General features: G+C 43.0%; 4 protein-coding genes across 7 annotated transcripts; 2 read left to right on the forward strand and 2 right to left on the reverse strand.

The window, feature by feature from the left end:
• Positions 1-1,742: 1,742 nt before the first annotated feature.
• On the reverse strand, positions 1,743-16,083 carry CHCHD4 (coiled-coil-helix-coiled-coil-helix domain containing 4). Of its 2 annotated transcripts, none has more exons than XM_077116420.1 (3): positions 11,616-11,724; positions 8,575-8,673; positions 1,743-3,906 (listed from the first exon to the last, which is right to left on the reverse strand). In XM_077116420.1, exons 1-3 carry the CDS (start codon positions 11,644-11,646, stop codon positions 3,608-3,610), a joined length of 429 nt encoding a protein of 142 aa, XP_076972535.1. In that variant the 5' UTR covers positions 11,647-11,724; the 3' UTR covers positions 1,743-3,607. The 2 variants fall into 2 exon arrangements, with proteins under 2 accessions (XP_076972535.1, XP_076972536.1); XM_077116421.1 differs by lacking the exon at positions 11,616-11,724 and adding an exon at positions 15,623-16,083 and having other exon boundaries at positions 1,744-3,906.
• TMEM43 (transmembrane protein 43) lies at positions 16,016-33,307 on the forward strand. The gene is made up of 12 exons (XM_077116418.1): positions 16,016-16,216; positions 19,059-19,208; positions 20,208-20,342; positions 20,982-21,076; positions 21,843-21,892; positions 22,173-22,242; positions 23,005-23,075; positions 24,046-24,167; positions 24,429-24,503; positions 25,149-25,250; positions 28,761-28,878; positions 31,214-33,307. The coding sequence occupies exons 1-12, from the start codon at positions 16,205-16,207 to the stop codon at positions 31,414-31,416; spliced, it is 1,203 nt and encodes a 400-aa protein (XP_076972533.1). The 5' UTR covers positions 16,016-16,204; the 3' UTR covers positions 31,417-33,307.
• A 608-nt stretch (positions 33,308-33,915) lies between these two features.
• XPC (XPC complex subunit, DNA damage recognition and repair factor) lies at positions 33,916-75,674 on the reverse strand. Of its 3 annotated transcripts, none has more exons than XM_077116424.1 (16): positions 74,787-75,674; positions 63,354-63,546; positions 60,630-60,745; positions 58,036-58,159; positions 57,025-57,109; positions 55,263-55,420; positions 54,665-54,785; positions 47,791-47,880; positions 46,085-46,933; positions 43,935-44,095; positions 41,579-41,660; positions 38,010-38,144; positions 37,751-37,920; positions 37,108-37,201; positions 36,493-36,582; positions 33,916-34,163 (listed from the first exon to the last, which is right to left on the reverse strand). In XM_077116424.1, exons 1-16 carry the CDS (start codon positions 74,887-74,889, stop codon positions 34,146-34,148), a joined length of 2,589 nt encoding a protein of 862 aa, XP_076972539.1. In that variant the 5' UTR covers positions 74,890-75,674; the 3' UTR covers positions 33,916-34,145. The 3 variants fall into 3 exon arrangements, with proteins under 3 accessions (XP_076972539.1, XP_076972537.1, XP_076972538.1); XM_077116422.1 differs by lacking the exon at positions 33,916-34,163 and adding an exon at positions 34,327-35,361; XM_077116423.1 differs by lacking the exon at positions 33,916-34,163 and adding an exon at positions 34,985-35,320 and having other exon boundaries at positions 74,787-75,673.
• LSM3 (LSM3 homolog, U6 small nuclear RNA and mRNA degradation associated) lies at positions 74,990-86,819 on the forward strand. Its single transcript, XM_077116425.1, has 4 exons — positions 74,990-75,201; positions 77,411-77,521; positions 80,795-80,890; positions 86,417-86,819. Exons 1-4 carry the CDS (start codon positions 75,181-75,183, stop codon positions 86,495-86,497), a joined length of 309 nt encoding a protein of 102 aa, XP_076972540.1. The 5' UTR covers positions 74,990-75,180; the 3' UTR covers positions 86,498-86,819.
• Positions 86,820-143,589: the final 56,770 nt, after the last annotated feature.

Genomic DNA, 143,589 nt, shown 5'->3' on the forward strand with positions numbered 1-143,589 from the left:
AGTCATTGCCTTTATAAAGATTACAGCTTAATGGGAAGCCAGATATTAATATAATATTCACAAAAATAAATGCAAAGGCTAAATAGGGGAAATAATCTTGCAGTATGAATTAAGATGCAGTATAGAGCCTACAGGCATTGTGGAAATTTTTGAGTGAAGGCTTATGTGGATGAGGGACATCTATGTGGAAATGCAGAATGTGAGGTTTGGGCATCCCAGACAGTGTGTGACTCCTGCAGATGGACACGGAGTCTAGAAATAAATGACCTTGAGAGGGAACCATCGGCAGTGCCATCTTGCAGAATTTAAAAGTGAATCCAAAATGTGAAAGGTATCTCAATTTCTCACTGAGAAACCATTCCCCCAATCCCCCACTCTCACTCATTCTGTAGAGCTGACTTTACCACTGAATTGAGGAGAGCATGTAAATAGGCCTGGGCTAGGAAACTTATCCCATCTCTATTGAGGGATTCATATATAAGCATATGAACCAATCATGAGCCAACCAATCAGGGCCATGAACCGTAAAATTCTGGAACACAGATTATTGCTGCATTCAGCTGGGAGTACAACACAAGAGGCTATAGGGATTTGATCCAGCTGCTCTTATTTGACTCTAAATCCAATACAGAGCCGCCAACACATTTCCAAACCCATCAAACCCAAGGTTGAAAAACAGGGAACAAGTGGATTAGTAAGTGTAATAAGGGCCCATCTTTCTCCTTTGGTTCCCAGATCTGTGTGCTCTGGCTTTGAGGTAAGCAGCTCCATGTACTGAATAGAAAACACCCTCGTTGTATACAAGCAGCCCATACCCACAGGATTTTTTCGTTTCCTCCCTCCTCCCCACCCCAGCTGGTGTCATAACTGAGTCTTCAGCAATCCGTCCCAACATTCCATTAAATCAGCTACTTTTGAGTGGTAGGGCATATAAGCATGATGCCCCCTGATTTACTTCCTTTGCCCTAAAATGACTCCCAGGTTGAAGGCATTTCTGAGATTCCATGGATACATTGTAAGAAGCGTGTCAGACATTTTGTAAGTTCATGGATGGCTGTGCTGGCCTGTGGGCAGGGAAGTTGCATCCATTATTCAGATCCTGTGTCTACTCCACTGAATTCAACCTGTCACCATGGAATATTTCCACATCAAAGACTCAACATCAATCTCTATTGTTGGAGGTTGGGCACACAGCAGTTTGACAAAACAGACACAAAACCTCTTCTTTGTGTAGGTAGGTGGCAATTCCAAATCAGTGTGATACTGAGCCACCCTTCATTTCAATTCCTGCCATTCTGTAATTTTACCTTTATCACTACCTGTTTAGCCTGTTGAAGATTCTTTGTTTATAAGGATACACAGCAGTTCAAAACTCAATTACCCAGAGTATAATCTCTACCCATTCCCAACATGCAGTGGCACTTTCTTATCACCAAGTTGCTTTTCCATCACCACCCCCACCACCACAAAATGGAAAAGGATGGAGTCTTTTGCCTAACCCAAGTGGACTTGGGCAAAGACAGCATTAGAATGTCTGCTCTAGGGATTGCCATGGCTGAAGAAATAACCTACCCTGAGAATCCAGTGCCATCATTTCACACCCATCCATTTCTTTCTGCTTTCTGTATGTTGACTTCTTGACTGGACTAGCTTCACCAAGGCAGATCCACATATGAATCACTTTCTCTTGCCCCTAAGCCTTGGACCTGTAAAAGTCTGTTGAAATGCATTAAACAAATGGAATACATGACATGATCACAAATCAGTTCACACTTTTATTAGGACCAACATTTTCACCAAATAAGTGTACTTTTAAAAAATGTGAAAGGCTCTGTATGAAGCTGAGTTGCAAGGACCCTTTACAGGCTGCACAGCCTCCAAATTTGGCCAGCTCCAGGCTTCAGACTGCTAATCAGGTTTTTACTAAGTCCTGGAAACACCTCAGAATCACTCCTGACATTTTAACTGTACTGTAGAACTTTAATATGTTCTTGCCTCTAGTGAGACAAGCAGCCTCCTGGTATTCACCCCATGTCTGTCCCCTGCAGTATGGGCTGAACCCAGTGACTTGCTCCTAACAAAAAGAATATGGTCAAAGTGATGGGATGCCACTTTTGAGAATAAGTTACAAGACGATTCTAGTTTCCATCTTGCTCATCCTCTCTTGCTCTCTTATTTGTCCACTCTGATGGAAGCTACCTTGCCCTAAAGAAAGGACATCGTGACAGCGAACTGAGGTTTCTGGTCAACAGCCAGTGAGGAACTGAGACCTCCATCCCAGTCTAGTAACCCACAAGGAACTGACTTTGAAAGCGGATCCTCCCCAGTCAAGCCGTGACAACTGCAACCTTGGCCGATATCTCCACTACATCCTCTGAGAGCCAGGAGTCCCAGGGAAGCTATGCCCAGATTCCTGACCTGTTGAAACGGTGAGATGCTAACTGTTTATGCACTAGTTTTGGGGTGATAAGTTACATAGCAATAAATAGCCAACGCACCTGGAACAATAAGCTATTAATGACCAACAGTTGGAAAGCTGTTTGGCACTCAACTTGGGCAAATTAATGGGCCTGCAAGGGCTTTGGTTCCTTAGGGCCTTCCCACCTCATGGACTGTGACCTGTGTTTAAAGGCATCTGACTGGCAGACTACAAAAGTTAACCTGCTTTGAACTCAACATAGATGTTAACAAACTCAAACTTGTTCACCGGTATCTTTAAAGAGGAATTTCAATGGAACTTTTCTTAATTTATTTTTCCTTATATCAAAAATACTTTTAACTAGTAAAAACCAAGGACACATTCAAAATCAGGTAGAAATCTTTTTTTTCCTTTTAATCAAGTACTTAATTCATACCATTTTCTCTCTTGGCTGTTACTCTGGTTAACAGTAGGTCCCCATTTCTCAAGAACGCTGTATCTGAACTGGCTGAGACAGAACCAGTGTCAACCCAGGTCCCAAACCAGGGCTTTCAGAATAAAAGGAACAGTGATAACCAGCCTTTCCCTTCAGTTAGAAAGAGACTATGAGTCAGAGTCAAAAATCTCTACTTCCAAATGTATAAAATCTAGAGTTCAATGCAAAAATGGAAACCAAAATGTATCAGGAATGAAGTATATAATCACCTCACAGTACCTCCTCATATACAAAAGGTCAAAATGGCTTGTGAAAAATAAATATCTGATAATCTGGTCTTTTCAATTAGAATTGGCCCCACTCTGGCAATTTTAAAGGAAGGCGTTTGCTTCCTAAACAAATGCACTAAAAGGGATACAGTGGGTCAGAATAAATCAACTCACACACAAGAAATACTCCTGTGTAATGATTTTTGGTTGCTGACATTATTCAGCACAAAGTGGTAAGATTCAGGGCAATCTGAGAAAAGAGAATCCCAAAGTGGCAGCGGTATTTGCTGATAAGTTTACGTGGGACACACATGCATAAAACCCCCAAGAGCTCAATCATCAAAATAAGTTATTTTGTACATTACAGTGCATGGAACAACAAAAGGAAAGACACTTTGTTGGCAAGCAACCGAAAGGCATCTTGCAAAAGGTCCATCTTGATCTGAAAAAGAAGGACCGGAGCCCAGGGCCTCGTGGCCTTCATTAGCTTGACCCCTCCTCTTCTTTGATTGCATTGGTCCCAGTGGGAGCTGTTTCTTCTAAACCTGCTGGCTTCTTCTCTTCTTCTTCCTCCTCATCCTCCTGGGGATAGAGGTCTGGATATTTCTGCATGCATTCCTGCATGGCCCGGAACTGCTCTACACAGTCTGACCCCTTGACATCCTCTGTGCTGTAGTGGAAGCAGGAAAAGGCTGACTTGAACTGTTCCCCACAGGGGCCACTGGCCATTCCCCCAAGGCATGGACAGTTCCAGTTAATGTCTCCATTTGGCAGTATCAATCCTGGAACAGGAAGACAGGTAAGGAAAATGTGAGCAATGCTCTCTACGGTTTTCAGAAAAAGCAAAGCCATGTCCAGTCCTCACAGGCCACTAAGGAGGTGCAGAGCAGTACGAGCCGGGGCCTGGCAAGCACTCACCTGCAGACTCACCTCAGTGTGGATCAGGCTCAGGTGCCCAGCACACACCCAGCATTTTCTGTCCCTTTAGAGAGAAGCTGCCATTGGCATCTTTCTCTATGTGCTACAAAGGTCTATATTCAAGCCACCTCCCAGTGCTGAGAGGTTGTGCTCCAAGAACTAAATCCTGGAATCCATTTGATCCTAAGATGATCACCTGGATGGTTAGGGAGAAGCTTTTTGAGAGCTACTGATCTCTTCCTTCCAATCCCTTGCCCCTGCTCCCGAACAAATATAACCAGGACTAGAACCCCCATCAATGATCCCTGCCCACAAGCCCCGTAGATGTGAGCACCATTTGGGAAGCTGCAGACTGCACTGACGTCGGAAGATGTCTAAGATCTGCTGTACAATCAAAAGGCGTTTGGCAGGCCAAAAGACGTGGCTTCCTTCTTGTAAAATCCTTCTTGAAAAATTAAAAACCTGGAAGAATATTAACCAAACTCTCTGGGGGTGGTGGTGGTGATGGTGATTATGGATGGCGTTTCATTTTCAATATTTTATATGTCCTTCATTTTTGGTATCACTCTTTTTCTTATCTCTGACCTTTGCTGATGCCTAAATATCCTGGTTTTCCGACATGCTTTCAGCTTTGGGAGACACGAAAATATGACTCAGGTAGAAATTTGGTACATGAGTCTTCTAGACGCTGAGCACATTCTTTAAGAAAATCTCTAAAGCAGTATAGCTATTCCCTGAAAAGCTATACAGAGAATTACTATATGACCTGGCAGTTCTACTTCTAGATATATACCCAAAGAAAGTGAAAATAGGGTCTCAAATAGAAACTTGTGCACCAGTGTTTACAGCAGCATTATTCGCAATTGTCAAAAGGTGGAAGCAACAAGTGTCCATCAACAGATGAATGGATATACAAAATGTGGTATAGCCATAAATAGAATATTAGTTATGCAGCCGTAATAAAGAATGAAGTTCTGAGACATGCTACTACATAGAACCTTGAAAACATGCTCAGTCAAATAAGCAAGGCACATAAGGGCAAAGATTGTATAATATCACTCTTAAGAGATAACAAGAAATAGCAAATTCACAGAGGTAGAAAGCAGATTAGAGGTTACCGGGGAAAAGGAGTGTTTATAAAATTTTTAAAAATAGTAAAAAAGTGAAAAGAGATGAGAGTCTAAACTAAGGGTAACTTTCCGCACACCTGTTACCACCTCTTTCCTGGGGGAAAAAAAGCCTCTAAAATGCCCAGTGGATGTACACATGAAAGTACCCGAGTGTGCCACTCTGAGCTACTTCCAAAGTCCTGGGTCCTAGGCTGGGTCCTGCCTCTTAATTCTAGTTCAGGAACCTTCACAGCTCAGAGAATCTGCTGTTCCTTATTTGTAAACTGGGGATAAGGATGGAGATGGCAGTCAGTACTGTCCCCTGTCATGACTAGCTGCAGAGTTAAATTCTCATGCATTTAGCTGTTCTTCCTCTTTCAGTAACCCACACAGTCCTTCTGGTAATCGTCAATGCCCATGCCCAATCCCCCCACACCTCACCACCTCTCCTGCATCTCAGGGGCTCTCAGTGCTGGAACACAGAAATGCTGCCCCCTGGAGGTTCAAATCTGCTTACAAACCTGTATGATCAGTTTCTAAAATAACAATAATACTGATATTTAAAAATTATAACTCTAAAGGAGTACCTGTGTCATTGTTTCTCAAGGGAAAGTGAACCAGAATGATAGCTCTTCTCACAGGTCTGATGCCAGCTTGCACTTCAGAGACATGATATAAAACGACAAGACATCAGCTTCAGCATGCTCAGTTTAGCCGAGCCTGAGATGCATTATGCATTCACACATGCACTCAAAGGCCTTGCCTTCCAGTTCCTGCCACTAACTTCCTTAGCCAGTCCCTGCCTCCTCCTTTGCCCTCAGTTTTCATGTTGGGACCAGGAGATCTTTAAGGCCCTTTTGGCTTACGATTCCATGACAATTAATCCTGCCATCTTCACTTATGGCAACCTTAGTAGTTCCAAGTGCTATCCCAGCCACTGAGCCCTGGGTGCCAGGATGCAGGCATAAACTGGTGGCCTACTTGGTCCACTTAGGAACTTTGCAACTGAGAACTCAGAACCTGAGTATCAGACTTTTGTGTTTTATAAGCTATTAGGACAGAGACAAACACCTAAGGGGTCTAAGCAGATATATCGTAAACAACAGAAGCAGGTGAAAAAGAGAACAGCAGGGACAATGAAGCAAGGTGAAAACTAGAGGGGGGTGCCCTGTCTAAGGGGAAGCACAGCTACGTTTTTCAGAAACACTGTGAGACAAATAAAACAAGGCCTTATTTCTTCAGCAGTTCCCAATGTTGTCTCCATCAATTAACAAAATGTGCTTTCAGTCAATTAACAAATTGTGCTTAACTAATGTGGATGTATATACAGAAAAAGTACTGGACCTTACACACGATTTATTTTTCTTTATAAAAGAGCACTATACCTGTCATTCATAGAATGCTAACCCTCTGTGATAATATCTGTATCCTTCACCGCTTCTGACAAGCTGCTACATATACGTTCTTTGCTTCACCCTCACCCCTAGGGTCAGTAATGGTAATGAATGTTGTGTCCTGCCTCCTAAGATTCATTTGATTTAGCATTTGAAAAATTCCAACCAGGAGACAATACTCCAGAGGCAGCTTCAAGCTCTTAAACATATTTATTGCCAGTCAGCACGAGGTTCGGTAGTTGTCATCATGGGTGTCAGAGATGGTTTTTGCCCCCCACCTTTTTCTTAAACTTTTTTATTCTATAGTATAACACATCAGAAACAATCTTTGATTGATGACATCAATACTGTTTAGCATGTGGATTGCTTATGAATATGACACAGACACATCCAGCTCATATAAGCTGAATGCAAGGTTCCAGTGAGTCTGTGGTCTAGAGCCTCTGGAGACCTAATGGTCTAGAGCCTCTGGAGACCAAGGGACCTAATGCTGTATTTAGTGCGATGGTGCTGACTAGGCCAGCTGACTCCTGCGGCCAGGATTCTGACCATCTCCCTTGAGGGGCTCTTCATGGAGGGGCTGCCCCAACCTCACAGAACATGGTGTATGGCTGTCTATGTGCCTGCTTGCTAAGAAAGTTGGAGAAGTGGCAGAATTCAGTCTGACTGAGAAGGCCTTTACCTGTAATGATTAGAATCCACTAGTACCCTCCCTCAAAACTTCATCATTGGTTGATAGTATAATACAGCTTTCGCAATGTGACTTTGTGATTGTGAAAACCTTGTTCTGATGTTCCTTTTATCTATGGTATGGACAGATGAGTAAAACACAGGGATTAAAAATAAATAAATAATAGGGGGAACAAATGTCAAAATAAATTTAGTAGATTGAAATGCTAGTGATCAATGAAAGACAGTGCTAAAGGAATAGAAAAAATAGGGGAAACAAAGGCTAAAATATATTGGGTAGATGGAAATGAGAGGGAGGGGTACGGGGTATGATATGTATGAGTTTTTTTCTTTTTATTTCTTTTTCTGGAGTGATATAAATGTTCTGAGAAATGATCATGGTGATGAATATACAACTATGTGATGATATTGTGAGCCACTGATTGCACACCAAGTATGGAATGTTCATACGTTAAGAATGCTCGCGTTGTATGTTGATTGGTTTTATTAATAAAAATTTAAAAAAATAAATAAAATTTTAAAACTTCATCATCGGAAGCAGTCAATCTGCATAAAGTCAGTGCAAAAATTTGGGAAAGGGGCAGAAGTACTTCAGTAAGTAGAAACTCTTGTGTTCTGGACTAACCACCAGGTAAGTACAACAGAATGAGGGCTGGAAATCACTTGGCACACTCCCTACCTGCACATCTCTTGAGAAAGGTGACCTCATAGCCGAGATGAGGTGTAGCACAGCATTTAACCTTGGCCAAAGGGAGGTCTGGCCTTTGCCCTGGTCCCCTCGTAAGTAATCTCTAAACTCTTGGATGTCTAACAATTTGATTTATGGTGGGGGGCTTTGGATCATGCTATATTAGCTAAATCCCCAGAAGGGCTGGAAACCAAGATCAGCCAGAAATGTCTGTATGACTGAATCCCAATAAAGACTCTGGACCAAGACCTGGACAGACCTCCCTGGTGGCAATACTCATGCATGTCCTCTTGTCACACATCACTGCTGGGAGGAGTTAACGCTGTCCAGGACTCTACAGGGAGAGGACCACTGGCAGCTCCACATTTGGAACTCTCCTGGGCTCTGCCCCAATGTACCTCTTCCCTCGGCTGATTTTAATCTGTCTCCTTTCACTATAATAAAACAAAACCATAAGTATAACAGCTTTCAGTGAGTTTTATTAGTCCTTCTAGCAAATTATCAGAATCTAAGGTGGTCCTGTGGACTGCTCCCTAACTCTACAATGGATACCTTGAAATGTAGCCTTGGCAAGGACAAAATGGGAAAGGAATTATGATCACCAAATTCCCACCCAGTTCATGCTGTGTTCCCAGGACATCCACCACTCACCATGCTCCTCGTATGGATCATTAGGGTCATCAGCCACCAGCTCTGCACTGCTGGGAGTTTCATGGTCTTCTCTGGTCACAAATATGATTCGATCCTTCCCTGGTGTTTGGAGGACAGAGGAAGACATGTTTATTTAAAAGTAGTTGAAGTACCCTTAAATCCAAAGCAGCCACATAACTAAGTTGGAAGAAAGTCCCATGTGAAACCCTAGAGTGACTCATGCTGTTCTAGTTTGCTAGCTGCCAGAAGGCAACACACCACAGACGGACTGGCTTTTAATAAAAGGGGATTTATTTTGTTAGTTCTTCAGAGGAGAGGCAGCTAACTTGCAACTGAGGTTCTTTCTCATGTGGGAAGGCACAGGGTGATCTCTGCTGGCCTTCTCTCCAGGCCTCTGGGTTCCAACAACTTTCCCCAGGGTGATTTCTTTCTGCACCTCCAAAGGCCTGGGCTGAGCTGCGAGTGCTGAGATGAGGTATGCTGAGCTGCTTGGGCTGTGCTACAGTGAGCGCTCTCATTTAAGCACCAGCCAATTAAATCAAACATCATTCATTGCAGCAGGCATGCCTCCTAGCCGACTGCAGATGTAATCAGCAACAGATGAGGTTCATACGTCATTGGCTCATGTCCACAACAATAGATCTAGGCACTGTCACCTGGCCAAGTTGACAACTGAATCTAACTACTACATGTGGGTATGCCACGTAACCTCATACCTTCCTAAAAACTTTGGGCATCAGCTTCCCACATGGTGGTTTTTGTAAGATATCCCCATTTTGTAAGATAAGCACCTTGCCTATTACCTTAGTACTCAGAGCACTGCATGCTCAGTGGCTTCCCCTACTGTCCCCAGAAGGCAGGGACGGGGTCAGTCCATCTCTGCATCCCACCAACTCTCTCACACCCCTGGGAAGGTGACAGCTAGTGGTACCCCCATGTTACAAGAGCGAGCCTAAGGCTCTGGAATTGAATTGCTCAAGCTCACATAGCAAGTGGCACAGCTGGAATGTGGACCCAGCTCTGTCTCTCACATCCACAGTGTGGAGATCCTTTCCACACCCAGAAATACTTATCAGCCTGAGAGCTTTGTGTGCCTTGGCATTAATAAATGCTTCCTACAATAAATATTGATCCAATCCGTCACAAACTTAGAATTAAGTGAATAAATAGATCTTTCTGGGTACCTACCTGATAGAGGGCAAGGATAAATTTCATGGCCCTAATGGCTCTCCATTCTGACCCCAGATGATCTGGGATCATAGGCCCCTTATCTACTACGGGATGGGTGATCCCTAGTGTTTAGGAAGACTTCTTCAGATACCTCCAAAAGAGCCCCTGGACAGAGGAGCTAGAGGCAGTGCCCTGGTCACTGAGAGGGTCAGCTACCATGGAGGCAGAGAGCAGGTCTACAGAAATGCAGCTCTCTGGAAGCTGCTAGCATTTTCTGTGATTATTGCTGTTTTGTTTTCCTTCAAGAAAGTTCTGCCACAGGTATGCTAAGGAAAACCAAGGTAAAAGGTTGGAGCCCATGCTTGGGACTGGAATATTTAAGAGGCTGGAGGAGGGCACAAGGGTGGCAATAAAAATCAGAGTGACTCTTCCAGTGAGTGCAGTTCAAGGGACAGGGGGAAGGCCCCCTTTGTGCTTTACCCTTTCCATACCTGCACAGGGACTTCCATATGGGTGATAGTTTAAGCAAAGTAAAAAGGTCGCCTGCATTGGGCACAGCTAGAAGGGATCCCTTTCTGAGAAAGGATTTCATCTCTCAGAAGACAAAAACAACTGACCTACAGGGACTTTCTGAGAAAATGGAACAAAGGATGGATCCCAGAAAACTGCAGATAAGTAATATCTGGTGATAAACCTGTCCAGAAGAGATAGCTTATCAGATACTTCCCCTTTCCACTCCCTGAATGAAGCTCCCTGCTTTCTGAATGGGATGCTGCCCAATTGAGGAATTGCTCAATACAGCTGTGAGATCTTAAATTGCATGAAAAGTTTTTCTTTTAACAATAGTAAGCAGGAGCTCTTAGAATAGGTGATAGGAAAACCCATCCACCCTGACCTGAGGTTTCTGTGCTCAGCTCTGGTCTCCGTCTCAACACCTCACATGTTATTCCAGACTAGAATGCTTTTTCCCCATGGCCCTAGGAAAGGATTTGGGCCAGGCAGTCAGTCATGTTAACATACCTACCTGATGACCCTGGCAATTCTGGACAGTCTACAAAACACTTGAAAGCAGTCAGTAAAAACGCTGACAGCCAAGCAGAATAAGCTGACACCAAATTCTCAGCTTTTGATAGTTTTGTTTACCAAGATCTCACCCCGGTCAGATGGTAAGGCCCAGAAAAAGCAGAATCAAGCTCTCCGGCATGCCCAGATTGCTCCCAGGCTTCAGAGGTGATCAACATACAACAAAGTCTGGCACAGGCCCCCCAAGTTTCAGATCTTTCCAACACAGCAAGGTCCTCACAGTTTCCTTCTGGACACTCGCCTGAGAGCACAGTTCACACTGGAGAGGGAGGTGAGCAGAATAACAACTTTTTAAAACTAAAGACCCTATGCAATGCACTTTGCCTACACTGGCTCATTTAATCCTCACACCAATCCTATGAAGTGGGGATTTGCTTTTATCTTTTAACAGAGATTGAAGAAATGGAGGCTCAGAGGTGGTAAGGAACTGACCCAAAGACCCATGGACAAGTGAAGGGTGAGCAGGAACAAGAACCCTGGCATGCTCTGGACTCACCTCACCTTACACACTGCCCACTGCACACCTGTCCCACCACAATAGACTGTATGGACCCAGACCTCTGCTTCCTGGGGCATTTAAAGATAGGTGACACTGGGATGTACAGGTGTTCAGTGGTAGAATTCTCACCTGCCATGCAGGAGACCAGCTTCAACTCCCAGCCCATGCACTTGGAAAAAAATAACAATAATGGTGCAATAATAGGATATTCACATGGAAATGTGACCCCCACCGCATAGCACACAGAAAAAAAAAAAAATGACACTGATGCAAATGCAAACTTGTTTACCTTTAATATACCAAACTGTGGAAACAGTCATGACAGACAACTAGTAGAGTTAGAAGGCTTCAAGTAATCAGCTAGCCGAGTATTTCTCGCAAAATTTCTCAGGGACTCTCTATGGATGAATAAAAATGCTTGTGTTTTTATTTCCAAGATAATCTTAAAAAAAAATCACAATGCTGACATAGCATATTCAGAAGGAATGTAGATAACCATGTCATACCCTTTTAGACTTCCAAACAGACTTAAATGATCATGGGAGAAAAGTGAGGTGGCCTTAACACAGAACTAGTGCCTCGAAGCCAGTGACGGCCAGATGACTCCCTATCACGGCTCTGCAGGGTGAGCAGAGGGGTCCCAGTCATGCAGAGCCCCCATGGAGAGCTGTGGGCCTCACATAACAACAGCATAGGCCCAGTTAACAGAAAAGGTCCTATGCTGGCAGAGAAGCAAGTACTCTGTAAGAAGACAATAAAAATTTCAAACACCGTCTACCAGAATAAATTAATGCTGTTAAAATGAATATTATTAGAATTCAATCCATAAATCTGTTACATTTTAGAGTTAGTTAAGACTACAAGCAAATGTTTATACCAAAGCGTAGGTTTCTTGGACATTTACAGAACATACCGATAGAAGAAAAATAAAAGAAGGCTGAGGGGTCCACAAGAATTCCTATCCTTTGGAGCCCAATATAGTTCTCAAATCCAAGTAGCAGCAATTCCTTCGTGCTAGAATGATTATAGGACAGTCATCCTGGGCTAAAAAGGCATCTGGAGCTCAACCTCGAGAAGGCGCACTCACCAGCTCTGATAGTATGGCTATTGAAAAACCTCACATACATCTTAATCCACTCTTCAGCCCCATCCCTTTCTGCTCTCCCTGTGTAGGGTAACTGTAGGAGTCCTTTGTCCTTGGACATCAAACTCTTAGGTTGGGTTCCTCCATAAGGCCAACTCTAGAATTAGCTCAGAATCACCTGCTTTCTTTGCCAGGCAGAGTCAGCCAGACCACCCTCTTCCACGCTCTATTTCTGACCATGAAGCCTAAGCTGCTGTGTAGCTGGCCTCCAGAAAAAAGTCTGACCTTTGTCCAGACTCCTAGGAGGTAACCATCTTAAGTCTTTGGAATTTCCAAAGGCTTGCTCTCATATCTGCATAATGAAACCTCATATAAATTCAGGGTAACAGAAGCTCAAGTGAGCGTCCAGGATTTTAATATACACTGCTATGCTGGGAGGGTGATCTGTTTTGATTCCAAGTGGAAGGCACAGAAACTTATATTTGAGACCCTTTCAGACCTTGCCCTATGTTTCTCTTCTTTTGGATTCTTCTACTCTGTATTCTTTTACAATAATAAAACTACAATAGTAAGTATAGCACTTTCAGTGAGTTCTGTGAATTATTCTAGCACATTATTGAACCCAAGAGGATGGTAGAAACCCGCAAATTTGTAGCCAGTAGTGTAACTGGCCTGGGGCCGTCTTTAACCTGTGGTGTGTGGGTAGTGAAGAGTAAGAATTGAATGAAATTGAATAGCATTTGTAGCTGATTAGAAGCCTTCCTTGACCCTGCAGAGCCTTTCTGTAAATTATGGCATGCTGGACTTTTTCTTCACAGTTTGTAATTACACATTCACCTGTTGATGTTTTAATGTCCATCTCTTCCACTGGAGGCCATGAGGACAGAGACTGTGCTACCTTTGCTAACTATTATGTGCCACTGGATGGCCCATAGTAGGTACTCAATAAACGTTTGTTAACCAAATACAAGAGAAACCACACTAGAAAATGAGGAAAACCAAGAAAGGAACACGATGGGGCTGACAAAGAGCAGTGAGGGTGGCCCAAGGCCTGAGAAGGAGGCTAAGTCTCTCTGGAGAACACCTTGAATGCCAAGCTAAGGCCTTTTACCTGAAGGCTGGGTAATTACTCCAAAAGTAAATTAGATCAAGGTGAACAGAGACTTGCATGAATTCACTCAGTCAAGATTTGTGTGCCTACTGTCTACCAGGCACCGTGTTAGATGCTTGGGATACAGCCCAGCTAATTTTCTCAGCTCAGTCGAAGAAGATAGGCAAGAAATAAAATGACAAAAAATGAGCAAGGTATTTCAGAGAACTTAGTTCATGGAAGACACAAAGGCCTTTCTGAGGTGATATGTGATATGAACCTTAAAGAATGAGGAACCAGGCATGGAAGAGCAGGGGGAAGGATGCTCCAGGCAGAGGAAGGGCCAAGCCAGGAAGCCAGCTTAGAGGGAGCAGAGCAGGGAAAGGAGGGAGTGGAAGATGAGGCTGGAGGTGAAGGGAGGGATAAGATCACATAAGCACTTATAGGGTAAAGAGTTTGGGATCATATTTCTAAGTCCCAGAGAAAGCATAAAGATGAGTAGGCAGAAAAAAACAAACAAAAAACTGGGGGCTTTTTAGGGGCTGGTAGTATGGATAAGATAAAAACTAAAGAAGGCTTGAAAGTGAGTGCTTCCAATTCTCATCCTCAAACTAAGAAAGAGAAGAAACCCTTGAACCAGGAAATGACAGAGCTCCATGCTTTGGTGGCAGAAGGACACTGCCCCTCCTTCCCAGAGAAACTGTGACCCCTGTAAACGCCTCAAGAACAAGGAGAGGTGTTATTTACCTGCACAGCTTCACTGCACCTAACAGGCTCGAAAATTATTTTTATTATTTTTTAAATGAAGAAGTGAATTAGCAACTCAGAGAATGGGAATTAAAAGTAAGACAACAGACCTAACATATGAACAAAGGATTTCTCTTTATAGCAGTTATTAATTATTAATTAATGGAACTAGTACTCAGAGGGATTCTAGAAGCAGGGGGGTACTGGAGTAAAGGCCTGGAGTTCTAGATGAAGCTCTGTCCCTAACTAGCTACATGATCTAACCCCTTTTCTTTGGGCTTCACATTCCCTTAATGAAACTGAGGGGGCCAAAAAATCTCTGGATGAGTTCCAACTTTCTATGGCGTCTTAAACTCTCAAGTATCCACCATTCCTTGGCAAAGAGAAGGCCTTTCATGACCATCTGTTGAATGAATGAAGTCCACCTTCTCATTTAACAAGGCTGGAAACTGGGTTAAGTGACAGCTCTAGGACTAGGAGGGAATTAGTGTCTGTGTGTGTGTGGGCCCCTGGGTGCCCCCCAGCCTTCTGAGCTCTTGTGCAGAGGGAACAACAGTGAGCAGAAAGGGGTGTGGGTGGAGTTCAATGTTGTGGCATGTGGGGGGAACAGATCTTCCCAGCAGCGGGCTTCCTGGAATCCACAAGGTTGCGGATTGGATAATCCAGTTCTGGAATCAGATCGCCAGAACTCAAAATCCAGCTCACTACTTTCTGGCTGCGTGACCTTGGCCAAATCACTTAATCCCTCTGTGCCTTTAGTTTACTATATAGTCGGTAAAATGGGGTCACACAATCTGACAGGTCACTGCGAGGTCAATGAGATAAATCATGTAAAGCTCCTTGAACAATGCCTGATAAGCAGTGGGAGTTCAATAAATGTTCCCACTAGTGGGACTAACGCTACAATAACACAGCACGCGACCTGAGCGGAAAGATTTCACGGACAATTACAAGAAGCTTGCAATATGGGAAACACGTGGTACGTAGTGAGAACGTGAGTAATAATAACAATAAACTTCCAATTACGGGCCAGGCAACGTGCTCAGCACTTCCCATACACCCTCCGGGCCTAGTTTACTAGTCTCCCAAGTGCGGCTCCCTCTAAGGCCGGGGTTCGAACCTTACCATGACCTTGGACCAGCCCTGTTCTTCCCAGAGCCTCGGCTTTCTCATCTGCACGTAAGGGTGACGACCCCACCGCTGACCTGCTCCAGGACGCGAAGAAGGTACCCCTCCCCTGGCTGCACCTCGCGTTGGCCACGCTGGTAGTGGGATCGCCGGACGCCGGGGTCTAAGAGGGCGACCTGAGTGGCATGTCCCCTGCGGGCCCTCGTAGGCCGGTCTCCATAGCAGCCTGCCCGCCTGCTCTCCCTACCTTCCTGACGGCAGTAGGACATCGCTTCTACCCGGCGCTCAGACCTCGCAGCAACAGCAGCGGCGGCGGCGGCGGTGGCGGCGGTGGCGGCTACTTCACGCCGTGACCTCTCCTCAAGCTGAGCGCGCAGATCCAAAGCCCGCGCGGACCCGCCCCCTCTAAGCCTGCCCGCGGCGCGCCTGTTCCGCGCACTCCCAGACGCGGCCCGACCCCTCAGCCGGAAACTACACTTCCCAGCAGGCCACCCAACGCCCTGTAGCTCGCCAAGCGGTAAGAACTACGGTTCCCAGAAAGCTTTGCAACGCGCAGGCGCACCAGTGAGATAAGGGCGTACTGCAATTTTGTGCCGAGCGCCCACGACTCTGAGCCCCGCTCGCACTACGTTTTCCAGGAGGCCTTGCGGAGCGCATGCCCAGACAGAATGGAGCCACGGGGCGGTAACTGTAGCAAGAATCGACTTGTTTTGGCACCGTGCGGTCCTTCGCAACTCCGGGCTAGCAGGCTACCGGACTCCACGCTCCCGTCGCCCACCAATCATCTAGTTGAGCAGATCGAGGCGGCGGCAGCAAGCCGGGTCCTACCATGGCCGCGAATGTGAGTGTCTCCTGGTCCGGCGGGCCACACCCAGACCTCCCCATCACCCGGGCCTCCTATCCGCGTCTCGGCCGGGCTTTTCTGTCTGACCCTTGTCCGTGCGGTCGGCCCCCTGCCTGTCTCCCTTTGCTCGTCTGTGTTTCTTCGCCTGTCCAGGCCCCATTTGTCCGCTCATCCTCGGGAGGGAGACGCGGGATGTGTCGCTCCCGGAGTGGGATCTCCTTGTGCGTGGCGCCTCCCTGCGTCCCCTCCTTTCATTCCCAGTTCCCGCGTGGCCCCTTTGGGTTCTCGAACTTGGCGGAATGCGGGAGCTGAGTGCAACCCCAGAGAGAGGTCCCGTGCGCCGAGGTGGTGGAGAGGCCGACCCCGGGCCAGGGGGAGCTGTCCAAGGCTGTAGGCTGTTAATGCTGCAGAAGGACACCAACCGAGATGAGGGCAGGGAAGTTGGGATTCCGGCCAAGGGGAGCGTTTGCCTACTGCCGGGCTCCTCCTTCTCCTAATTTGGATTTGGTTTCAGAGGTTCTGGCTGAAGGTTGGTCATTTAGCAATGACCCGAGTTAGCTTCCTCTTCTCCCTGCAGCCAGCCTCTCTCGGCAACATTCATTCAACAAACTGAGTGGCACACCACCTGCGAGGGTGCTGGGTGTGGGGGAAGCTGGTGACTCATCACTCCCCTCCTCGGTGAAAGTGCTTCTGGAGCCAGCCTGGGCATCCTGCCAGGCCCAGACACACCCTCCCTCCTCCTTCAGAGGAGTCTCCTGAATTCTGTCCACTAGCCTATTACACGCTCTTTACAGACACCTCCTCTGTCCCCAAACGTCCTCTCTGCCTCTCTCACCCCATGAGAGGCCAGGTTTGTGTAATTCGCAGCCTTAGCTCATTCTCCCTCCCTTGAGAGTTGTGGGGGAGGACGGTTATCGGGAACAGTCAGGAGGCCAGCCTACCCCCAGCAGGGACATTCCCATCTGACCCTCACAGCTACAACATTTGACATATAGAGACCCTCCCCAGCAGAAGAAGAGGGCACTTCCCCAGGCTCTCACACCAGCTTCCTAGGCTGTGTCATGGGGAGGTGCTGAAAAAGGCAGGCTTTGGAGTCAGGCAGCCTTGGAAGCAAATCCAGATTCTTTTGCTTAACAACCGTGTGGCCTTAATCTCTCTGAGTTTATGTTTCCTTATCTGTAAAATGGGACCAGTTGATGATTTCTCTTATAAGGTACTTAATACATGAAAAAAAATTCCTTCCACATAGTCCAACACTCTGTGTCTGTCTTCACATTCAAAGTTGGATGGTCCTGGTGGGCAGAGACCGTCTTGTGTATTTTGAGACCTCACCGCTTGCCAAGGATTTAGACTCACTTAGACTTACATTGGCAGCTAAGCCTTTGAAGATTCATCCAGTAGCTGGATGCACCTTTACAGGAGCCACCAGACTGAATGAAGAAGAGAGAACTGAAGATGGAAGGGTGGAACAGGCAGGCCATCCTGTGAGGGAGGTACTGTTACCATCTCTGTTTTATAAGAGCACACGGCACTGAGCCATCTAGTGATGTGCTTTGGTCCTCACTGCCACCTAGAACATTGTTATTTGCAGTTTGCACATGAGGAAATGGAGGTACAGAGGGGTCCCGTAGCTGGTGTTGGCAGAGCCAGGATCCAAAGCCAGTCATTCAGGACCCAGGGTCCATGTGCTTGACAACCATACCAGGCAACCTCTTGATCAGCAGTGAACATCTTCAAACCATGCTTTTGTCATTAGCTGAACAAAGCCTGATCCATTGGCCCTGGCATGGGAGACCTGCCATGAGCCTCACATGGACACATCTAGCTGCCCTCATCTCTTCCCACTGTCCCCTATACCCCAGCCAGAGCAGATAAGCAACCAACCGTTCTCCCAGAACCACTTCCTCCTTCCTCATCATTGTTCATACAGTTCCCCCTGCTAGGATGCCCAACCCCAGGTTCTGCCTCTAAGATACCCTCTCTTCCAGGGAGCCTGCCTTGATCGCCTACTGAAAGGCGTAACTCCTTTAGCACCAGACTCTCAACATGGCCTCCTAGCCATGTTTATGGCTACGTATCTGTCTACTCCTTTCTCCTCCCCTCAACTAGGACCTAGCATGGTCTTCAGGAAATTTAGCCACTAAATTTGTTGAATTTAATAGAAGCGACATCTCTAATAAGCTCTTTATAAAACAGTTTGGCAGTTTCTTAAGAAATTAAACATATATCTTCCCAGTGACCCAGCAGTTCGCTCCTTGGCACAGACCCAAGAAAAATGAAAACACATTTCTACATAAAGACTCATACACTAATTTCACAGCAGTGTTACTCAGCTGAAAAACACACAGCCCTCACGTGGTGAATGAGTAAACAAATGGTAGTAGATATATACGTAGACTACTGCCCTGCCAGGAAAAGGAACAAACCAGTGACACCATCAGCACTGAGCTGAGTGAAAGAGGCCAGACAAAAAGAGTTCATGATGTATGATTCCATCTACATGAAGTTCTTGAAGAGGCAAAACTAACCTATAGTGATAAAAATCTGAAGAGTTGTTACATCTGGAGACAGAGGAGTGCTGTCAAGAAAGGGGCACAAGGAAACTTTCTGGGATAGTAGAAATGGTCTTTTTCTTGAACTGGATGCTGGTGAAATGAGGTATGCATCTGTCAAAACCAAAGTGTATACTTAATTGTTGTACATTTTTACCATATATTAAATGAAAATCATTAAAAACATATAAATGAATAGAAAATTTCAATTATATATATAAAAAATTTTTCATTCTGATTTTCAAAAACTATGTTTGTCCATCACCCACTCCCAATCCCACCCCCAGTACTCCAGGACGAGTGACAGAAGAGAACATGTCAAAGTTACCAGCAACCCCCAGCCAGGCTTCCTGGAGCGGCTGAGTGAGACCTCAGGGGGAATGTTTGTGGGACTGATGACCTTCCTGCTCTCCTTCTACTTAATTTTCACCAATGAGGTAAAATGCTTGGGGTCCCTAAGGTCATAAATGAGGGAGGGGCCCCACAGTTTTAGGGAATATGGGCTATGGATCCAGGGACTGGATTTGGTAATAAAAGGATTAGGTTTTTTTTTTTTTTTTTTGCCTAAGCAGGCAGTGGGAATCAAACCCAGGTCTCCAGCATGGCAGGCAAGAACTCTTACCTGCTGAGCTACTGTGGCCCACCGAAGGGACTAGGTTTTATGGGAGAGAGAGAGGGTTGCTGAATGAATCAGAATTCTTTCCGCTGTGACCCACCTTATAATAGGTATAAGCGAGAAGGACAATGGATTAATTCACAGCCCTGTAGGTAGATCAGCTTCAGGCATGGTTGGATCCAGGTGCTCGTGCTCCATTTCCCTATTTCTTGGTTGGCTTTCTCTGTGATGGTGGTGTTCCTGGGCAGACTTCTCCTTTGTGGTGGCAAAGGAGCCTCAGCAACTCTGGGGTCACATCCAACCAGTTTAGCAATCACAGGGAGAAGAGAAACTCTCTCTTTCTAAATCAGTTTAGCAAAAGTTGTAGGGAGAGCACTCAGTGTCCTGATTTGAGCCTCAGTCCTCTTTCAAACCAGTCCCTGTGGCCAAGGCATACATATTCTGATTGGCTGGGCCTGGCTCACATGATTTGGACCACAGTTCATACCATCTTGTTTTTCTGGTTGAGAGTTGGGGAGGGGAAGAGAAGGCAAAGGGAAATGAGGGAAGGGGTACAGGCAGACAGAAACACCAGCTATTCCCAATAGGGGAGCAGTGCTGAGATGAGGTAGGGATGGGGTGGGGGCTGGGTAGGGTGAATGGAAACCATGATCCTGAGTTCTGATCCTGACTGCCACTTATTGGGCCTCAGCTTCCTCGCTCACACGGGGAGCTCAGTCTCATGCTCCCTGGGCACCCCCCTGCTCTGATGCTCTGCAACAAGCCCAGCATGCCCAGCCACCGCTGAGTTGCCAGCCTCCGTGTCCCTCTCTGTTCACAGGGCCGCGCACTGAAGACGGCGACCTCCTTGGCTGAGGGGCTCTCGCTTGTGGTGTCCCCTGACAGCATCCACAGCGTGGCTCCAGAGAACGAGGGGAGACTGGTGCATATTATCGGGGCACTGCGGACGTCCAAGGTAGGTCTGGCGATGCTTGCTGACCGGCTGGAAGCTCTGGGCTCACCACTGGATGTGGATGTTGTCTGGGTTGGGGGATTTTGAAGGTGCAGGCCTTGGAGATGAACACACATGCTGTGATCCCTGACTCCACCCCTCAGTAGCTGCGTGGCCCAGTCGGTCGTGAGGCTCAGTGAATTCATCTGTAAAATGGGGACGATATATTGTGTAACAAATTCAGGGCCTGTTTTGTAGATTCAGTGAGTTTAAGTAAATAAATGCTTGGCACAGCGCCTGACACGTGGAATGAGCTTCACAGATCGGTGCTAGATGATTGTTACTGGCCAGGTGTGTCTGGTTCAAGGCTGCAGTTACTCCACTCCTTGGAGCTCTGTTGTTTAAATCCCGCGTACACTGTAGTTGGTGCCTCACCGTTGGCCTTGCAGCCTGGGCCTGAACTGTCAGATGTATGGAAACCCACATTGGGAGTTAAGAACTCTGCTCAATTCTCTTACGCAAAGCAGCTGAAGAGTTCTCCAGCCCTGTCCCTGCTTCCCTGTGCCCTTTTCACTCTCAGTCCAGCTTTCTCTAAGGCTGGGATTCTGGGTTGAAATGAGTTTTGTCCTTTATCTTTTTTGGTTTGTTTGGTTCTATTTGAAGCTCTTGTCTGATCCAAACTACGGGGTCTACATTCCGGCTGTGAAACTGCGGCGGCAGGTGGAGATGTACCAGTGGGTAGAAACTGAAGAGTCCCGGTGAGTACCAGGAAATGAAGCACTGATAGAGGGTAAAGGAGGTGCAGATGGCGGGCCAAAACACAGGTGGCTTTCACTTTGATGCTTCCAAAATTTAAAGTATAAAAACTTCCTCAGAAAACTGTCAAATGATCCCCAAATTATTTGTCAGTGATCTCTTGGTTGGAGGTGGCAGAAATCCAATGCAAAGTGGCTTGAAGCAGGGTATCAGTCAACTTCCTTTTTTGGAACGTCAGGGGCTGCTCACATTTTAGGCACGTCTGAATCCAGCCTTCAAACAACATCACTTTTAGGACTTTGTACCCCACCCCACCCAAGGTCTCTGTGCCAGCTTTCCCTCCTATCTCATGAGGGAGCAGAGAGGCCTTCAGGCTTTCATCCTCTCAGTCACAGCCAAAGTCCCAGGGGAGGCTCTCATTAGCCGGGCAGGGCTTACCTGGGTGGGAGAGGGTGGTCAGCTCCACTTGAACCACTGGACCACGGGTGAGGGGGCTGGAGGTGGCTAGAGGAACCCAGACAGCTCAGCCTGGAGAAGGGCAGTTCAGGAGGCCACTATAGGGCTGTCCTAGGGCAGAGGGCATTGTTGGGTCTTGGTGTGATCCAGGTAGAGGCCTATTTCAGCTCTAGAAGAGAAAGCGTTTCCTCTAGTGAGAGCCTTTGGAGAATGGAGCTGGCTTTCTTCTCGAGAATGAGCATTTTGCTTTGAGTTTGGATACCTGAGGAGTAACTGGGCAGACTCTTATGACTGCCTGTGCTTTTCCTGCAGGGAGTACACTGAGGACGGGCAGACGAAGACAGAGAGGAGGTACTCCTACAGTGAGTACTGGGCCCTCCCACCCTCCGGGACCACACTCCAGGCCGCACCCCCTGCACACTTGGTCTCTGCCTTAGAGGGTGGAGAAAGGTGCAGAACCAGGCGTCAGGATCCCTGGGTCTGCCCCCTCAGAGTCCTGGGCCCCTGTCCATCCAGAGAGCCTCGGGAAGCTGTCCTTTCTGTTCTCAAGTGATCATGGCTTGGATAGAAGGAATGGGGCAACAGGCCTCAAACCTGTCTCTTTCCTTGTGGTTTCTGAGTCCTTCCCTCTTCCTCTGGCAGACACTGAATGGAGGTCAGATATCGTCAACAGCAGAAACTTTGACCGAGAAATTGGCCACAAAAACCCCAGGTGAGAACTGGCCCAGGCCTAAGGGCACTGGGTAGGTCCCCAGCCTCAGTTTTCTAATCCAAGAGGTGGGGTTGAGTGACTTCCCCTTCATGAGTTGTTGGAAATGGGTGGGTGGTTTTGACTCCCTGACTCCCCTGGCCCCAAACGAGCCCCACCCAAATGAGTCCGGAATATAAGGCTGGGAAGAGGTGCCCCAGGCCGCATTTTGTTGACAGTTAGCCGTGGGGTTGGCAGGATGGTCAGGGAGGGCTTTCAGGAGATAGCGGCCTAGATTTGGGCCTTCTTAGGGTTTCAGCAGAGGGAGGGTAGATCAGGGGTGAAGGCTTTGAAGGAGCAGAAGTGAAGGTGGTGAGGTGGACGTGGTGCCTGGGCTTGGAGCATGGGCTGCAGGCAGGGGTAGCAGCGCTGCGCTGAAAGTCGTGTTTGAGTGCTGTCTGGGGCTGGGAGGAGTCAGGGAGGGGGTGGCCAGGTCCCATGAACATCCATCTGATGGCTGGCGAGTATGGGGGGACAGGCTAGTGAGGGGTCTAGGTCATAGGGTGGGAACCTCTGGAGGATAAGAGACAAAAAGGGGACTCAACCCAGGGCATGGGAGACAGGAGTCCCCAGGAGATGGGGCACAGGGTAGAGATAAGATGTCTCTAGTGCCTGGCCTAGTCTGGACTTGCCGGAGCCCCCTGGGTGGCTGTGCACATCTGAGGGGATCCAGACAGCACCCCCACCCAATGCCCAGGTCACTGATGGCTCCGTCCCTCTCCACAGTGCAATGGCAGTGGAGTCATTCACAGCAACAGCCCCCTTTGTCCAGATCGGCAGGTTTTTTCTCTCAGCAGGTAAGTGTCAGGTCCCTCTAGATGAGTTGATGCCAAACCAGAGCCTCTGTGCTTCCATGCAGGTCCTTTCCCTGGAACCGGGGTGTTGCAGCCCACTCAATCTTCAGGTGGCTCAAGGGGTCCCTTCTGCCCTGGGCATCATACTTAAGCCTAAAAAGGGGGGGCCAGGGGCACTCCCAGAGGAAGGTGGATCCCCTGGAGGTGAGGACTTAGCCTAGAGCACCCTCAGCCCTACCCTGGCAGGGTTCCTCTGTAGCCTGTTGGTTCCAGAGAACAAACGCTCTTACCAGACATTGTTGAGAGAATCCTTTCCCCAAATGGCTTGTAAAGACCAGCATGCTCACCCCCTCCTTGGGCCCTACATTGGAGCCCCACTTGATGTCTAGCCCTTCCAAGAGCCCCCCACTCCCCACCAAGTGACTCCAAAATGAGGATTTTGAGGGACAAGGCAGCCTCCATCAGCCATAGTGGCTTCTGGAGTTCTGTCCCCAGGCCTGACCCAGGGAGGTGGGAGAGAAGATGCTCAGGGCCCCGGGAGCCAAGGTGAGGGAGAAGGGGCTGGGTGGTCCATGGCTAGGCCTGTCTGCCTCCTGCCTGCTCTGCTGTTCAGCTCGTGCTGCTGTGCCAGGCAGCCCTGCCCCCTGGTAGCTCACCACCCAGCAGTGGAGCTAGGCTAGGTGTGAACGACCATAACCAAGGTGAAATAGCAAAGGGAACTCAGGCTCAGCAGGAGCGGTTCAGGGAAGGCTTCCTGGAGGAGATGGTGACTGAAATGGGGTTGGGAGATGAGAAATAAGCCTGGCAGAGATGGAGAGACAAAGGGTGACCCAGGTGGGGGGCGAGCTTGGTGGTAACAGTGTGTCCAGTGTGTGTGTGTGTATGAAGGATTGAGGGGCAAGCTGTCAGAAGATCAGAGAGTGGGGCTTCTTCAGCTGAGACCCCATTCTTCCCGCCATCCTGCTTCTCTCAGGCCTCATTGACAAGGTTGATAACTTCAAGCCGCTGAGCCTGTCCAAGCTGGAGGACCCCCATGTGGACATCATTCGCCGCGGAGACTTTTTCTACCACAGTGAAAACCCCAAGTATCCAGAGGTACCCGGGGAGCCTTGGGCTGTTTGGACAGCAGCGGTCAGGGCCCTTGGAGAACCATCCCCAGGCATGAGAGTAGACTCCGTCTGCAGACTCTGATGGGGCACACTTGAGTCCACAGCTGCACTTGGCCACTGTGCTGTCGGGGGTGGGGGATGCCCTGTAGGTGCCGGGACAGCCTGCAGAGATGTGGAGCAGGAACAAGGTGTGGGGTCCCCAGGAGCTGCTGCCTGACTCACTCACCCCCTTCTCTCCCTGCCCCAGGTCGGAGACCTGCGTGTCTCGTTCTCCTACGCAGGGCTGAGCAGCGATGACCCCGACCTGGGCCCAGCTCACGTGGTAACTTGGCTTCCTGAGGGGCAGACTCTTAAGTCTCTGCTTATGCCTGGCACGGACGCCTTTGAGAATCCCGTTAGCACTTTGCGTCACCCCCTCTGGAAAGTGCCAGCCTCTGCACAGGCTCTCACACCCACAGGGACGCACACCTGTTAGCAGAGCCTGGGGTCTGGTCCCCTGTAGCCCACCCAAGGACCCCAGGCCCAGAATTGCCGTTCTGGAAGGATTTCAAAACCGTGCCTAATGAGGGTTCCTTTTCTACTCACACACACCCCTCCTTCCCCATTCTCCAATTTTTGATTGGTAAGTGTTTGGTCTCATATCCCTGACCCTGTCACAGGCAGTCCTACCCCCAGCCCCTGCTTTGCGCTGACATGTGTTTCTGCCCAGGGTCCTCCCTTGGGGCTTTGATTCGACAGCTCAGCAGAGTGCTGGGGCTGGCGTTGCCTCAGGTGGACAGGTGGGACGAAAAGCCCCAGAGAGTTGGGGTGGGCAGGTAACACGGGCTCTCGTCCCTCACTTCCCTTGCGAGGACCCACTCTGGGGAGGAACTGCTGGTACCACATAGGCTGGGGTGGAAGGGAGGTCGCAGCATGTGCTTCTCCCTTTATCCAAGCCCTCAGCTCTGACACTTCATTCTCTGGCCAGGTCACTGTGATCGCCCGGCAGCGGGGTGACCAGCTGGTCCCCTACTCCACCAAGTCTGGGGACGCCCTGCTTCTCCTGCACCACGGGGACTTCTCAGCAGAGGTGAGTCACAGCTGCCTCATCTGTTTGATAGAGGGAGAGGCATGTCCCTACCTCTCTTCTTCCCTCCAACCGTTTATAATAAGCTTCTGCTGCTAGAGGTCATAGCCAATGCAATGAGACAAGAAAAAAAAGAAATAAGAGGAAGCACAGGCTCCCTCAGTGTGCCAGACTGTGCAACCACTGAAACTGGTAAGCAAAAGGATCCTGCCCTCACAGGCTTGCAGTTAGTCTTGCAGGGGAGAGAGATTCATCAGACTTTCACTAGGAAAACTAGCCAGCAATGGCAAGTCATCCTGAGCGGGCTGAAGTAGAAGAGAAGCTCTTGAGATAAATGGGCATTTAATAGGAAATCTACTTTTTCAGTGGTCAGAGCAGGCTTTTCTGATGTGACATTTTTTTTTTTTTTTTTTTAGGGAGGAAGGGAAGGAAAGACAGAGAAGGAAGGAAGGATGGAAGGAAGGAAGGGAAACACCTTTAAACACTTTCTTGCTTCATTACTATATTTTGTTTGTTTGTTTGTTTCTCTCTACATGGGCTGGGGCCAGGAATCGAACCGGGGTCCCCCGGCACGGCAGGCAAGCACTCTTGCCCGCTGAGCCACCGCGGCCCGCCCCCTGATGTGACATTTTTGCTGAGACCTAGAAGAAAAGGAGTCAGTTCTAGAAGACTCAGGGGTTGGTCAGCATTTCTGGCAAGAACAGCCTAGTTGAGGCACAAGAGAGTTCACGCTGGGGGTGGGGGGTGCACCAGAGAGGTCACTGTGTCCAGAGCCCGGAGAGAAGGGGAAGGGCCCGGGAAGTGAGGCTGGTGATGGGGCAAAGGCCAGACTGCGAGGTAAAGGAGGCCACCCTGGGAGGTGTGCGCTGCTTCTTTACAAGCATTAAGAGGCAGTGAGGGATTCAGGGGTGAGCACCCCACAGACAGCAGCCCTAGACTGTGTGGGCGTTTGTGTCCCCATCTGCAAAGTGGGGAGTGCCACGCTGCATCTGAATCCAAGGAAATGGGATACAGAGATGTTCCAGACAGTTCAGTCAGGGCCTTAAAAGTTAGCTTCTCAACTTTAAACAGGAAATCCTTCTCTTTAACAGAAAACTATAATTTTTTTGCATTGTTGTTGAAAAGTATATCATTGGTGGGACCTTCAGTACTAGCCTAAAACAGGGCCGTGAGCCGTTTTGTCCAGAAGGGCTAGGAACAGTGAAGGCGGTGGGCAGGTGTCAGGGCTGAGCTGTGCCCTTTGGCTGCCAGTCCTTCCATCTTAGCTGCCCAGCCCCATGTGCCTGTGCCACACCTGCTCCTTGTACCTGGCTAGGGCGAGGGGGTGGCCAGGCTGCTGCCAAGAGCCCTGGGACCAGGCTTGGGTGTGGCTGTGAGTCATCCTTCCCGCTAGCACCTCTAAGCACACCCCCCCACCCCCACCCCTGGGAGCTTCTAAAATTAGATGCCTTGTCCAGGCCTGGTTCTCTCTCCTGGAGCTCTTGCCAGCCCCCAGGCTTCCAGCCTCCTGCAGGCAGAGGCCCAGTTCGGGGCTTTCCCACCATGGAGTGGGCGGGGCTCGTGGCCTGGACGTCTAGCTCCTTCCAATGGGGAGGACTCTGACTGCTCAGATCACCGCGGGCCTCTGGCTGCTTCTCAGCCCCAACCTTCTCCTCACCCCCTCCCCTGCAACTCTCAACTCCCCGCAGGGTCTGGGGCCCCTGCCAAGTGGGAAGAGAAAGCCCCAAGCCAAGGAGGCAGCCCAGAGCACTGAGAGGAGACCCCAGGCTCCACAAGTCAAATGCCTAGATGCTAGAGCCAGAAGGCAGGAGAGAGGAGTGGGCCAGCCCCGGCTCTGCCTCCTGCTGCCAGCAAGGCCTTGAACCAGGCTTCTGCCTTCTGCACCTGTTCCTTCATCTGTGAAGTAGAGACTTGAAGTATAGTCACTGCTATCATTCCCTCCTCCTCCTCCTCATCATCATTATTGTTTCTTCCTTATTTGTTTGTTATGAGGATTTTTCATTCATTCATCAGGTTTTTATTGTGCAAATGGTACACAGTGAGGGACGAAACAGACCTGGTCCCTGCCTACAGGTACTTCCAGTCTACTTAGCTGTTTAGGGTGTAACCCTGGGCAAAGTGTGTAGCTTCTCAAAGCCACAGTTTCCTCATCTGTAAAATGGGGATGAGTGAGATGATCTTATTGAGTTATGTTTGAGGATTAAATAAAAGAATACTTGTAAATCACTTAGGACAGCAACCTATAAATAGTGAGCAATAAATGGTAGTATTATTCCATTGTTGTAGGTTATGACAGGGGGCTGATTGAGATGGAGGGGCCGGAGAAGCCTCTCTGAAGAAGTGGCATTGAAGTTGGACCGGAAGGATGTGTAGGAGCTACCCAGGCACAGTTATGGGCAGATGTGTTCTAAGCAGAGGGAACTGCATGTGGAAAGGCGCAGAGGCAAGAAGACACTTGACCTGGTCTCAGGACAGGTGCTGGCAGAGCTGGGGTACAAGCAGCAGGGTCAGAGAGTGGTAGAGCCTGGGCAGGTTGCTATGTAGAGACAATGGAGAGGCTACCAGTGGAAGCAGGAAAGCTAGTGAGGAGGTGGCTCCTGCATCAGTCCAGGTGGGAGACAGTGAGTAGGCTTAGATGAGGGGCGTGGCAGTGGTAAGAGAAGATTTGGGATAGTCTGGATGGATGTAGAGGTCACAGACTTGCTGATGGATCAGCAGGGAGGTGGAAAGGGTTTTGTCTCAGCCAGGTTTCAGATATGTAGGTGGGTGGGTGGGTGGTTTTACCATTTGCCTAGATGGGGAAGACCAGAGAGAAGCAGGTTGGGGTGGAGGCTCGAGTGTTAACGTTGGACAGGCCAAGACTTCAAGTGATATCAGGTGGGCATTGGGTGCTGCCAGGCTATGAAACCCAGGGGAGGTGCTGAGCTGAGGCTTTAAATTTGAGTGTCCTCGTGGATCCAAGTAAATGGATGGGCTTACCACTGGAGAGAGAGAAGGGAAAATAAAATAGTTAAGGAATTTCAGCATTTACAGGACAGAGGGGAAGAAACAGTTAGGGAGACAGAAGGATGAGAATAAGAGGTCCCAGAACTCCCAGAAGCCATGAGATGGAATGGCCCACAGTCTAGTGATATTTAGCACCACACCTGGCATGGTGACATTCAGACGTGCCAGCTGCTCACAGGCAGGAATAGAGAACCCGTGGAGGACCCAGTACAGTGCAAAGGAGAGTCAGGTTCGTTCCAGAGGAGATGACGGTCTATTGTGTCCTAAAGGATGGGAATCTGCCTGAGAAGGGCTCATGACTTCCACTGACTTCTCTTATGCCTTCTCTTGGCCTTGCTCTGTGTTGTGCCAGGTGTGCTGAGGGCCTTGGCCCTGGGGTAGGAGATCTGCCCTCGTCTGCCTCCGTTCTGCTCGGAAATGGCCCCCGGCACCTGCCTCTGCCAGCCGGGCTAGGCCAGTGACCTCCTCAGAGTCCTGACCCCCTCCTTCCCCCGTCTTGCCATGCAGGAGGTGTTTCACAGAGAACAGAAGGGCAACTCCTTGAAGACATGGGGCCTGCGGGCCGCCGGCTGGATGGCCATGTTTATGGGCCTCAACCTCATGACTCGGATCCTCTACACCCTGGGTAGGTGGGGAGACGAGGGTGGGTGTTGGGGATGCCACCTGCCCTCTTGCAGCCCTGCCTGCTTCACACCATTGCCTGTCAGCCCCTCTGGCCTTAACGGGAAGCTCTTGTGTGGGGTGGGAAGAGACGGGACATTTTGGCCCATCCTATGCTCCACCCCCCAGCTTTGAGATGAGTGAGCAGAGGAATGGGGGGTGGGGGTGGGGCAGGGTGGAACCAGACCATGTGCCTCCAGGGGTGCGGTAGGGTGGGTGTCCCATTTCAGGGTTTGCGGGACAGGCTCCACTCCGTCCTCTGCCCCCTGGCTAAGATCACTCACTTGCTCGTTGCTTCATTCTTCATTCTCCAAGTAATTGAACACTCACAATGAGGAGCGAGCAGATGTGCATTTGCAGCATGTGTCATTTAGAGCTCTGGAGACTCAGGCCATTCCCTTGCCACCTCAGCTTCACTTATCTCACAGGAACTTGCAGGGTTTGTGAGATGCTTGGCAAACAGGATCCTCAGAAACTGTTCCCTTCCCCATCCCCAAACCAGGGCCAGATTGGGGGCAGCCAGCAAGTTGCTGGACTGCTCACTTGACCTGAGGTTGGAACCTGTGAGCCCATTAGGAGCTTGAGTGACCCAGCTTGGTCCTAGATCTAAGCCCCCAGGATGGCAGAGTAAGTGCTGGGCCCAGATTGTTGATCCAGGAGGATGGCATTTCTCAGAGGAAGAATTTCCATCCAAGCCTTTATCCCAGTGTGTGTTCTTCTCTAGTCAGGTAACCTGTCCAGCCTTATCTGGACCCCAGCAGAAACCTTTCCCCAACTTAGAACTTAGGTCTAGCTACAATAAAGCCAGGCTGTCAGGGCTGGGGGGACCACCCCTTCACTCAACAGAAGGCAAAGCTGAGGCCTGGGGAAGGGAAGGCCACCTCCTCTGAGGCTTTCTTGGGACAGCAGAATTGTGCTCAGAAAGACTGTCCACAACTGGGGCACCATCAGGGAGAATCTCCCATCTTGCCTTTGAGCTAAGCCCATCTTGGTGGTGTAGCCTGGGGCAGGCCATTTCCCTCTTGGAGCTTCTGTTTCCCATTGTCAAGATGAGGATGCAGTCTCTCTAGGGAGCCATTTTTTGAATCTCTGATAGTGGTTCCCTGACTCTTCACACTGCATTCCTGACATGCCAGACCCGAGGCAGACATCAGAAAATTGAGGAGTTCAAAATATAGATGGAATGATGCAAAAGCATTCGTTCATCTGTTCATTTGTTCAGTGAACACTTATGGAGTGCCTCTTGTGTGCAAGACACTGCTCTAACCCTAGAGACAGCAGTGACCAGAACAGACATGGTCCCTGTCCTCTCAGGACTTACATTTTAGAGCAGAGGCTAAGAGCTCAGGCTCTAGACTCCATCTGGAGTTTAAATCCTGTTTCTGGTACTTTCTAGCTATCAGACGTGGGTGTTTCTTAATAATATGAGCCTCGGTCACCCTGGGGGGTAGAATGGGGTGTGGAATAGTTCCTCCCTCATAGGGTGGGCTTGAGGGTTTGGGGAGACAACGCACACAGTACCTGGCATATAGTCAGTGCTCAAAAATGGGAACTTCACAAGGTGAGGCTGGGGGGTGGCATGGGGATAGGCCAAGGGGAGGCAGAGGGGCAACCTGTAGGGAACAAGGGCTTGCTCGGCAAACACACCAGAGTACTGGGGTCTGAACAGAGATCCCCTGGCTGACCTGTGATGCTGGAAGGCTGACCTGGTCGGGTGAGGCAGGCCAGAACTAAGTCTTTCCAGGGGAATTTTGCAAGAATCTAGGCTCTGTCCGAACTGAGCCATCAGCCTGAGGGATGCTTGGCAGCTGTCAGTGCCCAAGCTCCCTGAGTCCCCTTGGCCCCTGCGCAGAGCTGGGCACAAGGATGCTTGGTACCTACCAGGTGGGAAGTGAATGAGTGGCCTGGACAGACATCACGGGAGGCTCCATCCACTGCTTCCTCTGTGAATGTGCAGGATACAGGGCATTTGCCAACGCTACAAGCAACTCTTTTTTTACTGGCTTCACACTGGTATCAATATGTACTTTTCAAACTTGCCAGGCACTACTGCAGGCCTTCTCCCACCGGAACTGGGCAGGGTGCGGGGCTCAGCATGCACACCCCCACAGCTGGTGAGTGGGTCTCCCCTTTCTGAATCTCCTGCCGTTCAGGCTGAAGTTGCCTTCCACCACACTGACCCTTTCCTTCTCCATGTGGCTATGAGGACCGATGCCTGTCTAGACAGGAAGGAGCTGCTTACTGTGGGAGCGGTAGAGCATACCAGCCTGAGAAGCTGACTGCCTTTCTGTCCCCCACAGTGGACTGGTTTCCTGTCTTCCGAGACCTGGTCAACATTGGCCTGAAAGCCTTTGCCTTCTGCGTGGCCACCTCCCTGACGCTGCTGACTGTGGCCGCCGGCTGGCTCTTCTACCGGCCCCTGTGGGCCCTCTTCCTCTGCTGCCTGGCCCTGGTGCCCCTTATCATCGCCCGGACACGGGTGCCAGCCAAAAAGCTGGAGTGAAACAGGCCCTGGCACCTGCCCAACACCTGCCAAGCCTCCGGATCCAACCCACCCCTCAGCCCTCTGGCCCAGGGCTATACCCAGAGCATGCATTGCGGTCAATGTGAGATTTTGCACTCCCTCCATTCTCCAAGGGGTCAGATCTGACAACCCACACATATGCCAGGATGCTGGGTTCCATCAGGATTCGAGATTCCATCCACTGATAGCTTCCCCAGCCCTCTCCTTGCCATTAAACAACTTCTGTGAGCACAAGGCAGTTTTACATCTGGCACAAGCATTTTCCTGTATGTTTCCTTCTCGTCATTTTAGGGGTGACTGGGTTGGCTTGTTTCACTCAGCTCATCTGTCTGCAGAAGGTGATGATGCAGGGGCACTCTGCAGAGAGCTGCTGATGAAAGGGCTCAGCCTCAGTCCTTAAGGTTCTTCTCATTGAAGCCAGGTGCCAGGACTCTGCCACACCAGCCAATACTGTGACCCTCAAGGGCCACCACAGTATGTTACTGCTAACAGATAATGGATTACCAATAAAGTATGCACCCAGCAAAGCAGGGACCCCCAAAATCAATAATTTGGATACAACTTAATTTGGTACTTAAGAAAACAAACAAAAAAACCACTTAAGATGTCATGATAAGAAAAATTGGAAACTTGTTGGGTTTTACACTTATTCATGGTTTGGCAGAATCTTTAGTTATACTTACGTCTCTTCTGTGTACTCTCCTACCCCAAGAGAGAACTGTTTGAAATAAGATTTTAAAAGCAAAACAAAGTATCTGAACACTTCAGACTGTTACAGAAAAGTACATTTTAATCTGCAGGTTGGAGTTAATTCAGAGTACACAAAGTTATTAATTCGGGGTGTGATGTATCTGTTAAAAAAAAAGTGACCTCTGCCAGCGTTCTGGGTCATTAGGAAACTTTAAGATGCGTTTGACACAAGCATTAGCACAAGGGTTTCTTGTCACTTGGGTGAGATGAGGAATCTCTCTGGGATGGAGAAAAGCATTTCCTTTTATTCTGGTATCAGAAACTATTGACTTGAAGATAGTTTTGAGTTCTTAAGTCAGCCATTAAAGGAAAAGGTCGGAAGCTTTATAGTAAATGCTGTTCTTTGCTGTGACCGCCCCCCCCACACACACATCTGACAACCGAATGCAAGACTTAGGCCTGCTGTAGAACTACAGGCCAGCATCCCGCTTGGTTTCCCTTTCCACGTGACACTGACACTGGCATCCAGGCCTCACATGGCTGCATTGAATGGTCCTTTTAGGTGTTAAGCTTCCATGGCTTTACTCCACTAAGTAAAATCCACCCATGCTGGATTTTTGTTTCCCAACTATTTTCACGCTGTTTGTATGTTGTAACTTTGATGTCTTAAGAGTCTTTGTACTTCTTTTTCCTTTTTAATATTTGGAAATTATTTTGGCCTTGATGGGAGTGGTTGCTTTGGCAGATAAATCCGTGGTAGTTGATTAAGGGGTCAGAACTTCCGAGACTAATCGCTTAATAATCTTTTTCATTGTCCTGCACTATAAATTGAGATCCTTCATGTTAAAAACAGCCAGCACCAGATATGACCTGCCTGGATTTAAGGGTTGCAGTAGTATTCACTGTTTATTAAATAAGCAATTTCATCTAATCTCTAAACTCTCAAAGGATGCTTTTTAAAAATACAGTATAGCTACATGCTGGCCAAATAAATCCTTGGGATTTGGTTTGTGTAATTTTCTCTAATACAGATTTTAAGTTATGTACGGCCAATTTCAAAACTGTTTTCAAAGAGCAAAATAATGTTAAGAAAAATATGATGTCTTTGGAAAATCATCATGAAGTCTGTATTTGTATTTTTGATAAAAATTCAAAATAAAACTTTTAAATATCTTTTGGTATACAATTTTGCCATTATCCTTTTTTAAAGAATTTGCATTTTCTGAAATTTCTGTCTTTAAAAATTCAGTCTTAGAATTTTACAAATTTTAGACCTCAGTTCTAAATTGCTTTTTGTAGTTAAAATAAGTTTAATTTTTTTAAAAAAGGGTCAACTCAATATTCTAGCATTTAGAAGCCTTACATAACAATGCCTACTTTGTTTTGGTTTGATTTAATGTGACTCTTACTTCTTTCAGCTTCAGAAGTGCTAGGAAAAGAGGGAGGGGGCAGCCGAATGACGAAGTGCAAAGGGCATCATTGGCTTCACGTCAGCCTAAGTTGAACCCAAGTCTGCCAGTGATTAGCTGTGTGACTTTGGGCAAATCAGTGATCTCTGTGCCTCAGTTTACTTGTAAAATACGGGCAGTGCCTTGCTACATGAAATGCATTTCATGTGGGTGGCGCATTAATTTTCCTTGTACCTCCTGTTGTGAAGTCGTGAGCCACTGCTCAGTCCATCTTGAAGCTATCAATTTCATATCTTTATTTGTAAAAGTATTTGAAACCCATGCTTTTCTATTTACCAAGCCCTAATGTTTTATTTCATTTCTAGAATGCTGCTAATAGCTGACATCTGCCTGAGTAACAAAAAAATTATTTCTCCAGTGACATGGCAATACCCTTGACCCAAAACACCAAAATACAAGACTGCTCACCTCTGGGAGGGAATGGGTACTGGCACAGGAAGTTTCCATTAGCAACACCAGTTTGTTTCTCAACAAGTGTGTTCCAGAAGGGCTCTGGTTGCGTATGAGTCACACCTCCATGTTTCATTTGTTTCCCTTGGATAAAACTTTTCAAATATTTAATGGCTTCTGTCAAATACAGAAAGAAAAAAAAAATCCCATGTATGTCAAGATGAGCCCCGCCCAGGACAGAAACAAGAGGCTGATCTTTGATGCAGCCCTGTGTGCAAACTGCTACATCACCCAGGGGTTCTTAGATGTTAAATCAAAAAGGAAACACAGAGTTGAGTCTTTTTATATAAATGCTTTATTTTTTTTTCTCAAAATGTTATGGAAATTATTTCTCCTGAATAGCTACAGTGCATAGAGCTTTGTAAGTTTATACAGTGAAGAATCAAATCTAGTTTAACACTGATCCAGTTTTACTAACATTTCTTTAATTTTCCACCTGTGGTTTTCCTTTTCTTTCCTGGTTTTAGCCCTTTGTTTTACTTGCCTGCCACTATGAAATGCTACTTCAAAAAGTAACTCCCGATACCACCAGGGTCTGAGATGGCCTGCCTTCCCACTTGCTCTCTCCCATGCTCAGAGAGGAGGTAGCGTTAGGCATACTCATTAACCTGATTCAGGCAAAAAGGGGCCTTCAGAGAAAGGGTCTGCAAGAGAGGCATAAGCACACTATTGGACAAATGAATTCAATGGAAGAAAGGACTGGATGCAAAATCATCTACAAAAAGAACTGACCCATGTTTCCAAAGATGGGAAGATCAAGATGTGGGTGCAGGAGAGAGTCTCTCTGGGAAAGGTTCCACGGTTCAAAGGATAGGGTTTGGTCGCCAAAAGCTTTAAAACCTGACCCTGGGTGAATCCAGCAAGGGGGGACAGCCAGACCAGACCTGCAGCATAAACCTCAATTTGATCCTTCTGTCCTCTGGTAGCCTCAGCAGTGGCTGCTGCTTCCATTCACCTCAGCAAAGAAGCCAAAGCTACGTGGGCCTGGGAACCCGCCATCCCCCCCAGGCAGGTATGGTGCCTGCAGTAGCAGAGCACATGGCCAGGTGACACTCATATCACAGCTTCTCAAATGGGAACAGATGGGAAGCTGCCTCTTTCTTTCCCCTTCTGGTCCTCCTTGGGCACTTCGGTTTCTGCTCTTCTTTAGCTTCTCGATTTTGGGGCCAGGAAGCGGCCAGAATCCTGGCCGCTTCTGCTTGGGAGCTGGTCCCTTCCTCTTCATCAGAAGAAAGTACACCGCGGGCATCTGCCTGGGGAGCTGCTGCCTCACTCTGGAGAGGTGGAAGACAGAGACACAGGATGCGGGAGGGTACTGCAAAGAGGAAGGGAAGCTCCCAGCCACTGAAGCCAGCTGTAGGCCAGCCTGCCCTGAGAATACGAGGACTGGGTGGAGGAAGAGCCACGACCACTCTTGATCCTCCCTTCAGCATCCCAAGCGTTGGTCCACTCTACCGTGGTTCTCACTGTGCTTTCCTAACACGGGTATGCCTACCTGAGTAGGTACTGAGAACTTGCTGGATGCTGGAGAATGCCAGGATGTCTAAGACAGGAAATTGCACTTGAGGAGTTTACCATCAAATTTGGGAGATAACCGTGATTGGTGCTATGCATTTCCTTTTGCATTTCTGAACAAAAGTACAGTAGATCTCTAATTGCTCAAATGCATAGTACCAATACTTGGTGCCAAACAGCCTGAGGACACACTCGCTGAAGGCTAGCATGGCTGGGAGAAGAGCTGGGTTAGAGGGTTTAGATGGAGGGGGCAAAACCACATGGGCAGGAAGCACTACTATATGGGCAGGGGCAGGACAGCCTGAAGCAAGGGTGGGGAGCAGGGTAAGATACAGGGGTGGCTGAAAGTATCTGAACAGGAATCATGACGAAACTAATTTTTTAATGCAAACAGCTAAGATGGGTTGGAGAGCTCAAAGGGACTGAAAGGGGTGTGGTTGCAGCTGCTCCTAGAGCTCGTTTCTGCTGTCTCTGACATAGACCTGATCCCACCACATCACTGCACGCAGGTTTCTGTCTGCCCTGAGAGGGGGGCCCTCTAAGGGCTGCAGGTCAAACTCATACCCATATCCACAGCCTGGCCTAGTGCCACACCACTGAGAGGTGTGTTGAATTAGCGACCCTGGGCCTGAAGAATGGTAGGAGGCATTGGGAGAATTGGGAGTCTAAGAGTGGTGAGTCGAACAAGACTCGCGGTGTTTGTACCAAAGCACTCATGCACCTGGGTAGAAGAGGGCTGTCAGGGCACGGCTAGGGATTGGGAGAAGGCCGATTCAGGAAGGCTCTTCCCAATGAGGTAAGGACATGGGGGCCTTGGAGACACAAGGACTGTGGCATCATAACCTAAAGCTATCTGTGACCTGATGTCTGGACAGCGTCCGGGGTGGTGATTTCTGAGCTGAAAACCCAGGAAACTGACCCCTACACCAACCTTGGCCCCATAGCGAAGCTGCAGCCTCTCTCTGATGAGCAATCCTTTGACCAGCAGCTTCCAGTGCCCTAGGGCCCGCTTCTCCATTTTCTGTAGACAAAAATGAAGTGGGAGAGAACAAAATCTTAAGTGCTAAGGATTTCAGGATACCAAGATGGAAGCTGTGAATAAAATATGGGATTAAAATATAGTTTCTCAGTCATATCAAGTCTCATTTTCAAAACATCGGTCTGTTTTATCAAGTGGTGCACTTGAAAGCCACCAAAACCAAGTCTTTTTCGTAGTTATGGACACAGACACAGGAGATAAGAATCTAGGTTGGCGAGAACCTGCAATAGGGGCAATTCTTTTCACACCAGAGTCAGGTTGGAGCATCAGGGGAGTAATCCCTGGAGCCCTGGATCTAAAGCCTGATGGGATTTCGCGGTATAAGCAGAAAGTGCTGGCTCCCTAGGGTGCCTTCCATGAAGTTACAGCAGAGAGCCAGAACGAGCTTTAAAGCTCACCTGCTCTATCCCCTTCTTTTATATGAGGGGGGGAATATCTGCCCCAACTGTGTGCTCTCCTACCACTCTGCTTCCCCACCTCAGGCCCGCCCTTTGCCAGGCTGCTCACCTCTTTCTCCTTCTTCTCAATGAGCGCCTGCTCATTTTCCCAGGCAGTCAGGAGCACATCCTTGAATTCTTCACAGACTACGTACCCATCAGTTCTGGGAGACATAGCACAGATGAGACCCTTTTCCCTGGAGCGTGCTACACTGCTCTGGCCTCCCCACCTAAACATTCAAGGCCCTGGAGTTCTCAGGCAGACATCCCAGCAAGTCCACACCCCCGGCCAGCTGCTAGTAACAGATGCCACCCACACAGAAGGGGGCCCCGTGGAAACTGATGCTGCATCTTCCTCCCCTGCCTATGAGAGCTGGGATGACACACACCCCACCTCCACCATCTGCTCCCCCACAGCACAGAAGTCACTAACCAGCAGCCCCTCAGGAAGGATGCTGGCCCTGCTTTGATCACCCCCGGGGAACAAGGTTTTAATCCAGCACTATCGGGATGCTGCTTCAATTGTTTTTGCTACCTTTAGATGGAAACTTGAACTGGTAAAGTGTGAAGACTGATTCTGCAAATCTAGTGTAAAAACTTAAAATAAGAACCCCTGGGCCTCAACCTCCACCCAGCCCAGACCAACTTTCCATCCCTATCTCTGGATCTCCTCCATCCCTCCCTGTAGTGTCCACCAAAGGTCCTGCACGCACACAGGATGGGAATAGCCTCCATGGAAATCGAAGCCGGTGATGGCCTGGACACAGTCAATATCCAGCTTGCGGGCCACCCGGTTAAGGTTGGGCAGTTTCAGCTGGACGCAGCCGACAGGCATCATGCAGGGCAGGAAGAGGTAAACGTTCCCAAATTCATTCCGGGGTACCTGCAGGGGGCGGGCACGCGAAGACTTGGCTTTTGCCAGCTGAAGCACAGAGAAGCCTTGTCCTGACCCCTCGTGGGTGCTGTCCTTACCCTCCCATCCACGGCCACGGGTGGCTGGTACTCCTCTGTCTGCCAGTGGCCGAAGAGGCCCAGGTCATTTTGGTCCTGCAGCTGTGGCTCAGCAAGACGGGCTTTCCGGGCCCGGTTGGAATAGCCTTTCACCATCTATGCCAGAAGGAACAGCCACAGTTTACATGGGGCAACGATCCCCCGAGTGCCTACTGTATATCAGGCACCAGGCTCAGTGCTCTTCACCTATTACCTCATTTGACCCTCACAACAAACCTACAAGTTGTCTGCACTTTGATGGAACTAACTTCCAGTCCCACCAGTGCAAACTGAAAAGAGACTGCTCATTTTGTTTCACGCACTGGGTGCTGTGCTTCATGTGCAAAAGCTCATTTATCTCAACAAACCCATGAGCTCGGTCCTATTCTCATCTCCAACTTCTTTTTTTAATATCGTTTTCATTTTAACTTATATTAGGCATTCTTTTTATTTTTAAATTTTTTTAAAGAATACCAAAAAACACCTAACAAACGCAAACGTTCGTAACTTTTGATTATTCCATTCTACGTATATAATCAGTAATTCACAATATCATCAAATAGTTGCATGTTCATCATCATTTCTTAGAACATTTGCATCAATTCAGAAAGAAAACAGAGAAAAATTCATATATACCATATCCACCACCCCTCCCCCTCCCCGATCACCAGCATTTCACTCTAAATTTATTTTAGCATTTGTTCCCCCTATTATTCATCTTTATTCCATATGTTCTACTCATCTGTTGACAGGGTAGATAAAAGGAGTATCAGACACAAGGTTTTCACAATCACACAGTCACATTGTGAAAGCTATATCATTATACAATCATCTTCAAGAAACATGGCTACTGGAACACAGCTCCACATTTTCAGGCAGTTCCCTCCAGCCTCTTTGTTATGCCTTAACTAAAAAGGTGATAACTATTTAATGCGTAAGAATAGCCTCCAGGATAACCTCTCGACTCTGTTTGGAATCTCTCAGCCATTCATTTTGTCTCATTTCACTCCTCCCCCTTTTGGTCAAGAAGGTTTTCTCAATCCCCTGATGCTGAGTCTCAGCTCATTCTAGGGGTTTTCTCAATCTCTTGATGCCAAGTCTCAGCTCATTTCAGGATTTCTGTCCCACGTTGCCAGGAAGGTCCATACCCCTGGGAGTCATGTCCCACGTAGACGGGGGAAGGGTGGTGAGTTTGCTTGTTGTGTTGGGTGGAGAGGCCACATCTGAGTAACAAAAGAGGTTCTCTTTGGGGTACTCTTAGGCCTAATTTTAAGTAGGCTTGACCTATCCTTTGTGGGGTTGTTTCATATGAACAAACCCCAAGATTGGGGGCTCAGCCTATAGCTTTGATTGTCCACACTGCTTGTGAGAATATCAAGAATTCAACTTGGGGAAGTTGAATTTTCCCCCTATCTCCCGAAAGGGGACTTTGCAAATACTTTTTTATCACTGTTCAAATCACTCTGGGATCTATCGGGGCACCACTCTGGACAAACCAACAAAATCTCATGTTCTACTCAAGGTTCCATGTACTTATGGTGTTCAATTAAGCTGTCTACATAAGTTATATTAGGAAATGCACTAGTCAAAATATAAATTTTGTACCAAATAAACATTTTTTGCTTTCGTCTCACACATAAGTTAAAATTTTAAAATATTAGTTACCATCTATTTTCAGCACTCTGCAGTAATGACATTCCTTTGTTCTTCTTCATGCAAAAACATTTTTAAATTTGTACATTTAGTCACTATCATTATATACTCTAGGCATTCCTAGATTATACCATCTCAGTCTTTATCGTCTATCTTTCTTTCTGATTTCATTTGTGCTCCCAGCTCTCCTCTCTCTATCATTCTCACATTCAGCTTCAGTGTCTTAACATAATTGTATTACAGTTAGGTAGTATTGTGCTGTCCATTTCTGAGTTTTTATATTCAGTCCTGTTGCACAATCTGTATCCCTTCAGCTCCAATTACCCATTATCTTACCCTATTTCTACCTCCTGATGGTCTCTGTTACCAACGAAATTCTCCAAGTTTATTCACTAATGTCAGTTCACATCAGTGAGACCATACAGTATTTGTCCTTTTGTTTCTGGCTAATCTTGCTCAGCATAAGGTCCTCAAGGTCCATCCATGTTGTTACATACTTCATAACTTTATTCTGTTTTACAGCTGCATAATATTCCATCATATGTATATGCCACAGTTTGTTTAGCCACTCCTCTGTTGATGGACATTTTGGCTGTTTCCATCTCTTCGCAATTGTAAACAATGCTGCTATAAACATTGGCGTGCAAATGTCTGTTTGTGTCCTTGCCCTCATGTCCTCTGAGTAGATACGTAGCAATGGTATTACTGGGTCATATGGCAATTCTATATTTAGCTTTCTGAGGAACTGTATTAGACATTCTTTAACATCAAGAAATCTGTCCCTATGAAATACAGAAGGGAAAAATCCACTTAAATTGATAATGTCTAATTCCAATCTTGTCTTTGAATAGATGCCGTACCTTCAATATTTTCACATATATAACCATGATTATGTGTTGATATGCATATGTTTTGTATGTTTTAGAATATATATTTAAAGATATTAAAATTTTACCTGTTTCTTTTTACTTGTTTTAACGTGGCTACTGAAAAAATTAAATTTACATTTGTGGCTTGTTTTCTGTTTCTATAGGACAGTGCTATTCTAGATGAAGACATTGTTTATATGATAAGGAGCATAAAAGAAAGGAGAGGGAGTCTAGGGAAAACCTGGCAACGCTTCAGGGCCAAGCAGGCAGTAGAAGGCACTTGTACCTGGTCCTGGGAGTGACTTGATACAAATACCTCTAGCCCATTCCCACTCCCTGCCCAGCTCCCCCAGAGCTTTACAACCCAAAGGGCTCCTCCTAAGGATGTGATGGGCTACTGTTCTCCCCTTGTGTAACCGAACTCTAGGTCCTGCTTTGGGGGAGGGTGGTACTGAAATCCTTTCTCTCTCCTGAGCAGCTGCCCCAGTTTCAGAAAGCAGCATGGTGTGAGAGAAAGAACACTGGGGTTGCATCAGAACCCGGGATCCTGGCCTAGTGCTGCCACCAAACTAACTGCACAGCCTTGGGTGAGTCACTGCCCCTCCTGAGCTTCTGTTTTCTCGGCTGTGAAATGGGGAGCATGACACTCACTCCTGTAGTTGCTGAGACTCAAATAAGTCTCAAATGAGATGCAAAACACTGGGGTACTGTCAAATGGAAGGGATCACCATTCAGGGCTCTGGCCCCTTAGAAGAGGCCTAACAACCCAATTCCCATCTACAGAGCTATATTGGGCAGGCAACAGGAGTGAGAGGGCTGCTTGTGTCCTAGATTCCTTACCTGAACTGAAAGACTCAGTAAACTGCTCCTGAATAAGACTCAATTTAAAGATCTTTCTACTCAAATCCTTCTCAAGCAGAAGCTCCAAAAGCTTACCTGCATGTCCACTCAGTGACTCTGAAGTCTTCCACCAATTTTAGTACTGAACCCACACATGAACTCCCACCCACCCCCACCAGCTCCCGTTACCTTGTAGGGCACTTCTCCGAGCTTCACCACCCTGGCTTGTTTCAGCCACGTGTCCCTAGAGTGCAGGGTGTGCACACAATCCCTGTAGGGGCCACGGGGAGACAAGGACAGACTCAGTTACACCCCACCTAAGAGAATGCATTAGGCACAGGAATCGGCAGCCATGATGTCCTAGGGCCTGGCTCAAGGAGCACATCCCGCATGACTGTCTCCTCAGGCTTGGCCTCTCATCCAGGAGCAGGCTCTGCTTCTAACCTATGTGCCAACTTGAGGAAGCCTGAGCCACAGGGCCTCTGTCAGGAGCCCTGGGCCTCTAACTGCACTGGACTGTTGGTTGCTGAGGCTCCAGGATGGTAAAGCCTCTGCCCCGATCAGGACCTGGTCCTTCCCCTCTGACACTGTGAAGCCCTAAACAGAGGGTCTAGGATGACTCCACGGCAAGAGCCGATCAGCAGGAAGTGGTCCCCAGGCAGAGGACTCAAAGCACCTGCTCCCATGAGGGTTTCTCTATGTTTCCCCTTTCTTTTTTTCTCTTTCTTTTCTTTTTTTAACTTTTTAAAAATTGTATAATATAACATATACAAAGCAAAGAAAGAAAAAAAGCAATACTTTACAAAGCACTCTTCAACAAGTAGTTACAGGACAGATCCCAGAGTCTGTCATGGGCTAACATACCATCTTCTCAGATTTTTCCTTCTAGCTGCTCCAGAATATAGGAGGCTAGAAGGAAGAAATATTTTTTTGTCATCACCATCTACTTATTTTTCTTTTTTTGTGAAAAATAACATATATACAAAAAAAGCAATAAATTTCAAAGCATAGCACCACAATTAGTTGTAGAACATAATTCAGAGTTTGGCATGGGCTATGTGGTAGTTAGGTGTCAACTTAGCCAAGTGAAGGTGCCTAGTTCTGTTGCTGTGGACATGAGCCAATGGCATGTGAACCTCATCTGTTGCTGATTACATCTGCAGTTGGCTAGGAGGCGTGCCTGCTGCAATGAATGATGTTTGATTTAATTGGCTGGTGCTTAAATGAGAGAGCTCAACGTAGCACAGCCCAAGCAGCTCAGCATACCTCATCTCAGCACTAGCAGCTCAGCCCAGGCCTTTGGAGATGCAGAAAGGAATCACCCCGGTAACTGGTTAGAATCCAGAGGCCTGGAGAGAAGGCCAGCAGAAATCACCCTGTGCCTTCCCATGTAAGAAAAGAACCTCAGTTCAAAGTTAGCTGCCTTTCCTCTGAAAAACTATACATTTTTAACTAAATAAATCCCCTTTTATTAAAAGCCAATCCATCTGTGGTGTGTTGCATTCTGGCAACTAGCAAACTACAACAGGTTACAATTCCAATCTTAGGTTTTTACTTCTAGCTGCTCTAAGTTGCTGGATATCAGTTTAATGATTGAGCAATTATACTCATTTGTTAAATCTTAGCTTCTCTGTATAACTCTACCATCACCTCTGATCTTTCTATCTCTCTCTTTAGGGGTATTTGGGCTATGGCCATTCTAACTTTCTCATGTTGGAAGGGGCTATCGATACTATGGGGAAGGGAGATGGAACTATCTGATGTTCTGGAGAGGCTGAGTTCTCTTAAGTTTCAGGACTTATCTGGTCCAGGGACCCATCTGGAGGATGTAGGTTTCTGGAAAGTTACCCTAGTGCATGGAACCTTTGTAGAATCTTAAATATGGCCCTAGGTGTTCTTTAGGGTTGGCTGGAATGGTTTTGGTTGGGGTTTGGCAGGTAGGTAGCAATGTCTAATCGAAGTGACCTCCAGAGTATTCTCTTGACTCTATTTGATTTCTCTTACTTTCTTGGGCTTTCCTACTTATAAGAACATCCCCTATCTTTTCAGTCTTGTATTTCAGTGTTTTTAAAAATCACTACTTTTCTTTCTTTTGTTATTTTTAAAAACTCCTTTGGTTTTTATTTTTCCTCACCTTAAAATTATATTACTAAATGTTTTCAGTTTTAATTTTGTATATATTTTACACTTATCTTTTACTCTTACTCCATCTTTTAACTTTAATTATTAAGTCCTTTATTATTTCTTTTTGTAGGTTTTTAACTTTTCCTGGAGAAGTGGTTCTTTTTATTGCCCTATCTTAAAACTTATTTGTCCTATGTTTTATTTTCTCCCCATTACTTTGCTTTTTAAAGCTGGTTCTTAAATCCTTTTTGTTTTAATCACATTTACACATCTCCACACACCCCCATGGCACATGCATACACGATAGCAAAGCCCCTGATCACGCTGCCAACAAAGGAGATGAGCTCACATTCCCAGCCCCTTGTTAATGAAGAAAGCTGTTAACCCCAGGCCACGGGACCACGGGGCCACCTCAACTCACCTGGAATAGACAGCTTCCCCCCGGCAGTACCCCAGGATCGCTGCTGTCTCTGGATAGATGGCCTCGTATTTTAGGAGGTGCCTCTTCAGGGCGTAAAGAGGGTGGTTCTTATAAATTCCAATGGTGGTGGGCAAAGGCTGGTCCAGGTGCTTTACCTGAAACTGCAAAGGCCAGACAGACGAGGTGAGCATGTTATTTAGAGGAGGAACCGAGTTTTGAGGTGGACGTCCTTGGACTGACTTATTCTGACACCAGGTGCTAGAGCAGAAGTTTTGTGGACACCAATGATATTGTAACACTGCAGTTGTAGTTCTGGCCACTAAGGAAATTTTACATAAATCAAAAGCTATGAAGGATCAAGCAAAGAGATGGCTCACGGCAATTTTGAAAGTCGTCTATCTATTCCCAACCCTTACTCACTTTAACCAACCCCAGCAGACCAGTGCCTATCTACTTAAGATTTTCAAGGGGAAAAAAACGCATGACTTCCTTCAGTAAGGAGGGCTTTCTCAAACTTGTATCACCATATTGCAACATAGTCCCTCAACTGCTCTCACTGGGCACTGAAATAAGTTATGAAAGCCCTCTGACTTTTCTCTTCATCCACTATAATCAGTGTGTGTTCTATTAGTACTTCCTTAAGAATTCTGATTTCTCATCTTAAAGTCGATTCCATTGCTGTTCACCAAGGTCTCTTAAGCTTTCCTTTAGCATCTCTTCAAATAGTTTAATAAGGATTGGCAATGTGAAGAAGCCGAGAGTAGGAAGACCCTCTGCACACTGAGCTTCCATTATGTTAGTTACAATACCATCTACATGATTCCCGTCGAGTCTGTCCTTTCTAAATAAAATACACCAAGAACACTCCTTGAGCAAGCTTTCAATGTGGGATGAATTGCACTGTTACAGGGAACGCTTAAAAAACCCACATAAAACATGGATTTACCCATCCTAAGGGACTGGCAATCAGCCTTCTGTAAAACTGGGCATGTTTCCAGAGAGAAATGGTGGGCTCAACCCTAAACACAGGAAGCTCGGGCTCTCTGCCTGGGATCAGTAGATGGTTCTAGGCCCAAGGAATACAGATGTTTTAGGAATTTTGAAGTGTCTACTTCTCAATGTGCCTTCTCAACAGCCTGAAGATACTTCCTCATTCCCAGTCCCTTTCTTCCCAGTGGATGAGGTTTTCTCTGTGTGAAAGCCTGTATTTCTATATATGTGTACATGGATACTCTCTGGAAAGGGGGTGAGATTCATATCGATGAGTTATTCTTCCTTTCACTCACTCAGTACTAGTCAGATGACCTGCATAAACTACTATTTATTTATTTGCATGGGCAGGCTGCAAAAATTATTTTTAAACTCCAAATTTATAACCAAGAGTTATAAACCTGCTGTGTACAAACAGAAAAGCTATGTCTTTTAATCTTCATTCAATATTGCTAGATGGGATCTTTTTTATTGTTTCCATGGAGATGTGACCCACCTAATTGTGGGCAGTAACTTCTGATTAGATGGTTTCCATGGCGATGTGTCTCCACCCATTCAAGGTGGGATCACTTATAGGAGCCCTTTAAGAGGGAACCATTTTGGAAAAAGCTTCTGAGCCAACAGAGCCCAGACAGGCAAAGAACTTTGGAGATGAAGAAAGATAATGCCCCTGGGGAAGACATTTGAAACGAGAAGCCAGAGACCCCAGCAGATGTCATCCTGTGCCTTTCCAGCTGACAGAGGGGTTCTGGACGTTTCGGCCTTTCTTGAATAAGGTATCTTTCCCTGGATGCCCTAGTTTGGACATTTCCACAGCCTTAGAACTGTAAAACTTGCAACTTAATAAATTCCCTTTTGAAAAAGCCATTCCATTTCTGGTATATTGCATTACAGCAGCTCTAAAACAGCAAGTAACCTCTAAAAATATACAGGTTTCAAAGCCAGATAAGCCTGGTTTAAATACAGAATCAGATCCTCAATTTTTCCTCACTGGTAAAATTAAGGTAACAAAAGTCCTGCTTTAAAATGCTGTTGTGATAAACAAGATAACACATTAAAAATACGGAGCACAGTACCGGGCAGGCATATATCAGGTGCTCAACGGGAATAGCTTGAACAACCTGCCTGGGGCTTTGAGTCTGTGGCAGCCAAGACCTTACCTCCAATTCTTCTTTCTTCTCCCTTTCCACAAATGGACTCTTGTATGGCCTCAAGGTCTCAGACCACCACTCAGCATCCACTCGGCTCTTGCGGGTCACTGTCATCCAAACTGGGTCATACCTCTGGGTGACATCTTGGGCACACCCATCACTGTCTATTCCCACAACATAAGTCATGGGCTTGGTGGCGTACTTGTAACAGGTCAGAGGCTGGCCCACCACACCGTGCACACAGTCTACAGATATCCACCTTTCCTCCCGCTCAGAGAACACCTCCAGCCACTGGTCTATACCACCTGCCTTCCCTCTTTCTGCCTCTCCACCATCACTGAAAAAATTCTTGCCTCTCTTACTGTTCGAAGTACTTGTGGGTGTGGCTGGAAGGCGTGGGTGCTTCAGTTGGCTTTTATACTGGGTCCTTGAGTCATGCTTAGAACCAGCCTTTGTACCCTGAGGAGCTGGGGCCTTCCTCTGCCTTGGAAGGTCAGATTCAAAATCCTCATCAGATGGAGGATGGGCTTCCCCGCTGGAGAGCTCAAAGTCAGAGCCACTGTCAGCCTTGTCACTCTCGCTGTCCTCCTTATAAGACACCTTGGAGGCCACCCGCCGCTCCCGGCCTCGCCGACGCCGCTGAGAATCTTCCTCCTGGTCTCTTCCCTCATCCTCTTCCTCGCTAGTGGAGGGCTCTCTCCGTTTCTTTCTTCCCATGGTGGACTTGCCCTTCTTCCCTTTGGCACTTGGACTGCCAGTGGTCTTAGAAAAGGTTTCCTCTTCTTTTTTTCCTTTGCTGGTCTTTGGTTTGGTCTGGTTTTCTGGAACGTGACTGGAATTCTTGGAAGGTTTCTTTCCCTTAAACAAAAGAGAAGATTTTGCTATTTTTTCCCTTTTTTTTGCTAATGATATGACAGCGATCCTATAATCTAAGAGAGTTAGCTTACTGGCTAAGGAACCAGTATATGCAAGATGTTCCCAGCTCATGCACTGATCAACTGGTTCTCCTTTAGGGATGTGAGAAAGTATTAGCAAAAATCTGTAGTTCCTTAGACAAGGCCAGGATATGTTTTTTTCACTCCAAACTGCAGCACAGGGAAAGTGCATGGGATTTGGAAACAGGCAAATCTGGGTTCAAATAACAGTTCTGCCTCTTATTTATGTGATTTAGATAAATTATTTAACCTCTGGGTCTTGGTTTCCTCAGCAATAATAATATCCACCTTGCATGTGGCACATGTGCAAACAAATATTTATTGACTCACTAAAGTAGTCAGTTTAAGAATACAGAAATTATTATTAAAGTTAACTTCTGGACCATCAGGTTTGAGATACTGCCAGCAGGTCAGTGAAGAAGCACGTGGCCTTTGTTTTGGAGCATCTCAAAATTCAGAATCCTTTCCATTATCACCCCATGCTGTTACTGAGGACAGGTACCAATCGACCTATTTACAGACCACAAACTACAGCACCAAAGAGGCAAGACTTCTTGCGGGGCCACTTTTTTTTTTTTTTCCTGCGAGGCAAAGCCCCTTGGAGCTCAGGTCACTAGACACCCACTCATGTGCTCAGGCTTCCTCAGCACAGGCTCAAAAGAACCTGGCCTCTGTGAAAGCCAACTCTTAAAAATATTTCTAGGATGATTTTTTTTCATTTAAGTTTGATAATTCTCTCTCCTCTGACAAACTTCTCTGGGAACCCTGAGAGAACTTCACCTTTGCTGCTGGCAACTTCAGAGGAATTGGCTGCAGGGACAATACCAGTCGGGTCAGGAACTGCAAGGCCCGGAGTATCAGTAAAAATATCTGTGATGAAAAATAACAGCACATATATCTTAAGTAAATAATTAAGGATTTAACTTATTCAATGATGCTTGTTATGATGCTTGTTTATGACAGGGAAAACCTGGAAACTAAACTGTCTAACCATAGGAGACTGGAACCCTAGACACTATTTGAAAATGACCTTTATAGAAAAATGGAGAGATATTCATCACATATTAGAGGAAAAGGGAAGTTTTTTAAACAACAGAATGTATAATGTGATTACATTTTTATAAGAAAAATGGTACATAAATATGAATATGATACGATATGCATGTATATTTGAAAAAGGGCCCATATAGTTGTATTATGGGTATTTACAGCTGTGCTTTTTTGTGTTTTATCTTTTCTGTATTCAGTATGTGTTGCATTTATGGTTAAAATAAAACCATAAAATATCACTGCAAATATTAAAAGTATCCTGTGAAAAGCAGGTGATGATAAGAAAAATACTATTTACTTTTCCCTTATTTTTTCAGGGGTTAAAGACAGGGAGGAAAAAAGACCAAAGAAACAAGGAACATTCTGCAAAATTTCTGAACAGTCCTCTTGAGACACCCTTAGTAAGTAGCCTGTCCATGTGCATCAGTGAGGAAAAATGAATCAAGTTATAAAACTGTACAATCACATTTTTGCTAGAAACATATACACTTATACACTTATAAACACATGCATATATATACACACACACACATATATGTACATGCACATTTAAATACACATACGGGGATGCAAGGATAGTTCAGTGGTAGAATTCCTGCCTGCCATGTGGGAGACCTGGGTTCGATTTCTGGTCCATGCACTTGCCAAAAAATAAAAAAATAAGCAAAACAAACAAAATTTCAGCAAATGGCGCTACAATAATGGGATACTCACATGGAAAAGTAATGAAATGTTACCCTGCCATACAGCATACAAAAAAAAATACACATATACACACAAACACACATACACACAAATACACAGGATGAGAGCCTGGCAGGAAAATGCCAAAGTATTAACAATGGTTTTCTCTGAGTAGCAATATTATAGCATAATTACTGCCCAGGTCAGACTTTTAAAGCCAAACCATAAAAGAATTTAAGATGCCAGTTATCTCACTTCTTACGATACAAAATGTCTGGCTCCTTCTCCAAACAGGGAATCTGGGGTTTCCAAATAAATGTATTTGGGTTAATCATTCCAGGTATAAAACTACATTTTGGTCTCTATTTTTGTTTTATTCAGATCAAGCCCTTACCTAAGGGTATTTTTAAGCATTTGAGAAAGTTGGTTTATTGGTAACAGCACTCCACCATGCTTCTCATTTATCCTTTTTGAATAAAAGGATAACAAGATAAAGCTCCCTTCATTGACAGAGCTGCCTGTCAATGTTACCCACCTAGTTTAAAGGCAGGGAAACAGGTACTGAAGGATTTCAGGGAATGATTGACAAGATTATCATTTGGCATCCAATTTGAAGGACAACAAACATTCCTTGGGATTTCTGAATCCAATTTTTGAATAATTAATATAAACATTTCTAGGGCATCTGACCAAAAACTAAATGTTTCAAAACACCAAATTATCACAGGACATCAAATTAATAGAAATGAAAGAGTGCAGGCTGTCGACTCCCAGACTTGCATCCCAACTCCGATTATATTGCTTATTGACTGGGTCATCTCACGAAGTTAGCCTCTGTGGACCTCCACGTCCAGTAAGGTTGTTAGGTCTAAAGAAGGAAACACGAATATCAACAGGTGGGGGGACTGGGAAAGGGGTATGGATTGTGTGTGGAAGAAAAGGAAATGTCTTCAGATAGTGTATGCTGGCAAAGGCATACAATTAAGGTGGATTGTATGATGTGTGAATTAAACTGCTCCAAAATGAACAGAGACAAGTGCTAAAGAGAATGTGGAGAGAGAGATGTACCTATTCACTAGCGGTACGAAATGAGAGGTCTAGCCCCTTGGAGGGCAGTGTGGTGGTTCCACAGGAGGCTAGGGGTGGGGTTGCAATTTGATCCTGAAGCCCCTTTGCTGAGTGAACTCAGTGTGGGGACACGAATGGACATTTGCACACTGGTGTTTCTGGCAGCAGTGTTCCTGATCCACAATGAATGGTGGTGGCCTAAGGGTACATGGACTGAGGAATGGAAAGGGGAACTATGGTGTACACATACAATGACTACTGAGGGGCCACAAGAAGGAATGAAGTTGTGAGGCATGCAACTAGACGAATGAACCTTAAGAGCTGTGTGTTGAATGAAATGTCAGGAACAAAAAGATAAAATATTATCATGCCTCAATCATATGGACTAACTAAAATATAAAAATTTGGTGAACTAAAGTCGAGAGCATGCGTTATCTGGTTGGGGCTTACTGTAAAGGGTCCTAGATTGTAAGCTCTTATAGCAGTCACATATATTCAGGAGGTATAACTGTTAATTCTAAATTCCGAGATATGAGCTGTTTGTGTATAACATGGTCTTTCTAAGAAACTTTGGGTATTTATGTGACACTTGAAACTCAGAGTTAGAGATCTGAAGCTATGAAAGTCAGCAGCATTCCATACAGGAACTGTTTAAAAAGCTGAAAAAGTGATCAGATGCTTTGAGCAGAGATATGAATGAAGCTGACCTGGATAGGACTAGGTATATCAGAAGACTGGGTAAAGGATGATATCATTCATGTTTTAAAACTTCAACTTCTGTGTGAGACTAAAGGGAGAGATATTTATTTGGTATAAAATTTATATTTTGGGTAGTGCATTTCCTAATTTAACTTTCATGCTCAGTTTAGTTGAACACCAAAAGCACATGGAATCTTGAATAGGGCATGGGATTTTGTTGATTTCTCCAGGTTAGTATGATGCCCCAATAAACCCCAGTGATTGGACAGTGGATAATGAAGTATTTTTTTAAATTTATTTATTAATTTAAAAAAATTAACAAACCAAATAAAACATTAACATATATAATCAGTAATTCACAATATCATCACTTAGTTGCATATTCATCATTTCTTAGAACATCTGCATTAATTCAGAAAAAGAAAAAGACAATAGAAAAAGAAATAAAACGAAAACAGAAAAGAAAAAAAAGATTATACCTACCATACCCCTTACCCCTCACTTTCATTGATCACTAGGCATTTCAAACTAAATTTCTTTTAGCATGTTCTCCCTATTATTTATTTTTATTCCATATGTTCTACTCGTTTGTTGACACGGTAGATAAGAGGAGCATCAGATACAAGGTTTTCACAATCACACAGTAACATTGTGAAAGCTATATCATTATTCAATCATCCTCAAGAAACATGGCTACTGGAACACAGCTCTACATTTTCAGGCAGTTCCCTTCAGCCTCTCCTTTACATCGTGACTAACAAGGTGATATCTACTTAATGCGTAAGAATAACCTCCAGGATAACCTCTCGACTCTGTTTGGAATCTCTCAGCCATTGACATTTATTTTGTCTCATTTCACTCTTCCCCCTTTCGGTCTAGAAGGTTTTCTCAATCCCTTGATGCTTAGTCTCAGCTCATTCTAGGGTTTTTCTCAATCCCTTGATGCTGAGTCTCTGCTCATTCTAGGATTTCTGTCCTACACCGCCAGGAAGGTCCACACCCCTGGGAGCCATGTCCCATGTAGACAGGGGGGGGATGGTGAGACTGCTCGTCGTGTTAGCTGGAGAGAGAGGCCACATCTGAGCAACAAAAGAGGCTCTCTTGGGGGTGACTCTTAGGCCTAAATTTTAAGTAGACTTGACCTATCCTTTGTGGGGTTAAGTTTCATATGAACAAACCCCATATAACTTTGGTTGTCCACACTGCTTGTGAGAATATCAAGAATTCAACTGGGAAGTTGAATTTCTCCCCGTTCTCACCATTTCCTGAAGGGGGCTTTGCAAATACTTTTTCACTCACTGATCGAATCACTCTGGGATTCATCAGGGCATCACTCTGGACAAACCAACAAAATCTCATGTCCTACCTGAGATTCCAAGTACTTATGGTGGAATAACGAAGTATTTTTGAAGTCCCCTTGGGGGAACAGGGAAGAAGGGGGCAATATTCAGCTTCCCCATTTGGAGATTTCTGATAGTCTAGGAAGCAGTGGAGACAACCAAATCATTAGGCTAAGCCCCTGATCTTGGGGTTCGCTCCTATGAAACTTATTCCTGTAAAGGATAGGCTAAGCCTACTTAAAACTGGGCCTAAGAGTCACACCCAGAGAACCTCTTTTGTTGCTCAGATGTGGCCTCTTTCTCTAAGCCAACATGCCAAGTGAACTCATTACCCTCCCCCTCTACGTGGAACATGACTCCCAGGGGTGTAAACCTCCCTGGAAATGTGGGACAGAAATCCTGGGATGAGATGGGACCCGGCATCAAGGGACTGAGAAAACCTTCTTAACCAAAAGGGGGAAGAGAGAAATGAGACAAAATAAAGTGTCAGTAGCTGAAAGATTTCAAACACAGTTGAGAAATTATCCTGGTGGTTATTCTTATGCTTTATACAGATATCCCCTTTTTAGTTAATGGTGTATTGGAGTGGCTGGAGGGAAGTACCTGAAACTGTACAGCTGTGTTTCAGTAGCCTGGTTTCTTGAAGATGATTATATAATGATAGAGCTTTTACAATGTTACCATGTGATTGTGAAACCTTGTGTCTAATGTTCTTTTTAGTTAGGATATGGACAGATGAGATAAAAAATAAACAAATGATGGGAGAACAAGGGTTAAAATAAATTAGGTAGATGGAAATACTAGCGGTCAATGAGAGGGAGGGGTGAGGGGTATGGTATGTATGAGTTTTTTCTTTCTTTTCCTGGAGGGATGCAAATGTTCAAAAAAATGATCATGGTGATGAGTACACAACTATGTGAAGATATTGTGAGCCACCGACTGTACATCTATGGAATGTTTATGTTCGTTGTTTTATCAATAAAAACATTTTTAAAAAAAGCAGAAAACATCTAAATGGTGTCTGTCATGTAACTGCCATTATCACTAGTGAACAGGACTAATAAAAATGGTGCTGCCACTACTTGGCATATACCCAGAAGAGCTGAAAGCAATGACACAAACAGACATTTGCACACCAACAATCTTAGCAGCATTATTCACAATTGCCTATATATATATATATATATATATATATATATATATATACACACACACACATACACACACACATATATATAAAAACCTGGGATTTAGAGATAAGAATGAAGTCAATCAGGTTGGGGGTTAAAGTAATTCAAGAACACAGGGGTAAGGAAGACAGTGTCTATATTTTAGAACCACACATATTCTTTGAGAACAAAGGAAGAAACTGAAATTTTCTGTAGTGGATAATCTAATAACCTATCTGTACAGCTCATGTGAACAACTGAAACACAGGGAGCCCAGAATAAGAAAGAGGTCCTTTAATCCTGTATAGATTATTGTAAGGCCTGGATACATCCTGGAGTATATTAAGAAGATAATCAAAAAGTACCGGCAAAGTTTCTTGAGGGATGGGAGTAAAAATATGAAACTATTAAACCTTACCATCAGGGAATCCCCTGTTATTGTGTCAAACTTTTAGGGACACCCAAATCAATAGGCCATGCCTTCGAACCTGAGGCTTCCTCTTGTGAAGCTTATGTAGGTAGTGGAGAAAGCTTAGTCTACCCATAGGCATGCCTAAGAGTTACTTCTGGAGGACTTCTATTGTTGCTCAGATGTGGCCTCAGTCTCTCTAAGCCCAACTCTGTAAGTGAAATCACAGCCCTCCCCCCTACATGGGACATGACATCCAGGGGTGAAAGTCTCCCTGGCAATGTGGGAGATGACTGCCAGGGATGAATCTAGCCCTGGCACTATGGGATCAACAATTCTATCATGGCCAAAATGGGGAAAAGAAGTGTAAATAATAAAGTATCAGTGGCAGAGAGAGTTCAAATAGTCAAGAGGCTATTCTGGAGGTTGCTCTTACACAAGCTTCAGTTAGACCTTGCTACCTATCATAACCTGCCAATCCTCAACCAGGACCACTCCAGCCAATCCTAAAAAACACCTAGGGCAATATATGAGATTTCATAAGAGTATGCACTAGAGTAACTTTTCAAAAACCTGCAACCTCCAGATAGGTCCCTGGTCCAGATAAATCCTGAAATGCAAAGGGGCCAGTCTCTCCAGAACATCGGATAGTTCCATCACCCTACCCCATATTAGTGACAGACCCTTCCAATATGAGAACTTAAGAATGGCCATAGCACAAACACCCCTAAAGAGACAGATGGAAAGATCAAAGGTGAGGGTGGAGTTATACAGTGAAGATAGGATTTTAACAAATGAATATGAAAATGAATTACTAAATTGATATCTTTTAGTCTCTAGTATCTTAGAACACATAGAAGTAAAAACCTAAAATTGTGAAACTGTATGTCAAACTCTCAAATATGTTCTATAACTAATTATGGAATAGTGCTTTGAAATTTATTGCTTTTTTGTATATATGCTATTTTTCACAAAAAAAGAAGGAAAAAAGTGGACTGTGATGATAAAAAAAATATTTAAGCCTTCTAGCCTCCTATATTCTGGAGCAGCTAGAAGGAAAAAAAATCTGAGAGAATCATATAGTAGCCCATGATAAACTCTGGGATCTGTCCTCTAACTACAGATTGAAGAGTGCATTAAAAACTATTGCTTTTTCATTTCTTTGCTTTGTATATATGTTATACTATACAACAAAAAAGTTAAAAAAAAATAGTGCTGCCAGCAGAAGCACTTACATGGACCAACTCCTCATCATCTCGTGCAGAGTAAATAGCGAATCTCCTCTCCAGGGTAGTCTGCAGGCTGTCTTGCTCACTGACTGAAAGGTCACCATTAACCGTAAATGTTCCAATGAACCTGGAAAAAAACAAGGATTTCCTCATGTCAGAGGGCAGGACAAAAGGAGGATGTCTGCTCTTTGACAGCAAGAAAAATCAAAAGGGGGAGTGAACTGTGAGACTTGCCTGCCTCTGTGTTACACTTCACACCCTTTCTGGCTATCGCCCACTCTTCATTGAAGACCCACCTCAGACTTCACCTCCTAAGGAGCCATGCCAACCCCCAGCTAAGGTCAGTGCCCGTGGCCCCAGTATATCTCTTTCAGAGCCCTCACTGCACTACTCTGTAAACACCCGGGGTGTATCTGTCTCCCTGCCCATCCTGGGAACTTTTTCAGGGCAGGGATCATATCTGACATTTCTACACTGATGCCATGCACATGGCCTGGCACATAATATCATCTCAGGGGATGTCTGTGGAACCGATCTGATCCCACCCTCCAAGAGAAACAGAAATCCTACCCTAAGACACCACAGGACAGGGTGGAAGGCATACCATTTCAGCAGGTTTGAGAGGTAGTCAATATCCATGTCCCTAGGTGGCACTTTGGTAAAGTGAGTTGGGATGATAGAGAGGCCAATAGCATGCAGACCTGGCTGGCTACAGACGCTGTTTCGATAGAAGCCATTTGCAAGCAGGCACAGAAGGTGGACCTGGGAAGAAAGGAAAGGCATGGAAGCAGGCTGAAACTAGCAGAGATCTGAGCTGCCAAATTAAAAGACATTTTGTATGATATGAGAAAGTAAAAACACCAATATTAGCCACTTTCCAAGACAGGTTTCTATTCCCTCTTCTTTGCTGCACCGATTCATTCTCTCTAAGAAATAACTGGCTCAAAGCTTTAAAACACAAAGTTGTTTTTTTTTTTTTTAAGAGACCTTGTCTATTACAGATAGGGACTGAAGGATTTATGGATGAAAGCTACAAAGTCTTGGATTTGCTCTAAAAAGCAAAGATCAGGAGCAAAAACAAGTCAAGGCACAACAGAGCAAGACTGTTGGAGAGCTGGTAAGCTAAGAGATGGAAGTAGGGAGCTCACCATACTGCTCTATGTGTATGTGTGTTGACTGCAACCTCTTCTGCTGCTGACCCCATGTCTCTATCTCCTCCTCTGATCTCTGATCCCACCCTCATCAACCTACTGAAATGGTTACACAGTTGGTCTTCCCTTCTCACACACAGTTTTTCATCATTTCCTCTTCCAAATCTCTTCCACTGAGAGCTTCTCTATTTGTTAATTAATGGCACCGCCCCTTTCCCCTCACTTAGGCTTCTAATCTTGGAGTCATTTTGACCCTTCCCTTTCTTTCCTCTCCAATATCAAATGAAAGATGAAAGGAATATCTCACTACCTCATTTAATCCCCCAAGGTCTGGTTGAGGTGGGCATCCCTCAGGCTCATGCACCCTCTCTAACCTCACCACTGTCTTTGCTGTGCCCTCATTACTTCACCTCCAGGTTCTTGTGGCACCTTTAGACACAGTGTCCCTTCCATTCATGCTGCATACTCCCATCACATCACAACCCTCTCTGGCTCCTCACTGCCCATCACAGGAAAACCAGAGTCCTCCCTTCCCTCACTTTCCACTGGCCTCCAGTACATACACCCTCAACAGAGCCAGACATACTCCCATACCCTACACAACTTGACCAGAGCAGATTCCCCAGCCTTCTGTCTTCTCTCCAACTCTCCAGGCTGTCCTTTCTCCCAGACCAGATCCAGTCCTTTCTCTGCTACTCAGACTCACACTGATCTCCTTTGTTGTTTGAGATGTGCAGTCTTGAGGAACTCTGTTTTGAGGTCTTTCTTGTTTTCATCTGTAAGATCATAAGCTCCTTGATGGTAAGAAATAAGCTTTATATGTGTCTCTATCCCCTCAATGCCTAGCACCTTGCTAGGTCTATAATACATTTCAATAACTACCACGGAGACTTTAGCTGAGAACAAAATTAAAGTGGTTAAACCAGCTAAAAATACATATTATTTGGTCCCTATATGGCCAGGTATTGCCAGGTGCTTGACATATAATATTTTTCTTCATCTTCACAACCACCGTACAAGGTAGATAATGTGATTATACCCACTTTATAGATGAGGAAATTAAGGCTCAGAGAGAATAAGACACTTGCCCAAGGTCACACAGTAACTAGCAGAGCCAGAAATAAAACCTAGATTTGACCGACTCCAGCACCTGAATTCTTTCCACCACACTACACTGCCCTGTCAAGAGAAATACTGTTCTTTTCCTTCACTTACCTTGTGTGTGCTCACATGGACTTCTTTATTGAAACGTTTAATTATCCTCCGAAGATATATCTCAAATTCCATTTTTGTCTTTTCACTGCAATGTATATTGAAAAATCAGACAATGAAATAGGTAACTGAAACCAGCTGTTTTCTGGCTGAAGATTCTGCTGCTCCAGCAAATCTGTAAGCATACTATTTTCTGCATATGACTTGCACTTTCTCACCTCCAAACCTCAGCTCAGAACATTTTTGACCCAGACTACCCTCCTCCTAATTAGTAACCAATCATCTCTGTAGAATATGTCTTAGAATTTGCTTCCTCTAAGAAGTTTCTATGTCTCCTCTCTTGACTGCTTTTATGTTAAATTAATGTGCACTCATTTGCAGGATGTTGTTCTGTGTAAAATTTCTTTCCCGTTTGTGTTCCATGCATTTGTGAGAAAACTTAAGGCTTCTTGAATGGGCCTGACATCTTCCTTCTCTGTGCCTAATAATGGGCTCAGCATGCAGTGGTAATATTACCTGACTAGCCACCAAGTGTGGAACTCCATTGTCCCAAGTCACGAGAGGATCTAGAAGTACCAGGGGTCCTAGGATGGAATGGGGGCTCCCTGAACTCCTGGGGCATTGCCTCAAGTCCTGGAGTGTGATGTGGTGAAAAAAAGCATGAGTGTTGAGTCAGACTGACATGGATTTTTATCTTGGCCCCTCCTCTTATGTGCTGAATGACTCCTGGAAAGTCACTTAACCTCTCTGAGCCTCTAACTCCTCAGCTATAATACTATTCCAAGGATTAAGCCAGATAAACAACTTACAGCCCCCGATCTCCTGCCCCAGCCAAAACTCAAAGGTTTCTCATTCAAATCCTAAAGGTGAATTCCCAAGGCTTTATCACCCAAGGTTCCTGATCACTTTGATACACAGCCCCGGTTCCTCACGTGTTTCTCAAAAGCTTTCTCTAAGTAGAGGCTATTGCCCATCATACATAACAGGAACCTAGAAGCAAGTGTCTGATCTTACCTTCTTTCTCTTGTTTTAGCCTGCTCCGGTGTTTCAATCTCTATCTCCACTGGATTCACAGGCACAACAGATTTAGAAAAGGTTGCATTTTCTCCCACGTCACCTGGCACAGGCTCACTAAGTTCTATCAATAATAATTTTTAAAAATCAATAAGAATAATTATAATTATAGCTATGCTCCTGAAAAAAATAGAGATTCTTCTGGAAAGTAAGGAATGGATGCCAGGTCAACAATATAGAGACCATTCCGCCTACCATATTCTAAGGAACTATAATCTGCCAGGTACTGTGCTACATATTTTATATTTATTTGTCTTAGTTAACCTACAAAACAACAGAGAAGTTGTCTTTAGATGAAGAAACTAAAACAGAGATTGTGAGTTGAATTACACGAAGATACTCACTATCAAGGACCTGAAGCTCAGAAGTGTGTTTTAGTAGATACTTATTCTAATTCCTATACTAAAATAACAAATGAGAATATTCCCCTGTATGTGTATAATAACACCTGTCACAATTTGCTTTGTACAATTATGATTTAGGTGTCTATTTTTCTGTCTGACACGCAGACTTGTAAATAACAAGGATTGCATCTTTTTGTCTCTTTATCCTCCACACTACCTGTAAACAACTAAAATGAACTGAATTTGCTGAACTGGACTTAATTTTGAACTTCATTAGCAACGGCACTTTTAAAGTAAGTCTGGGTCTAGAGGCAATGATACCTCATTGACAACAGGTACACATAAGGCCATGATCTTGGTTTCTATATACCACTCCCTACTAAAATGAACTAGGGCTTCTTAGAGAAAACAGGCTGATTCTAGGTTTGTAGCAAGGAAAGTACAAGGTGAGCTTGGAAAACCTGCCCAAAACTAAAAATGTTCTTAAAATCTAATGAGGCTATGTCAAAAGGACACTGTAGCTAGCTTAAGGGGGCTCTCACTCGCCAAACTTAGGACAATGTAAAGACAGAAAAGTACAATAAATGAGCCTGATCATAATATATTCGAATTTTTAAAAAATCTCTAAGCCCACAGTCATACTCAAAATAAATGAAAAAATAAAATCCTTAATAGGGGGAGATCTTTACAGATAAAAATGAGCTAATAAATACCCATAAAATGACAGAATTAGAATATTACCATTTTCAATTCTCAATGTAATAATATTTGATTTCATCAAGATAATATATGTCAAAACCATTAAGTAAAAAAGTTATCGGAGAAAAAGATATTCACATAGACTCAGAATATCACCCCCCAGATGGTAAATTACAAAGGGAAAAATGTACCCCTGTAATGGCACAATGGGGCTGGCAATACCATCTTAATCAAGTGAATCAGAGTAATAAAAGGATATTCTGATGTTACGTATTTCTTATGCGTGCAACATAAAGAACAAAGTACCACCTATGAAGCATTCATGCAAAAAATGTTAAGTCTAAATGCAATCAAGTCTTTGGACTAAGTATACAGATTTTAAGAAATACAGGGGATACTGAAACAAGTTCAATGCCTTGAGAAAAAACAATCAGATAAAACCAGAACATGAGACAATGTTCAAGAGACCAGGACTCTTCAGGAAAAAGCAGTTATTTAAAGCAAACAAAGGAAGATGGGTGGGGGGTACTGTTCTAGATTAAAAGAGACTAAAGGGACTTATAACAACCAAATATAAGACTTATACCTTTATTGGATCCTGGAAAGAGAAGAAAAGAAAAGGAAACTCTAAAAGGAAAATTTTATAACTGGAGAATTTGACTTTGGTATGGATATGAGATGATATTTGGAATTATTTTTCATGTTCTTTGATGTGATGTTATTTTGTCACATAGGAGAATGTCTAATTCTCAGGAAATGCAAGCTGAAATATTTAGAAGTGAGGCATCAGGATGTCTGCAACTTATTTTGCAAGTGGTTCCACAGTGCATATTTACAGAGAGAAAAACATATTCAATTTGGCAAAAGGTTAAAGTTAGTGAATCTAGGTGAAGGGTATATAGGTATTCAAAAAAAAATTTCAACTTTTTTTAGGTTTGAAATTTTAAAAATATAAGTCAGGGAAAAGTCCTGCTAAGCAGAAGCAATCGGGGATGATACAATATTAGCTACTGTTCATTGTGAGTATATGATGGGCTACAGCCATTACGTTTACAAAGTTTTTTTTCACAGCAATCTTTATGCCTAGACTGTGTAAGGTAAAGTTTAGTAGGCATTGTTTACTGAATGTTGCCAACAAAAAAACTTTACTCAGAGTAGTTATTTGCTCAAGGTCACAGAACCATGTAAATAATGGCAAAGCTGGGCTCTGAACCCACCTCTTGCTATGTTCTTTCTAACTAGACTATGCTGCCTCTCCGTTGTAACTGCTCTACTGACAGTTACCTGAGGAAAAGAATATACAATTTTCTTTGTAAACTGGTCATGAATTTTTCCTTCTATCAAAACTGAGTCCTTACTACAACCTTATCTTTGGTCTTATTAGTTTCAAAAGAAAACAATGGGATTGCCATTAGTGTTACGACTCCAAACAGAATCAAGCAGAAAACAAATAGAATCAAAAGGTTCTGAGAACAAAAAAAGCTGTTTTACCTTCTACCTCTTCCCAGTCTCCTTCACTTTCTTCCTCGTCTCCTTCACTGCTGCCTTTGTCAATTATAATCTCTCTCTTTGGATGGTGTGCTTTCTTGGGAGCTCTTGAAAAGTCCCTGCGTAAAGATCAAAGGAAGGAAAGTGAAAACATTTCAGACATCTTTGTGCTACATTTAACCTAAAGGGAATATGAAAAGATTACTCCTTCCATGTTATTAGAAATCTTCTGCAATCATTTAAAGATACTTTGAGAGCCCTCAATCTAATTTCCTTCAACAGCAGGGTCTCAAATGTTCATCAAGGTATGCTCTGATAATGTCTAATTCAAGGCATGCTGTCAAAGCAGAAAACACTATTAACCCACAACGTAGAGCAGTGTGAAGGAAAACAGTCATGCCTGGAAATGGGGAGGGAAAAGCTAGAAGAAACCAAAATGATAATGTGAGTACAGGAGTAAAAGTTACGATGTCTGTGGATATACATGTGCAGTTGAAGGCCAGAAAGATGAGAAAGGAATTCACATCTTCTGATCCTACTATGGAGCAACTCAGAAGACATTTTTCCTACTTTTGAGAAATGTAAGGATACTGAAGTATGCCGAATTCTTAATTCAAGTTAAGTGGGGGTGTGACTATACATAGGTATGTCACAAATAATAGAAACATGAATAGCTAGCTGGTAAATGGAAACTATATATCTAAGTAGCTAGCTAAATACTGCTTCAAGATTAAATGGCAACTAATGTGTATACCAGAAAATATATCTCTGTAAACTTATACACAAAACGTGTTTAGAATCATGAGTTACTTTTAGTTTTTATAAACTTTGCTACCTGGGATTAATATAGAAGAATATTATCTAAAAGCATTTAGCACAGACATTAAAAATAACCAATCCTCACCTTCTACTCTAATAACACACATACTCTCTGTTTAGCCTCCTGCTTTCTCTTATCACCACAGAAACAAAATTTTCTTCTTTAGAACAAAAATAGCAGAAATGTCCATATGTTATGGGTTTGACCATAGTCCAGTCTCAACTGAGAAGGGGAAACCCAGAACATTCCTCGCAGCATCTTGATTCTGGAAACAGAGTCCAGCTAGTGAGGTGAGGCAACCTGGAAACAATTAGCTCAGAGAATTCTCGGGAAAAGAGACCAACCCTGGAGGTAAATTTGCATGCTCTCTTGTGCTGCTTCCTACTGCTTCCCTCTAGTGGACTAGTGCCCTGTGCCCTCTAGTGGACTAGAAGGCTTATACTCAGTTCACCACATATTAATATGAATGTTCATTTGTACAAATACTTGTTCAGTTTTGACCATATAAGAGGCCCTGGCCTTGATGTCACAGGGCATCTGAAAATGAACTAGACATGGTTCCAGCCCTCTGAGAGCTCACAATGCAGTAAGCAGGCGCGCACAGCATGGGTACATAACAAATAAGTGCGATAAAACACAGACAGAGACTGTTAGACTCTTAAGAGATGCTGCAGGAAATCAGAGGAAGAGAGAGGAAAGAATGAAGGAAGACTCAGTGGCATAGATGGCTTCTGAGCTGCATCTTTAAGGTGGAAAAAGCATTCAAGGTAGAAGGAACAATACGAGCACAACTTAGGGGTGAGCCAAATTAGAGAATGTGTCAAGCAGATGATGAGAAATCCAGTTGGATAGGAGTACAGGGTGCATGAGAGAATTATGCAAGATAAAGCTGGAACAGGATGTAAATATTTTGTATATATCTAATATCTTTGTGTAATAGAAAGAGCACTGGACCAGGAGTCACAGAACTAGGGTCTTTTGATTTATTTGTTTGTGTATTTAATATTTTTATTGAGAAATTTTCACATACATAAGAGTCCATACATGGTATACAATCAATGGCTCATAATATCAACACACAGTTGTATATTCATCATCATCATTTTTAGAACATTTACAACACTCCAGAAAAAGAAACAAAAAGAAAAAGAAAAAAATCATACATCCCATACACCTCACCTCTCCCTTTCATTGACCACTAGAATTTCAGTCCATCCAATTTTTAACCTTCATCCCTCCATGACTTTTTTTTTTATATGTATTTTTAATGTGAAATCTTCACATACATACAGTTCAACCATATGATACAATCAATGGCTCACAATATCATCACACAGTTGTGTATTCATCACCATGATCATTTTTAAAACATCTGCATCACTCCAGAAAAAGACATAAAAAGAAAAAACTTATACATCCCATATCCCTTACCCCTTCCTCTCAGTGACTACTAGAATTTCAATCTACCCAATTTTTACCCTTTACCCACCCCATTATTTATTTATTTTTCCTTATATTTTAATTCCTCTGTCCATACTCTGGATAAAAGCATCAGACACAAGGTTTTCACAATCACATGATTACACTGTAAGAGCTGTATCATTATATAATCGAGACATGGGTCCTAATCCTGGTTTTGCCACTGTCTAGTTGTGTTGTAACCATAAATAAATCACTTTTTCCAGGCATTCATTGTCTTCTTCTGAAAAGCCTGGGAGAAAAAAACATAATTGCTAACACTGTCTCAAGCTCCTACTGATCTGAGCTCTTTATTTAGAAGAGTTTAAAGATCCAATCTTTCCACAGATCTTAGTGACAAGAAAAGAGGGCAGGTGACATGTTTTATTGCCCACACTTCTCTGATGGAAACAATGAAGACCCAGACCAAAGCTTTTCAGCCATCTCACCTGAGATCTTCCCCATCACTGAGAGCTTCCTCCTTTATAACCTTGAGTTTTTTTGATTTAGCAGTTCCCTTGACCACTTTCTTTTTGGCTGGACCATCTGCTGGGCGCCCAAGATCACTGCAGTCTCTTTTCCTCTTTCCTTGTGAAACCTTCGAGGGAAGGTTCTTTGGCGGTTTCTCATCCTCGAGTAGCTCTGGGGGACCACAAAGAACAGGAGGTGACGCACATTAAGAAAGGTGGAGGCAGAATGGTTTAATAGGCAACTTCAAAAAAAACTCCATGGTCTCTTGAAACCATGAGTCCATTACCAGTTCGCCATTCTACATCTCAGCCTCTTTCTACCTTCACTCTAGTCTATTTGCACAGTAAAAACCATCTTCCTTTATCAGCATTTTTATTCTACTCCTACAAAGACTACTGAGACACTACCGTATGACTTGAATGACATCTAACTTCCAAACCTCAAATTCTCAGGTCTTTCAAATTTCAGCTAATCTTCATGAAGGAAAAAACCTGAATCCATTACTACTTGCCAAGACTAATTATTTAGGGATTTGGATAATCTACTTTTAATAAGTGAAATGTTTCAAGTTCATAAATATGTCTCAGTTTAACACATCCTTGTTTCTATTAATCCATGTTTCTGCCATCTTTCAAAACTAAACTAGGCTCAAAATACATACTGCTGTGGCACTCTTATACAAACTGAGGGTTGCCATAAGATAACAATACTTCAAAAATAATTTCATCTTCATTTTCTTAAAATAATTATAGAGCTTCTTAATAGAGAGAAATATAAAAATGTGTATGCTTTTGGTTTTCATTAAGTAAACTACCTAAAAGTATGCTTTGTTTATTTACATATAGCCAAATAATTATATTAGTAAATTAATTTTTAACAAATAATTTATAAATAACATAATAGGGGAAGATATTTTTCTATTTTGTAAATACATTCATGCAAACAATCATGAATTTGAAACAAACTATCTTTGCCCTTGCATGAGTCTAGTTCAATTAATTTTGGAAAACCAAAGTACTCTAGCCTTAATTGAAGCTCCAAAAGGAGCTACATTATTAATCTAAAATAAGTTAATTTATTCTTTTTGGTCAGTTCTATGAAGTCTCTAAACAGGCATTTATATTCCCCAAGAAACTATTTTTACATGGAGGAAAAAATACCTCTCCTTTTTTATCTAAATGAGATCATAACTTAATCTAGATAAAGTTCACATTATAGGGGCACCCATATTTTTTTTCCATTTTCCTCAATTTTTTAAAATCTATTTTTTATTATCAAACCAAAATAACATATAACATGAACATTATTAACATACAAACATTCCGTGCATGGTGTACAATCAATGGCTCACAATATCATCACAGTAGTATATTCATCACCATGATAATTTTTTAGAACATTTCATCACTGCAGAAAAAGAAATAAGGAAAAAACACATACATAGCATACCCTTTACCTCTCCTTCTCATTGACCACTAGTATTTTCATCTAGTCAATATATTTTAAACTTTGTTCCCCCTATTTTTCTTCTATACCCCTTACCACTCCCTTTCATTGTTCACTAGTATTTCACTCTACTCAATTTATTTTAATATTTGTTCCCCTATTATTTATTTATTTTTAATCCATATTTTTTACTCATCTGTCAATATCATAAATAAAAGGAGCATCAGACACAAGGTTTTTACAATCACAGTCACACTGCAAAAGCTGTATCATTATACATTCATCTTCTAGAAACATGGCTACTAGAATACAGCTCTACAGTTTCAGGCACTTCCCTCTAGCTTCTCTAATACTAAAATACCTTAAACTAAAAAGGGGATATCTACAAAATGTGTAAGAATAACCTCCAGGATAACCTTTCAACTCTGTTTGAAATCTCTCAGCCACTGACACTTTGACTCATTTCTTTCTTCCCCTTTTCAGTTGAGAAGGTTTTTCTCAATCCCTTGATGTTAAGTCCCAGCTCATTCTATGACTTCTGTCCCACGGTGCCAGGGAGGTTTACATCACTGGGAGTCATGACCCACACAGAGTGGGGGAGGACAGTGAGTTTGCTTTCCACACTGGCTGAGAGAGAGATAGGTCAGATCTGAGCAACAAAAGAGGTTCTCTGGGGGTGACTTTTAGGCCTAGTTTTAAGTAGGCTTAGTTTATCCTTTGCGAGGATAAGTTTCAAAGGGGTGAATCCTAAGATCGAGGGCTTGGCCTATTGATTTGGTTGTCCCCACTGCTTGTGAGAATATCAGGAATGCTCCAAATGGGGAAGTTGAATTTTCCCCCTTTCTCATGTTCCCCCAAGGGGACTTTACAAATACTTTTTTATTCACTGTTCAAATCAATCATCTATCTTTCCTTCTGGTTTCATTTGTGCCCCCAGCCCTCCTCCTTCCTCATTCTCATATTAAGCTTCACTGAACTGAGTGTACTAACATTACTGTGCTACAATTAGGTAGTATTGTGCTATCCATTTTGGAATTTTTACAATCAGTCCTGTTGCACAATCTGTATCCCTTCAGCTTCAATTACCCAAACTCTACCCTATTTTTATCTCCTGATGGTCTCTGTTTGTACCTGAAATTCTCCAAGTTCATTCACTAATGTTAGTTCATATCAGTGAGACCATACAGTATTTGTCCTTTTGTTTCTGGCTAATCTCACTCAGCATAATGTCCTCAAGGTCGACCCACGTTGTTACATGCTTCATGACTTTATTCTGTCTTACAGCTATGTAATATTCCATCCTACATATATACCACAGCTTGTTTAGCCACTTGTCTGTTGATGGACATTTGGGCTGTTTCCATCTCTTGGTAATTGTAAATAATGCTGGTGTGTAAATGTCAGTTTGTGTTCTTGCCCTCATGTCTTCTGAATAGATACCTAGCAATGGTATTGCTGGATCATACGACAATCCTATACTTAGCTTCCTGAAGAACTACCAAACTGCCTTCCACAGCAGTTGTGCCATTTGACATTTCCACTTACAGCGGATAAATGTGTCTCTTTCTCCACATCCTCACCAGCACTTGTAGTTTTCTGTTTTATTGATAATGGCCATTCTGGTGGGTGTGAGATATCTCATTGTAGTTTTGATTTCCATTTCCCTAATAGCCAGGAAGTTGAGTATCTTTCCATGTGCCTTTTAGACATTTGTATTTTCTCTTCTGAGAAGTGTCTGTCCATGTCTTTTGCCCATTTTGTAACTGGGTTGTTTGTCTCTTTGTTGTTGAGTTGAACAGTCTCTTTATATATTCAGGATACTAGACCTTTATCTGATGTATTGTTTCCAAATATTGTCTCCACAGGATTGGTACTAATTGTTTCTTGAATGTTTGGCAGAATTCACATGTGATGCCATCTGGTCCTGGACTTTTCTTTTTTGGGAGCTTCTCAATGACTAATTCAATTTCTTTACTTGTGATTGGTTTGTTGAGGTTGTCTATTTCCTCTCAAGTCAATGCTGGTTGTTCATGCCTTTCTAGGAAGTTGTGCATTTCCTCTACGTTGTCTAGTTTATTAGCATAAAGTTGTTCATAGTATCCTTTCATTACCTCCTTTATTTCTGCAGGGTCAGTGGTTATGTCTCCTCTTCCACTTCTGATTTTATTTATTGCCACCTCTCTCTTCTTTTTGTCAACCTTGTTAAGGGTTCATCAATCTTACCGATTTTCTCATAGAACCAAGTTCTGGTTTTGTTGATTTTCTCCACTGCTTTCATGTTATCAATTTCATTTATTTCTGCTCTAATCTTCATTATTTCTTTCCTTTTGCTTGCTTTGGGGTTAGTTTGCTGTTCTTTCTCTAGTTCTTCCAAGTGAACAGCTAATTCCTCGATTTTTTGCTCTTTCTTCTTTTTTGATAAAGGCATTTAGGGCAATAAATTTCCCTTTGCTGCATCCCATAAATTTTGATATGTTGTGTTTTCATTTTCATTTGCCTTGAGATGTTTACTGATTTCTCTTTTGTAATTTCTTCCTTAACCCACTGGTTGTTTAAGAGTGTGTTGTTGAGCCTCCATATATTTGTGAATTTTCTGGCCCTCTGCCTGTTGTTGATTTCCAATTTCATTCCTTATTATCTGAGAAAGTGTTTTGTATGATTTCAATCGTTTTTTTGTGTGTGTGTTTTTTTTAACATGGGCAAGCACCGGGAATCAATCTTTTTAAATTTATTCAGACTTGCTTTGTGACCCAGCATATGGTCTAACCTTGAGAATGATCCATGAGTACTTGAGAAAAAGGTGTGTCTTACTGTTGTGGGGTATAATGTTCTATAAATGTCTGTTAAGTCTAGTTTGTTTATTGTACTATTCAAATACTCTTTGTTTATTGATCCTCTGTTTAGATGTTCTATCCATTGATCAGAGCGGGGAATTGAATTCTCCAACCATTATGTGTCTATTTCTCTTTTCAGTGTTTGTCTCATGATTTTGGAGCACTCTGGCTCAGTGCATATTTATGACTGTTATATCTTCTTGGTGAATTGCTCCTCATATTCATATATAGTATCCTTCTTTGTCTCTTAATTGTTTTGCACTTGAAGTCTAATTTGTTAGTAGTATAGTTACTCCTGCTCTTTTCTGACCGTTATTTGCATGAAATATCTTTTCCCAACCATTCACTTTCAACCTATGTTTATCCTTGGGTCTAAAATGCGTCTCCTGCAGACAGCATATAGATGGGTCCTGTTTTTTAACCCATTCTGCCAGTCTATGCCTTTTGATTGGGGAGTTTAATCCATTAACATTTAGTGTTATTAACGGCAGTACTTTCTTCTACCATTTTGCCTTTTGCATTTTATATGTCATATCTAATTTTATTTTTTTACTGATAGCCTTCATTTCTACACTCTTCTCCACATCTCTCTCTCCTGTCTTTTCCTATCTGTCTCTAGTGCTCTCTTTAGTATTTCTTGCAGAGCCACTCTCTTGGTCACAAATTCTCTCAGTGATTTTTTGCCTGAAAATGTTTTAATTTCCCCTTCATTTCTGAAGGACAATTTTGCTGGGATATAGCATTTTTGGTTGGCAGTTTTTCTCTTTTAGTATCTTAAATATATCATACCACTGTCTTCTCACCTCCATGGTTTCTGCTGAGAAACCTATGCATAGTCTCATTGGGCTTCCCTTGTATGTGATGGATTGCTTTTCTCTTGCTGCTTTCAAGATTCTCTTTTTCTCTTTGACATCTGACATTCTGATTAGTGCATCTATTTGGATCTATTCCGTTTGGGGTATGCTGCACTTCTTGGATCTGTAATTTTAAGTCTTTCATAAGAGTCGGAAATTTTCAGTGACAATTTCCTCCATTAGTTTTTCTCCTCCTTTTCCCTTCTCTTCTCCTTCTGGGTTACCCAGAACATACATATTTGTGTGCTTCATGTTGTCATTCAATTCCCCGAGTCCCTGCACATATTTCTCCATTCTTTTCCTTATATCTTCTTTTGCTTGTTGGATTCCAGATGTTCCGTCCTCCAGTTCACTAATCCTATCTTCTGCCTGTGGAAATCTAATATTGTAGGTTTCCATATTGTTTTTTTCATCTCTTCTACTGTGCCTTTTATTCTAATAAGTTCGTGATTTGTTTCATTCGTGATTTGTTTCTTCAGACTTTTAATTTCCTCTTTTTGTTCATCCCTTGCCTTCTTTATATCTTCCCTCAATTCACTGATTCGATTTTTGGTGAGATTTTCCATGTCTGTTCAAACATCCTGAATTAATTGTTTCAACTCCTGTATCTCATTTGAATTGCTGGTTTGTTCCTTTGACTGGGCCATATCTTCAATTTTCCTAGTATGATCTGTTATTTTTTGCTGGTGTCTAGACATTTAATTTTCTTAATTAGTTTATTCTAGAGATTGTTCTCACTTTTTTTTTTTGGCAGGTGCAGGCACCGGGAATCATACCTGGGTCTCTGGCATGGCAGGTGAGAACTATGCCTGCTGAGCCACCATGGCCTGCCCTGTTTTCACTTTTTTACCTAGGATTTTCTTGCTGGATGATTTGTTGTCTATCTGTTCTTTGACATTCCGTTTGACTGATTGTAGACCTCTAGCTTAGGTTTTGTTTAACAGATCAGACTTTTTCAGTTCTGGTTTCTTGCCCTGTCTATATGGTGCCTTTTTTTTTTCTTTCCTTAGGAGGGTCTTAAGTATTATAGACCCCAGTCAGACTTTCCCAGACCAGACTGGCCTCCTCTCAGGAGGAAAGAGTCACCTGTATCAGTTTTCCCTGAGGGTGAGACCCAGCAGGTTGACAGACTTTCCCATGGAGCCTCTAGACTCTGTGTTTTCTTATCCTGGCCAGTATGTGGCGCTTGTCTGCCCGTGGGTCCCACCAGCACAAAGGGATGAGGTACCTTTAACTTCAGCTGACTCTCCTTGCTGGGATGTGGCTGAGACAGAGGACAGGTTGTAGGCTGGTTTTAATTGCTTCTGTTTTCCAGACTCTGGGATCTGAATTCCTTGAGGGAGGGATTCTACCAGAGATGGACCCCACCCCTCTCCTGGGGAAGGCACAGCCACCAGGGAATTAATTTCTTTCACCTGATCAGTCTCTTTGTTTCTCAGACAAGCTTAATTCCACCCTTGTCTGGGGCAGCTGGAGCCTGAAAAGCTTTGCAGTTGGATCCAACGAGCAGTCAAGCTGTACAAACACAGCCACAAAAAACAAAACAAAACAAAACAAAAAATCCTTTTGAGAGCAGGACCCCCACTTCCTCAGGTTTGCCAGTCAAGAGTTTAAGTTGGTACGCTGCTCTATGTATCTTCAGGTCCTTTGTGCCCCCTTCTTTCCGTCAGGGCCCAGACCTTTTCAAGTATTTTGTGCTATCCAATCCAAAAATACCTGCTTTTTTTCCCCCCCCTTTTTCCATCAGCCCTGCTCCCTCTGCACTGGGGCAAAAACCAGCAACCCGAGCTTTTACTTGAGGTTCAGCTGAGCTGGGGGCCTATTTTTAATAGCCAGAATTTGTTAATAATTCCACAACTGGAGCTTGGCTGAGCTCAGCCCCTTGCTGTTAGTAAAGTATCTTTCCTTTCCCCTCTGGGAACCAGCCTGTAGGGGAAGGGTGTTGGCCTCAATGCTTTAGGGGATTCACAGTTCTGTGTGGTATCACAGCCGGTCCAGCTTGTCCAGCCTGGTGTACACTGTGCGTCTAGGCACTGATGTGGCCCCAGGAGTTGTTCTGTACTGTTTCTGGCTATTTACCAGCTGCTCTAGAGGACCAGCTAATTCCACGCCTCACTAAGCCACAATCTTGAACCCAGGGGCATTCATTTTAATGCTAAATAAAATTACTGACTCAGCTGTTCCTTTAAAATGTTTTGTAAAGGAGGAATTGATGCATTCCCATAACTACTTTAGTAGAAATATAAACAAAAAAGGAGAATTTGAAAAATAAAGCATTTCATAATTGGTTATTTAGGAGTTAGGAAAAGATTTGTTATTTCAAGGCCAGATGTGCTTAAAGGTTTAAGACTTGACAGTTCGAGTTGGGTGCCCTCAAAATCAGTATTTCAGGACCCTCAAAATCAGGATTTCTGGACCTTACAATGGCCTTTAACTCTCTCTTAGTAAACAAAAATGTAAACTTCATTTTTACTAATCTAAAAACAGAGAGGGGAAGATACTTCAAAGGCATCATTTGTTTCCTTATCACACTTGTTTCAAGCAGTTAAAAGCACAGATGTATACATCTGTGTTTTTTGAAAAAAGAGAGGTAGAGGAGTTAAAAAAAGAAAAACAAAACACAAAAAAACATGAGTCAAAAAGATGTCCAAAGGATCATGATTCATAATCTCCAAACACAAAAGAACCAACATGAACATCCATACACAACTAACTGTGATGTAAATTATGGTATAGTCATCCAATGAAATATAATTCAGTCATCTTTTAAGACAGAGGAAAATAATATATGATATAATGTTATGCACGCAAAGTTGTTTTTACAGTATGCTTCCACTATGTTAAAACACACACACACACACACACAGAGACTGAAGTAAAAACACCAATAGTTAAGTTACTAATGATTATTTGTGGCAGGTAGAAACATGAATGACTTTTATTTCGTTCCTTTATTTTTTGTTGTGTCTTTTGGTCCTTATGAAATTAGAAGTTAAGGAACTGGAGTCTAAATGGCCTTTCCCTTGAGCTTGTCAATGTGGTTATTTCAACAGGACAGGAATTTAATCACTGTGGCTTGCTGGGGCATCCATGTTTAATAAGGAAATCTGCTTAAACCGTCCAGGGGTATCTCACAGCACTTAGAATCAAATTTAAACTCCTGAGCTTGCCCTCCTACATGACTCAGGCCCAGCCCACCTCTCTCACCTCAATTCCTATCACTCATGGCTCCTATTTCTCACTGCATCTAGCCAAGTGGCCTCCTTGCTATTTCTCAAAATGGCCAAACTTCTTTCCTTCTAAGAGCCTTTAAATTTACTGTTTCCTCTGCTAAAATTCCCACACACACCCCCAACCCTCACTTCACCCCAGAACTTCTATGAATGGCTTCTTCCCATCATTCCATAAGTGGCTCTAAATGTCACCACCTCACAGAGGCCTTCCCTGCCCACTCATTCTAACTTAGTTCCCTCTTCTCAAATCTGTATCCCCATGCCAACTTTACTACAGCACCCTGTTTTAACTTCTTCATAGCTCTTATTACCACAAGAATTTGCTGTTTTTTTTTTTAAACTTACTATCTCCCCTACCCACCCCTCAAAGATTATATGCATCATGAGAGCAGGGACCTTGCCTGTCATGTCCACTAATATAAATTCAATACCTCAAACAGTGAGTGGAAATAAAAAAAGTGCTCAACCAATATGTGTTATATGTTGATGAAATTAATTACATCAATGAACACATACAAAGAAATATGAAGAAACTACAGGTGCCCAAAAAGAAGCAAGGAAACAATGTGGAAGACTATTTTCTTTGTTCCTGATGGAAGCAACTAAGTGTTCCTTTCATTTGCATGCACAGGAGTGCTGTTAAAATCCAGAGTTTTATACGAATTTCTACACTGAACAATCATCCAAGTAGGGCCACCTGCAGTCCAAGGCATATGCACTAAATCTATAGTCCTCACCCAACCACCACAAAGACCTTAACTCTTCATAACCTGGAAGCAGCTTTGAAAACCTGGTGCTAGTTACCCTAGCTGGCAGAGTTGGATTGAAGCTTGGGTACATTCTTAGCTACATTTAGGTTGAATGATATTAGCTAGCCTAACTGATCACCTAACATGGGCCCACGCACCATGCCATAAGCCTTATATGCTATCTCACTGAAAACTCACAGTTACCTTGCAGGGTAGTACTACATTTCACAGATGAGGTTTAGAAAGGTTATTTGTCCAAAAATAATTTACCAAAGTGCATGTAAATTTACCAAAGTCTAAGTGATGCACAGCTGAAATGCTGAGCTGAGAATGCTACCCAGGAAGGTAGCATTACCATCAGATTAAAATCTTTACTTTCTGAATTGTAACATACTCTGAACACATTCCCTCTGTCTAGAATGCCCCAACTCCCCACCTTTCATGGCTGCTTGCTAAACTATTATCCATTCTTAAAGTTGTAGCTCTAACATAACCCCTTCAGAGAGCATTTCTCAATCTCTCCAGTCGAACTTGATCAATCTTTCAGAAGCCAGTCTTCTGTACCTTCTTCATGACCTTTAACGGACTCTGCCTTGGATATTTTATGTACAAATGTCATATCAACAGTATTATACTCTAAGCTCTTCCATGAAATCTCCATCTTCTATGTCACCTAATTCATATACTGGCATTCAAAAAATGCTATCTGAATGAATAAATGAGTGCCTGAATGAATAAAATGGAACTCATAGTATTAATTAAGCATAATATAAATCACCTTCTGAGCTAAGAAACTATTACCATTTGAATATTTTCTAAGGGACAATTAGCTTATAACATGTACAGAATCAAAGAATCTAGTATCGTAGGAGCCCTTGTTGGTTACCTACTTTAATCTTCTATCCAGTTATTTCATTCAGGAACTCTAGAAATCCTAAAGCAGCATGCATTTTGCAAAGATTTAAAATATTTATTGAGTACTTACTATGTGTGTGTGTGGAGGGAGGGAGGACAAAATGGACACAGCAAAATACAAGACATTTCTGCTTTCAAAGAGCTTAAATTCTAGTAAGATGGGTGGTCAAAAAGGAAGCAAATAAATTAATAAGACCCTAACAGATCGTGACAAGGGCTGTGGGAGCAATAATCAGGGTACAAAGAAGGAGAATACCTGTGGAAGGCTACCTTAGATCTGAAACTCAAGGAGTGACTCTGAGTTGAGACCTGAAGGAATAGAAGAATGAGTTGAGACCTGAAGGAAAACAAGAAATCAGCCACAAGGGCCATGGAAGTACATTCTAGGCAGAAGGAATAACAAAGGCTTAAGATTAGAAATGTCTTAGCATGTTAGAGGAACAGCAAGTTGGCCAATAAATAAAGAGAATCCCTGGCAAGGAGAAAAGAGAGGAAGCAGCACCCAAATCATGTAGGGTCTTGTAGGCTGTGCTAAGAAATTTAAATTTTATGCCAAGAGCAATGGGAAGCCATAGAGGTTTTGATGTAGGAACAGGAAACGTGTGGATTTCTTTTAAGGATCATTTTGGCAGCTGGGTGCAGAACCCACTGCAGGGAAGCAGAAAGACCAGTGAAGAGGTAACAGCAGCCACGCACCTGCAAGTCGATAGTGGCCTGCACAAGAACTGTGCCAACAAAATTAAAAGGACAGACGAGATAAATTTCTGAGGTTGAACTGACAGGACTTGTGCATGTAAGAAAAAGAACGGTTTGCTTTACCAAGACAGTAAAGGGGTCATTTATTGAGATGGCAAAAACTGGGGAAAGGTCAGAGGTTTTAAAGGGGGAAAATCAAGAGCGTTGCTTTGTCTATGTTAAACATCAGACAATATCCACTTGAAAAAATCGTGTTGGAACTACCTGGGTGAGATTTAGCTGAAGATGCTACTCTGGGAGTTAGCACACCACACCACTCCACATCGCGGTCCGTCTCCTGGGGGCTCATAAAATAACTGCAATGCCTTTTCCTCATTCAGCCCTTAGCAAAGGAGAGGAGGCTGGACTTTACCCTGTGGGCACTGCTAAGCAGGAATGAGACTACGCTGGGGAGCTCGTGGTCAGATGGGACTCCAAAGAAGTTGCTCTGGCCGCATCCTTCCTCGCGTGAGGGACAAAGGCGTGCAGGGATGCCGGACGGTGAGGGGCCGGCAGCGACATAGCGGCCCGGCAAGGCTCCGCCTGCCTCCGTCTGGGCATTGAACAGCATCCTCCCCCACCCCGGCTCCTGCACTGCGGGCCTGCCTCTCAGCCCCCTCAGTATCTGTCCCCTCGCTCTCTCACCTGCCTCCTTCCTCTCGCTCCGGGCCTGGTTCTTGCCTTTAGCCTTCCGGCCGCGCAGCTCGCGTCGCTGCGGCTCCGGAGAGCCAGCGCCTTTCCGTCCCATGGCCGAGAGAGATTCGCCTTGCGAGTGACGCACCACACCGCGGTAAGCGGTCGCGGCACGCGAGCCGCCCCAGTGGGGCAAGGCATAGTCACGCCCCTCCACCACGGCCAAGCCACACCCTCAGAGGAAGGTCCGCCTCGGCCCCGGCAGCCAGTGTAAATTGCGTAGGCAGAGAGACGGAACCAAACAGATACTTTCTACTTCCGGTGCTTTTGCGTTCTCACGTTTCCGGAGGCGTGGGAAGGCACGTATGATCTCGCGATAGGAGAGAAAGGGCGCAGGGTTTGAAACATGGCGGACGACGTGGATCAGGTGAGTGCGTTTTGGTCTAAAGCGGCTTCCCCCGCGCTCCCAGTCCTGGCCCTTCTCGACTTGCCAGGGCTGCCTTCTCTAAGCTCACGGGAAAGTGTCCTTACGAACCACCTCTTTCTGGCCCACTAAGGCTTAATCTGTCTCCTTCCCCTTGTAACCGCATCCCCTTCCAGTTTTGCTTCAGGCCCTCAGTTCTGTCCTGTTCAAAGCCCGCGCGCCTAACAGCGATTCCTGACTCTCATCACTTCCCTTCTCTTGTCTGTAGATAATGAGAATAATTTTCCGTGTCTGCCTCGTGGAGCTGTCAGGATTCTGATAGAAAGTGTGGCAAAAAAATTGAGTTAGTGACGTTATTACTCAGCGTAGTATAATAATTATCCACTCATTCAACCAATACGTAGTGTGTATCAGCTGTCGGTGACTAGACATTACTCTAGGCACCAGGGACAGACATAATCCCATTACCACGTGGAGCTTATATTCTATTGGGGCAAGGCATACACGTGTGAGATACATAGGAATTGTGACGTGGTATGAAGGAAACAGACAAGGGACCGGGTACGGAGACCTTACAGGGTTTTTCGCCTGCTCTTCTTCCCCAAATACTCTTTCTGATGAATGTCGGGCCACAACTTATTCAGTTTTTCCACTCAAATCTCACCTCATCAAAGAGGATTTCCCTGGCCACCTACATCAAATAGTACCACCACCACCCCAGTCTGCTTACCTTGTTTAATTTCGTCATAGTATGTCATTCTTTATTTATTTTATTTTATTTTTTTCATTTTAAGTATGTGCTACTTTGTATAACAGCTGTCTTCCCTGCGAGAGCAGGAATTTTGTTTTGCTTACTGTTCTACCATCAGGGTTTATAACAGTGCTGGAAACACCATATATTTATGAATGAATGTATTGGATGATCAGGAGACCTCTTTGGAAAGGCAACATTTAAGGTTATAGGTTGAAAAGGGTAGAGAATGGGCATCTCAGACTGAGTCTAAAGTAGCAGCAGGATTCTGTCATGTGTATATTCTTATAGAACTATAATTGTTTATTTATATGCCTCTCTCCTAATTGGGCTGAACTCCTTAAGGACAGGTGCCTTATATTCTATGAAATTGTAGCTTGTCCAGCTCTTTAACGAACACTTGTTGAACTGGAATAGTGAGAGAGTCACCAGTTGAGGTCAGGACTTTTTTTTTCTCATTGATCTGAAGGACAGGTAGAGCCTGTGCTGGAGTCATGATTGTTCTCACTGAAAACTCTTTCCTTGGACAATCTTATCAAGTTTCATGGCTTTAATCCTCCCTTCCATATGGATGGCCCCGAGGTGATCCTAGCCCTGACATCTCTGAAACTTCAGACCTATGTTACCAACAGTTATTTAATATTTGTATTTAATATTTGTATTAATATTTAATATTTGTATATGTATAATATTAATTATTAATATAACTATTTTAAGTGCTTTCTGTTTGCCAGGTTTTACTTTAAATATATTGGCTCATTTAATCTTCTCAAGAAACCTTAAGGAAAGGTTGTGGCATCCTCATTTTACAGATAAGGAAGCAAAAAATTAGATTTGTTATCTCAGTTTGTACAGGTCAAAGCTGGGATTTGAACCCAGACTGCCTTGCTCCAAATCCAGTGCTTTTAACCAGTAGTCTATACTTTCTACTACCTATTTTCATCTTACTGTCCATTTGGCACCTTGAACTCAATCTTCCTTGTGGTGGATTCATAATCTTCCCTCAGACTTTAACGAACATCCCTCCCTAGCATCCTGACTGGTTTGTGGTAGGCACTAAGTGAATGTTTTACAAATGATTAAATGATATTTGAGATAAGGCTAAAGTCTCAGAAAGTGGCTCCGTTTACCCTGAAATTGGGTCAGGCAGTTTATTATTTTGAGGGAACAAGGTCTCACTGACTTTGGTATAGCCATGATTATTTTGCTGTGTAACTCCTTTCTTTGTGTATATGTTTTCTCTCATTTATATAGCACTTATGTGCCAGGCACTGTTCTGAGCCTTCATATAGGTCATTTAAGCCTCGCAACAACAGTATGAATAGGTACTGTTAATCCCCGTTTTACAAATTAGGAGATTGAGGCATACAGAGACTAAGTAACTTGCCCATGGTCACATAGCAGAGCAGTGATTGGAACATTACACTATTCCTAGTATTATGCTACTGTTTCCTCAATCAGCAACAAACTACCAACACCGTAGAGGAGCCCCTGGATCTCATCAGGCTCAGCCTGGATGAGCGAATTTACGTGAAAATGAGAAACGACCGAGAGCTTCGAGGCAGATTACATGTAAGTTTATTAAATTATCTTGAAATTAGACTACTTCTGTATCATCCCTCCCTTTCCCCACCCCCTTGAAATGTAGAAAGTATCCAATGTGCAAGAATATTTTGAAACATGGAAGAGGGGGAGTTAGAAAGTCACCCATATTTCTACAAGCCAAATATAACTATTTTATATATGTTAACACTTTTTTCTCTTTACAGAAATGTGTTTATTATGAAATGTTTTCACTCCCTTCATTTTTTCCTTGTGATTATTTGTAAATTACATTTGTCCTCCATTCTTATTTAATTTTTAAAAAATTACTGCTGCATAAATGTGTTTTGTAAAAAAAATTAGACAACACAGATATATATAGTGTAACAGATGAAATCCTATTTTCCTCTATTGGTAACCACTGCTAAAAATTGGATCTGTATTCTTTCAGATATTTTTTTGAATAGTTACACATATATATTCATGTGTGTGTGTCCAGATACATTTATTTTGCACTATATATCCCATCCTTAAAAAAATAAATGGGATCCCGCTATAAATATTTTTGTCACCTTAATCTTTCTTGGAATTCCTTGATCATGAGTGCATACAAATCTCTTTTATTCTTTTTAATGACTACATAGGATTCTGTATACAGTAGTGATCTATAGGTCGTTTTCCATTTTTTGCCGTTGTATATCATGCTGCAGTAAGCATTTTTATACATATTTCTGTGCGCATATATACAACTATTCCTATAGGATTGGTCCCTTTTATTCTAAAATATGTATTTTTTACTACTTCCATTCTACCCTGTGGTGATTAAAAATGGCTAACACTGGGTGATGCAGTCGTGGCTCAATGACAGAATTCTCTCCTGCCGTGTCGGAGACCCAGGTTTGATTCCCAGAGCCTGCCCATGCCAAAAAAAAAAAGGCTAATATTTATTGAGCATGCCAGGCACTATTATTCTGAATGCTTTATGTGTACTATATAAAGTACATATATATATATATATCATCTTTATAACAGTCCTCTGAGGGTAGTATCTGTCCCATTTTATGGTTGGGGGAGCTCAGGCTCAGAGAAAGGTGGAGTTACTTGCTTAAGGTGGCAAAGCCTACAAAGGGAGAGTCAAAATATGAACACAGACATTCATAGACACCTATTACCAAAACTTTTCCATCTCCCCAAACAGAAACCCTGCACCCGTTGTACTTTAATTCCCCGTTTGCCTTTCCTCCTCAACCCCTGGCATCCTGTGCTCTATTTTCTGTCTCTATGAAAAGACTACACCATTTTACATTACCACCTACAGTGTTCTGGGGTCCATATTTCTCTACGTCCTCCCGGCCAGTACTTTTTATTTGCTGTTTTTTTTTAAAAGCCATTTTTAGTGAGTGTGAAGTGATATCTCATTGTGATTTTTATTCACATTCCCTAGGGGCTAATAATGTTGAGCATTTTTTCATGTGTTTATCTGCCATTTGTTTATCGTCTTTGGAGAAATACCTTTCTCCAAAATCCAAGCAGCAGGGAGCGATTATCTGGGTTATTTATATTATCCTTGGTTATGACTGATTTGTTATTCCCTTATGTTAAATTCTTAATTACAGGTATTTTATATTTCAGCTCTAGAATTTCAATATGATTTTTTGTAGACTCCAATACTTTTGTAAAATTACTTCACCTTTGTTTTCATGTTACTCCCCTCTTCCTCTATATTTTGAACATATCAATCACAGTTTATGGTTAAAAAACAAAAAGTAAACCTTTCTCCAAAGTTCTTTGCCCATTTCTTAATTGGGTTGTCTTTTTATTGTTGTCAGTTTTAGGTTTGGTTGTTTTGTTTTTAAATTTTTTTAATTGTATAATATAACATATATACAGAGCAAAGAAATAAAACAATAGTTTTCAAAGTACTCCTCGACAAGTGGCTACAAGACAGATCCCAGAGTTTGTCATGGGTTACCATACAATCCTCTTATATTTTTCCTCCTAGTTGCTCCAGAATATAGGAGGCAAAAGGCTTATATACTTTTTTATCATCACAATTGACTTTTTTCCTTCTTTTTTTTTTTTCTGTGAACAATAACATATAAACAAAAACAAATTTTAGGGTTTTTTTTATCTCGTTAGTGTGTCGTCTCTGGTATATTCCCCGTGTGACTTATTTGCTACTTTTCTTTTTATGTTAGCTGGTGAACCACTTTGCACTTTGGTAGAAATAAGGGTAAGTGGGTTCCACATAAAGCCCCAGAAGGGTCATCTTTTAGTAAAATGCTAACTTTTGAATGGATTGAGTACATCCCTGAATATCTCAGTTGCAGCATTTATTGATTGAGCCTGCAGATCCCAAACACAATTAAGTTCTGGATAAGCTTGGGGATTGCTCCATTTAACTTTACTTTTTTTTCCTCATGTTTACTTTTTCCTTGTTTTTTAACCATGAATTGTGATTGATATGTTCAAAATATAGAGGAAGAGGGGAGTAACATGAAAACAAAAGTGAAGTAATTTTACAAAAGCATTGGAGTCTACAAAAAATCATATTGAAATTCTAGAACTGAAATATAAAATACCTGTAATTAAGAATTTAACGAAGGGAATAACAAATCAGTCATAACCAAGGATAAAATAAATAACCCAGATAATCGCACCCTGCTGCTTGGATTAAGCAATACTCTTCTAAATAACTCATGGATCAAAGAAAAACAAAAATACAACAGAAATTAGAAAATATACTGAAAGATAATGATATGGAATGTCAAACTTTAAAGATGTAGCAGAACATGAAATGTATTGGAGAGAAAGAAATTAACTTTACTTTTATGATGCTTAGTCTAGGCCAGGGCAGGGAAGATTGAATGACAGTGTCTTTGCCCTTCAGAAACTGTACTGCCATCATTTTCGCATTTAAACAGAGGGCTTTTATCTGCTTTTCTGTCAAACTGTTATAGGTAGATTTGAAAGAAGTCTGTGATAAGTGATGAATTTGCTATTTTCATAATGAAGTACAAATATAAATAATGTGACTGCCTTAGATAACAAAGAAGGTGAATCCTTTGAACACAATTTTAAGTTATTTTGATAGATTCATTTTTAGCCATATAAACAGGTCAGTGAATTTGTCATTGGAAATGAAGAGTGTGTTGGTACAGTCAGAATTATTTTTTTATTTGTGTGCAAAAGTTTGTGGTATAAGTTTGTCACTTGTCATTGAGCCATTTGTGTATTATAAGCCCTATTTCTTTCTTTGTAACTTGATTATTATACTTCTCGGTCCTCCACCCTCCCACTCAGGCTTATGATCAACATTTAAATATGATATTGGGAGATGTGGAAGAAACTGTGACTACTATAGAAATCGATGAAGAAACATATGAAGAGATATATAAAGTAAGTCATGCAATTGTGTTCACTGATTTCGAAATGCCAGTTGTTCTCAATATCCAGCAGCTTAAAACATATTTATGGAATGCCTGTCATGTGTTGTCACCTGCTCATGGACTCAATAGAGAGCAGCATTTAAAAGCAGGGACTTTGGGATCAGGGAAACCTGATTTCCTATACCGGCTTGGCCACTTCTTAGCTGTGCTATATACCTTGGGCAAAGTAATTAATTTTGCAGACTTAATATCCTCATTGGTAAAAGGGGATAATATTACTTACTTCATGGCTTGCCAGGAATTAATGACAGATGATAATATAAGATGCCTATGTGTGTTTATAACAGGAATGCTGGACAGTGTTCTGTTTTATGTTGATTCAGTCTGCCAATACTTACTATATTAGAAACCAAAACTGAGCTAGTACACGTTACCACCCAGTCACATTTTTATAAACAATACCTGTATTTTCTAAAACAAAACATTCTGTGTTTGTTCTGCACCATTTTACAGTTTTGCAAATCTCTTTAACATCTGGATTAATTTATGACTCCTAAATTCTCACATGGTTTTTTCCTGCATTCATCCTGTCGCACCATGTTGTGGTAGTTGAAGAAAATCTGGCCTCATGGTTGGAAAAGTTAAAAAAAAAAAGCATACATTTCAAACAGGGATACTTTCCTTTGATGTTACTCCCCAAATCAGCAAGTGGTAGTTTATCTTTATTTTGTTTTGTTTTGTTTTGTTTTTAAATATTAAGATATCTTCACACACATGTAGTCTACCAAAAGTATACAGATGGCTCACAGTATCATCACATAGGTTGTGTATTCATCACCATGATAATTTTTAGAACATTTGCATCACTCCAGGAAAAGAAAGAAAAAGAAAAAAGAAAAAAACTCATACACACCATACCCGTTAACCCTCCTTCTCATTGACCACTAATATTTCAATCTACCCAATTATTTTTACCCCTTATCCCCTGTCCTCATTAATAATTTATTTTTTATCCTTATTATTTTTACTCCTCTTTCCATACCCTGGATAAAAGGAGCATTGGTCACAAGGTTTTCACAGTCACACGGTCACCTTGTAAAATCTAAATAGTTACACAATTGTCTTCAAGAATCAAGGCTATTCAGTCATGTATATTTAGGAGTTGTAACTGATATTTCTAAATTCTGAGATACTGAGCAATTTGTATATAACCTGGTCATTCCCTAAAACTTTGGGTATTTATGTGACACCTGAGACTCAAGAGTTAGAGCGCTGAAGCTATGAAAGTCAGCATTACCCCATTTAGCAACTGTTTAAAAAGCTGAAAAAGTGATCAGACTATGTCTAGAGATATAAATGAAACTGATCTGGATAGGACTAAGGTAAATCAGAATACTGGGTAAAGGATGATCTGGCCCATATTTTCAAACTTCAACTTCTGTGCCAGACCAAAGGGAGAAATGTTTATTTGGTGCAAAATTTATATTTTGGGTGGCACATTATCTAATTTAACTGGTGTGGTCAGTTTACTTGAACGCCGTAATTACGTGGAATATTGAATAGGGCGTGAGATCTTGTCGGTTTGTACAGGTTAGTGTGATGCCCCAATATATCCCAGAGTAATTTGGGAAGAGAATTAAAAGTATTTGCACAGTCCCCTTGGGGGACTGGGAAGTAAGGAGAAGATATTCAGCCTCCCCTTCTTGGAATTCCTGATATTCTCGCAAGCAGTGGGGACAACCAGTTCAATAGGCTAAGCCCTCGATTTTGGGGCTTGCCCTGATGAAGCTTATTCCTGCAAAGGAGAAGCTAAACTTACTGGTAATTATGCCTAAGGGTTACCCCCAGAGAACCTCTTTTGTTGCTCTGATGTGGCCTCTCTCAAAGTCAACTGGCAGGTGAATTCACTGCCCTACCCACTCTCCACCCCCACCACCCCTACGTAGGACTTGACTTCTATGGGGTGTAAATCTCCCTGGCAATGTGGGACCTGGTGCCGGGGATGACCTGAGACCTGGCATCATGGGGTTGAGAAAGCCTTCTTGACCAAAAGAAGGAATAGAGATATGAGACAAAGTCTCAGTGGCTGAGAGATTTCAGACAGAGTCCAGAGGTTATCCTGGAGGTTATTCTTATGCATTGTATAGATATCCCTTTTTAGTTTATAGTGTATTGGAGTGGTTAGAGGGAAGTACCTGAAACTGTTGAACTGTGTTCCAGTAGCCTTGATTCTTGAAGAAGACTGTATAATTATATAGTTTTTACAGTGTGACTATGTGATTGTGAAAACCTTGTGTCTAATACTCCTTTTATCCAGAATATGTACAGTGGAGTAAAAAAAAAAAAATATGGATGAAAAAATAAATAGATAATAGGGGAAGGTAAAGGGTAAAAATTGAGTCGATTGAAATACTGTGGATCAGTGAGAGGGGAGGGGTAAGGGGTATGGGATGTATGAGTTCTTTTTTTTCTTTTTATTTCCTTTTCTGGAGAGATGTAAATGTTCTTAAAAATGATCATGGTGAAGAATACACAACTATGTGATGTATTGTGAGCCACTGATGGTATAATATGGTTGAAGTGTATGTGTTTGGCTATTTCTCAATAAAAATATTTAAAAAAAGGCCATTGGAACACACAGTTCAGCCGTTTTAGATACTTCCCTCTGGCCACTCCAATACACCATAAACCAAAAATGGAGATCTGTATATTCATAAGAATAACCTCCAGGATAACCTCTTGACTCTGTTTGAAATCTCTCAGCCACTGAAACTTCGTTTTGTTTCATTTCTCTCTTCTCCCTTTTTGTCAAGGAGACTTTCTCAGGCCCTTGATGCTGGGTCCTGGGTCATCTGGGAGTCCTGTCCCGCATTGCCAGGGAGATTTACACCCCTGTGAGTCATGTCCCATGTAGCAGGGAGGATAGTGAGTTCAAATGTCAAGTTGGTGAGCAAGTGGTAGTTTCTTAATGTTAGTGGCAGTGTGGAATCAGAAACCATATCAGTCATTTCATATTATTCTTTGTTAAATGAAAATCCATCTATCTTATACATTGCATGGATCATTTACCTGTGGATGATTTTGTAACATCAAGCACCAGTCATTTAGAAAATATTAGTTTACTCAGTTATATAGATCTCCCAAACATTTACACATTTCATGGTTCAATGTTTTAAAAATCACCCTTGCTAATATCGTCAGTGATCTCATAAAAAAATCTTTACGTATAGGAAAGCCATCTCATGTGCAGTGGCGGAGATGAGTTTCCCCAAATTCTAATTTTCACCAAAAAGTTTGAGTTTTATCAATGACAACAAATACCGTCAGTTTTTTTATTAAACTGCCAGGTACCCTTCATTTATTTTCAGGAAAATGTCTGCCACATAGCTGAACAAGTACATATTTTTCTGTCATTTGTTCTTTCACGTTAAAATATTAATCCTAAAAAAAGCTTTCTGCTCACAACTCAGTTGCATAAGTGCTTTTCCATAATCATAATTCATTCTGCCAAGATTGCTTAATGCTTCTCATTTTATCACATAGAATAAGATTTGATTGAATTAAAAGTTTTTACTCCTTCAGCAAGAACATTGAACTGGTTTTTGTTTTTGTTTTTTAATTGCAAGTATGTGGTGGTGAGGGATATAACTACTAGTAAAGTTTGGTGCCAATTCCTTTATTTGTGCTGAGGCATCACTATTGCTTTTGTACCATCTGCAAATGTCAACACAGAAGAAAAGGCAAAAAGTACCTTTAGTGTTATTACAGAGATTGTTTTAGCTTCATGAGTCCTGTGAAAAGGTCTCAAGAGTTTGCAGACTACTTTTCAACAACCACCACTCTGCTGGCGCAGACCCTCCAAGAACATTGCGGATAAAAACATGGGTTCAAATTTCGGGATTGCCAGGGTTCAAATCCTGGCTTCCTTGCTTACCAGCTACAGAGCCAACCTATCTGTAACTGTTTCTTTGTCTGTAAAATGGGGATAATGATAGGACCCACTTCATAGGGCTATTGTGAAGATTAATTGAGAAGTTAATTGAAAAGTCTTCAGGGTAGTGACAGGTACATAGTAATAATTCAAATGTTAGCCTTTGTTGTTTTTTTATAATTTTGCTTTATCCTGGTTTTCCTCTTCTCTCTGACTGCTCCTAACTCTTGTTAGTTTTCTTTTTTCCCCACTCTAAATATGGACAGTGAGACTTTTTCTTCATGTGCATTTCTTCCCCTCATATATGTCATTCAGTATTACAGTTATAACTATTGTATGTTGCAAACAATGAGTCTGTAGCAATAATCACTATAGCGTAAAAGCTCAAGCTCCTTGGAGTGCATTTAATGCATTACAAATAACTATTTATTAACAGTTTATTGGGTGCTTACTATGTGCCTGATTAAGTTCCTAGGGCTTCTTTATTCCTTTAGTTTCTCACCTCTGTTCTTCTCCCTCCAATTAGTGGTGCCTACCTGAGGCCATTTGCTATTGTAAATTTGGGTGCACACAACACTGTTAATCTGATCTTTGTTTCAAGACTGAGTTTATTGACTGGGTCTTTGTTCCACAAAGCTTTATTCATGTTTATCTTCCACAGTTTGGGGTCTGGAAACAGGGGACTTTTCTACCCATATAAAGCCCTTATTTTCCATCTCCCTATTTCTTTTCATCTCTGCTTGAAACCCAGCTAGTTCTTGCCTGATCTTATCTCTTTCTTGTACTGTGTTGCTAAATGAATCAGACTAATAGAAATACTTACTTAACTTTTGACTTTTCCAACCTCTACCCCCAAAGCTATAGCTTTGGGAGGCCCTGGGTCTACCTTCCAAATTGTTACAGGCAACAGATTTACCCAACATTTTGCCAAGGCTTAAGGGGGCTTTCAAACATTCCAACCTGATGTATCTGTTTCCTTACTGCCTAACACCAGGCCCCTAACAAAGTTAACACCACAAGATCTCCATTTCCCCATATATGACTGTAGCAGCACATAGAAAAAACCTGGAATTGCTCAACACGATAGAAGTTTACCTCTAGCTCACATAACAGTCCCAAGTGTGTTTAGAGCAGCACACTGTCTTCTCTATGGTTAGTCAGGGATCCAGGATCAGGTGACTCTGCCATCTCCTGGATTCTTAGCATCATCCTGATCCACCCAGAGGTAGGGCAAGGACCAGAGAAGGAGGTGTATGTCCGGGTCAGACCCTCTCACCTCTCTTTACTTCCCATTGGTTAAAATTCAATCACATGGCTGAGTCCAGTTGTAAGGGAACCTGAGAAATGCAGTCTAACTGCGTACTTGTAAGAGGAGAATGGGTTTTGGTGGCCAGCTCCAGTCTGCTCTGCCAGTTTTTTGTATTCAGGAAAAGTAGACGGTTAATAGATTGGTTCTTTGTGCTACAAGGTAAGTAGTCCTATTTTTAAAATCCAATTTGTGTGTGCTATGATGAATCCATGTGTAATAATAATATGAATATATATCAATGTGTTTTGTGTATATGAATATATATCAATGTGTTTTGTGTTTTTTTCTTCTTCTAGTCAACGAAACGGAATATTCCAATGCTTTTTGTCCGAGGTGATGGTGTTGTACTGGTTGCCCCCCCATTAAGAGTTGGCTGAAAAAAAAGAATTTGTCCTGTGTGGAAAATTGGAGACTTTGTACTATCGCCTCTTCAAATGTCAAAGATATGGAAAGGAGAAGTCGGTGTAAATTTTGACATTAAGAAATAACCAAGATTTTTTTATGATTTGTAGATAATTTTCAAGTTCTTAAGCTAAATAGAATTTTTATTTTTTGCAACCCTTCCAAAAAATGTAATCATAAGATGTAGAACTCTTTTCCAGGCATTGGTTTGCACCATTATTTTTCCAAATAATTTCTGATTTTTCTTCTTCAAATTAAACCTGACTTCCTTTTTTGATTAAAAAAACAACAACAGTCTCCTGTTCTGTGAATTCTTTAAAGTAAGCACACCTCCATTCATTTAATACACATTTATAGTGCATCTACTCTATTACAAGCACCAAGTTGAGTGCTGACCAACTAGTTTTGTCACTCTGCTTCCTACCCTCAGGTTTTCTGTGGAGGTATTTATTGAAAGCAGCAGTTTCAGGGTATTGAGATCAGTGCTGACAGAATAATGCATATAGGGTATCTTAAGAGCACCCGCATCAGAATGGGTGTGGTGACGATAATGTGTCGTTGTAAACATTGACATTTGCAGTAGAATATGAAGGGCAATTTGTTTCTTATTCCTGGTCTGATTTATTTCTCAAGTCAGGCTTCAGTAGTTACCGACCTATACTGTTCAGCTTGGTGTCCTACCAATACTATACTTGTTTTATGGCTCAAATAAATCATTTTCCTACCCTTCTTGTGTTTCAGCAGGATTGCAGGCCACTAATAGGGTGTCTTGATGGCATGGCATCATAAAATGGAAAGCTGCTAAAAGCAGGTTTATTTTTAATTTCTAGCTTCAGTCAGCTAGCGCTTAGTGCTTGCAAGCTAAAAGAGAAAATATGTATGTGTGTTACAATCTCTAAGACTTTTTCAAGACTGGGCTTAGAACGTGACATCCTCACTGACTAGGTTGCACCATTCTGAAATGTAGATTTCGCATGACTTGTCTGTAAGTATGCTGAATGTGTGTTTGTTAATCCATTATCAGGCACAATATGCTAACAATATTTTAAGCTGTGTGCAAAAAAGATACCTGTGGTAGATATTGTGAAAAAAGTTTTCACTTTGATTATTTATTGTACCTGTCACTGGAAGCTAATGGAGAAGGGGAAACAAGCAGGATACACTGATGGCGGTTGTATCTTACATGATTTTTACTTATGTGAGTGGGCGGGAAAGACTCTCTCTTCACTTCTGCTGTCCCCACTTTGTCCCTAGAGGTTCGTAGTCCTGGGAGCTAACCTGATTATAGAAACTTGTTACCTTTGGAAAATGTGGCTTGTGATGCTGGTGGTGGCAAGTGACTGCTTTGAATCACTCTTGAGCATGACCCTTACCTAAATGATGATGATAATGGTGAAACAATAATATTGCCACCATCTGTTGAACAGTGTCCCAGGCAAAGGCATTCTGTGTATGTATTCCTCTTTAACCTTTACAACTCTCTTCCACAGAACATTACAAGAAACCAAAGCTCAAAGAGCTTAAATCACTTGCCTGTCACACAGGTGGTATGTGACACTAGGGTCTCAATCTGCCTGACTTCTGAGGCACAGGTGTGGGTGTGGTATGCTGCAAAGACCCTGGCTGAGAAGTAGTAAATGGCTGTGCCTATCTGTGGTGTCACCACAGCCCTGGCATGACTGGGCTTCTGCCCCTCTTACCCTACCATGCTCTGCATTTCTCTCTAGTGTTCCGTTTATTTTTAGTGGTTTCTGATCTCCATACTTAATTTCTGAAAACGTTTTCTCTTCCGTTCTTGATCATCTTTCTCCCTTTTTTCCTGGGATGATAGATTGGACGTGAACTACTGGCTGTGAGGACTGTTGTATACGTTTCTGAAACCCATGCGGCTTAAAATCTGACAGTTACCCTTATTTATAAACAAAGTAGAAAAAACTCAGTTGCAACATACAAACTTGTACTCATCTCCTAGCTGCTAAGAGACAGGAAGAAAGGCAAAAGATAAATTGCAGTATAACCATCTGTGTGTTACCAGAGGGAGAGGAGGCAGTAGGAATTTTATGAGTCCTTTTGGAGTGCAAATCCCCGAGAGGGATATCTCAGGCAGGGCCCTGCCACAGTCCTCCACGTGGAGGTGTTTTCTGTAGGTCCGCGTGGGCCTTGCACTCTGCGGAATCATGCGGTCAGAAGGCCCCTGTGCACCATGCCTGGGAGGTGGGAGGCTGCTCATGCTCTGCGCCCTAGGTGGCCGACTCTCGCCTGTTCATTGGAGCTGGTGACTGTTTGCACAACACAGCAACATACAGTCCAGCCCATTTTTCCCTTGGAAGCCTCTCAAGCAGGTGCCACACCTGGAACCCTGCCTTGGTTTCATCAAAGAAATTGGATTGTCTACCTCCGACAAAGATGGGCAGACAAAATGTAGGCAGTTTGCAACTGTGAACAATGCTCACCAATGTTAGACGTGGAAAGTAAAGTTTCCAGTGTCATGCTGATTATATGAAGAAGCTGCATTGTTTCTGTATCACACAGCTCTGCTTAACATGTTGGTTTCCTTCTTGGGCAAGCTCTTCACCGTAGCCGATCCAGGCTTGCCACTTGCCTGCCTATCACTTGTAGTGGGTCTCATTCTCCTAGTTGTGTCCTGTGCCCCATCCATGAGCTTGTCATTATGGCCAAGATTACATAAGACTGATTGGCTAGGCCTGGGTCCTGTGCCCAACCCTGGAACCAAGAATGAGATTATTCTCACCTGAACCATATGGTCTCAGAATGGTCAGATATCGTTCTTTAAAGGAAACCAGAGGGAAAGGGAAAGAGGGGCTGGAAACAAATAATACCTATTATAAAGGGATAACTTTAAGTCTGCTCCAATTTATAAAAAAATAAATGATGTTGTTACTTTATTATTAGCAAATTTCTTGGGACACTCATAATGAGACATGGTTTTCAGCTCTTGCACTGGAATCTAGTAAGAGGCCCTGAGCACCCTGAGGGCAAATCAGTGTTCAATAATTGGGCCTGGTTGTAGCTGGAGTCCTCTGGGGGTTGTCAGGTTGGGGGTAGGTATTAGGATCCAGAAGGGAGAGAGTTGGAGAACACTGAATCCCACCAGACAAGTTGCTTATGAGCAGGGACCATATTTACAACCCCTGGCAGGGGTCCTGGCAGAAATTTTATTCTTAATAAATGCTGAATGAGGGAATAATTAATTAAACAAACAAAAAAAAAACCAGTGCAGTACTTTGTGGTCAACAATGGGTAAAAGGGGTACTTTCAAAGAGGGTGAACTTTATACATTGTTTCCCAGAGACTTGTGGCATCCTCCCCACACTTGGTCAGTGCTACTTACTTTTTAATCCTCTGACCATCTTGCTCCTTTCACCATTTACCTGAGTATCTATAGGCCACCTATAGATGGTGTAGTAGGTAACTAAGTGGTTACCTACTTAGTTATCAATTTACATGGAAAACTAACACCAAGGAATGAGGAAGGTGATGCCAGGTATTTTAAATTCTTTCTAAATTCATTGCCCAATTTTAATAGAGCGGAACATGTACATTCTTATTTTCTTGGCTGCTTCTAAAAGCTCACTAGATATGGAAGCAGCAGCATGCCCCACTGCAGTTTCTGATATTGATTACTCCAGAGGAATTTTTGCTTGGTACTCATTCCAGATGCCTCTCTAAACTGCTGTGAGGATCTGGGTTCTGGGTGTTGACAGGACCTTCAGAGCTGCCCTCAGTGGGCTTGTCAGGCTAGCCATAGAGGATCTAGCAGCGTGATGAAGTCAGATAAACCCAGCTTCAAACCCCAACAGTGCCAAGTACTAGCTAGGCAAGGTACTTATGCCCTGAGGTCAGTTTCCTTAGCTGTGAAGTGAGTTCATTCTCGAGGTGGTTCTAAGTACCGAAAACAAGGCAGTGCCTAGAATGTTACTGACACACCATAGACTCCTGTTTTGGAAGTCATGGAAGGTGGCAGCAATTTCCAGAAACCAGAGTGGTTTGCTAAGACTGCACCTTCATTTCCTTCCAGCCATCCTCACCCTTCATCCCCCAGATAGATTTCAGGAGATTCAGGAACAGTTTAACTCATTCAGTTAAAAATTATCATCAGCTGTCTGTGTACCAGGGTCTCTCAAGAGAGGACTGAATCAGACAAACTAAACAATGCTAAGTGCAATGAAGGACACGAGGAAGGTAAGGTGATGGAGCATGACAGCCGTGGGGGGCAGATGTAACATTAGAGGGGCTCAGGGAGAGTTTGTCTAAGGAGGTGACATTTGAGCAGACCTGTAGACTTCTGGCAAAACAGCATCATGCATGCGCTGAAGCACAAACAGCTTTGCCTGGGCAAGGATCACCAAGAAAGTCAATAGACTGGAGGAGAGTGAGCCAAGCAAGGGTGGTGACAATCAGGTCAGAGAAGGGGCCAGATCACTTTGGGTCCGGGTGTAATGGCACTTTCGTTTTACAAAGGGAGAAGAAAAGCCCGGGAGAGTAAAAGAGACTTGCCTAAAAGCAAGTCCAGGCTAATCTAGTTCTGAAATCTGAATTTGGGCCACCATGTGGCACGACTCCAGCAGGAGCAGCTCACACGATAGTCCACGTGAATGCCACTCCCTAGAGTCAGGCCCTGTGCAGATTGTGTAGCTGCACGGTTGTCTTCAGATCGCACGCTAACATTTCACCAGCTTTCCCCTTTGCAAAGGAAGGCAACTCCCTTCTGGGGAGCAGCTGCTATGTGGACCACATGCGAGCTGAAATTTGGCACTCATAAAAGGGAAAATACGGTGCATCCTGCCCTCAGGTGGGTCTCATGGAAAAAGCACCGAGTTGGAAATCAAACTTGCAAGACTCAGCTCTATCACCCACATTTTGTATGAATTTTGGCAAGTCTCTCATCCCTGCTGAGCCTCAATTCCTCCCATAAAAGTTGAATTTTAGCCCCAAAGAGCTTGCCACGAAGCTCAACCATGTTTCTAGCACAGAAAGCACACCTAAACACACACATCTTAATTTTCAACACCAGGGGGTGCTGTGCTCTTTGCTTTTCAACTTCATTTTTTCTTGCCTTATAGTCAACATATACCACTGTAGCCAGTGAGCAAGTTGTCATTTATTTCCTTAAATCCAAACAGTTTGTGGAACTCAATCCTACAATATCTGTTGCTGCCAGCAGCAAAGTAGGAAAGAAAATACAACTGGCCCAGGGAGCAAATTATCAGGTAAAATTCCCTTTTAATTGTGCCCACATCCTGTTGAACTAAAACGAGACTTTCAACAAGACTGCATTCCAGACAAGATGTTTTTTGTCTGCGCTTTGTGTCTTGTGCTTGTAGTAGAATGGATAGCGCTTTGGTCAGGGTTTGAGGCCAGATTCTGCCACTCTGTTGAGCAGATCCTTTTCACTGCTCATGACCTTGGTGTCCTTATCTGTACAGTACTTCCACTTGGACTGTGGGTTGAGGGGAAAGGCCTGAGTTCACCCTGTTATTCATTAAAAGAGCCCAGGGTTTGAGTTCTTGCAACACTGTTGGTTGGAAAGACTGCACTTATTGGGAGTCAATAAGCCTTGAATCCCAATTCCATCCCCACTACTTATTGGCTGAATGAGAGACTCGGTCTCTCTCATCCTCAGGCTTCTCCTCCATAAAATGGGTATAATAGCAGTGTCTACCTCATGAAGAAGGAAGGTCTGAGGATTATAAATGTCATCCACAAAGGATCTTGCTCAGTGCTCAGTCTATTTTTGTTTCCTTAAGTTAGAACAGCAGCTCCACATAATGTGCTCCCTGGCTCTTCCTACCTGCCTTTCAGGGCTCTGTGGCTGATCCACAGTAGCAAAAGTCCACTCATGAATGTTTATCTGTCTTGATATCAAGAATCGAAGCCACTCTTTATGATCTCAGAGTTTCTGCCTTGCTGAGTCAACTACAATATTAAAAAAAAAAAATTTCCCATTGACCTTTTCTTGTATTGTTTTTCCTTTATGATTTCCAAGGCTGAATACTGCTAGAAACTGGGTTGGATAAAAGCTACTCATGATAAGGGTTTTGAATCAGATGAGGGGGTGGCAGGTTGAGGGCAGTGGTGAGGGTTGGCAAGAGAAAGCTCCCCCTTTGCAGAGTCCTCTACCCTCCCTCTCTTTGGTTCTCAAGAGTGTTTTCCTCGGTTAACCTTTAGGGTACAGAGAAGTGAGTGGACCCAGCTCGGTGACCAAGGTCACTCAACAACATCACGAGAGGATGACATCACTGTCAGCTCCTGCCCAGGAAAAACCCAGGGCTCAAATAACCAAGGGAAAGGGCAGGTCATCCTCATGGCCGATTGACAGAGCCGTGTGCAGTCCTCCATCAAGTATCAGGGTTTGGGAGTGTTGCTAAAAATTACCCAAAGGCCACACCTGCCTCTGCTCAGCTTGCCCTGGTGGGTCTTGCTGCCCTCACATGTTCAGCACAACAGAATATCACCAACAGGTTTTTTTCCCCCTTCTTTCCTAGAAGAAAGGTTACCCACTGCCAGAATCAAAATAGAATGTGGATTGTGTCACAGGAATCCTGTCCAATCCAAGCACACTCATTGTGCAATGTCCTTTGAGGGATAGAGCTGATAAGCAAAATCTCAAAAGTTATTATCACTTTGTTGGAATTAACATTGCAGAAAGCCTCTGGTCTGTCTCCATTCAGGCTAGTTGCATTTCCACAATGCCGCCCGCAAAGTTATTTTCCATTGTTTTCAGTGCCAAAAGAGGGAGGCCACTGCTTAGGTGAACCTAAAATGATAACTTCACATTTCACTAAAGTGAGTGGTTGGCCCCAACTTTATTCTATTCCTAAGTTCATAATTTCATACATTCACTTTTCTTAAAGCAAAAGACTCCTGTTTGTCTTCATCAATTATTAGAGACACGTACCATCTGCCAAGCCTTCTCCCATGATACTAAAATTTACTACTGTGCCTGAACTTAACTTTTCAAGGGTTTCAAAGCTTCAAATCCATGGGCAATGTTTAAAATAAGGGAAGTGCTTGGAGAAGGCTGTGAAGCTATTTCGTCCTTTCCTCATCACAATCCAAACTGCTTTGGGTAGAAAGAACCTGGACTGGTAAGAGGAGAGCTGGCATTGAAACTGTTGGACGAGGGTCATGGTTAAAGTATTTGGGTTACATCTCCCATGCGGAAAGCCCTCCAGTATCTCCCCATTTCACCAGATTGACATCTGCACTCCTTACTCACCTCGTTCCCGCGTGACCTGGCCTCTGCTGATCTCTCTGACCTCACCTCCTTCACCCGGCCATGCTGGCCTCCTTGATGTTCCTCGAAAATGTTGAGCCCGTTCCCACTTAGAGGCCTTTGCATTTGCTCTTACCTCTTCCTAGAACAGTCTTCTCAAATTGTGCTAAGCAATGGAACCACTTATGGAGCTTATAAAATTCTCAATGCCCAGAGGCAGCCTAATGCCAATTAAATCATAATCTCTGGAGCGGAAATTAGGGACCAGCATTTTTTTTTTTAACTCCCCAGGAATTTCAATGCAAAGCCACATTTGAGAACCAATGTCCTAGATCAATGGTTCTCAAAATGTGATCCCTGATCTCCAGCCTGGCCTGGAGACTAGCTGAAAATGCAGAGTCTCAGTCTCCCACCCCACCCCCCAAACTTACTGAATCCAGAAGCTTTGGGGGTGGGGCCCAGAGGCATGTGTTTTACAAGCCCTTCCAGTAACCCTGATGCGAATCAAACATTGCGGACCTTCCTAGACCTTCGGTGCTTAAGATGTGGCTCAAGGACCAACAGCATCAGCATTACCTGGAAGCTTGTTAGAACTGCAGAATCTCTCACTCCATTCCAGATCTACTGAGTCAGAACCTCTGCACTTGAACACCACTCCCAGTGTGCTGGTTTGAAAGGATGTATGTCCCCTAGAAAAGCCATGTTTTAATCAAAATCCTGTTTCATAAAGGCAGAATAATCCCTATTCAATACTGTATGTTTGAAACTGTAATCAGATCATCTCCCTGGAGATGTGATTTAATCAAGAGTGGTTGTTAAGCTGGATTGGGTGATGACATGTCTCCACCCATTTGGGTGGGTTTTGATTGGTTTATTGGAGTCCTATAAAAGAGGAAACATTTTGGAGAATGAGAGAGATTCTGGAAGAGCAGAGCAGAATGACATAGCCACGAAAAGCAGAGGGTCCACCAGCCAGCAACCTTTGGAGATGAAGAAGGAAAATGTCTCCTGGGAGCTTCATGAAACAGGAAGCCAGGAGAAGAAGCTAGCAGATGATACCGTGTTTGCCATGTGCCTTCCCACTCGAGAGAGAAACTCCGAAATTTATCGGCCTTCTTGAACCTGGATGCCTTAGACTGGACATTTCTATAGACTTGTTTTAACTGGGACATTTTCTCAGCCTTGGAACTGTAAACTAGCATCTGATTAAATTCCCCTTGTTAAAAGCCATTCCCTTCCTGGTATATTGCATTCTGGCAGCTAGCAAACTAGAACACCCAGTGATTCCAATTTTAAGAAGCTTCCCAGCTCTGTCCCCTGAGAGAAACAGAAGCATTCATTCAATGGCAGCCAGGAGCATTCCTGGCCCCCAGGTCTTGAATTTGAAATACCTTTCCCCACCACAAGGGACCAGGGCTTGTTGGATAAAAGACTGATTCCAGGGCTGCAGCAGGAAAAGTACAAGACGAGCCTAAGATGTTTATTTTATTGTGCCAGAAAGCAAGGCAGTGCTTGAAGAATGAGGGGTACATGTCACAAAGACACAGGAACCGGTTTGAAGGCACTCTCACTGGCCAAACCTGAGACTAACCTAGGAATGGAGTAAAATCCAGTAACAACACTAACAACAGCAACAGCAAAAATCCATGAGCTCATAGTGAGATGAATGAGTGTATGAACAAATGGGGGCGAAGGGAACGCTCTTCCAACTAATAAGCATAGCAGCAAGGGCAGAGTGAGAAAATCATCAACGAATGCTTAAAGAAATGGGGGAAAATTTGAAGACTAGAATATTTATGGACTGAAAGTACCTCTCCGCAAATTACATATTAAAGAGGAAGAGAATAACTTCCTAGTAGAGAAACCCATCCAGGACCATCTTAACCTAAGTTAACCTAAATATTCAGATGAACCCACACCATGTGTGTTGTGCTAAGACGCCTGAGCAGGACACAGCATCCCTTCTGTGACATCCCTGCCAAAAATGCAGTACACGAATCTACCCTGAGGAAACAGGCAAGTCCAAACAGGAATGTTCCACAAAATAACGGGCCTGCACTCTTTAAAATGTCAGGTCAAGAAAGACAAAGAGAGGCTAAGGGGCTGTTCCAGAAGAAAGGAGACTGAAAAGACGTGACGGCTAAATGCCATACGTGAGCCTGAATCTGGAAAATTATTTCACCGAAAAGGTTGTGGTTAGAGCAACTGACGAGATTTAAATATGGACTTTGGATTAGATACAGACTATGGTTATGTAAGAGAAAGTTCTTGTTTTAGGAAATAAGACACAAGAATTTAAGGGTAAAAGAGCAGTATATTTGCATTACATATTCACCAATGGTTTTAAAAAGAAGTATGTGTATATGAGCGTATGTGTGCCTGTATATATGTGATCATATACTTATAGACATGACAGAGACAGGAGAGAGAAGGGGACAAATCCAACACTATTATATATTTAGGGAGACAGAGGAGAGAGAAGGGGACAGAACAAGCAATTGAGAGAGAAGGGGACAATACTAGGTGAAGTCGCTGGGAGTTTCATGTACTATTCTTGCAACTTTACTGGATGTTGGAAATTGTCAGAATAAAAGTTATACCCACCCATCCACCAAAAAGAAAGTCCTGTGCTTGAAGAATGATGGGGACATGTCACAAAGACAAAGCAACCAGCCTGAAGGAGCTCACACTGGTTAATCCTGAGACTGATCTGGTAGTCGTGGATTAAAACCCATTGAACAGCAACAGAAAAGGGGCAAGCGCCAAAATCAAGCAAGGGAAAAGCATGCTCTAGAGCACTCTTGTCTCCAAATTCGGTGGGTCATCACTGCGGTCATTAGCTCTCTGCAACTCAGAGAGGCCCCCTGGTCCACTGTCTCACAGAGCCCCCAGAACCACTCCCAGGCCTTCTCCATCACATTACCTGGCTTATAATTCTCATAGCACTTGTTAATAAGTTTGTTCTCATTTGTATATTTGTTTACTTGGTTGCCATCTCCCACTTGAATGTCAACTTCATAAGCATGTAGGGTTTTTTCTGTCTTAACATACTCTCCGGTAAAGGACTTAACATATAGCAGTCACCTTATATGTTTTAAACAAATGAACAAATCTCCATACTTGATACTCAGTTGTGTCATCTGCAGAAAAAGGGACTAGCCAATTGAGTGGCCAGACACCTTCCCAGCTGTTAAGCTGGAGGAAGGCATATGGGCATGGAGGAGCTACTGTTGATTGAGCATCTGAAATGCTTTTATTACAGTTTCTCATTTCTCATTCCTCACAGCAACCCTGAATCCTTAGTCAACTCATTCACGTAGCCCATGTATATTGAATGTCTATTATCTATAAGGCACTAAGAAAACTATAATTAACATGATAGCCATATCCCTTACCCCCATGGAGCTTGCCAGGTTAGCAAGAGTTGGCTGAGGAGGCCTACACCCAGAAAGGTTGCCCATTCTGCTCAAGTCACACAGCATGGGCATGGCAGAGCAGGGGTGCTTACCAGGCTCTATGTCCCAAACCAGGTGTCTTGAAGGAGAGGAGCAGCTGTGAGCTGGTCCCCTGCTACATGATTTTCACTTGTGTCCCATGCTCTTAATGCTGATCCCCATTGAGGCCTTCTCAGTAGAGAAACAGACGGTGCTTTATCTCAGCCATTTCTGGTTCTGTTTTTTTTATTATTATTCTGTGGCCTCCCAGATAAGCAAGAGGCTGTTCTGTTTCACTGGGTCAAGGTCAAGCTCAATTCAACCTTCAAACCAATCTGAGCTGGAGATGTGATCAAATAAGTGCCAGAAAAATGACCGGAAAAGCAAACTCCAACAAACAAAATAAAAACCTACTTCAAAAATGTTTAATGAAGAGACTGAGCATGAAGAATTAAAACAATGCAAGGGAGCAGGCAGACTTTTTACAAGATGTTTCATTTTTCTTCAGCTCATTGATCCTTTTCCTCCCTGGAAAGCTTTCTCTGCCAAATAATCACTCAACTTATTACAAATCCTGGTTCCCCTGTTTTTAAGTTTGAACCTCAAGAATCTCTCTGTAAGTACAAGAGTATATTTTCCTGGTTAGCAAGAAAAATGTTTATCTTAGGGGATCAATTACTAGGCTGGGCGGTCTTAGATTCTTGGGATTTAGTACATGCCTTTGTCCTCATTCGTTGGGTGACCTTGGGTGACCTTTGCTTCTCTGTTTCCCTTTCTTAAGCCACACAATGAAAACGATGTTATCCACTGAATCATGTCCTTAAATTGCTCTTGTTTCCCTGTAGGAAAATAGAAGAGGGTATTTGGCCAAGGATATGATTTATCTATACCCATAAATGCTTTTCCTCCTCCTAAAAGCTAGCTAATATGCTTAGAATTGAACATACATTCTCCGTGGGCATCTAAAGTAGATAAAACACTTACGGGAATGTTTAGCAGGCTTAACAGAGTTTTGTTATTCCAGAGAAAAATGTTGAATTTTCTTTTCTTTTTTTTTTTTTTGTGGCCACAAAGTTCAGAGTTGGGGTGAGGGGTAGTGGGGGCAAGAGTGACAGACAAGAAAGCACTATTGTTCTTTGGAACTATTTTATTCAGTGATGTCTTACCCTCCAGAGAAGTCTTTTTGTTGTTGAATGATGCTTCTTCAAGTGAACCAGGCAACTAGGAGGCGACCATGTGGACTATGAAATGACCCCTGTTTCATTTAGTGAGGTCCTTGTTGTAGAGTAAGAACGTGCTGAAAGAACCCTCAACTGAGGATGGAGTACAGAAGACTCGAGCACCAGAAGAGGGCGACAACTAAACATATCATGCATTTCTCATCCAGCCCTGAGATTCGGTGGGTTTAGTTCCTTTTGGTGTCATGTGGTCTCCTGAAGAGACAATCCTTAAGTGGTTGGGTCCAGCTCAGAGCAAGTCCTGATTCTTGACATTTGTCCTGGACCCTGGACCCCTGGCCAGAACTGAATGATCCAGAAGAGAAACCTCTCCCAACCTGAGCCCATTGGACTGTGTCTCTGGAGGATTCAAACCTTAGATCAGAGAGGCTGAGAATCCTTGGAGCTGCATCGTTTTAAGGACAAGGCAGCCTAGAGGTTGCCTCAATGTCCACAACTGAGGTCTCTGGAGCTCTTTCCAAGATCTTTCCAAGCCTCCAATGTTCAACTCTTCCTCCTCATGAGGTACCCTAGGATCTTTTCAACAACTGCTTCTACGCTAATGCAACTTCACACTCCGAGCTACCAGCTTCACTAGCACAGAAGTCAATAGCTGTTGGTGCTTACAAGCTCCCTGGTGTGACCTTCATCAAGTCACTCAAACTTTCTATGCATCATTGTCCTTATAAATAAACTGGAGTTGTTAGTCCATATCTCAGAGGGTTCACACTGGGAAAAGGAGGTACTGGCTACATTAGCTGATCTCTGAGGTCCTTTCCCTCACCTTCTTGAGTCCTTCTTTTTACTCCTCACAAAGTCTCATTGGAACTAGAAGAAATGATTCCACTCCCATTCTGCCTCAATGGGGAGGGCTCAGCGTACCTTCAGAACTAAACACTGCCATCTCCTGCATGGCAGACCACCTGCCATCCTCCCTCCAAACTCATCCCTTAGCCAGCATCATGTCTCACATCTGAGGAGTGCAATTCAGAGGCATAAGTAGTGGGGTACAGATAAGCAAGCACCAACTGTGAGGACATTAGCAAGGCACCAGAGAATCAGGCTTGAGGAGCTTCATGAAGGAAGGATGTTCCAGGCAGAAGACAGAAGGACCTTAAAATGCCTCCCTTGAAAGCCTGTGGTTCCTTTCCTTGACTAAGAGAAAGTGTGTGTGTGTTGCATTGTGTTTTAAGATAATTCTAAAATATTTAATAGCTCTATTGAGATATAATTCATAGACCTGAACATTCACCCATCTTAAGCATCATACAATTCAATGGTTTTTAGTATATTCACAAGGTTATGCACCCATCACCATGACCTACTTTTAGAACATTTTCATCACCTCAAAAAGAAATCCCAAACCCATTAGCATTCATTCCCCATTCCCCTCTCCCCTCAGCCCCTGACAAGGCTAATCTATTTTCCATCTATATGTTTGCTTATTCTGGACATCTCATATAAATGGAATCCCATATTATGTGGTCTTTTGCAACTGGCTTCCTTCACTTAGCATAATAGTTTCAAATTTCACCCATGTTGTAGCATGTACCAAAACTTCATTGCTCTTAGGGCTGGATAATAATACTTTGTTTATTCATTTGTCAGTTGAGGGACTCTTGGATTGCTTTTAACTTTTCAGCTCTTACGTATAATGTTGTCATGAACACTTGTGCACATGTTTTTGTTTGAATGCCTCTTTTCGTTGCTGTCAGGTATATACTCAGGGGTGGAATTGCTGGGATTTATGGCAAGTCCATGTGCAACATTTTGAGGGACTGCAAGACTTTTGTCAGTGCCCATAATCACTTCGGTGACAAAGGTCACTTCACAACCATGAGCTTGTCTCAGCTTCCCATGTTCCAGCCTCCAGCCAGGCTCCCATGTTCCATACGCCCATGAAACAGATGGAAGATCTACTTGCCTTTTATAGATGGGAACTGTTTTCAGACCCAACCACCTGCCCATGACTTTGAAAGACATCTGGTTCCTTATTCCCAACCTGTGAGGCAGATGTGGGACAGAGGATAGTGTGGGGTGAGATTATAGGGAAAAATTGAGATTTAAATCAGGTAATGAAAAGATGGCTTTTTACCCTGTAAAAGAATGAATTAAACTTAGGCTCCAAGGAGAAGAGGGTGAGTAGGGCATATGTGTCTGGGGACACACAATCTGAATTCAAGGGCACACCTTTCAATAGGAAAGGTTCTGTGGACCACAAGACTCTGTGGCCTTAAATGAATTTAGGGCAGTTACTCAGTTCCCTCTGGATGTAGCTTTCAGCCATAGAAGCCCCATCACTGACAAAACAAGAGAAGCCCCACCACCACCCCACCCCCAGTATCAGATATCTGGAGAGGGAGAGCGCAGTCCAGAAATAGAGAGCATCAGCTTAATCAGACACTTATTTTAGAGTAAATAACAATCACGCTAACAAAAGTTACTAATTATCAATCAGGGGTGATGCATGGTTTACCTCATTCACCCCACTGAGTCTTCAAGATAGGTGCTATGTTCCCATTTTGCAGATGAAGACACTGAGACTTCTAGAGAGAGAAAGTAACCTGTCTTGCAAATGGCTAAGCCAGTGTTCAAACCCAGGCCTGTCTGACTGAAGGTCTGTGTCCTTTCCCATGCATCACAATCTTGATTTAAAAAATAGGGATTTATTAACCCCATCTTTGTAGATAGAAAAACCGAGCTCAGAAAATGGAGCAAAACTTTGAGTGACTCCAGCTCTTTCAGGAGTTCGGCAAGAGGCATAGTTGTACTTTGTAGAATGCTAAAGCTGGAGGCCTGATGGTAGGGTTGTCTGATGGAATCCCTTCATTCTACAGAGGAAGAACCTGATCCGAAGGGGAGAAGTGAGCAACTCAAAGGCATGAGACGAGATGAACACAAGCCAGACAAAGGGCCTTTGTCTCCAGACTGTATTCCAGGGCTTCACTGCAGGATGTGAGGATTGAATGGCTTTCAGGTAAAATGGAAATAGATCTGTGCAGACCATCTCCTGCATGCCTCTGTGGGCCTGGTAGGGGTACCCTGACCCAGGGCTGGGATGGAGGCATACCCATAACTTTGGAGAATATGCAAGAGACAAGGACAGTGGGGGCTGAACTTCTTACATGGGAGCCGGTTTCCTGAGTGAGAGAGTAGATGGGCAGGCAGGGCAACTTAGGGACTCAGGTGAGGGTCAGAGAACAAAAGCAGGGCATTATTTGGGGAGGTAAGCCATTGTTCTCCAAAGCTCACCCCATGCCTTCCCTAAAGACTATCTGAATTCCTTCTTCCTCTCTGGCTGCAGGAGCTATGATCTTGACTATCACTTCTAGAAGTTCAGTTTTGTACCAGGCCCTGGGCTAGATGCTCTGCATACAACCAACATTACCATTCCCAGTAGCCCTATAACCACGTTGTAAAGAACTGAGGCTCAGAGAGGTTACTTGACTTTTCCCATCTCACACAGCTGATAAATAACAGAGCTCTTTAGGATAGGAATTTCCAACTACTTTATTCACTGCTTGGCACAGGGTGGCCACTCAGTATATATTTCTTGAGTAAATGTCTGATTAAAGCCACCCTCTTTGCCCTATACCTCGCTGCCTCCTGAAAACCCCAATAGTAGGAAAAATTAACCATTGAGTAAAAGTAGACTTAGAGGACTTCATTCAAGAATGAATCCATGAAGTCCTTTTTTTTCAATGAGCACTTTTAATAGGCACCAAATAAGATAACAAAGAAAGCTCACGGAATAAACACAGTGTCACAAGTCCCTTGTACACATTTGACATTTAGTCACCAGGGCAGCTGTGGAATTAATTTCTTCCCCGGGCAGATTCAGTGACATGCTTATTAGCTGATTTTGTTCTTTTGCTTGCCTGCAGACAACACGCCCGCCAACAGGCATTTGTGCTTCTGAGTCTGGTCCTCTCTCCAAAAGTTCAAAGCCTTTTGATTTTGCAATTCAGAGTCTCTTAAGTCCCTTTCCTCGAGCCATGAGTTTCTGACTTTATACACAATCCAGACTCTTGTGGTGTAGAAAGGGTCATCTGTGTATCTCAGATTCCAAAAGAGGAAACTCGTGGTAAGGTCAGTTTACACTATAGCTACCTCTGTAACCCAGCACAGTCCAGGTTAGTTAGTGTGCAGTTTATTGAATCATTACCATCCATTCCATGCAGGGGCTGAGGTTTTCAGCCACTGGAATTCTATAAATTGAAACTGAGTGGCATCTAAACTTCACCGGACGTGATCATTTGTTTTCTTTCATCATCCAGGATCTAATTTAGCATCTCACACAACCCTCAGTCAAAATAATGAATTAGAAATTCTCAGAGCTGTAAGGGATCCTATAAATACCCTCACCTAGATTTTCCCAGTATGTTTCAGAAAACAACTCCCCATAAGATGATGTTTTCTCAGAAGTTTCCTTTGTCAAATAAACTTGGGTATGGCTTGTGCTCTATTTACCTGTTTGGGAGTCCCAAAGCACAAGAGCAGACTGAAGTTTCCAAGAAGTCCTGCAGTAAATATACTTTTGTTTAAATTTGTCCTACCCAGTGTTAAAAACTTACAGGATCTGGGGGCTCTCTTATTTATTTATTTATTTTTCGCTTTGGGAAATATCTCTTTAGTCACACCCACCCTCACCCCCATTTTATAGATGTGTAAAGTGAGGTTCAAGGGTTGGGCAAGAGTGACCTGAAGTTGTTACATATTTAAGGACAGAGCAGGGTCTGGAGACACCATACTTCTTTTTTTTTCCCACTATATTTAACACCCAGGTTTACAATTCTTATCTGCTATACTCTCCAGGAGGGATTGGCAAACGGCCATGGGCAAAGAAAGCCGGTAAAAGTGTCAGCTGAACTACTTTTATTGCACTGGAGAAACTGGTTCTGAAGCTTATCATATTGGCAAAGAAAATTATAGTACAAGATGACTTCAAATCTGTCCCAGATGACCATCGTCACGTTTCCTTGTGGGCATGTGGCACAGCTACTCTACCTCTTACCCAGCGAGAGATTACTTCTTGTAATGTCAAGTTGGAAGATGGGGAGGTGGGAAGGACTAGTGGTCAAGGATAAGAAGGCCATCATGTCATCCACCCTGTTGGAGTGGCTATTATTATTATTATTAAAAACAACAATCATGGCCACTTATTGAATGGGGCCAGAATACTGCAATAGTGAAAAGTGAGCTCAGGAGTCACCCTGGCTGTAAATTCTGGCCCCATCCTGCACTAACGGTGTGATCTTAGATAAAATAAAAATAGCACTTAAGATTTTCTTGGCACTGCACTCTAAAAGGATTTTGTGTCATGATTTCTGCAAGGGAACATTGGGTAACAAACACAAGTCATCCCTGTTGGAGAGGTAGGTTTTCCCAAAGATGCACGTAAGAGTACCTGGTACTCTTGTAAATGCTGGTGGGATTTAGAGGTGCCTGCAGATGGCAAGTAGTGATAAGATTGGGAGGTAATAATTTGGCTCAAGGTAAGTGCAAGAGAATAATGCTCAATCCATGCAGGATATAGAGGGTATGTTTGTTTGTTTTCTAATGAAAATTGAGACGGAGAGCTCTTATGGGTACAAATAGATTTTATTAACCAAGACTTTTCCAATAGCACATGAAAAAAACCCAACTCAAACTGACTTAAAGAAAAGAAAAGTGGGATGTGGGAGCTGACTGTAGATGTGGCTGCATCCAGGAAGCTCAAACCACGTCACCGGGAATCTGTCTGCTGCATCCCATGGTGCTGCTTAACTTGCTGCTAGATCTATTCTCAGCCAGGTACTCCCTTTGTGGTGACAAGATACCACAGCAGCACTAAGTGGACTCTCTATGGTGTAGCCATCCTGAATCTTTCTCCAAATTCCAGCCAGGATTCAACATGATTAGCCTGGTCCTGATCAAGTGCCCAGAGATGTGTGCTCATGAGCACCCAATCTCAGGACCTACTGTCCTCACAGAGGACCCATACCCGGAGCTGCTTACCGACCTGCTGGGAGGTGGGAATGGCTTCTTGACAGCACAGCTAAGGTGGCAGCCTGGAGCTGAAATCCTGCAAGGTTAGGAGGCTGTTTTTGGTTTATTTAAAACTGAGATAAAATTCATAGAGCAGAAGTTTACCAGTTGTGCCGCTCTGTATTGCCTAATTCAGTGGCTTTAAATACATTCTCAGTGTTGTGCTACCATTAACACAATCTAATTCCAAAATATTTTCATCTGCCCAAAAGTAAATAAATGGGATCTAACAATATGTGGCCTTTTCTGTCTGGACTGCTTTATTTAGTATCATGTTTTCAAGACTCATTCATGTTGTAGAATGTATCAGAACTTCTTTTTAGGGCTGAAATAATATTCCATTGCATGGATATACCACATTTTATTTACCCATTCATCAGTCGATGGGCTTGTGGGTCCTTTACATCTTTTGGCTATTATGAATAGTGCTGCTGTGAACATTCCTGTACAAGTTTTTGTGTGAACGTGAGTTTGGATTTCTCTTGGTTGTGTATCTAGGTGTGGAACTCCTGAGGCATATGGTCACCCTGTGTTTAACTACCAAATTGTTTTCCACAGCAGCTGCACCATTTTATAGTCACACTAGCAATGTTCCAGGGTTCCAATTTTTCCATCTCTTCCCCAACACTTGTTATATTCTCTTTTCTTCTTATAGCAGCTATCCTAGTGGATGTGAAATGGTATCTCGTTGGAGTTTTGATTTGCATTTTTCTAGTAATTAATAGTGTTGAACATCTTGCCATGTGTTTGTTGGCCATTTGTTTGTCTTCTTTGGGGAAATGTCTCAAGTTCTTTGTCCATTTTTAATAAGATTCTCTCTTTTGTTGACTTGTAGGAGTTGTTTCATATATTCTGGATATTAGACCCTCATCAGATGTATGATTTGCAAATATTTTCTCCAATTATGTGGGTTGTTTTTTTCAGTTTCTTGATAGTGTCTTTTTATGAACAGAAATCTTTAATTTTGATGAAATTCATCTTTACTTTTGTTGCTTGTGCTTTTGGTGTTATATCTAAGAATCCATTGCTAATACAAGATCATTAAGATTTGCCCCTATGTTTTCTTCTAAGAGATTTATTACTTTAACCCTACATTTAAATTGTTTATCTATTTTGACTTAGTTTTGTATATGGTGTGAGGTAAAGGTTCAACTTCATTCTTTTGCATGTGATTATCCACTTAACACTGCATTATTTGTTGAAGAAACTGTTCTTTCCCCATGGAGTGCTCATAGCCCCCATGTCAAATATCAGTTGACTGTAGATGCATGAGTTTATTACTGGGCCCTCAATTCAATTCCATTAATCTATACATCCATCCTTATGTCAGTAACACACCGTTTTGATTACTGTAAATTTGTAGTAACTTTTTAAAAATTTATTTATTAATTAAAAAATAAAGAAACAAAATAAAAAACAACATACATAATCAGTAATTCACAATATCATCACTTAGTTTCATATTCATCATTTCTTAGAACATTTGCATTAATTCAGAAAAAGAAATAAAAAGACAATAGAAAAAAGAAATAAAACGAACACAGGAAAGAAAAAAAAAGATTATACCTACCATACCCCTTACCCCCTGTAGTAAGTTTTGAAATCAGGAAGTGTGACCCCTCCAACTTTATTATTCTTTTTCAAGATTGTTTTGGATATTCTGAGTCCCTTGCAATTCCATATGAATTTAAGAATCAACTTGTTCATTTCATTGATTTTGTAGATAAATTGGAGAGTACTGTCATCTGAACAACATTGTCTTCCAATCCATGAACATGGGAAGTCTTTCTATTTATTTAGACTTTACTTCATTTCTTTCAGCAACGTTTTGCAGTTTTCAGTGTACACATCTTGCACCTCATTGGTTAAATTTATTCCTAGGAAATTTACTATTCTAGGTGCTGCTATAAATGGAGTTGTTTTTATAATTTCCTTTGGGGATTGTTCATTGGTGGTTATAGTAACACAACTGAATTTTGTGTGCCGATCTTTTACTCTGCAACTTTGCTGAATTCATTTATTAGCTCAAGTAACCTTCTGGTGAATTCCTTAGAATCCATAAATAGACATAATTTTACTTCTTCCTTTTCAGTTTGGGTAGCCTTTATTTCTTTTTCTTGCCTAATTGCACTTACTGAAACTTTGCTTACAATGTTGAATAGAAGTGGCAAGAACAGGAGAACAGACATCTTTGTCATGCTCCTGAAAGATGTTCAGTCTTTCACCATTGAGTATTATGTTGGCTGTGGGCACTTCATAGATGCTATCTATCAGGTTTGTGATGTTATCTTCTATTCCAAGTTTGGTGGGTGTTTTATCATGAAGGAGTTTTAGATTTTGTCCAGTGCTGTCTCTACATCAATTGAGATGATTGTGTGTTTTTTTTCCCCTTCATTCTATTAATATAGTGTATTACATTGATTGTTTTTCATATGTTGGCTCACCCTTGCATTCCTGGGACAAAACTCACTTGGTCATGGTGTGTTTAACATGCTGCTGGATTCAATTTGCTAGGATTTCATTGAGAATTATTCATCTATTTTCAGAAGAGATATTGGCCTGTAGTTTTCTTATCATGTCTGTTTGGTGCCAATGTAATAATGGTTTCATAGAATGAATTAGGAAGAGTTACCTCCTATTCTATTCTTTGGAAGAGTTTATGAATGATTAATATTAATTAGTCTTTAAATGTAGGGTAGAAGTCAGCAGTGAAGCAATATGGCTCTGAACTTTTCTCTGTTTGTATTTTTATTACTTATTCAGTGTTTACTTTTTACAGGTCTGTGAGATTTCCTATTTCTTCTTCAGTCAGTTTTGGAATTCTGTGTGTCTAGGAATTGGTCCATTCCATCTAACTTATCTAATTTGCTGTCATGCAATTGTTCATAGTATTATCCTATAATCCTTTTTATTCCTGTGTTTGTTTTAATGTCTCATTTTCATTTCTAGTTTAGTCATTTGAATCTTCTCCTTTTTCATGGCTAGTCTAGCTAAAGGTTTGTCAATTTTTTTTAACATTTTGAAGAACCAACTTTTGGTTTCATTGACTCTCTTTTTTGTTTCTCTGTTCTTTGACCTATTCATTATGTAAATGTGTGCTGTTTATAGTTTTCCCATATTTGTTAATTTTCCAGATTTCCTTGTGCTATTGATTTCTAATTTCATTCTATCGTGTTGGAGAAGACTTTGCATGAATTCAGTCTTTCTAGTTTTGTTGAGAATTGTCTTCTGACCTAACATATGGCCTATCTAGAGAATGATCCACATGCATGTGAAAAGAATCTCATTCAACTCTTGTTGGGTGGAGTGTCCTGTAGATGTTTGTTAGGTCTATTTGGTTTGTAGTGTTGCTCAAGTCTTCTATATACTTGTTTATGTTTTGTTTAGTTGTTCTATCCATTATTGAAATTGGAACGTTAAAATCTACAACAATAATAATCATCATCATCATCCTTTCTCCTTCAATCCTGTCACTTTTTGCTTCACTTTTTGGGGTTCTATTGTTAGATGCATTTACATGTATAAGCGTTATATCTTCTTATTGGATTGGCCCTTTTATCATTATACAATGGCCTTTCTTTCTTGTAAAAATTTTTGCCTTGAAGTCTATTTTGTCTGGTGTTAAATAGCCCACTGTTTGCATGAAATATCCTTTCACTTTTGACCTATTTGTATCTTTTGATCTAAAGCGAGTCTCTTGTAGGCAACATATAGTTGGATCATGGTTGATTTTTAAATTATCTATTCTATCTCTGCCTTTTAACTGTATAGGTTAATGTGCTTATACAATGTAATTACTGATAAGAAAGGGTTTATTTCAGCCACTTAGCTATTTGTTGTTTTTATATGTTATCCATTTTTTTCTTCAATTCCTCCATTATTGCCTTCTTTTGCTGTAGATAGATTTTTTTCTAATGTACCATTTTTATTCCATTCTCACTTTTTTTCTGTATATATTTTAAGTTATTTTCTTAGTGGTTACCCAGGCATTAAAATTGACAGCTTAATTTATAATAATCTAGTTCAAAGTAATACCAACTTATTTTCAGCAATATATTTAACTTTGCTCCTATATAGCTCTTTTCCCCCTTTATGTTTTTATTGTTACAAATCACATCTTTACATTTAGCTATATAATTCCCTTCAGCAGTGCTCTTAATTGTTTTTATAGATTCTAATTGCTGTCTAATTTCCTTTCACTTCAGCCTGGTGGACTCCCTTTAGCATTTCTTGCAGGGCAGGTCGGCTGGCAATGAAATATCTCACTTTTGTTTATATTTAATAGCCTTAATTTGTCATTTGCTTTTTGTTTGTTTTGTTTTGTTTTTCTTGGCGTGGGCAGGCTCTGGGATCGAATCTGAGTCTCCAGAATGGCAGGAGAGAATTCTGCCACTGAGCCACCATTGCACCGCCTTGTCATTTGCTTTTTTTTTTTTTTTTAAACTTTTTTTATTAATTAAAAAAAATTAACAAACAAAACATTAAGATATCATTCCATTCTACATATACAATCAGTAATTCTTAATATCATCACGTAGTTACATATTCATCATTTCTTAGAACATTTGCATTGATTTAGAAAAAGAAATAAAAAGACAACAGAAAAAGAAATAAAACGATAACAGAGAAAAAAAGATTATACATACCATACCCCTTACCCCTCGCTTTCATTTACCACTAGCATTTCAAACTAAATTTCTTTTATCAAACTAAATTTCTTTTAACATTTGTTCCCCCATTATTAATTTTTATTCCATATGTTCTACTCTTCTGTTGATAAAGTAGCTAAAAGAAGCATCAGACACAAGGTTTTCACATTCACAGAGTCTCATTGTGAAAGTTATATCATTGTTCAATCATCATCAAGAAACATGGCTACTGGAACACAGCTCTACATTTTCAGGCAGTTCCCTCCAGCCTCTCTGCTACATCTTGAACAACAAGGTGATATCTACTTAATGCATAAGAATAACCTCCAGGATAACCTCTCAACTCTGTTTGGAATCTCTCAGCCATTGACACTTAGTCTCATTTCACTCTTCCCCCTTTGGTCGAGAAGGTTCTCTCAATCCCTTGATGTTAATTCTCAGCTCATTCTAGGGTTTTTCTCAATCCCTTGATGCTGAGTCTCAGCTCATTCCAGGATCTCTGTCCCACGTTGCCAGGAAGGTCCACACCCCTGGGAGTTATGTCCCACGCAGAGAGGGGGAGGGTGGTGAGACTGCTAGTCATGTTGGCTGGAGAGAGAGGCCACATCTGAGCAACAAAAGAGGCTCTCTTGGGGGTGACTCTTAGGCCTAAATTTTAAGTAGACTTGACCTATCCTTTGTGGGGTTAAGTTTTGTATGAACAAACCCCAAGACTGGGGGCTCAGCCTACAGCTTTGGTTGTCCACACTGCTTGTGAGAATATCAAGAATTCAACTTGGGGAAGTTGAATTTCTCCCCACTCTCACCATTCCCCAAAGGGGGCTTGCAAATACTTTTCCAGTCACTGATCAAATCACTCTGGGATTCATTGGGGCATCACTCTGGACAAACCAACAAAATCTCATGTCCTACCTGAGATTCCAAGTACTTATGACATTCAATCAAACTATCTACATGAGTTATATTAGGAAATGCTCTAGTCAAAATCTAAATTTTGTAACAAATAAACATTTTTTGCTTTAGTCTCACACATAAGGTGACATTTTAAAGTATTAATTATCATCTGTTTTCAGCACCCTGCAATAATGACATTCCTTTGTTCTTCCTCATGCCAAAACATTTTTAAAATTTGTACATTGTACATTTCACTATTATTATACACTCTAGGCATTCCTAGATTATACCATCTCGATCTTTACCATCTATCTTTCTTTCTGATTTCATTTATGTCCCCAGCCCTCCTCCCTCTATCATTCTCACATGCAGCTTCATTCAGTGTTTTAACATAATTACATTACAGTTAGGTAGTATTGTGCTGTCCATTTCCGAGTTTTTATATTCAGTCCTGTTGCACAATCTGTATCCCTTCAGCTCCAATTACCCAATATCTCACCCTATTTCTATCTCCTGATGGTCTCTGTTACCCAGGAAATATTCCAAGTTTATTCACTAATGTCAGTTCATATCAGTGAGACCATACAGTATTTGTCCTTTTGTTTCTGGCTAATCACACTCAGCATAATGTCCTTGAGGTCCATTCATGTTGTTACATACTTCACAACTTTATTCTGTCTTATAGCTGCATAATATTCCATCTTATGTAAATGTCACAGTTTATTTAGTCAACTGTCTGTTGATGGACATTTTGGCTGTTTCCATCTCTTGGTAATTGTTAATAATGCTGCTATAAACATTGGTGTGTAAATGTTCATTTGTGTCCTTGGCCTCATGTCCTTTGAGTAGAGACAGCATATAGATAGGTCCTGTTTTTTAATCCATTCTGCCAGACTATGTCTTTTGATTGGAGAGTTTAATCCATTAATATTCAGTGTTATTACCGCATGGGTAGTACTTTCTTCTACTATTTTGCCTTCTGGATTTTATATGTCATATCTAATTTTCCTTCTTTTTACCTTTACTCATAGTCTTCCTTTCTACACTCTTCTCCACACCTCTCTCTTCTGTCTTCGTATCTGTCTCTAGTGTTCCCTTTAGTATTTCTTGCAGAGCTGGTCTCTTGGTCACAAATTCTCTCAGTGATTTTTTGTCTGAAAATGTTTTAATTTCTCCCTCATTTTTGAAGGACAATTTTGCTGGATATAGAATTCTTGGTTGGCAGTTTTTCTCTTTTAATAATTTAAATATATTATCCCACTGTCTTCTCGCCTCCATGGTTTCTGCTGAGAGATCTGCGCATAGTCTTATTGGGCTTCCCTTGTATGTGATGGATTGCTTTTCTCTTGCTGCTTTCAAGATCCTCTCTTTCTCTTTGACCTCTAACATCCTGATTATTAAATGTCTTGGAGTATGTCTATTTGGATCTATTCTCTTTGGGGTACGCTGCACTTCTCGGATCTGTAATTTTAAGTCTTTCATAAGAGTTGGGAAATTTTCAGTGATAATTTCCTCCATTAGTTTTTCTCCTCCTTTTCCCTTCTCTTCTCCCTCTGGGACACCCACAACACGTATATTTGTGTGCTTCATATTGTCTTTCAATTCCCTGAGTCCCTGCTCATATTTTTCCATTTTTTTTCCTATAGTTTCTGTTTCTTGTCGGATTTCAGATGTTCCATCCTCCAGTTTTGAAATCCTATGTTCTGTCTCTTGAAATCTACCATGTAGGTTTCCATTGTTTTTTTTTTTTTATCTCTTCTGCTGTGTCTTTCATTCCCGTAAATTCTGTGATTTGTTTTTTCAGACTTTCAGTTTCTTCTTTTTGTTCTTTCCTTGCCTTCTTTATATCCTCCCTCGATTCATTGATTTGGTTTTTGATGAGGTTTTCCATGTCTGTTCGTAATTCTGAATTAATTGTTTCAGCTCCTGTGTGTCATTTGAATTGTTGGTTTGTTCCTTTGACTGGGCCATATCTTCAATTTTCCTAGTGTGATTTGTTATTTTTTGCTGGCGTCTAGGCATTTAATTACCTTAGTTAGTTTATTCTGGAGATTGCTTTCACTTCTTTTATCTAGGGTTTTCTTGCTGGATGAATTTGTTGTCTATCTGTTCTTTGACATTCCGTTCAGCTTTATCTGGACCTTTAGCTTAAGTTTTGTTTAACAGAGGAGAATTTTTCAGTTCTTGTTTTCTTGCTTCTTGCCCTGCTTGTGTGGTGCCTTCCCCCTCCATACACACACTTAGGAGGGTCTACTTAGATATTGTATACCCCAGACAGATTTTCCCAGACCAAAATGGCCTGCTATCAGGAGGAAAGAGTCACCTGTGTCGGTTTTCCCTGAGGGTGAGACCCAGCAGGTTGAAAGACTTTCCTGTGAAGTCTCTGGACTCTGTTTTTCTTATCCTACCCTATATGTGGCGCTTGTCTGACTGCAGGTCCCACCAGCATAACATGATGCGGTACCTTTAACTTTGGCAGACTCTCCCTGCTGGGGGGCATGGTGGAGACAGAGGAGAGGTTGTAGGCTGGTTTTAATGGCTTCAAATTACCAAGCCCGGGGGTCTGAATTCCTTGATGGAGGGATTCCACCTGAGTTGGGCTTCACCCCTCCCCTGGGGAAGGCACAGGCTCCAGACAGGCCCCCCAAAGATCTCACTTCTGCCTATGCCTGGGGCAGTTGCAGCCTGAAAAGTCCTGCCACTGTATCCAGAGGCAGTCAAACCTTTGTAGATACACAGCCACAAAAACCTCTGTTTCCTTCTTTTTTTTCCCCCTTTTGCTGTCAGTCTTGTCCCCTTGGCGCCGAGGCAAAAATGAGCAACCTCCGCTTTGATCAGGTTCACCTAAGCTGGGGGCCTATTTTTAGTAGTCAGAATTTGTTAATTAGTTCCACAATTGGTGTTTGATTGTGCCCAGTCCCTGCTGCTGGTAAAGTCCTTTCCTTTCCCCTCTGGGAAGCGGCCTGTGGGGGAGGGGCACTGACCGCCGCGGCTTTGGGAATTCACGGTTCTGGGGGGTGCTCGCAGCCGGTCCAGCTGGTCCAGACTGGGGTACGCTGTGTGTCCGGTCACTGACATGGCCCCAGGAGCTGTTCTGTACTGTTTCTGGTTATCTAGTAGTTTTTCTGGAGGACGAACTGAAACGCGCACGTTGTTAAGCTGCCGTCTTGACCCAGAACGTCATTTGCTTTTGAAGGACAGTTTTGCTAGGTATAGAATTCTTGGTTGGTAGTTTCATTCTTTCAACATTTTGATTATATCATCTGGCTTTCATGGTTTCTAATGGGAAATTTGCTGTTAATCTTATTGGGCATCCCTTGTACAAGTCACTTCTCTCTTGCTGCATGCAGATTCTCTCTTTATTTTTAGCTTCTAACACACATTACATTGACTATAATGTGTCTCCATGTGGATTTCTTGGAGTTTATCCTACTTGGGCTTTGTGGAGATTTTTGGATGTATATATTCATGTCTTTCATCAAATTTGAGAAGTTTTTGTCTATTATTTCTTCGAATATTCTTTCTTCCCCCTTTTCTCTCTTTCTCTTTTGGGGATTCCTTTTATTCTTGTTAACATTCCATTCTACAGGTCTTGTTGGTGTGCTTGATGGCCTCCTATGACTTCTTGAGCTCTATTCACTTCTCTTCTTTCTTTTTCTTTTTTGCTCCTCAGACTGAGTAATCTCAATGGACATATCTCAAGTTCACTGACTCTTTCTTCTGCCAGTTCAAATCTGCTGTTGAACCCCTGTGATGAGTTTTTCATTTCAGTCACTGAATTTATCAATGTTTCAACCCAGGACTGCACTTATAGTTACAGAGTGGAACCAGCCACACCTGCAGTCCTAGGGTGGGGGATGAGACCCCACCAGAAAGACCAACCATGTGATTAGGGGTTTGGGGTCTTGAGTCACATCATATTAGCCCATCTCTCCAACCTCTGGGAGGGGAAGGGGACTGCAGATTGAGTTCAGCCATATGAATATTGAGTGCATCTATCACATCTACACAATGAGACCCCATATAAACTTGGACACTTGAAGGTCTGATGAACTTGCATGATTGAAAAAATACATGGCTCCTGTGTCTGGAGGGTAATGTATTCTGACTCATCATGGAGAGAATATGGAACTTGTATTTGAGACTTTCCGAGATCTTGCCCTTGTTCTTCTTTTGGGTCCTTATTTGTATCCCTTTACTACAATAAAGCTATAATAATAAATACAGCTCTTTCAGTGAGTTTTGTGAGTCATTCTAGTGAATTATCAAACTAAGGTAGGAGGTGGGAACCCCAAAATTTGTAGCCAGTCTGTCAGAAGTATGGGTGGCCTGGCTCCTGAGTCTTGTAGAGGATTTCCCTTAAACTGTGGAATCTGGTCTAACTTTGGATAGCTAGAGTCAGAATTGAATTGGAGTGAGTTACTGTAGTATTTGTAGTTGGTGTCAGAAGTTGTGGAAGTTACTGTTGAATTTTCTGATAACTTTTACAGCCCCTCTCCTCCTCACTCACTGGGCATCAGCCCCATCAGCCTTCTTCTAGTTGTAGAACATGCTAACTGCCTTCCAACCTCAGAGCATTTGCACATGCTGTTTTTTTCACCTGGAATGCTCTTCCCATCATACATCATTTGGTGAATTCCTATTGATTCTTCAGATTTTAGCTCTAAAGCCACTTCCTTAAAGAGACCTTCTCCAAGCCCCCTAATATAAACCATTTCCTTCCACTGTTTTTTTTAGGAAATATTGTACTTTTCCATTTTCTGCTTTCTATAAGCCATCTTTGTATATTTATTGGTGTATTTATCTAATTTCTTTCTTCTATCTAAACGGCATACAGATATTGAGATGGGCTCTGAAATCCTCCAGGTTCTCTGTGCCAGTTTGAAAAGATTATGTACCCTACAAAAGCCATGTTTTAATCCTGATCCATCCAGTGGAAGCAGCTGTTTCTTTTAATCCCTATTCAGCACTTTAGGCTAGAAATTTGATTGGATTATCCTTATGGAGGTGTGACACACTTAATTGTGGGTATTAAGTTTTGATTAGATGGCTTCCATGGAGTTGTGACTCCATCCATTCAGGGTAGGTCTTGATTAGTTTACTGGAATCCTTTAAAAGAGGAAGCATTTTGGAGAAAGCTTGAGAATGATGGGCGAGCCATGAGAACTACCAGAGCCAATGCAGTCAAAGACTTTTAGAGATGAAGAAGGAAAATGCCCCTTGTTTACATGAAACACATAGCCTAAAGAGAAAGCTAGCAGATATCATCATGTTCGCTATGTGCTTTTCCAGTTGAGAGAGAAATTCTGAACTTCATTGGCTTTTCTTGAGTGAAGGTAACCTCTTATTGGTGCCTTAATTTGGACATTATTATAGTGTTGCTTTAATTGGGGCATTTTCACGACCTTAGAACTGTAAACTTGCAGCTTATTAAATTCCCCTTTTTAAAAGCCATTCTGTACACAACTATGTGATGATATTGTGAGCCATTAATTGTAAACTATGTATACATGTTTGTATGTTAAGAATATTGGCATGTTTTCATATTGTTTTATTAATAAAGTTGTTTTTTTTTTTTTAAAGTCATTCTGTTTCTGGTGTATTGCATTCTGGCAGCTAGCAAACTAGAACAATCTCCATGGATAACAGTAGTGAGGCTGGGAGGGTTAGAGGGAGAGAGGGAGACTTTTGTGTGCTAGTCGTCCCTCCTGTTTAAGGGAGCATGTGGTGAGAAAGAGTCAGTGATTCCAGGAACTTTGAGGTCTGTCTTCACTTTTGACCCATGTCCCCCACTCCAACTAGTGCTTAATTCTCTGCTCCTCCGGACAGCAGAAGTTTTCCACTGAATTGCTCTTATTCTCTGTCTGAAATTCCTCTCCTCCCAGTATTAAAGTCAGATTTTTGTATCCACTCTCCCACCAAAACTCAGGTAGACTGTTGTTTTGGTTTGCTAAAGCTACTGGAATGCAATATACCAGAAATTGAATGGCTTCTAAAAAGGGAATTTAATAAGTTACAAGTTTACAGTCTAAGGCCATGAAAATGTCCAAATTAAGGCACTAACAAGAAAGGCTTCACTCAAGAAAGGCTGATGCCATCTGCAACACCTTTATCAGTTGGGAAGGTACATGGCTGGTGTCTGCTGGTCCTTGTTCCAGGTTCTGTTGCTTCCAGCTTCTGATGCCAGGTTTCCTCTCTAAGTGTCTGTGGACCTTCAATTCGCTCTTTCAGGACACAACTCTGGGTTCTGGCTCTCATGGGAAGGCACTTGGTGATGTCTGTTGGGCTCTGCTTCTGTCAAGGTATCTTCTCTCTTCTTTTGGCACTCCAAGCATCCCCAAACATCCGTGTCTCTGTCAGCCCTGAAGCAACTGTTCTCCAAGCATCAGTGTCTCAGGTTTCTTCAAAATGTTTCCCCTTTTAAAGAACTCTAGAAACTAATTAGGACCCAACTTGAATGGGTGGAGTCACATCTCCATGTAATCAAAAGGCCACACTCAAAATTGTTAGCACCACATCTCTGTGGAGAAAATTTAATCAAAAGTTTCTACCCTACAATATTGAATCAGGATTAAAATCAATGGCTACCCCCACAAGATTAGATCAGGATTAAAACATGGCTTTCCAGGGGTACATAATAGTTTCAGACTGGTACAAATTTTAATATATCTCCTGTTGGTTGACAACCCCAAATTCATATCACTAGCTTGGTCCTCTTCCATGGACCCTGGACTATTCTTGAACTAGTATATTCAACTACCTGCTTGCCATTTCCACTTCAATGACTGTATATATGCTAAATTCAACATGTCCCAAACCATACTCCTGATTCAGTCTTCACCCTGCCCTTCTCCTTCTGTGATTTCCCCCCATCTCAGGAAATGGCAGCTCCATTTGTCAATTAGTTCAGGCCAAAAAATGGCATCCCCTCTGATTCTTCCCCATGTCCAATCCAATAACATTGGAAGAACTGTTCTCCTTGCCTCTGCTGTTGTCTTCCTACAATCCTTTCTCAAGACTGCAGCTTGAGTGACTGAAAAAGTGAGTTAGGTCATGTCACTTCTTGGCTCAAAACCTCCAGTGACTCCCATCTCATTCAGAATAAATCCAAAGTGCTAACGATGGTGCACAAAGCCCTGCATGACCCATGCCTGCCTCCATTTCTTTTTCCTCATCTTCTACCCCTCTCCTCCTCTATTCCTTGGCTCCAACCTCACTGGTCCCACTGATGTTCCTTAAATATGTCAGGCGTACTCCGGCCTCAGGGCCTTCGCATTAATTCTCTTAATGCCTGTAGTTTTTCCTGCAGATGCTTTATGGCTTGTGCCCTCATTTTTCCAGATTTTTGCTCAAATGTCAGCTTCTCCTTCTTGACCACCCTATATCAACAGTAACCCCACATCTTCAGAACTTCCTATGTCCCTTACCCTGCTTTGTTATTTCCCCACTGGACTTATCACCCTCTCACAGCCTCTCTATTCACCTGTTTGTTAGCTGTCCTTCCCCCCCAATAGAATGTGAGTCCATTAGGAGTAGGAACTGTACGTCTGGTTCACTGCTGGAGCCTCTGTGCTTGGAACAGGATCCACTAAAAGAATGAATGAATGAGGCAGTGCTCAATGAACATTAATAGACTAAATTAACCTGTAAGTGAATTCGTTTTCATTCCCACATGCAACCCAGGGATACACTGAGGAAATCATCTAGTAACTAGGGTTGTGAACTGGGTTCCTAAAGAAATAGCTCATTCCTGACTTCTTACTAACCTGGGACAGTTCCTTTTTTATATCTTTTAAAAGCAAAAAAGCAAAACATAAACATCCTCAAGGATCTTTCTCCTCCTGCACAAAGCCTACTTACAGGGGAGCTGAGTTTTCATTGATCTCTGACACTGTATACCTGTGCAGTCCTGTCCTCTCCCTTGGGCTTTTTTCCTCCATTCGTAAAGGCTCCAAAGCCTTCCATTTCTGGCATTCTGTGGTTCATTTCCACCTGGGAAGATGGCAGTGGCATTGCCATTTGACCTCACTGGGGAAAACGTGTCAGATAAGCAAGCCCTGTTATCTCAAGAGCCTCTATCTTCACCTCCATTCCTTCACACAGTACCTAGTGCCAGAGTTCTGGGACAGCCTCCCTCATAACTTCTCAATGAGCCCACACACTGTAACTGCAGTGATAATGGGCTATATCCGGTTCTCCGGAGCCCTGCCCATGTTCCAGACAGTGCCATGGCTATCACTTATCTGGTGAGCATGAATGACCGGAGGTAGAGAAAGCACAAGGACCCCGTGCTGGTGAGAAGTGGAAGTGATTAATTTGTCCCGCATATGCCAGCACTGGTCTCAACAAGTGATGAGCTGATGTGTGTTGACAGATGCCTCAGGGTTCACATCCCACCATCAGCACTCGGCAGGAAACAGATCAGTTCAGGGCAGCTCTCAAGCTCGTTGACAGCTCAAGTTTTCTGATAAAGTTGTCAGAAAATGAAAAGGGCAGTCCTAGGAAGTTGTGAGTTTCCTGTCCTTAGAGGTGTTCTGGGAGTGGGTAACCAATGGACAGCACATGGTAGAAAAGGTTGCAAATGCATTGAGTGGGGGAGACCATATCTCTCTTCTCCATGAGGTCATCATAACCTAGCATGGTACCTCTCCTCCCTGCTCTGGGAGGGGGGCAGGGCTTATCTGAATGGGCACCAGTTGTTTGCACAGAGGGAAGGTGGTGGGAGCAAGCTAAGTTAAATCCCTAGAAGGGGAGCCAGGACCCGAGGGTCAGGAAGAGGCCAAATGCAGAGATACTCAGAAAGAGGGTGAGAAATCAAGATGGGGTATCACAAATTCTCAATAGGGGAGATGAGATAAAATGAAAACAAGTTAAGAGCAAATAGGATTGGAGGACAGTAATACCTATGGATCATTTTTTACAAGCCCGAGGGACCATGATGCCAGGTCCCTTTAAAAAAGGACCAGAAGTGGGGTATACAGTGTGTCTTGCTGATCACTCTGTAGAGAACACCAATAAGCTCCTTTTTAGGAGGTCCAATTCAGAGAAATAGAAACACATAGGAGACATTTTGGCCCCACCTCAAATGAAAATAGTTTTATTGATGCCCATGAAGAAATGGATATTCTCATAACTTAGATACCTACATTATGCAGTGACAATCAGAAAATTGATACGTTTTAGCCACTTTAACACCACTTCTGGGCCTCATTGAGAAGAAGCTGTAAGGTGGCAGCTTTCTAATATTTCATCTCAGTATGATGAGCTACATCTGAGCCATGTACGCCATCCAGATAATCTCATCTCTGCTGTAGAACTTCATCTCATTGAATCGCAGGTGGGGAGAAAGCAGCATAAAACATATGGTTGGGAACTCTAAAGACTACTGACCCTGCCTATTTTATTCTATTGACAGTTCCACCTCTCTCTTCTTTACTTCAATTTGCAGGAAGCCAGGCCAGAAAATGCACTAAAAGTTCTATGTTTCACCAGCCCCTGCCTTCCCAAAAGCTCCAGCCCTGTGGGGCTTTTGGCATCAGTCTCTGAAAAGATTGGGTTCTCTATTTCTACCCCAAGAATGCTCCAGGAGAAAGCCTGCTGCGGGTGGAGTGAGAGGAGGAAACTGGATGGCTTCCCAGCCCCTTGTGAGTCAGGTGTTCATGGCCTCATTCTTTTGTTCATAGTGAATTCCTGGAACATAATCTGTTCTCTGATATCAATGTGAAAACACCTCCAAGCTAAGTGGTGTCCCTCGGGGTTACATAAATTGACCCTTCGGGCAGCCTGCTCTTCAGAATGGGAGCTAATGGATGCGGAGAGGTAGATAGGAGTCTTGTTTTTGCAGGAGCAGCAGGGCAATCTTGAGGAGTGTGCATCTCATTCTAAGCGCAATGGGAAGTTATAAGAGAGCTTAAATCAGAGATGGGCCATCATCAGATGCTTGTTTTCAAAAGACTTCTCTGTCAGCAGCATGGCTGATGGCACAGAAGGAAGGAGTGGGCTCCAGGGAGACCAATTGGGGGCTCCCAAAGTACCTATTCACTCATTGGTTCATTCATTCTCTGAGCATTTGCTGCAATCTGTGGGGGATAAGTTTCCCTTCTCTCCTTGAGCTTATGGGAGAGAAGGACAGTGTTCTTGTTTGCCAGCTGCCAGAATGTAACACACCAGAGACAGATTGGCTTTTAAGAAAAGGGGATTTATTTTGTTAGTTCTTCAGAGGAAAGGCAGCTAACTTTCATCTCAGGTTTTCTCTTACGTGGGAAGGCACAGAGTGATCTCTGCTGGCCTTCTCTCCAGGCCTCTGGGTTCCAACAACTTTCCTCAGGGTGATTCATTTCTGCATCTTCAAAGGCCTGGGCTGAGCTGTAAGTGCTGAGATGAGCTATGCTGAGCTGCTTGGGCTGTGCTATGTTGCGTTCTCTCATTTGAGCACCAGCCAGTTAAATTAAACATCATTCATTGCAGCAGGCACACCTCCTAGCCAACTGCAGATGTAATGAGCAACAGATGAGGTTCACATGCCATTGGCTCAGAACTAGGCACCATCACCTGGCCAAGTTGACAACTGAATCTAACTACCACAAACAGTAAAGTGGTAAACAAACAAACAAAAAAGGTCATTTCAAATTGTGCTGGGTAGGAAATAAAGCAGGGCATTATATAGTAAGGAGTGACCAGGGAAGGGAGGTGAGGGTGCTTTAGATAGGATGGAAGGAACAAGTCTTCTTGAAGAAGCTACATTTGTGCTGAGAACTGAATAGAAAGGAGCTCATGTGAAAATCTGAAATGGGAATGGGGTATGTTCTAGGCAGAGAAGATAACAAATACAAAAGGCCTGAGACAGGAAGGCGCATGGTGTGTGGTGGGGGTGGGGGTAGGGGGACTAGAGGAGAACCAAACAGGGGTGGAGAAGTTGGCAGGGTCCAACCCAGGCAGGACCTTAAAATTACAATAGAGTTTGGGTTTCCCTCTGATGGACTGAGGAGCCATTTCAGGGTTCTGAGCAAAGGGGCCAGCAATCTAACTAAGGCCCGTGGGCCAAAAGCAGCCTGCCCCCCATCTAGTAAATAAAGTTTTCATGGAACCCAGACTCACCCATTGGTTTGCATATTATCTCTGGATGCTTTAGCACAACACGGACAGAGTTGAGTCATTGTGACAGAGACCACTGCCCCACAAAGCCTAACATATTTATTAGCCAGCCCTCTACAGGAAAAATTTGCTGAAAACATCTTACTGATGTTTTCTAGAAGGTGACTCAGGCTTCTGTGTGGAGTGGGGCTCCTGGAGTAGAGTTATAAGTCAGATATCTTTTCCTAGCATCAGTCCCTATTGGCTTTATGTTGTCAGAGAGAGAGAGGCATTGACTAGGGGGTAGAAGCTCATCTCTTTGGGTGGACAGAAATGGTCATTGTACAAGGAACACTGCTCCACATATGAAGCCAGAAGGAAAGGTAAACAATAAAGACTGAGATGGTATAATCTAGAATGTACAATGATAATGACTAAATGTACAAATTAAAAAATGTTTTTGCATGAGGAAGAACAAAGGACTGTCAATATTGCAGGATGTTGAAAATAGATGGTCATTCGTATTTTAAAACCAACTTCTGTGTGAGACAAAAGCAAGAAATGTTTATTTGGTGCAAAATTTATATTTTGACTAGTGTATTTCCTAATTTAACTTATATGGACAGTTTAATTGAACATCACAAGTACACGGAACCTTGAATAGGGCATGAGATTTTGTTGGTATGTTCAGGTTAGTGTGATACCTTGATAAATCCCAGAGTGATTTGAACAGTGAATAAAGAAGTATTTACAAAGTCCTCTTAGGGGAATGAGAAGAAAGGGGGGAAAATTCAACTTCCCCATTTGTAGAATTCCTGATAATCTCGCAAGCAGTGGGTACAACCAAATCAATAGGCTGAGCCCTCGATTTTGGGGTTTGCCCCTATGAAACTGCAAAGGATAGGCTAAGCCTACTTAAAATTATGCCTAAGAGTCACCCCCAGAGAACCTCTTTTGTTGCTCAGATGTGGCCTCTCTCTCTTTCTCAGTCAACACAGCAAGCGAACTCATTGCTCTCCCCTCTCTACATGGGATCTGACTCCAAGGGGTGTAAAGCTCCCTAGCAACATGAGAACGAAATTCTAGGATGAGCTGGGACTGGCACCGTGGGATTGAGGAAACCTTCTCAATCAAAAGGGGGAAGAGAGAAATGAGACAAAATGAAGTGTCAGTGGCTGAGAGATTTCAAACAGAGTCGAGAGGTTATCCTGGAGGTTATTCTTACGCATTATATGGATATCCCCCTTTTAGTTTATGGTGTATTAGAGTGGCTGGAGGGAAGTACCTGAAACTGTAGATCTCTGTTCCAGTAGCCATGCTTCTTGAAGATTATTACATAATGATATAGCTTTTGCAATGTGACTGTGTGATTGTGAAAGCCTTGTGTCTGATGCTTCTTTTATCTATGGTACGGACAGATGAGTAAAAAATATGGATAACAAATAAACAAATAATAGAGGAACAAAGGTTAAAATAAATTGAGTAGATTAAAATACTAGTAGTCAATGAGAGGGAAGGGTAAGGGGTATGGCATGTATGAGTTTTTTCTTTTTTATTTCTTTTGCTGAAGAGATGCAAATGTTCAAAAAAAATGATCATGGTGATGAATACACAATGATGTGATGATATTGTAAGCCATTGATTGTAACCATGTCAAGAATGTTTGTATGTTTGTTTGTTGTTTACCATTAAAAAAAAAAGGAAAAGAAAAGAAATGCTGCCCCTGTGTATTGCAGCTGGCTGGGCAGACTCTGCTTCGCCTGGCAAACTTGGCAAGAGGTGCTCATTGCTGTTCGGGGAGCCCCCACCCAAACCCAAACCGCCTGTCGTTTGTCTGCAGCACCTCATCACCAATTTGAGGTTTGGGAGTCTGCGCGGGCCCAGCAGCTGTTTCCCATTATCTGCTTGTCCCATTTCAGCGGCCCGTCACGACTGCCAAGCATGCCCCAACCACTCCCGACAGAGAGAAGGGGCTCTGTGAGAACGGGATCTCATTTCCACATTTCAGAGCAGATTGCTTGTGTTTTGTCTCCTGAAGAAAAACATGAAAATAAATAAAGTAGTTGAACATCATGTTAGAAAACTAACCCCAAACATCTGGATTCTTTGTACTCTGGTAGCTTATTTTCAGTCTTTCAGTTGCAACTGATAAATATCCACAGAATAAGTGAGTTAGTACATTTTTTTAGTGAAGGCAACTATTCAAGTTATGTAAAGAAATGGTGAGGGTGAGGGCAAGGACAAGAAGAGAAGATTTGGGGCAACATAACAGCTGTCCCTACTAGCTTGTAAACAAGAGTGCATTCTGGCTTGTTACAGTTGGAAGGTCAGAATGCAATTCAAATTCATCTCAACAAGCATTTACTGTGCAGCTACCCTGTGCCAGCCACCACTGGGTACTGGGGAATCAGAGAGAATAAAACAAGGTCCCTGTTGCTTATCACAATCTGGTAAGTCAAATATAACGAAATGGTCAGCTAACAAAAGCAAAGCACTTGAGATCTCCATTGACTCCTCACAGTATCCCTTTAATATAGGTATTATCATTCCTATTTTAAATGGAATAAAATGAATATCATTGGTATTTGAAACAAATATCCATTTGGCTTGAGAGCCTTTTGCTTTCTCTTTGACTGGTAGAACTAGGAACAATCAATTTGAATTCCTGAGAGATGGGAACTCAGGAACAGAAAGGGCTAATTTGGGAAGTGATGAGTTGCTTGTCAAGGGGAGGGTTTTGTTGAGGCAAATGGAAGCATGGTTGGATCAGAAATGTCTCTCCTTCCATGTCTTGGCTCCACTTTCTCCTGGGTTGGCTTCAATATAAGTAGGTACTCCCCCATGGAGTGGCTGGGATACCCCCAGATGTTCCAGGCTAACCTTCTAGTAGCCTCAACAGAAAGAGGGCCTCTTTTCCCAAAGTTCTAGCCAAAATCCTGGGACTAACTCCAACTGGCCTGGCTTGACCCATTTCTGGGCCAACCTCTGCAGCCATGTGAATGCAGGATTCTCATTAAGTGAGCTCACCAACCACATGGGCTCAGGGCAGTCCCCAGCCCCTCTCTCCTGAGATAACCCAATGCCATGCCCTCCATGGCACAAAGCATCCTCTTCAGCATCTTTGGATGGAAAGTCACAGTATCCAGCCCAGGGAATGGAAGGAGTATGGATTTGGAGTGCAATGCGATTGGCTAGTCACTCACTGTGAGACTTTGAGTAAATATCCTCCAGGTGATGCTGAGTCTCACCATTGAGCTCCTGGATAGGGACTACTTGGACAAGGGCTCTTTGTAAAGGCCAGGCCAAGCCTCTTTCCCTCTCCAGGTTCTCAAGCTCCAGCCCAATCACCAGAAAAGCAACATTCCCAGGATGAATTGGCTCGGCTCCTTGGAGAAATGCTGTCAGAGAAGGACGATTTGCAGTTGGATCTTTGACTTTTGTAGAGGGTCTATGTTAAGAATGTATGAACAGGAGGAAACACACATTCAGTGTCTCCTTCTCTGTGTAGTCAAAGGAAAGGAGGCAGAGGTAAGTGTGAGTCTCTAAAGCCAGCTGCCTGAGTTTTGATCCTCACTCTGCCATTCATAAGCTGTGTGACTGCAGCTAGGAACTCATTTTTCTCATCTCTCAAACAGGAGTGAGGATGATGATAATTTTATTCACCTCAAAGTCTTGTTGCAAAGATTAGAAGAGATGATATACTAGGCTGAGCCATTTGTATAGATCATCCATGGTTGATAGCAAGTTGTATGGTTTGGTCTAAAGTTCTTGGCTGGGAGTATTAACTATATAGCATATGTTATCTGGGGCCATCCCACCAATTTAGAAGGAGGGTCCTGTTATGCCCATGTAAATGTTGGAGAGCAGCCTAAGCACCATCATGGAGCATGCACTCCATGCCAGCCAGTGTAGGCTCAAGTGAGGCAGGGGTTGATGACTATTTCACAGCGGGAAAACGTGGTTCCCTCTTTTGGGTCATACAGTAGTAAAAATGGGCTGAAACCCAGGTCTGGCTCTTTTTCTTCATTCAACTTTGCTGCTTCCATGGCAGGAATATTTCTAGAAGACATTGTCCTTTGTCCTGACCAATATCCCTTATCAGTGATAAATTTCCCTTAGAAGTTATTGTCGGGAAAAAAAAAATTCATCCGTCCTGATTAGCTGGTTCATTTCCTTTTATCAGGGAGACTTATGTGGGCAAGGCAAGTCCCTGGGCTGGATTTCCAGGGACAGGTGAATTTTTACTATCTTTATTACACCAACCATCATGTAGTATCATTAGGTAGAATATATCATACTAAATGCCTCATGTGAACAATCCCTTCACTACCCAAAGTGTGGTCCCTGGATCGGGAACAGTCTTTACTTGGGAGTTTGTTGGAAATACAGACTCTCCAGTCCGTGCCTCGGGCCAGCTGGATGAGAACCTGCATGCTAGCAACATCCCCAGGTGTCCTCTAGGCACATTCAAAGTCTGAGGCCTCCTGCATGGTGACATTGAAACTCTACTTCCCACCCCCCACCCCCAACATCCAACGTGGGTAGGAGCTATTATCCCCATTTTACAGATGAGGAAGCAGTTTTGGCCAGGAGAAGTCATCTGACTTAGGCCACACAATTGGGGTTCTACTGATTCCGAGCCTGTGCTCTTCACCACCATCCTGTCCTTGGAAAGTGGGAGGAAACATCGCAAACAAAGGCCTGGAGGTGTGGACGTGACAGAATCGTGAACAGCAAAATTATCACTAATATTTATTGGCCAATTCAGAGTTCATTCATGGGTGCTCTGGGTCCCTTTCCCAAAGACCTAAGAACTCAGAGCTGGCAAGACTCTTAGATGCTGTGAGTTCAGGTGATGTACTGCAGCATCCTGAATCCAGCCCTACAAAAGGAAGGCTGTCCATGTAAAGATGGACACGAAATGGGGGAAAATGGGGCCAAGTTGATTCTGACTCTTCAGCCATGAGTTGACCACACTCAAGTCTGTTTATCTAACCTCTGAGTCTCAGTGTCCTCTTTCGTAAACGGTGGCCAAACGTACCCACAGTGTGGGAAGATTGGGAAGATAAGGCAGTCTCATGAATTAAAATTTCTTCATCCAGTGCATGGTAAGTTTAGCATGAAAAATGGTAACTAAAAACACCAACCAAAAAAAAAAAACCACTTAAAAACGTACACAAGGGAACATTTCCATGGAATCAACTTAATGCATTGAATTGTAAATTCCCTCAGGTCTGTGCTGAAAATGGAAACTGGGCAGTGAAAAGTTCAGGCAAAAATATGACCCTACCCTCATTGCTTCTGGGTGGGGCATGGATAGAGAGCATCTCACACTGGCTCCTGATATTCCCAGGGTATTTGTGTTCTGTTGTTCTATCAGGGTAATAATCGCATCATAAAATGAATTGGGAAGTGTTCCTTCTTGTGATAGCCAGTTTTATGTGTCAACTTAAATATGTATAGTTCCCAGTTACTCACACACAAATCTAGATGTTTCTGTGAAGGTATTTTGCAGAAATAATTAACATTCATAACAAGGTTAAAGAGGTTACCCCAGATACTCTGGGTGGGCCTGATTCAATCAGTTGATAGGCCTCAAGAGCAGAACTGAGGTTTCCAAGCAGGAGAAATTCCACCTGTGAACTGAATCCCCAACTCATGATGAAGGGTTCCAACTTCCCCTTCCCGATGACCTGCCCTATAGATTTTGCTATAACCTATCAGCCCCTACAGTTACTGCGCTGGTTTGAAAGGAAGTATGCCCCCTAGAAAAGCCATGTTTTAATATAAATCCCATTTCATAAAGGTAGAATAATCCCTATTCAATACTGTATGTTTGAAACTGTAATCAGATCATCTCCCTGGATGATGTGATTTAGTCAAGAGTAGTTGTTAAACTGGATTAGGTGATGACATGTCTCCACCCATTTGGGTGGGTCTTGATTGGTTTATTGGAGTCCTATAAAAGAGGAAACGTTTTGGAGAATGGGAGATTCAGATAGAGCAGAGAATGCTGCAGCACCACAAAGCAGAGAGTCCACCAGCCAGAGACCGTTGGAGATGAAGAAGGAAAATGCCTCCCAGGGAGCTTCATGAAACTGGAAGCCAGGAGAGAAACCTAGCAGATGATGCTGTGTTTGCCATGTGCCCTTCCAGCCAAGAGAGAAGCCCTGACTGTGTTCTCCATGTGCCTTCTCACTTGAGAGAGAAGCCCTGAACTTCATCAGCCTTCTTGAACCAAAGTACCTTTCCCTGGATGGAAGCCTTAGATTGAACATTTCTATAGACTTGTTTTAATTGGGACATTTTCTTGGCTTTAGAACTGTAAACTAGCAACTCATTAAATTCCCCCTTTTGAAAGCCATTCCGTTTCTGGTATATTGCATTCCAGCAGCTAGCAGACTAGAACAGTTACTTAAACCAATTCCTTGAAATAAATCCCTTAACATATATCTCCTGCCGATTCTGCTCTTCTGATTGCACCCTGATAGATACACTACCTTTTTATTTTCTGGAAGAGATTATGTAGAATTGGTGTTAGTTCTAGACTGCTAGCTGCTGGAATGCAACACACCAGAGACAGATTGGCTTTCAATAAAAGGGGATTTATTTAGTTAAGGTATAGTTCTTCAGAGGAAAGGCAGCTAACTTTCAACTGAGGTTCATGTACCATTGGCTCATGTCCACAGCAACAGAATTAGGCACCTTCACCTAGCCAAGTTGACACCTGAATCTAACTACCACAGTGTTGATTCTTCTTTGAATATTTGGTAGCATGCTTCAATGAAGCCATCCCAGCCTGGAGATTTCTTTATTGAGTTTTTTTTTTTTTAATAATAATAATTTCATTACTAGTTATAGGGCTATTCAAATGACCTATTTCATATAGGGTAAATTGTGGAAGAATTTTTTGAGAAATTGGTCCATTTTATCTAACTTGTAAAATTTATGTGTATAGTGTTTTTCATGCTATTCCCTTATCTTCTTGATGTCTGCAGGGCCTGTAGTGGTATCCCTTTCTCATTTCTGATGTTAATAGTTTGTGTGCTCTCTCTCTCTCTCTTTCTCTCTGTCAGTCTTTCTAGAGTTTTGTCACTTTTATTAATCTTGTTCAAAGAACCAAATCATTGGTTTTCTCTGGTTTTAATTTCATTAATTTCTGCTCTTATTTTTATTATTTCCTTTTTTCTTTGGATTATTTTCCTTCTTTTTCTAGGTTCTTGAAGAGGGGTTTAGATGGTTGATTTAAGACTTTTCCTTTTTTCTAATGTATGCTTTTAATACTATAAATTTTCCTCTCAACACTACCTTAGCTGTGCCCCACAAATTTTGGTATATTGTTTAAATGTTCATTCAGTTCCACAGATATTTCATTCCCTTTTAGGCAACATCTTTGTCCTGCAGAATATTTAGGACAGTGTTTTGTAGTTCCCAAGTGTTTGAGCATGTCCTGTTATTGATTTGTAGTTTGATTCCATTGTGACCAAAGAAGACACTATGTATGATTTCAAATCTTTCAAATTTGTTAAGGTTTGTTATAAAGGCCCAACATATGGTATATCTTGGTATATGTTCCATGGGCATTTGAAAATAATGTGCATTCTATTGTTGTTGAAGTCTTCTAGTAGTGACAATTAGATCTTCTCAGTTTGGTGATATTGTTGCATTCCTCTATATCTGATGATATTCTGTCTAGTTGTTCCATCAATTGGTGAAAGAGTGGTGTTGAATTTTCCAATATAAGTGTGGATTTTATTTCTCCACTCAGTTTCTATCAGTTTTTGCTTCACATATTTTTCAACTTTGTTGTTTGGTACATACATATTCAGGATTGCTAAGTCATATTGGCGGTTTGACTGTTTTATCATTATATAATGCTTTTGTTTCCTTTTTCTGAGGTCTACTTTATCCAATATTAATATAGCTACTCCTGTTTTTTTAAAATTAATATTTGCTTGATAAATCTTTTCTCATTCTTTATTTTCAACCAATGTATATCATATTTGAGGTGATATTCCTGTTGATAGCATAGAGTTGGGTGATGTTTCTTTTAATCCACTCTGCCAATATCTGTCTATTTATTGGTATAGTTAGAACATTTCTATTTAATGTAAATATTGAAATGCTAAAGCTTAAGGCTGCCATTTTATTTTTTGTTTTCTGTTTATTCTTTGTTTCTCATTTATTTGTTTTCTTTTTCCTGCCTTCACATGGGTTACTTGAACATATTTTAGAATTCCATTTTAATTTATCTGTAGTGTTTTTTAGTGTATCTCTTTGTACACCCTTTTTAGTGGTTTCTCCAGATATTACATTATACATACATAATTTATCAGTCTGTTCGTGTTATCATTTTACCAAATTCAAGTGAAATATAAAAACTTTAGCTTCCTTTGTGTCTCCTTACTGTGCTTTGTTTATAATATAACTGCATTAATTTTTTTCACACACATTTAGAACCACATTAGACAGTGTTATAATCTTTACTTCAACCATCAAACAGAATCTAGAAAACTGAAGAAGAGAAGGAAAACCCATATTTACCCATATTTTCTTATTGTGTTCTTTCTTCCTTCCTGATGTTCCAAGTTTCTTTCTTTTATCATTTCCTTTCTATTGAGAGAAATTCCTTTAGCCATTTGTCATGGTCAGGTTCATGTGTCAAATTGGCCAAGTGGTGGTACCTGTTTGTCTGGTTGGGCAAGTTGCTAGCCTGTCTGTTGCAATGAGGACATTTCATAGAATTAAATAATGATCACATCAGCTGCATCCACAGCTGATTCCATTTGTAATCAGCCAAGGAGAGTGTCTTCTGCAATGAGTGATGCTTAATCTAATCACCGGAAGCCTTTTAAGGAGGATTCAGAAGAGACAGGTTCTCTTCCTGCTTCAGCCAGCAAGACTCTCCTGTGGAGTTGGTCCAGACCCTCCATAGGAATCATCGGCTTCACAGCCTGCCCTGTGGATTTTGGACTCTGCGTTCCTGTGGTCACATGAGACACTTTTATAAATTTTATATTTGCGAGTGGTAACTTTTGATTCTGTATCTCTAGAGAACCCTAACTAATACACCAGTCTTTCAGGGTAGGTGTGCCAGTGAAAAATTCTCTTAGTTTTCCTTCATCTGAAAGTGTCTTGATTTTTCCTCCATTTCTAAAGAATGTTTTCTCTCTATTTTTTTGCATGGGCAGGCACCAGGAATCGAACCTGGGTCTCAGGCATGACAGACAAGAACTCTGCAACTGCACCACCATCGCCCACCTTCTAAAGAATATTTCTAATGAGGATTTTAGGTTGGCAGTTATTTTCCTTCGATACTTGAGAAATATTATGCCACTTCCTTCTGAACGCCATAGTTTCTAATGAGAAATCCGCTCATACTTGAATTCTTTTCCTTCTGTAGGTAATTGTAGTTTCCCTCTGGCTGCATTAAAGAATTTTTCTGTCTTTGATTTTCAGAAGTCTAATTATAATGTATCTTGGTGTTGATTTCTTTGGGTTTATCCTGATAGGGTTTTCTTAGCTTCTCGAATCTATACATTTATGTCTCTTGACATATTTGGGAAGTTTTCAGCCATTATTTTTTTATTACTTTTTTCAGCCCACCCTCTTTCTACTCTCCTTCTGGGACAAGGAAACAAATGTTAGAAGTTTTGTTATACTCCTATAGGTATCTGAGGCTCTCTCTGTTCATTCTGTTCTCTGTCAATTTTCCCTCTGTTATTCAGTATGGGTAATTTCTATTGTTCTATCTTCTAGTTCATTGATTTTTTCCTCTGTCTCTTCCATTCTGCTCATTATCTAAACTTTTAATTTAGCTTATTGTGTTTTTCACTTCTAAAATTTATTTAGGTTATTGTTTGTCACTTCTAAAATTTGTACTCAGTTCTTTATATCCTGTTTTTCTTTGCTGAGGCCTTCTATTTTTTTTTATTTGTTTCAAGCATATTCATAATTGCTTATTGGAACATTTTTATGATGACTTCTTTAAAGATCTTTGTCATACAATTCTAACATCTCTGTCATCTTGGTATTGGCATCTACTGATTGCCTTTTTCATTCAGTTTGAGATCTTCCTGCTTCTTGATATGATGAGTCTATTTCAATGGAGACCTGGACATTTTCATAGTATGTTCTGAGACTTTGGATCTTATCCAAACCTTTTGTTTTAGCTGATGTTCTTCAACACCACTCTTTAGGTGAAGAGTGTACCACCTCAATACTTCCAGGTGGAGGTAGATGGCCAGGTTCCCTGATGGTCTCTGTTGTGATCTGAGAGAGACCTCCTGGGTGGGGATAGGAATTCTGGTTCTCCACATGGTCTCCACTGATGGGTGGTGGGTGTGGCATCAATATTCTTGGGTGATGTTGTAAGTCGTGACTCCTACTGGACCTCCTCTGACTCCTTTGGTAAAGGGGGACAGGTGCCTCGTTTCTGCTGGGTGGGGGTATAGGTCCGTGTTCCCACGAAGAGCAGGGTTCTTTACCAGGCAGCAGGGATCAAAGACTCTCTAGCTCCACACTTGAGCTTCTCTGACTCCACTCCAGTTTGGGTGCTGTGGTACCATGTTAGAGCCTCACAAATGTGGAAATCTAGGCTCCCAAGCACCCATTGCTGGCATGGTTTCTGAAGTATTGAGTTTCCAGGTTGCTGTTTCCTGGTAGCTGGCTGTTTCCTGGTAGCTGGCTGTTTCCTGGTAGCTGGCTTCTTCTGCTTCGAGTTTTCCCAAGACATGTTGTTCCTGTCTGAGCTAGGGAGAACTGTGCCCACATTACACAAGGGTGCAGCAGCTGCACTGTGACCCTGGAAGGGCAGGGTAAGTGGGTACTGTCTGTACCAAGGGGTCTCCTGAATGTGGAGAGAGATGAACACAGTTTGCTGACAGGGACACAATGTAGACTACAGAAAAAAAGAGTAATTTTCATTTGCTTGGTGCTCTTTATTTTTAAACTTTTTTATTGTATAATATAGCATATATACAAAGCAAAGAAAGGAAAAAACCAATAATTTTCAAAGCACTCTTCAACAAGTAGTTACAGGACAGATCCAAAAGTTTGTCATGGGCTACCATACCATTATCTCAGTGCTCCAGAACACTGGAGGCTAGAAATATATATATTTATATATTTAATGATCACCTTTTTTTCTTTTTTTTTTTGTGAAAAATAACATGTACAAAAAAGCAATAAATTTCAACACGCAGCACAGCAATTAGTTGTAGACCACACTTCAGGGTTTGATATGGGTTACAATTCCACAATTTTAGGTTTTTTTACTTCTAGTTGCTCTACGATAGTGGAGACTAGAAGAAACAGCAATATAATGGTTCGGCAGTTGTACTCATTTGTTAGACCCTATCTTCTCTGTACAACCCCACCATCACCTTTGATATTTCTCCTACTCTTTAGTGGTATTTGGGCTATGGCCATTCTAACTTTTTCATGTTGGAATGGCTGTCAATAACAAGAGGTAGGGAGACGGAACTAACTGATGTTCTGGAAAGGCTGGCCTCTCTAGGTTAACATACTACTTCGTTGTTTTAAAAAATATTTTAACTGAGATATCTTCATACATTATACAGACCATCTAAAGCATACAATCAATGACTCACAATATCATCACATAGTTATTATACATTCTTTACCATGGTCATTTTAGAACATTTGCATCACTCCAGAAAAAGAAATAAAAGGAGAAAAGAAAAACACATACATCCCATTCTCTTTAACCCTCCCTCTCATTGACCAATAGTATTGCAATCTATCCAATTTTTTTACCCTCTTTATTGTCCCCTATTATTTATTTATTGTCCTTTTTTTTTTTTTTTACTCATCTCTCTATACTCTGGATAAAAGTAGCCTTAGTCACAAGGTTTTCACAATCACACAGTCACATTGTAAAAGCTATAAAGTTATACACTCGTCTTCAAGAATCAAAGCTACTGGAACACAGCTCAACAGTTTCAAGTACTTTAATTTACTATTCTCACCTTGAAATTTTAATGGCTATGTAACAATTCATTATCTAATTTAGAATTTATTTACCCAATCCCCTTCTATTGGGCATTTAGGTTATTTAACTTGTTTTCCTCTATGTTTATGAACAATTCTTTGTATCTTCTGCCTTTACTTCAAGCCTCCTCTGGAAAGAAAACCACATTTCCTCAGCTGCATAGGCATTTGCTCACCCCTGTCCAGGCTCCCTTGGCATTTGGCATAGATTTCTATTCACCGAATCATAATCATTTGTTTATGTGTCGTTTACTCACACAAGTGCTGAGTTCCCCGTGCCAGGAGGGCTACCTTACTCCCTCTTTGCAGAGTGTGAAGCTTTGTTTTCTGTTAAACCATAAGCGTGTATAATAGGTGTATAATAGGTAGTATTAAAAAATGAAACAACAACAAAAAGATCGAATCCCAGCATTTATAAACTTGTGTACCACTTGATCCAATAATTCCTTTTAAAAAAAAGTACAGAGCCGAGATTCAAACATGCAGATTCTCGGCCTAACCACGTTCAAGACTGCCTACATAACTTGCAGATTTCAGTGCAAAATGAAGATGTGAAAAGAAAAAAAAAACCCAAACATTTTTTTGTTAAAAAAATCATTAAGAATTTCAAGACCGAGAAAGCAGAGCATTACGGCAAGCAGGGGCTTTTGCTAAACGTGGGACCACGTATCCGCAACGCCAGCCCTGCCTGCCCGCACCAGCACTGCTCCTCTGCTGATTTTGCTCCATGCTACAAAATTTTAGTGGCATCTGCCTGGGTCCAGCTCCTGCGCAGAGTGTGAGGAACACAGGTCATACGCCGGAAGCCGAGACAGGAGGGTGGAGAGTTCGCCCCTGAGGAAGGAGGTGAGGCCGCCCCAGGTGGAAGGGATGGCGTTGCAGGGACGCGGAAGCAGCACCTTTGGCCACCGCGGGTCCGTAAGCGCGGTGGGAGCATCCGAGTGTGGGCGGAAGGAGGCTGCTGCGCCGGGAGTGCAGCCCCGAGGTCTGCCTTGCCCATGGGGGAGCAGCTGCTGCGAAGAGAAAGTCATGTCTACTGATAACATCAGATTTCTGAACAAAATGAAAGAATGGATTTCAGGCAGGAAAGACTCAGAGATCATCAGAGGTTTTCAAAGAAAAGGCCAGACATGATGACAGTACAAACCAAGGTGGGCTTTGGGAGCAGGGATGGGTCAGGGTGGAGGTGAGACTTGCAGAGAGAGACCGGCAGGGAGGCCTGCTCAGGTTCCTCAGGCCCCTTCCTCTCCTGGGTCTTGCCTGTGAAAATCCCTCTCACCGGTCTTAGGGGCCAGTGGGTCTACTCTTCCCTCTTGCTGTGACATCTTCCATGGCTGCTGATTTCCCCTGTTCTAGTTTGCTAGCTGCCGGAATGCAATATACCAGAAACAGAATGGCTTTTAAAAAGGGGAATTTAATGAGTTGCTAGTTTACAGTTCTAAGGCCAAGAAAATGTCCCAATTAAAACAAGTCTATAGAAATGTCCAATCAAAGGCATCCAGGGAAAGATACCTTGGTTCAAGAAGGCCGATGAAGTTCAGGGTTTCTCTCTCAAGTGGAAGGGTGCATGGTGAACACAGTTAGGGCTTCTCTCTCATCTGGAAAGGCACATGGCGAACACGGCGTCATCTGCTAGCTTCTTCTCCTGGCTTCCTGTTTCATGAAGCTCCCCAGGAGGAGTTTTCCTTCTTCATCTCCAAAGGTCACTGGCTGGTGGACTCTGCTTCTCGTGGCCATGTCGTTCTGCTCAGCTCTCTCTGAATCTCTCTCATTCTCCAAAATTTTCCTCTTTTACAGGACTTCAGAAACTAATCAAGACCCACCCACATGGACGGAGACATGCCTCCAGCTAATCCAGTTTAACAACCACTCAGATTAAATCACATCTCCAGGGAGATGATCTAATTACAGTTTCAAACATGCAATGCTGAATAGGGATTAGAAGAAACAGCTGCCTTTACAAAATGGGATTAAGATTAAAACGTGGCTTTTCTAGGGTACATATATCCTTTCAAACCAGCACATCCCCAAACAGGATAAACCCAAAGCAATCCACTGTAATTAAACTTCTAAAAACTAAAGACGTAGGAAAAATCTGGAAACCAGGTCCTGCAAGTGCAGTGTAGCTGATTTACGAAGTGAATGATACCTCCACAGGTGTGCACAGAGTAGCATTCTTGTCAATAATGTCCCATTTTTGCCAGGTTTGGGGTGTCAGAGTTATGCTGGTTTCATAAAAAGAATTGGAAAATTTTCCTCCTTTCTCCATGCCCTGAAATGGCATTTTAGCACTGAAGTTAGCGTGTCCCTAAATATTTGGTATCATTCGCTTACGAAACTGGTGATTTTTCTTTTTCTCTGTTTTTTTTTTTTTTACCTCTTTACTAAGGTCCTGCCAGGAAATCATCACCACAATCAAGATTACCAACATTTCCATCACTTCCAAAGTTTCCCCTGGACCCTCTGTAATCTAATTCTAGCTTTGCCCCTTTCCCTAGGCAATCCATGACATGCTTTCTTTTGCTGTAGAGTAGTTTGCATGTTCCAGAATTTGTGTAAATGGAGTCAAATAGTATATCTTCTTTCTTAGTGTGGTTTCATTCATTCAGCATAATTATTTTGAGATTCATCCATGCTGTGTGTATCTATAGTTCACTCATCTCTACTGCTGAGTAGAATCCCATTGTACAAAAACCACGATTTGTCTATACATTCACCCGCTGAGAGACATTTGAGCTGCTTTTGGTATTCGGCTATTATGAATAAATAAAGCTCTTATAAGCACTCATGTTCAGGTCTTTGTGTGGACGTATGTTTTTGTTTCTCTTGGATAAATATGTAGGAGTGGAATGATCGGATCATATGGTAGGGGTAGGTTTACCTGTTTAAGAAGCTGTCACTCTGTTTTCTAAAGTAGCTGTTCCATTTTACAATCCCCCCAACAGTATGTGAGGGTTCCAGTTACTCCATACCCTTGCCAACATGAGATGCAGCCAATGCTAGACTTTTTGAGTGGTTGAGAATTGACAACTTAATTTCTTCTGTTTATATTAGGCTGGGTTTCCTGGACTTCATAGCTGGAGGCAGAAGTTGGGTACTAATGTTCCACTGGAGGTGGGGTGAGGGGTACAGAATGAGGAAAAATGGAAAGTGAAGCAGGAAAGGAGAAAAAGTAAACACACGGTGCTATATTACTGCACAAGAGAACAGCGTGGGTTTCTCAGTCATGCAGGATGCTCCAGGAAAGTGAGAGAGGGAACTAGGACCAGGAAGGGGCAGGGATGGGTGTTATCACAGGCAAAGTCTCGCAGAAGGTGGCACCAGCCTGACCCAGCAGGGTTGTCCAGAGCTTGTCCTGCTGCAGGTAAGGGAGCTGGGCTTCCAACTTTTAAACCAGGAGCAAGCTGTTGGCTAAGGGTCACCTGGGCACAGGTATTGGAAGTCGGAGTAGACCCCAGCACTTCTGTCTGCTCTAGCTGCGGCTCCAGGAGCTTGAGAGCAAAGCAAAACACACAGAAGCTGGAGTCGGAGCACAAATATACTATAAAAAAAAGATTCTGGGGAACTAACTGGGTAAAGCCCTTGTGGTGTCAAGTCTGCTCCAGGTGCTCTGACATCATATGCTCATCCAGGCTAGGGTTGCAGGTAAAATGTCCCACACCGTCTTTGGGACATGCTTATGGTAAAACAAGTTCATTGCTGATCTGAAATTCAAATTTAACTGAGTGTCTTGTAGTCTTATTTGCAAAATCTTGTCTAGGGAAGAGAAGGAATCCATGACTTGGCCCAGGGTGTCAGCAGTGGGGTCTTAGGTGACACTGTGTGGGAAGAGAGATGTGCCGGGCAAAGCAAGGGCAGTAGTGGCCACTCCCAGGTGATGGGGTGCAGGGGTGCTCCGGGCCTGTGAGGAGGCCCGCACTGAGGACAAAGAGGACACTGAGTGGTGGGAAATTGGTGCAGTTGGGTCTTAGGAGATCAGGGCATCGTCCTAGAAGGCCAGACTCTGAAACTTGGATTCCCCATTGGGACAGGGTATTGAACAGGGGAGTAGCATGACCAGAGATTTAGGATTAAACTGAAAGCATTCATTCACACCTTCACTCATTCATTCATTCAGCCATGGTGGATTTATGCCTCCAGCACAGTAGGCACAGTGCCTAGGGCCTAGGACAATGTGTTAATTTCTGTTAAAACCAGGAAGAAAAATATGACAAAAGTAATAATGTGGCCCTGCAATCAACAAATGTTTATGAAGGCTCTATTGTGTGCCAGACTCTGAGTTGAGTGCTAGGGAGAGAGGTGAAATAAAAGCAGAGGGTAGTTCAGAGACTGCAATGGTCATGCGGGCAAGAAATGATGTGGGAGGGAGAGGTGGTAACCGTGGAAATGGAGAGGAGGGGGTGGGCCCTAGACGTCAGAAGATCCAGGTGCTGTGGCATCAGGAATGGCTGGATCCAGGGACTTCCACAATTACATCAGGTCTCTTTCTTTCTGTCTCTCAGCTCTGTTCACCTCTGAGTTGCTCACACTCTTTTCTTTAGCAGGCAGTTTCCTCCTTGAAACTGGAAAGAAGTCTGCAAGCAGCTCCAACCTGGTATCTGTCCAGAGCATGACCCAAGTGGCAGGAGAGACAGTCATGCCACTATGTCCAGCACAAAAAGTCCTGGGAAGGACATAGATTGGACCAGCCAGGATTGTGTGTCCATCTCTGTGGCCTGGACATTGTGATATGCAACCCCAGCCCCCAGGATCATGTAGAGCTGGGAGGATTTTCCTAAAGAATCAAATAGAAAGCAAACCCCAGCTTGGGCTCATTGATAAAGACCTTCAGCCTCTAGTGAGGAGATTTGACTTCATGTCCAAGGTGAAGATTCATTGACAGGTTCTAAGGCTAGAGGGGTGGGATAAGGACTATTTTAGAAATATCCTGCAGTGAGCAGGCAGGAGAGGAGCGAGGTCTGGTGCAGTGGTGCTGGAGAACAGTGATGTCAACCTCCTGCCTATATCCTTCCATGGCTCCCCATGGCCCTGAGAACAAACTCCAGACTCTTCACCAGGATCCACAGGACCCGCCTTCTGCTCTCCCCTATTCTCACTCTGATCCATCTACCCCAGCGTTCTCTTCTCTTCATTCCTCTTCTCTTCATTCATTCTAAGGGAAAAATGGTTTGTCTTCGCTTAGGGCCTTTGCCCACATGATTTTCTTGCCATCCTTCCTGTGCTGCTTTGAAAGGAAGTATGGCCCCTAGAAAAGCCATGTTTTAATCTAAATCCCATTTCATAAAAGCAGAATAATCCCTATTCAATACTGTATGTTTGAAACTGTGATCAGATCATCTCCCTGGAGATGTGATTTAATCAAGAATGGTTGTTAAACTGGATTAGGTGATGACATGCCTCCACCCATTTGGGTGGGTCTTGATTGGTTTATTGGAGTCCTATAAAAGAGGAAACATTTTGGAGAATGAGAGATTCAGAGAGAGTGGAGAATGCTGCAGCACCACGAGGCAGAGAGTCCACCAGCCAGCGAACTTTGGTGATGAAGAAGGAAAATGCCTCCCGGTGAGCTTCATGAAACCGGAAGCCAGAAGAGAAAGCTAGCAGATGACGCTGTGTTTGCCATGCGCCCTTCCAGTTGAGAGAGGAACCCTGACTGTATTCGCCATGTACCTGCTCACTTGAGAGAGAAACTCTGAACTTCATCGGCCTTCTTGAACCAAGGTATCTTTCCCTGGATGCCTTTGATTGGACATTTCTATAGACTTGTTTTAATTGGGACATTTTCTCAGCCTTAGAACTGTAAACTGGCAATTTATTAAATTCCCCTTTTTAAAAGCCATTCTGTTTCTGGTATATTTCATTCTGGCAGCTAGCAAACTAGAACACCTCTCTTCTTATATCACTTATGCTCATCCTTTAGCTCTCTGTAGCTCAGATGTGATCCCTTTAGGGAAGCTTACCCTGAGTCCTTAATCTAAACCAGGCGACCCTGATCACCTAAAAACCTTCTCATGGGGGGAACCATGTCCATAATGCATATGTAGTATATGAGTGATGATTTGATTGACATCTGTCTCCTTCACCAGACCAGGAGCTCCAGAAGGGCAGGAGCTGTGTTTGACTTGCTTCACTGCTGTATCCTAGAGCCTACCATAATGATGCATAAATACCAGACATGAATGAAATAGTTGAAAAGAAAAAAAAACAAATAGATGCTCTTGAATGAAAATCCTTTGGAGAAGAATATTCATGTTCAACCAGAATATCTACAATGTGGAGAGAGAGAAGCCGTAATCCTTTGAGCTCTTCCCTCCAGGGACAGACTAGTCTCGGCCTGGGAGTGTGACCAAGGACTCCTGGCACCAGTTTTAATAGCCAGAGGATGCGTTTAATGCAGTCAATAAGTAAGCCACCCCACCGATCCTGGGACGGATTGAAATGTCCTTCAGAAGAGACCTTTCGGGTGGGGAGTTTAGAGTCCTCCCATGCCGAGGACACAGAATTCTCCTGCAAGGTTTTAATCATCTATTTGAACAAGAAATGTTTTCCCCAAACCTTGCTTCATAAACAAGATCAAAGACAAACAAACGGCCCCTGTGTGGACATCTGATGGCTGGAAGATTTCATTGGGAGGCAACAGGGGACTCAACAGAAAAACACAGAGCTGAGAACAAGAAAAATCTCCGTGGCCTGATCCCATTGTCTCCATATAGGATAGTCACTAACACCTCTTCTCGTCTTCTCCCAGACTCCCCCTTCTCACTCGGGGCTCCTGGCTTTCCTTTGAATCTCTTCCCTTCACCCCTACTTATAGCTCAGGTCTTCTTTTCATTTATCAACCAGCACTCTTTTTTGGAGCAAGTTCTGTGCCAAGGCCTAAGCTATGGATGAGGAAACAATGGTGACCTTGCCCCATGGAACTTACCATCTCATGGGGAAGATGGAAACATAAGCCAACAGATAACTGTATATAAAGAGTCATTGTGCTGAGACTTTTGTGAAATGAAAATGCAGAGCTCTGCGAACAAAGAGGGAGCCCAGGCAAGGCTGCGGAGCAGGTGACACCAAGGCTGAGGCCTGATGGGCCAGTCGGTGTCATTCAAGCCACCGGGGTGAGGGGGAACAGCATTCCAGGCGGAGGGAACAATATGCACGGAGGACCTGAGGCAAGAAAGAGCTTGGCTGGAGTGTGGTGAGTGAGAGAGAGAGAGAGATGGACAGATGTTAATTGGCGTTTTGGGGATGGGGTGATCCAAGAGGTAAGTGAGTATGGATGCAAAGGAGAGGGAGGTTGCAGCCTCACATTTCAGCCTGGACATTAGGCTGCTCTTAGCTGGGAGTGCAGAGAGTGAAATGCAAGGCCTGGCTGGACACATTCCCCACTGGCCATTGGCTGAGAGTAAAGTCTTCGGCCTTGGGTGATGCTGCCAACTTGGCCTTTGCCTTCCAGGAGGTAGCCTGGGATTCCTGCCGTACGAGCTTGGCAGTGGATCTGTAAATGAACCCTGGGCCCAGAAACTCGTTCGAAGGGATCCATGGATATTGGACACGCTTCTGGGGTCCAGCCCAGATCAAGTACTTCCTGGTCAGGCGAAGCTTATACCAAATGAGAAGCAGAAGGGGAGACTCAGAGTAGAACCTGGCATTGGGTAATTGTGATGCCCAAGGAAGGTGGGGGAACCTGTATTAGTTGGTCAGGGCTCTCCAGAGAAACAGGACTGACAGGATATATGTACATATGACTATATGTAAAATTGTATGAGATATAGTATAGGAACTGGCTCACATGAACATGAGGACTGGCAAGTTTAAATTCCATAGAGCAGGCTGTAAGTTGGGAACTCCAATGAAAGATGTGATGAATTCCCCAGGAGAAGTTGGCCGACTGACATAGAGATAGGCATTCTTTCCGATTGCTGAAATCATGGTTTGTTCATTGAAGGCCTTCAGCTGACTGGATGAGACTTCTCTTATTGCTGAAGACAATCTCCTTTGTTGATTGTAGATGCCATCATCCATAGATGCAATCAATTGACTGATGATTTAAGTCCATAAGATACCATCATAGTATCAGCCAGGCCAGTGCTGGCTTGACCGAACAACTGGATACATAACCTGGCCAAGTAGACACATAAACTTGACCATCACACCCCCCAGCCCCTTCCCTCCCCCACCCAGTGAGGAAGTGACCTCGGTTCCCTCTTCCTACTCCTTTCCTTAGCATTGCCTGGGAAAACTTCAGCTACTGTGATGAACCATTTTGAACAGGAAATGGACAGAAGTTCTTCTCTGCTAAAGAAGAACGAGTGGTAGTGGGAAGTAGGGAACCATCGGATTCTTGAACTAGTAATGGTAAAGAGAGTAGCATTTATCCAAAAATCCATACTCGATAACCCGGCCATTAAAGGAACAAATCACGTGCAGTAATGGGGTGAATCTCATTGGCATCATGCTGAGCGTTATAGGCCAGAAGCACAGGGTACGTACTGTCTAATTCCATTTCAGTGAAGTTCTAGAATGGCTTAAGAAAACTGATGAAAATTCCGATTAGTGGTTGCCTCTGGGGAGACAGGAGGGGACATGAAGGAACTTTCTGAGGTGCTAGAAATGTTTTATATCTTGATCTGGGTGTTAGTTACATGCATGTATACATACGTAAAAGTCATCAAGCTGTACAGGTATACTTACTTTTTTTTAAAAAAAGCACTGGACTGGATTCTCTCTGGGTTTGCTTCTAATCCTTAGAGACCCAGGACATAGAACAGCTAACTGACCCTAATTTCTCTGGGACACTTTGAGGAATCCAAAGGCTCTGGACACTGACATGGGACAGCCAGAGTTACAGTGAAGCAGATATTGTGAGTAAAAGCAGAGAAAGCCAGTTGGTGGCAAGAAGTTGCACAGAGAGAAGGAAGGGAGGAAGGATAAAAAAGAGATTAAGAAGGGTAAAGAGTCAGAGAGACAGAGACAGACAGAAACTGAAATAGAAATAGACGCACACACATACACAGAGATAGGGAGACAGAGACAGACAGAAACAGAGCAAGACAGAGCACTGCATGTGGCCCCCATGAGGTTGCCACTTGGCCTCTGGTTGGGTCTTCAGCCCAGAACCTAGAAACACAACTGTGTAAGAACTTTCTATGCTCCCCTCTTGTCCTTGCATCTCCATGACCATCAGCTGTGCCTGCTTCCGACAAAGACCTGCTTCCCCCACACTGGTTTGAGGGAGTCCCTCCTCCTTGGGCAGCCCTGAAAGCATCTCCAAGGCTGCTGCCTTGGGTGTGGGCTCACCCCAAGGGCTGCAAACGTCTGAAGGACAGGAACCCCCTGCCATTCACTCTCCATCCTCTCATCCCCACGGCTGTCCCCAACAGTCAGTGAATAAGCATGAGTCAAATGGATGGGTTGGTTGATGAGCTCATTGTTCCCTCCAACTAGATGAAAGTGCTCACGTTCTTCAACTTGTCATTGGGACAGTGGTCCTGGGGCTTTCCTGCCAGGTCCTGGCTATAGGGGCACTGCCGGGCCCCCCCCCTCCTGCTGGGGCACTGTGCTGTTATACAGAACAACAGAGGATAAAGGCCAGATGAGCAGCCAAGGGAGGGCTTATGTGTGCTGGGCAAGCAAGGTGGATCCTAAATGAAAAGGTCATCCACCAAGCAGGCCCAGAAGTATTTAGAAAGGGGAGCTCACGGTGGGTTCTGGAACAAGGTGCAGACCTAAGACTGTGAATGAAGCAAGGTTATGGGAGGACCTTTGGGGGCTGATGTGGGGGAGAGGTCTGGGCAGGCGTGATCTGTTGCACAATTTCCCAGTGGTCATTGGATTTGGGCTGAGTGGCCAGAACCAAGATCCCATGAGAACCAGCTCTGTCCTTCAGCTTCTCCTCCCCCTGCCTTCCTGCTAGGCAGCTGGAAGCCCTGAGGTCTGAGGTGAGGAGATGAACTACTAAATCATCATATAAGGAGCTCAATTTCAGACTTAAGGGATGGCATCAGGTCCGGATTTGGATCGGACTTCTCTCATCCTCTGCCAAGATAGTTTCCTCTGAGAACAGCCCTAAACACATGCTGTCCATGCCCCAGTTTGGCCCCGGGGTGGCTGGGCTTTCTGGAGTCTGCACTGTCCTCAGCCACTTAGAACAAGCCCATGGACTTTATTACAGGCCGATGTTTGCCTGGCAGCCCAGCCTTGAGATTCGGGACTTTTCTATCTTTTTTGTTCCCAGACAGCCTGGTCTGGAGCCCTAGACTTTATGGAATGTGTTTTGCCTGTGTTCCGTGGGTGATACTAATGAGTTCTGAGTTCCCTTCTGTTCCCTCCGGCTAGGAGGTGGCTGCTGAGAGTGGATGGAGGATGTCTTAAATATGGTTCTTGTTTGCAAACCTCTGGCAAGAAAGGAGGGCAGGATGCCGTCTGCTGTAGGAGTTGCCTGGAGGGTTTTAGTGAACAGGCAAGATTGGTCTTTGCAGAACTGGGGAAAAAGCAAAGCTGGCTTTTCACTCCCCCACCCCTACCCCC

Source organism: Tamandua tetradactyla, chromosome 9 (assembly GCF_023851605.1).
Source record: "Tamandua tetradactyla isolate mTamTet1 chromosome 9, mTamTet1.pri, whole genome shotgun sequence".
In the NCBI taxonomy this organism is placed as follows: Eukaryota; Metazoa; Chordata; class Mammalia; order Pilosa; family Myrmecophagidae; genus Tamandua; species Tamandua tetradactyla.

What these genes read in the sequence shown, in the direction of transcription:
- CHCHD4 (XM_077116420.1), bottom strand. Translation starts at nt 11,646, where the DNA reads ATGACTGTTTCCACAGTTTGGTATATTAAAG. An exon ending in CACAGTTTGGTATATTAAAG is followed by an intron (nt 8,674 to 11,615) that starts GTAAACAAGTTT and finishes TCCAAACACCAG; the next exon opens with GGAAGGATCGAATCATATTT. An exon ending in TGATCCATACGAGGAGCATG is followed by an intron (nt 3,907 to 8,574) that starts GTGAGTGGTGGA and finishes TTCCTGTTCCAG; the next exon opens with GATTGATACTGCCAAATGGA.
- TMEM43 (XM_077116418.1), top strand. An exon ending in ACTTAATTTTCACCAATGAG is followed by an intron (nt 19,209 to 20,207) that starts GTAAAATGCTTG and finishes CTCTGTTCACAG; the next exon opens with GGCCGCGCACTGAAGACGGC. An exon ending in CAGGTTTTTTCTCTCAGCAG is followed by an intron (nt 23,076 to 24,045) that starts GTAAGTGTCAGG and finishes TGCTTCTCTCAG; the next exon opens with GCCTCATTGACAAGGTTGAT.
- XPC (XM_077116422.1), bottom strand. Translation starts at nt 74,889, where the DNA reads ATGGGACGGAAAGGCGCTGGCTCTCCGGAGCCGCAGCGACGCGAGCTG. An exon ending in AGTGATGGGGAAGATCTCAG is followed by an intron (nt 60,746 to 63,353) that starts GTGAGATGGCTG and finishes ATCTTTACGCAG; the next exon opens with GGACTTTTCAAGAGCTCCCA. An exon ending in CCGTGGCCGTGGATGGGAGG is followed by an intron (nt 37,921 to 38,009) that starts GTAAGGACAGCA and finishes CGCCCCCTGCAG; the next exon opens with GTACCCCGGAATGAATTTGG.
- LSM3 (XM_077116425.1), top strand. Translation starts at nt 75,181, where the DNA reads ATGGCGGACGACGTGGATCAG. An exon ending in TGGCGGACGACGTGGATCAG is followed by an intron (nt 75,202 to 77,410) that starts GTGAGTGCGTTT and finishes TTCCTCAATCAG; the next exon opens with CAACAAACTACCAACACCGT. An exon ending in AGCTTCGAGGCAGATTACAT is followed by an intron (nt 77,522 to 80,794) that starts GTAAGTTTATTA and finishes CCTCCCACTCAG; the next exon opens with GCTTATGATCAACATTTAAA.